Raw genomic sequence first — 126,397 nt, forward strand, 5'->3', positions numbered from 1 at the left:
GAAAAAAAAATCGAAGGTCCACCGTAGCTGTTATTATGTTTATAAAATAGCAGGCCTTCCTACCTAGTTTTTATGTAGATAAAAATTCACAGGCTCTCCGAACAAGTTTTTGTATAAAAATTCACAGGCGCATGTAATATTTTTTTTTTCTTCTGAAAAAATATGCTGTTGTTCGAAACTGATATTTTGCTTTCGAAAAAATTACAGAATCTGCGAAACTGTGTTGTTTCTATTTTCTAGGCCGGGTTTACATCCGGGGGTTTAAAAATAGGCAAGGTGATACTACTACTGAATCTAGGTAAGGATTTCTACTTATTTCCTTGCATATTAGCACGAGGGACTACTAACATAGGCGGTGTGAGAGATTAAGTATAGCACCCTTGATTTACTAATGACATTGGATACAATCGTTGACGCCACACTGTATGACCATTTCGAACTCACTGCTCTCCAGGCAAACGTTGGGCGCCAGTCGCATATGGAATTCGGTATGAAGAAGTCAAAATTCGAAAGATTGTCACTGGAATTCGCTAAAGTGGATTTAACATCCTGCTAATTCCTTCTTTGGGGTCATTGTCATCAAGGACATAAGGCAGGCACTTTGCGATTTAGGTATGAAAATGCCCATGAAAATGTCTTGTATGCGTGCTTATGGTAGCCATTTCCTCTTAATTGTAAAATAAACATTACCTTAAAAAATAATATATACTTCCTTGAATTTCAAAAGAACGCCCCTCTTTGGAAACCCCTTTATATAGGAGACCTTTGTAGAGGTCTATTAAGAAAGACTTCCTCAATGGTTCCCAAAATATTAAAACTCTCCTGTGTTCTTTCTTGTAAGAAAGATGCTTCTGTTTCATTTACATAATTATTAAATTACAATTATTTACCGATTTATACCAATTTCGAACGGGTTCATCGAAAGGATAAAACCTGCGACGACGAGTTTTTTTTTTTTCCAATGGAACATAAACAATTTTCAATTTTATGTTTGTCTTGTTTCGTTTCATTCAAATCTATCTTTATTTATTTGTCTGCAACTATTATCATTACTCCAATTTCTTTTGGAATAAAACTTCTTCCACATTTCGTTACCACCTTGTAAAGGACCTCTGAGGCTTATTACCGGCGTGTACGTGTTGCACAAAACTGCTGCACTAAAGTGAACCAAATAACTTTCGCCAGCTTTATGGCATTTTTATAACTCCGTAACAATAGTTTTGGGACATTTTGGCTTTTTTTTTTTTTGAAATTCAATAAAGTTCGGGCAAATCCTTTTGGTAAAATATGTGCAGACATATGTTGCTGTTGTTGTTGCTAATCTTCTTCTTTTTCTCTTTTCGAATCACTTTTCCAATTTTCCTGGCTTCACAAAAAAAGAACATAGAACCGAGCAGAAAACTACAACAAAACGAATTAGTCATAAGGACTTAGAAAACTAAAAGCAAAAGAAATGAATTTGTGGTAACAAATGTTATTGTTGGAAAACTTCTCTAACGTCTTCATAGTCTCGTTGTGTTGCACTGCAGGGAAATTCCTTCGAAAGGGAAGGAAACTTTATTTGTTTTTGTTTGTTTGGATTTCCATACATAGTGTGTTTGCAAAACAAAAAAAGAGAAATATTTGCATTATTTCTCTTTCCATGAAGGAAGTTCTCCACCAGTCTGCAGGAGTTTTAGGGGTTTGCCAGCTTCGAAGACAAATAGGAAATTCATAATGAATCTCTAGCAGAAAAAAAGAGAGTAGTGTATGAAATATTTGCAGAGATGGGTTTTTAATTAAGGTACATGACACTCTCAGCCGTATTGCCAGGACTCTACATATATGGTCAAGATATGACCAATAACGGTCGGAATAACGGTTGTAGATCCTATAGATCGGAATAACGGTTTTAAATCCTATCAATTATGGGATATTAGGAATCGATCTTACTACCTTCGTCTGTCTGTTTTGGTGCGTATGATTACTCTCAAAGAGTGTATCCGATCGAGTCAAAACTTTATTGCATCGCAATATTTTTCGGCAGACCTCGCTCGATTTTGCTCAAAGAGTGAAACTCGAATTCGAGTGACTCAGGAGTGTCCACACACAAACGATAGGGTGAAGAGTCGCCTCCGTAAAAACTCCCACTCTTTGAGCAATCCTGATCGCGAGCAAGTTTCGCTCCGAATTAAATTAAGCAAATCTGAGTTCTGCCTATCAGTCACTACTTCTGGCTCCTCCCGCACAAAAATTAGAAATTTACACAAAAAAAAAAAAAAAAAAAAAAAAAAAAAAAATTGACCCAGTCCTTTTCGTATCTCTTCCACAAAAGGCAAATATTTTGAATATTATCTCTCATAAAATCTCCGATTTTCGCAAAATTTTGCACAAACATTTTTGCCAATATTAAATTTGCCCCCTATTTCTAGTACGAACCTTATAAAAGGTCAACATTTTTAACTGAATTAACATTTTACAAAAAGCTATATTTTAATTTGACGAAGGTCTTGTGGTGATATCCTAAATATCGGCCATTCCTTTCGATATCTCAACCACAAATGGTATAATTCTCAGTAATCATGACAATTAAAATATTAGAAATTTTCCATAGTCTTCCTCAATCTAGTGTGAGACTAAAATATCGCAGGCCCTCTTTCTATTACCACACCCAAAATGGTCAATATGGTCAAAAGCATAATAAGTCCCTGACTTTTGGAAATCATAAAACTATTTATTATATTCTCACAAAAAGTTAACATTTTTGAAAAAAAAAACGAATATCGAATGACGTCACTGCCTCGGTACAATTTTGACCATATTCATATTTTTGGCACACGATGATCAGGTTCTTAGAGCTTTTCAAGGGAGTCCAGGCCAAGAATTATGGATATTTTTAAAATATCTTCAAGGCTAGGAACAATATTTTTGGAAAACATTTATTAACGACTTTGTGGACTTTCCCATTTTTCCGGATTCTTCGATTTAGAAAATATTGTATAAAGCATTCCTACATAAAAATCGTGGTTTTAAAAAAATTTTTAGCCAAGTCTTGAAATTTTAAAATTATGATTTAAAAGGATTTTTTTTGGGAAAAAGTCTTTTTTTGAAATAGTTTTATTTATTTGTTATTTAATTTTTTAAGGTTATCCTGGATAAAGTTGTTGATTTTTAAGAAAATATTGTCAAAGGATCCTCTGAATAAAATGATTTAATTAAATAAAGTAAGCAAAGGCTGTAGAAATGCGGGACCGACGATGTGATACCCTACCACATTTTAATATATTTGGAAACCCCATTAGGCCCAAGCCCATTTTGGTCAATTTCGTTTTTGGAAAAATGACAAAAATGACAAATTTTGGAAAAATGACAAAGGCCCTTCAAAAATGTTACCTTTGATTATTGACCAGTGGCATATTATATTTATATATTTTCGTCCTCTGTCGTGCTGATAGATACTCAAAACTACTACTACTACTTCACAAAAAAGTTACGTTCTATCCAAAATTATAGGCGTCTTAATCTCTAACCTCTTGGGAAATTCCCTCTGCAAAATAAAAAATGACATTTTTAAGGGTACTCAGACATAATCCTCATTGCAGTTATGGGTATTATGTCGGTTTTTTTTTTGGTCATAACACCCATAATTCCCATGGAGAGTATGATCGCAATGGGGGGGAAGAAAACAAGCCTTAAGTTAAGTTTAGGGGCTATGCCTGGATTGACCTGAAATTCAAATCAAATTAAAAGTTTATAAAAAAAGATGGATTGGGTTGGACACACCCCAGAGGCAAAAATCTCAAGTCGCGTCCGAAGGCCGGCTACTGACAAAACTTGTAAAGTTTGCAAAAAACTGTGGATATCCTAGCCTGTGTTGGATATACCTCAGAGGAGAAAATCCCAAGCCCCAAGCGAAGGCTGACTCCTTTAAAAAAGCTATAAAATGGAGTAAATCTCAGAATATTTCAATTTCATGAATTTTTTACTAATATCTTCGGAACTACAAGAGATATCAGCATAATTTGGGAAAGGCAAGAGTGTATGCTATCATCCGCCGTAACGGGTAAATTTTCAGGGATCTTTACAAAAGTTCCGGTACAAAAATACCAATTTTCTTGTATTGCTCCGGTTCATGCATATGAGCCCTTGGTATAGGTATCCCCATAGGCTTTCAAATGATATTTTTTACATATCAGTTTTGTAGAACCGGATAAAACCCGAACTTTCGGTTCGAACAACCGGATAACTGAAAAAATTTTTTGTCGTAGTCAGGTTTAAATAGCGGTAGGTATATATATAAAAATTGTACGCAATCCATTTGGACATAATTTAGCCATAATTATGGCTACTTTCTGGAGACTGTGGCCGATTTATTTATTTGTTTTTTGTTGGGCTTTATCCGCATTCCATTTTGAGCCAGATGACCGAAAAAATTGTCATAATCCCCATCATATCATTGGGGATAATGTCCGTGGGATTTTGACATGGTTCGTATATTAGGACATCTTAAAATACCATAGTCGCTAAAATCGTCAAAATACCGAATATCGGAGGGTGCCGTTATATGGGGGCTATACGAAGGAGTGGACCTGCACGGACAATTTTCTATCATAGACTGTAGTACCTATTAGGAACTTTAAATACGAAATTTTAAATAACTCCGGTGAATAATGTCACTAAAATCATCAAAATACCGCAAATAGGGAGCTACCATTATATGGGGGATATAGCAAAACGTGAACCTACATGGCCCATTTTCAATACCAAAACTTCTGCAGATATATTGAATATTCGAGTAAAATTTTATAAACCTATTTCAGTTCCTTCGGAACCTAGAGTGATTTCTTTAGACGGCAGACGGGCACACGGACGGACTTTGCTAAATCGACATAAAATTTTATGTTGATCAAAAATGTATATATTTTGTGTGAATCTAAAATTTATATTTCAAGGTATTACAAACGGGAGGATTTGATATCATAAAATATATTTTCAGAACTAAGTCCAATGATATTTAAGAACCGTTCAGCCAAAAACTATTTATACTCTACACCACAAGGTGGTCAGGGTATTGTGTCTTTGTGCATTTGTTTGTAACAGGCAAAAGGAAACGAGATGGACCCATAGTTCCTTTTGATGATCTGCATAGAATCACATTCTGAGTCGATTTATGCATGTCCGTCCGTCTGTCCGTCCATCCGTCTGTCCATGTATTTTTGTGAACAAAGTACACTTCGCATTTATTACCCGATCCAGATGAAATTTTGCACAAATCATTTGTTTGGCCCAAGGACGAACCTTATAATATCAGCCCGAATAGTATGGAATTTTGCACATACAACCAAATTAGGCCTAAAAATAAGTATGCCAAATTTGATCGAAATCGGTTCAGATATAGCTATAGCTCCCATATATATATTGTTCATCAGATTTGTTATTTTTGTCCTCTGCAGCCGTAATATGCACTCTGTAACAACAATATTTGGGGAAATATATCAAATGCAGCTCAGAAATACTTTTGCTAAATTTTATCGAGATCGGTTCAGATTTGGATATAGCTCCCATATATAACTTCGTCCGATTTACATTTTATTGTGCACCAAACGTCTAATATTTGCCCAAATGGGATGAAATTTAGCACTTACGACCGAATTGAATCTAGAAGCTTCAAATTTGGTGAAGATCGGTTCAGATATAGCTATAGCTCCCATATATATTGTTCATCCGATTTGTTGTATTTGTTACCTACAGCCGTAATATGCACTCCGTAACAACGATATTCAGGAAAATATATGAAATACAGCTCAGAAATATCTTTGCCAAATTTTATCAAGATCGGTTCAGATTCAGATAAAGCTCCCATATATATCAAATGGGCTATACATGTCCGAATTTAAAAGATACAAATGCTTCGGCATATTTTGTCTTTCGAACTTCAAATTACAATTTTAATCATAGCATATATGATTGAATTCTCCCATAAAAACTTTTAATTTTTATGTGGAGCTCTACTAAATTAGCAAGGTGGTGTAGGGTATCATAAAGTCGGGCGGGGCCGACTTTCTTTCTTTATTGGTTTTATTAAAAATATGTAGTCAAAGACTTCCTTCAAAATATGGCGGTTTTTAGGAATCTTCCTTGTGATGTTGTCGAGTCTTATTTTAACAATTATCCGGCAAATGTCAAAATTATCTTATTTATTTATTAATCAATTCAATTCATTTATCTTATTTATTTATATATATTTTTTTTTTTATTTTCCAGGTTTCAAACCTTATGGACAAGGAAGAATCAAACTCGTCCCTTTATCAACAATAGAACACCAGTGAAGGCATCAATTTTTTATAAAAATCAAACAAAGAAGTCTCCTAACAAAAATACACTTCAAATGCCGCTGAGACGATATAACTAAGCGTTGCATGTTTGTTGCATGTGCTAAAATAATGTTGTTGCAGCATTGCAACATTTATGCTGGCATAGACTCGTTTGGATTTGTCTATAACACAAGTGGCGAACAACAAAGAGAAGAGCAACAACAACAACAGCAGCAGAGGCGACAGAAATATCAACAAAACTCACAGCAAATCCAGAGACTAGGCCATTCAATCCACACCCGAAACAACAGCTGCAGCAGGAACAACAACACCCACAACAACAGCAGCTGCAGCAGCAGCGGCAACAAACGACACCAACATCTGCATCGACAAACCGTGTCGAGTTGATGGGCCCCTGGTACCTAATTGGGGCCCTCCTACTGCTATCAGCAAGAGCGGGGGACTCCACCAACAAGATCATACCACAGCAGATTGGCTCGTCGCACACCAATGCCGCCAACGGCGTCGGTGGAATGCATCACCACATACCCAAGAACTCCATTGCGACCAATGCGGTCAACAACAACAACAACAAAGGCACAGTGCTTAGCGGCAATGGGGTTATCGTAGCCGGTGGTGGCTCAATTAGCCCATCATCGTCGCTTAACAGTAAGTATTGCCGATCACACAAAGCAACCAAGCTGGCCATTATTGACGCTTGTTACCTTTTGCTCCACATATTTTGATGGAGTTGTGTTTTTTTTTTTTTTTCGGTTCAATTGTTGTCACAAAATATTCGGTATTTTTTTCGGAATGGGCGAAGTATGTGTGTGTCTGTGTTCGTCATGGTGTCAGGCATGAAGAGTTTTCAATTTTTCGTTTGGAATATGATAAATGTTAACATATGTATATTTATTCGAATACCCAACGCCGGAGAGATGATACTCAGCAAATGTGTCCAGTTGTTGGACCGTTCTTTTGACCACCATTTGTGGCCATGGCGCTGGTGGTGGTGGCGGAAAGTGGCATTTATGTAAATTTAGTTTACTCACTGGCTGAGCATGTGTATGTGTGTGTGCGTCATGGCCACAAAAAAGCCTGAATCGCAAATTTCTATAAAACCATTTACTAGCCACAATCAAACCAATCTCTCCGTCGAACAGTGGAAGTGTTGAAAATTTAATTTGTCAATAATATTTGAAAAATTGTATTTTGATGATGGATGTGGGTTAGAAGTGTTGCGGAAATAGCATATTCAGCTAAACGGACTTGTGTGGAAGTTATTTTGTAAATTTTATTGAAAGAAATAATGGAAGGACCCTGAGCGGAAAATAAGATCCCAGAGGCCATCTCCTCCTTACAAATAAGAAAATAAGGCCCTAGAAACCTTCTCTTCCCAGAGCTCTTGGAAATGACCCCAGTGGCCTTCTCTTCCATAGGGAAAAAGGAGGCCCTATGGAGGCTCCAGAGGACTTCTCTTCTTTAAGGAAAAGAATAGAAGGCTCCAGGGGCCTTCTCTTCTTCTATACGGAATAGAAGGCTCCAGGGGCCTTCTCTTCTTCTATACGGAATAGAAGGCTCCAGGGGTCTTCTCTTCTCCTATACGGAATAGAAGGCCCCGAGAGGCCTTCTCTTCTATACGGAATAGAAGGCCGCGAGAGGCCTTCTCTTCTATACGGAATAGAAGGCCGCGAGAGGCCTTCTCTTCTATACGGAATAGAAGGCCGCGAGAGGCCTTCTCTTCTATACGGAATAGAAGGCCGCGAGAGGCCTTCTCTTCTATGCGGAATAGAAGGCCCCAAAAACCTTCTCTTCTATGCGGAATTGAAGGCCCGGAGAGGCCTTCTCTTCTATACGGAAAAGAAGGCCCCGAGAGACCTTCTCTTCAATTTCAAGTTTTGTCAATGGTTGGTCCTTAAAGATATATTCTTAAAATTCTACGTATATTCGACCATTGGTCCTTGAAGAAATATCCGTTCAAAACCCACGTTTTTTCGACCATTGGTCCTTGAAGAAACATCCTTAAAAACCACGTTTATTGACTATTGATCCTTGAAAAAATATCCTTTAACATCTAATTTTATTCGGCCGTTTATTTGACTATTGGTCCTTGAAGAAATGTCCTTTAGAAATCCACGTATTTGGTTTGGTTGGTTTTTGAAGAAATAGCCTTTAAAAATCTACGTTTATTTGACTATAGGTCCTTGAAGTAATATCCTTTAAAATGCACGTTCATTTGACTATAGGTCCTTGAAGTAATATCCTTTAAAATGCACGTTCATTTGACTCTTGGTCATTGCAGAAATATCCTTTAAAAATCCACGTTTATTTGACTATTAGTCCTTGACGAAATATCCTTTAAAAATCCACGTTAATTTGACTGTTGTTCATTGAAGAAATATCCTTTGAAAATCCACGTTTATTTGACTATTAGTCCTTGAAGAAATATCCTTTAAAAATCCACGTTTTTTTGACTATTAGTCCTTGAAGAAATATCCTTTAAAATCCACGTTAATTTGACTGTTGTTCATTGAAGAAATATCCTTTAAAAAATCCACGTTTTTTTGACTATTAGTCCTTGAAGAAATATCCTTTAAAAATCCACGTTAATTTGACTGTTGTTCATTGAAGAAATATCCTTTAAAAATCCACGTTTTTTTGACTATTAGTCCTTGAAGAAATATCCTTTAAAAATCCACGTTAATTTGACTGTTGTTCATTGAAGAAATATCCTTTAAAAATCCACGTTAATTTGACTGTTGTTCATTGAAGAAATATCCTTTAAAAAATCCACGTTTATTTGACTATTAGTCCTTGAAGAAATATCCTTTAAAAATCCACGTTTATTTGACTATTAGTCTTTGAAGAAATATCCTATAAAAATCCACGTTTGTTTGCGGAATAGAAGGCCCCGAGAGGCCTTCTCTTCTGTACGGACTAGAAAGCTCTTCTCTTATTCTGTACAGAAGACGCCTCCAAGGCCTTATTTTCTGTATAGAAGAGAAATTCATATATTTTATATTTATAACCTGAGAATGTTTCGCTCTGTCTCCACAGTAAATTTGTCTTTGTTTTTCTATCCAACAGTTCACTGGAGTTCAGTTGTTAATACTGTCCCGCAAATTGTTATTATATTGGTCCTTTATGGAGGTGTTTTTTTTTCTTTGTTTGTTTGGGCACACCAACATTTCAGGGTGGTCGCATGGTTTTTGTGTTCCCACTGATGACAATGATACTACTGCTTATGATATTGGCCACCATGTGGTGTGGCATGGTAACGGAACGTTGAGGTTAGTGAATATCTCGACAAAAAAAGTGGACGAGATAGAGACCCGGAAAAAACTATCAACAGATGTTGTAAATTCTCCGTGATGTGTGGCAAATGTGGATTGTTGGTTCGTCGGTCGCTTGTTTGGTCAATTATTCACTGTTACAATATGTTTATTTTTGGGAGACTCGCTCACTTTTTGTTGCTATTCCTCTGAAAAGAGAAAATAAGCATATGTTTCTGTCGAAAAAAAGAGTGCAACAGCAACTGGAGTTGATAAACGAATTCCAAAAGTGGTAACTCGTTTTTTTTTTTTTTTTGTTGTTTTATAATTTTAAAACAATTTTTTGCACATTAATGTGCATAAATGTGACACTTGTATGCGAATGTGATACTGTCGCACTCAATGGTGTTTGTACTTTTTTTTGCTTCTTCTTGTTGTTGTCCCTGGTGATGCAGATAGCTTGCATTTCAAAGGCAGCACTCTGTATGCCGAATTTATGGTTATGAGAAATATTCTGTGTTCATGGGTATAAATCTTAAAGAGCTGAACATATATATAAATATATTTGGCGAATTTTTGGGGGATTTTAATAAATCGTGATTTATTGTGGCACGCAAAATTGGAATTTACAGAAAAAAGGAACGAAAATATTACGAATTATTTGGCAGGAGTCAATGTTCATAAAGTATGTAATATATTGTTATTGATTAATATTATTTTATTAACAATATATTGTGTAAAGAGTTCTCATGTCAGAAAAAACACCAAAGCAATTGAAAATGTTATCAAACCCCTAGCAAGAACTTAAATAAGGGATCAAATTAATATAAAGGCTGCACCGAAACGTGAACCTATATTGGTCGATTGACTTTAATTTGGCTTCTTCGGCCGTATAACACATGTAATGGAAGTAAATTACTATGTGGTATTTATTGGAATCGTTATTCTTGAAGAAATATCCTTTAAAATTTCAAGTTTATTTGACTGTTGATCCTTGTAGAAATATCTTTTAAAAATCCCCATTTATTCGGCTATAAGTCCTGGAAGAAACATCCTTAAAAAAATCTATGTTGTCTATGTTGTTCTTTGAAGAAATTCTCTTTAAAAGTCCACTTTTTTGGCCACTGGTCCTTGAAGGAATAACCTTTAAAATTCCACTTTTTTGATTATTGGTCCTTGAAAAAACTATCCTTACCGCAAGGTTTATTTGTCTCTTGGTCTTTGAAGATATATCCTTTAAACATCCACGTTTTGTTTACTAATGGTCCTTGAAAAAATATAATTTAAATATCCATGTTTATTCGGTTGGTGGCCCTTGAAGATATATCCTTTAAAATCCTGTATTTGACTCTTGATGTCCTTTAAAAATCCAGATTTATTCGACTGTTGGTTCTTGAAAGAATATCCCTTAAAAATCCACATTTATTTGACCCTTAGTCCTTGAAGAAATTCTCTTTAGAAACCCACGTTTATTTGACTATATGTCCTTGACGAAATATCCTTTAAAAATCCAAGTTATTTCGGCTGTTGATTCTTAAAGAAATTTCCTTTAAAAATCCATGGTTATTCGATTGTTGGTGCTTGAATAAATATCCTTTAAAAGTCCACTTTTATTTGACTATTGGTCCTTGAAATCATATTCTTTAAATTCATGTTATTTCAACTATTGGTCCTTGAAGAAATATCCTTTAAAGTCTAATTTTATTAGGCCGTTTATTTGACTATTGAAGCAATGCCCTTTAAATCAACGTATATTCGACTGTTGGTCTTTGAAGAAATATCCTATACAAATCCACGTTTATTCGACTATTGATCCTTCAGAAAATATCCCTTAAAATCTTACTATTGGTCCTTGAAGAAGTATCCTTTAAAAATATATATTCTACTATTGGTCTATGCAGAAATATCCATGAAAAATTCAGGTTTATTTGACTCTTGATCCTTGAAGAATTATCGTTTCAAAATCCACGTTATTCGAATGAAGGCCCTTGAAGAAATATCCTTCAAAAAGCCAGGTTTATTTGACTCTTGGTCCTTGAGGGAATATCCTTAAAAAATTCACGTTTAATTGACTCTTGGTCCTTGAGGGAATATCCTTTAAAAATTCACGTTTAATTGAATATTTATCATTGACTATCCTTTTAAAAATCCGCGTTTACTCGACTATTGATCCTTGAAGAACTATCCTCTAAAAATCCAAGTTTGTTCGACTAATAGTCCTTGAAGAAATTTCCTTAAAAATCCACCTTTATTCGACTGTTAATTCATGAAGAAATATCCTTTAAAAATCCTTGTTTATTTGACTATTGATCCTTGAAGAAATATTCTTTAAAAATCCACGTTTACTTGACTATTGATCCTTGAAGAAATATTCTTTAAAAATCCACGTTTACTTGACTATTGATCCTTGAAGAAATATTCTTTAAAAATCTGCGTTTATTTGACTCTTAGTCCTTGAAAAAATCCTTTAAAATCCACGTTTATATGACTTTTGGTCCTTGAAGAAATATCCTTTAAAAATTCAGGTTTATTTCACTCTTAGTATTTGAAGAAATATCCTTTAAAAATTCAGGTTTATTTCACTCTTGGTCCTTGAAGAAATATCCTTTAAAAATCCACATTTTTTGACTTTTGGTCCTTGTAGAAATATCCTTTGAAAATTCACGTTTATTCGACTATTGGTCCTTGAAAAAATATCCTTTAAAACTCCACGCTTATTCGAAATATCCTTTAAAACTCCACGCTTCTTTCAAAATATCCTTTAAAACTCCACGCTTATTCGAAATATCCTTTAAAACTCCACGCTTCTTTCGAAATATCCTTTAAAACTTCACGCTTATTCGAAATATCCTTTAAAACTCCACGCTTCTTTCGAAATATCCTTTTAAAACTCCACGCTTATTCGAAATATCCTTTAAAACTCCACGCTTCTTTCGAAATATCCTTTAAAACTCCACGCTTATTCGAAATATCCTTTAAAACTCCACGCTTCTTTCGAAATATCCTTTAAAACTCCACGCTTATTCGAAATATCCTTTAAAACTCCACGCTTCTTTCGAAATATCCTTTAAAACTCCACGCTTATTCGAAATATCCTTTAAACTCCACGCTTCTTTCGAAATATCCTTTAAAACTCCACGCTTATTCGAAATATCCTTTAAAACTCCACGCTTATTCGAAATATCCTTTAAAACTCCACGCTTCTTCGAATATCCTTTAAAACTCTACGCTTATTCGAAATATCCTTTAAAAATCCACGCTTATTCGAAACATCCTTTAAACATCTATGTTTATTTGACTAATGATCCTTGAAGAAATATCCTTTAAAAATCCGCGCTTATTCGAAATATCCTTTAAAAATCCGCGCTTATTCGAAATATCCTTTAAAAATCCACGTTTACTCGATATATCCTTTAAAAATCCACGTTTATTCAAAATATCCTTTTAAAGCCTATATTTATCCGAAATATCCTTTAAAAATCCACGTTTATTCAAAATATCCTTTAAAAATCCACGTTTATTCGAAATATCCTTTAAAATCAGCGTTTACTGTTGGTGCTTGAAGAAATCCTTTAAAAATCCACGTTTATTCAAAATATCCTTTTAAAGCCTATATTTATCCGAAATATCCTTTAAAAATCCACGTTTATTCAAAATATCCTTTAAAAATCCACGTTTATTCGAAATATCCTTTAAAATCAGCGTTTACTGTTGGTGCTTGAAGAAATCCTTTAAAAATCCACGTTTATTCAACTATTCGTCCTTTAGGAAATTTGTATTTTATTTAGTAGCATTTCCTAGTTTTGGTACCATTTAGTACAGTTTTTATACTTAGTATACATTTCCAAAATCATCTCCTTATATCGACCCTGCTTTCCAAACTTAATTCTTTTAACAAAAATTTCCAGATTTCAACTCAATCCGTTTACATAATACCATAATGGTGCCAAATGTAGTACTTTTTAGTACCTTTGGTACATTTATAGTTGGAATTTCCAAAAAAACCTTTGGTATATCTATCCTATACCTTCGGCGACTCTCATTCCAAATTGTTTGCCTATCTCTTGACCCAAAATAATAGTTTAAATTTTTAGTACCTTTTTGCACTTTTAGTACACTTATAGTTAAAGTTTCCAAAAACCCAGTCTTTTCTCAGCCCTACACACCACCATTGACCCACAAGCCAAATTTCAAGATTCTAGCTTCACCTGTTTCACCTGAACATGGGTTATCTTAGTCACTCTCTGAAATGTTTCAAAATAATGAATGAATGCATTAATATGGATATAACTCATGAATCAATACACACACAAGGACTGTTTATACATATAAACCCTGGTATTGAAGTCACTTTTCATCCTAAGTTTGCGGAAACAAATGTCGGTTCACGAATTCCAGAGAATATCAATTACTAACACATTTATTATTATTATTATTAATATTTTTTTTTTTTTTTTCAAATAAAGGATAAATCCCCATAATGGATTTCCTATCTCTCATTTTTTCCGCTGGCATATACATTTAAGTATTTCCAGCTTTGAATTCTGGTTCAATATTAAAGCTGGCATAACCCATTTCTTGAGATCGCTAATTAAGAATCCGTAAGAATTTTCTGGTTCGAATTAGACCCACCTAATTTCTATTTTTTGATATTTATACACTACTCCTTCATAGAAACTACTTTCAATTTTCATATCCTTCCCCCCCTCCTTGCATTATACATTCACAGAGCATCTTAAATATAAATTAAGCACAAAGAGGATCAAACGTTTGACATTTGTAGTTGTATGTCCCTCCCCCTCCTAACACAACTACAAATGACTCAACATTTGCATACGAAATCATTATTATTATTATTGCTATTATCTCGTCTTGTCTTGTATCACATCACAAGAAGATAATGATGCAGTAGACAAAGCGCTTACAAGGCTTTGGTGATGACAACCGAAAATCTCGGCTTCCTTGTTGTTGCCATTCAATGAATGACATCACTTAAGCTACCAGTGGTGATAGGAGAGGAGATGGGCGTTACGCAAGCTGATGCTGTATCATTCGAACACTCGAAGGCATTACCGATTTAATGCAGTTTGTGAAAAGTTTGTTATGAAATTCATTTAAAATGCATTTTTAATTAGCTTATGTGGCTCAAAGGACATACAGAGAGCGAGAGAGAGAAACATACAGAGAGAATAGAACAGTTTTACTAATAATATTGTTATTATTCAATTGAATAGAATTGAAAATATTGCAAAGGGCAAATTGTGAAATAAAACGACAGAGCATTTGTGGCATACAAAGAAAATTGAATTAGTCGAGAAGGAATGGAGAAAATGTTCGAAATTAAGACTTAACTTTATACGTAAGAAAATCACATTAGTTAGCAGAATTTCCATTGACATATCGTACAGTGTATTAAAAGCGATTATTGGCTAGCTTTGTGCATTGGACGACAATGTTTAATTGCCATATTTCGTCAGAGATGCAAACATACACACACACATATAAACTCCATAAAATTCCCATGTATGCCTAATGGCACATGTATTGCATTTCTAGTCAAAATTTCATTTTCATCTGAGAAATTATTCCACACACACACATAGTCACCAACAAAGACATCCACACAGAATATTCAATTGTAGATGCAAACACACAGCCATACATTATTGATAACGTATGCCATGAAAATTCAATGTGAACTCAACAAAAATCTAATAAAAGGCAAATGTATTCACTTTTTCTAATAAAGAGATAGAATTTAACAAAATAATTATTAATAACATTTGAGATTTATTGTAATTTTCATAATTGACTATTAAAATTAAACCTTTGATGAAAAAGTGATTCTTCGGGGCACATGTCAAATGCGAATGTGTGAAAATTTTGGTAGCATGGATTGCAATTAAATCATTTTCATGATTTGTTGGGAAATTAAATTAAAAATTTAATTTTGATTCTCGAAAATCAATAGGGACTGGGAATGGTGAGAGTTGTGACTAAGGGAAAAGTAAAATGTCAAAAAATAATTTAAGAGCAATAAATTAATGGCCAATATTGCCGATATCCGACCTCGATCTAAGTATGAAGGTCTCATACTTGCAGACTTATCGTACGCACTGCGCGCTAGACAGACAGGCGGATGGACTGAAGGTAGGATTGGAGAATTTCGCTCATTTCATGATTTCTTTAAAAAACTACTGAACCGCAATCTTAAATCTTGAAGTTTGTTAAAGAAATTTTTTCACAGACCAACAAAGCAAAAATAATGAATTTAAAAAATTTTCATCAGGACCTAGAGTTATCGATTTTCAATAAGTGTTGGCAAACACCATCAGAGCCGCAATCGGTGAAAAGTGACACTATTTTTAAGGACTACAAAAATTCTACCATTTTGAACTAAGAAAAACCTCAAGGACTTATTTTTTTATTATATAAAAAAATTGGATTTTTTGAAAAAATGTTTCTCCCTGTCAACAGAGGAGCAGTATTATTTTTTTTTATTTTCTTCCAAAAGGCCAAAAAACACAATTTTGATTTTTTTAAACCTTTTTTCGAAAATCAACAGGGCTATACAGATAAAAAAATGCCATAATTTTTACGTTTTTTTAAATTTTATTGAATGAAAGCAAAATATGTCGGAATTAGCATCAAATTTTAGAATAAGTTTAGATTTGTTCGAATTGGTCAACTTTGGCATGAATTATGGCCTTTTAACGGCCAATAAAACCGTCACACGCTGCCCGAATGTTGCTCTGCGGTATTTTGGACCGGCGTAGCGTTTACTTGAGGTAATCGATACTTTGGTATTTTTTAGTGCCAACATTGCTTTCAAAAATCCGGAGATTTTGGTGGCCATTGTGCGTATTTGAGTACTGTGCCATCTTGGGTGGCGCGTACTGAGTTCGATCGTGCTGAGTATTGTTGGAATGTTGGTCTCCGGCCAAAATGTTGGCGTGCCCAAGGCTTTAATACACCCTCCACGATATTTTCGAGGTAAGATATGGTATTTATTCTTATGCCACGGTCGATTAATACGAGCGAAGAGCGTCCATCGGCTGTTACAACCGCACTTATAAACATTTACATCTTTCTCCACTTGTTATGCTTTCGTTCAGCCTGAACGAAGTAGCACACTATAACGCTTTAATTCCATCACGAATAACTTTTTTTCTGGAAAATTGTAACCAAAATGCTTTTGTACGTTTATAAACAATATAATAAGCTTTCACTGGAATAATTTTAACAGGTGTCTGAAGTTGGTTACAGCTTTCCATCAATTTTCCATCTCAGCCTGCATATCCTCAACAGATTTCGGATTAATTGTGCCCCAAATGACCAATATCAGTTTGAATGGCCTTCATTTTAGCACATCCGACCAAATTCGGTCTAGAAACAAGTACATCAAATTTGGTGAAAATCGGTTTAGTTATAGTTATAGCTCCCATATACATATGTTTCTTCCGATTTGGATATTTATCCACAACAATGATATTTATTACCTGATATCTCAGATATACATTTGCCAAATGTTATCAAGATCGGCTCAGATTTGGATACAGCTCCCATATATATCCTTAATCCGATGTCAGGTCTATTGTGCAAATAATGGCGAACCAAATAGTGTTAATTTTGGGACGCACATTTCCATGTGGTGGAACTCGGCTCCGATATATATTTTTTTAATATAATCCTTCTCGAAGTGATATCATGCACTCTATGCCAATGTTATTTGGTATAAAAGATAAAAATGTCTCCGTCAAATTTGGTGAAATTCGGTTCTTAATTGGATATGGATAATTTTAGTTGACTCTGAAAAAAAATATAACTGCTCTATGGTTGATAGGTGATATGATCTACTCCACATAAATTCCCTATATAACATTTTATGTCAGGTGAGCTAGACTGGTGTAGGGTATCATATTGTCGGCCAAGCACGACTTTGGAATTTTCCTTACTGTTCTTTTTTTTTTTTTTTTTTGATTTTTTTAGAATTTTGTGAAGTACTACGCTACTATCAGGCATATTTTCAAGATGTGCTTTCAAGGAAATTTTGTTGTCAATTTTTTTATTTTTTTTTCTAGAGCTAATAGATCTACAATTTTCGGTTATTAAATGTGTTTTTTTGAATTTTTGGAAGTAATTAAAGTTGTGTTAAAAAATAAAAGGATCAAGGTGTTTATTGTCCTACATTATTAAAGATTCTTTTAAGAATTTCAAAACTGTGTTTTTTTTAGGACTTTTTCAAAAAAAAAAAAAAAAACAAAAAAAAAAAAAACAGCCAACTATAACCGTTGCTTTAAAAAAATATAATATTTTTTATCGCGAAAAATTTTTTAGATAGAAGTAAATTCTGGAAAATTTTCAAATTATTTGACTATTTTCCCAAAAGAATTTTAGTTTTATTTAATTCTTTGGTTCCTCTTCTATTGAGCTTACGATCTCGTCACTTAGATAAAAAAAAGTTTTTTTGTCATAGAAGTTATTTTTAAAAAACTTCTGGGGAGAATATCCCAGACAAAAACAAGGGAACTGATGAGGATTGATGGCTCTTTCCGAAACCTAGGTATTCCCTGCCTTACCGCCTGGTAAACATTACCATCGTTCTCCACTAATAAACAAATATTGTTTTTTTTTTTTTTATAAAAACAACAATAAAGGGATTAAGCCTGACCATTTTCCAACAACAAAATACTATGGTATCCCGAACAAACAAGTCAACACTGTTCTATTATTTGATTATTTTAAAATCGACATTAATATTAAAATAATGAGAAGCTGTACTCATATCTAAAATTTATAATTAGCTCATTTTTATTTTTAATCTTACTTTCAATATTTTTGTCTACATTTGGAAAATTAAATTTTTTATACTTTTAATATTGTAAATGTTTGCTAGGCCTACTACTTGCATTACTATTCCAATTTGAACATGATAAATGTAAAATGCACCTTCAAATACGATTTACCTCCTCCTCGTTTTTGAAACTCCCCGAAACTTGTGTCTGCATTCCATATCATGTGTGTAGCATATGTCCGGTAGATGACAGTAATAGACATATCCAGACTCAAAAAACAAAAAAACGAACCGGAATCCTGACAAACGCATAAAAGCCATAACATTTATGTTTCATAACATTCATTTGCCATGGCAAACATATGTTGTAACATTTCATTCATTTCGGCCATGTAGCCAGTCAGGCAGCCAGCCAGCCATTGCTCTATCTCTCTATGTTCACATAGCGTACAAACATACATTCGTACATATGTTAGTAGTCTGAGTACGTTTAGATGATGGGAACAGTTAAAAGTAGGCATGCGACCACACAAAGTGGGCTTAGCGGAGTGTGCATTACAAACCGAATATTTTTGGTCCAAGATGTAACGTGGCGATAACCAAAAACTTGGTTATGCCAAACACGTCCGACAATTGCCATCTCGGCCGGAGAAGAACAATTTCATTTAACCACCCATGTCATTCCCCCATAGGTCTCCAACCCAAAAAAAAACCTGTGAATATTAAACTGGTCATAAATGCTAGTCAAAGGATAGGCTTTTTCGGCAAATATTTCCCAGTGACATTTGGTTAAGGTAGCAGGACCAATTTTTTTCCTTTGTGTTGGAGTAACAGTGTCTCCTCTTCTTTTCGGATAGGGTTTTAGTTTTTGTGTTAATATGTCATGGTTTGCCATAAAACCAAAAACAAAAAAATATATAACTTACATCCCCTTGCCTGGTGAGAAAAAAATCCAAAAAATACAATATATGAGACCCCATTTGCCAATTCATTGCATGTCCTACCCATTCAATGATAAATGAAGAGGTTATGTTGACCTGAAATTCAATTGAACACACCACAAATATTGGCCAGACTAAAGTGAAATCAAATAAATTTCTTTATGATATTTTTCTCTCTTTTTGTCGGGTGTTTTATGAGGCCATGTTAACCATAAATCATTGTTTCATTTTCAATTTAAGATAAATTTGTGGGAAAAGGTTTTTATTGGAAGCGGACTTGGATGAATTTTATATGATGTAATGAATAATTGTGTTTAACATTGAAATTGTGGCAGATGTTAAAATTTTTGGAATTTTAAGTCGGAAAACCAAAAGTATCATAACGAACGAAGACGATGAACTTGTAAAGGAGTGAGTAATAGAACTCCTTGGAATTGAGTATACTCCCCAGTCTGCATGGTTTTGATCAAACATCTCCCTTTTTTGTTGTAGCCTATGTTATGTTTCCTCGACCACTTATCGTTAGAACTTTACACTCTCAAAAAGTGGGGTTTGTATTATTTTGGAAGTATAAAAGGCCGTTGATATTCTTAATAAAGGCACGAGTTTTGACCAGAAAGTTCCTCAATGGCTGTAGATTAACATTTAGTTTGAAAAAAAATCATTTAAATAATTTTTCAGGAGATTATGATTTTTATCAAGAAGTCGTTTGAAAATCGATGATTCTTCGAACAGGAAATTCTAAAAATATGCCTTACAATCGATGATTTTGGGTCAGGTGGTCCTTGAAAACAAATCTCAAAATTCAAAAATTTGTTTGCAAAGACTTGTAATATTATTGTTAAAATGCCCAATATTGATCTTAAGTCCTTAATTTTATTAAAATACCATGAATTTTTGTCACTAAAAAATCAAAGATATTAGGTCAGTTGATCATTAACAAAAACGGTTTGAAATCATGTTTTTTTTTTTTTTTTCTTAAAAAATACCTTGTCTTCACAAATCCCCAATATTACATTCAAAAACTCCATGATTTGGATCTTAAAATAAGTTGTACGAATATTCGTTAAACAGCAATACTAATTTTTGATTGAAAAAAAGTTTTAGACATAGTATTCATATATTTCAGCTATTTTGGATAAAAGACTCCCAGAAATACAGATTCATAAAAAATCACTATTTAGGTGAAGCTGTCGTAGAAACAATTTGCTAAAAAAATCACCTATTTTGGATCCAGAAGTCTTATTCTCTATGTTCCTACAAATAGAAGACTTTAGGTCGAGAGGTCCTAGAAACAATTTTTTTTTAACCTAGGATACTGGGTTAAGATGCTCCTAAAAATCCGCGATTGTGGGAAAATGGTCAAAGATAAAATTAAAAAAAACAAAAAAAAAAACAATCCTAAGTTTTGGAAAAAAGAGGTCCTAGAAACAATTTTCTTTAAAGAACCTACTTCTTTGGGCTATGAATTTTAAAATATTCTTCTCAAAAATTCACGATTTTAAAAATATATTTCCCTAAAATCTATGATTTAGGTTCAAGACGCTCCTAAAAATCTATAATTTTGCCACTAGGGACCCCCTAATTGTCTTTAAAAATTCCACGATTTCGGGTCAAGATTTCCAACGAACATTTTTTAAACCCACGGTTTTGCGTGAAGTGGTCACAGAAACAACTTTTTTTTGGGTCAAGACGTCCGGAAAACAATTTTCTAAAAAAAAAAAACATTATTTCGGTCTAAAGGTTCTAGAAAAATTTTATCCTAGAGCTCCTGATAACGATTTTGGCCAAAGATAAAATTAAAAAAAAAAAAAACAATCCTAAGTTTTGGAAAAAGAGGTCCTAGAAACAATTTTCTTTAAAGAACCTACGACTTTGGGCTATGAATTTTAAAATATTCTTCTCAAAAATTCACGATTTTAAAAATATATTCCCCTAAAATCTATGATTTAGGTTCAAGACGCTCCTAAAAATTTATAATTTTGCCACTAGGGCCCCCTAATTTCCTTTAAAAATTCCACGATTTCGGGTCAAGATTTCCAACGAACATTTTTTAAACCCACGGTTTTGCGTGAAGTGGTCACAGAGGCATTTTTTTTTGGTCAAGATACAATTTTCAAAAAAAACCCTATTTCGGTCTTAAGGTTCTAGAAAAATATTAGCGTAAAAAATCCACGATTTTTGTCCTAGAGCTCCTGATAACGATTTTGTTAAATATCCCGCTAAATTGGTCACGGGATCCTAGAAAACATTTTCTTAAAATTTCACACATTTTGGGTAAGCGGACCTTTGAATAATTTTCTTTAAAAAATATCAACTTTTGGTTCAAGAGATCGTTGAAACAATTCTCCGAAAAATCCACATTTAAAAAACTGGACGATTATGGATCCTAGAATTAAGTTTCCCAAGAAAAAAAAAACTCACGATTTTAATCAAGAAACCATTTTCTAAAGAACTCCACGACTTTGAGTCGACAGGACCTGGAAACAACTTTTTTAAATCACCAATGACTTTGAATCAAGAGGTACCTAAGAATTCAGAATTTTTTCTCTTCAAAAATTCCATTCTTCAAAAATTCCATGATCTCGAATTTTTTTCTTCAAAAATTCCATTCTTCAAAAATTCCATGATCTCTTCCACAGAAATATTTTTTTTATTTTATTTTTTTCACGATTGTGGGTCAAATTGTCATTAAAAATATCAAGTTTTGCGTCAATTTTCTTTACAATCAATTATTTTGCGCCAAAAGGTCTTAGAAAATATTTTCATAAAAAATCCCCGAATTGGTTCTTGAGTTCCTCGAAACAAATTGTTAATGGGCCAAGATGAGGAGCCTCTTTGAACAATTTTCTTACAAAAATTCCAAATTTTATGTCAAGAGGTCTTAGATCCGAATTTCTTAAGAAAAACCACAATTTTGTGTCAATCGGTTGTAGGAGCAATTTTATTAAATATAAAGTTTTTTTTTAAAAAATCCTAAAATAAAGTTTTCCAAGAAAATTCACTATTTTGGGTCAAGAGGTCCTCAAAAAAATGCTCGATCCCGATTTTGTTCACGAATTCCTAGAAACAATTTTCTTAAATAAGCTACGATTTTGAGTCGAAAGGTCTTAGAAGTAATTGTTTTCCACCACAATTTTTTTTCAAAAGATCCTTGAAACAATTCTTCGTTTGGCCATTCTTCTGTAAAAATATTCTATAAAAATTCATATAGTCGGTAAATTCTTGACAAAATAAAAAAATTAAAATTGATACCTGGCCAAGAAATTAAAAAAAATAAATAAATAAATAAAAAAGAAGAGTGTTGGCATGTTTGTTCGGGGTGCCAAATTATTTTGTTGTTGCACAATGGTCAGGCTTAATCCCATTATTGTTGTTTTTCATAAACAACAACGTTTGTTTATTAGTGGAGAACGATGGTAATGTTTACCAGGGGGCAAGGCAGGGAATACCTATATTTCGGAAAGAGCCACCAATCCCCATCAGTTGCCTTGTTTTTTGTCTGGGATATTCTCCCCAGTAGTTATTTTGTGAATAACTCTTATGAAAAAAAACTTTTTTTACCCAAGCGACGAGATCGTAAACTCAATAGAAGAGGAACCAAAAAATTAAAAAAAAAACTAAAATTCTGTTGGAAAATCTTCTAAATCTAACAACCGCACTTATATAATACAAAAAATATATTGTAAGTAATCTTAGCACCAGATCTTAGGACAAATCTAATACTATGCACAAAAATTCGACCAAATTGGAGCTAGCGAAAACTTTAGCCGTTCTTCGAACCAAACCGTTTACAAACTTCAAAATATTTTCAAATAATTTCAATCTTTGCCGTTCAACACATGTTACAATTGAAGACTTGTTGATGTAATTTACGGTTCTTGGAAATTCAATGAAGTACTTGGAAGCGTGCTTTTGCCAACCCCCCCCCCCTTCCCTTCACCACCACTTCTGCCTTTATTGGACCCTAATTCTATTGATTTCATTGGGCAACAATAAAAGGCATAACCAGTCAAATCTCTCCTCCTCCTCCCTCCACTCTTCATCAGACTCCACAAATTAACTTTGTAAATCAAACAATTCATACAATGTGCATATGTGTGTGTGGGTGATTGAGTGTGTGTGTAATGTTATTCATATGTGGGGGGGTGGGGGGTGTGTGTGTGTGTTTGTTCATGGGCAATTGTGTAAAGCATTTAACAACATCGTTTACATATCATTAGGTTTTGCCATGTAAACACAAGTATATGTTTATGAATTTTGTTTGTGTGTGTGGCTATGTGTGGGGGTGTGTTTATGAGGAAAGGAAGGTGTTGTTACGGGAAACGGATACGGATGCGGATACGAGGCTCCGGTATTTGTATGTATGTGTGTAACAAGCAGCTTAATTTTGTACAAAACTGTATTATTGTTGTTTTTAGTGTTGCTATTATTGTTCTTCTTCTGCTTCTCGTATTGTGACGGCAGCCAGTTGAATGGTTGCCCTTGTTATTGTTGTAGCTTCTTTTGTCGTCGTTGTTGTTGTTGGCGCTGGTGGTAAACAGTTTGTGTTTATTGCCAGTTAATTTATTAGTTCAATAATTGAAATTTGATTGAATTTAATTACACCGCCATATATTATTATAAGCAATGGACAGCGCGTGATGAGAGCGAGCGTGGGAGGTGGGATGGATGAGTGCTGATGGCTGACTTCGGTGTCGGTGGCAACAGGAGAGCAGGCGGCTATTATTTTATGGCCACAAGCCAACAAACCACAACAAAGTGACTAACGCCAACGCCACCACTGACATTGCCACCAGCCATAACAACAACAACACCACCAACAGTAGCAGTAGCAGCACCACCAAAAACAACAACTGGGCCACAAGACAACAAAAGCCATGACTCTATTTAACCATAATTTGCTGTTGTTGTCATTATCACCATTTGAGCGGCGGGATAATAGCCCCGACAAATTATAATGTTATTTAGATAATTAAACCATTTTAAAATGCGATCATCATCAAAATTCATTCCAATAATCACATAAATTTGTTTATTCATTGTTTTGTTGTTGTTGCTGCTGCTGCTGTTGTTGTGTTTGGGAAAATATTTTAATTTTAGATTTTGGAAAGATAATTAATATTTAATAAGCTCCGGCTAAATTTCGGTGGTGAACAAAGGCATGGAGACAATGGAAAAGTGACAAAATAATGGGGAATATTTTGAGTTGCAAAGTTTGGAAATTGTTTTTGGCTTTAAAATGAAAGTGATAATTTCAAACCAGGGGTGTACACGGAATTGCATTTCAAAACCATTTCTATATTTTCTTCCACGTAATTGCCCATACAAAATATACAAAAAGTGACAGAAAAATACCCATATCGGCAAATCACTTCTTTAAGACTTCTAGAGAAAATGTCCTTTAAAAAAAAAATGTCTCTACAAAACAAATTTGAGGTGTCTCCTCGATCGGCAAGGGGTTTCCATAACTGATTTCCTTCAAAAGACCTTGATAAAAAAAAAATAAAAAAAAAAAACGTTAAAACGTCTTCTTTAGGCGAAAGATCTTGAAAATGTCTTTCTAAAAAAATAGATGGAAACCCTTTAGGGTCTTGTTGAGACATAGGTTTCAACCGACAAAATAACTCTCTAAGGCCTGTTTTTAAACAAAAAAATTTCGAAGTATTTACTTTAAATCATTTTGTAAACACAAGACCTTTAGACTCATTCTGTCGCCAGAAAGCCTCCCAAAAGGCTATATGTCTTTTAAAGGTTTTCTTTGGAAAATAGACCATATAAAATCTTCTATAAAGAAAGCACCTTTCAAAGTCCCTTCAAAGGATATCTATGAAGGGAAGACAGGTCTTTTATATGGAGAAACCCATCTAAAGGTATTTTATGACAAAACTATAGACAAAAGACTTGTGGAAGGTCCTTTAAGGCGTACTGAACATTCAATATTATTCTACAGAGAAGAGGCCCTTCCAAAGCCTTAAAAACAGAGAAGAACTGGAAAGTTTTTCAAAGAGAGAAACGTTAAAGAAGAACCTTCAAAGGCCTTTCATATCTTCTGTGGACAAAACTACTTTTGAATATCTGTTTCAGATACAAGTCATTCCAAAAGCCTTTTAGGGATAGAAGATCATTCTTTATGAAGAAAACACCTGTCGCAGGTCTTCTGCAGAGAGGAACTTTACCTTTGCAGTTTTTCTATAAAGAAAATACCTTTCAAAGAACGAGAGCATTCTTGAAGATCTTCAGATCTTCAGGATTAAGCCTTCTTCAGTCATTCGTTAGAAAGAAGACTCTTCGAGAGTTTTTCTCTAAGAGACAACAAAATATCTTTAGAAGGCCTATAGAACCCTATGGACCCCTTGGTTTCCCTGTCTACCCAACCTTCGCTGGGGAGAAGACTTTTTAAAGGTCTCTTGTAGCAAAATGGTTTTTTAAAAGTCTACCATTCAGAGAAGCAATTTCCAGAAGTCTTGCAAAGACAGACGACTTTTCAAAACAATTCTATGAAAAGAAGACGTTTTCAAGGTCTTCTTCTAAGAGGTTTTCAATACACGGACCACCTCTCAAAACATTGATAGACAGAAGGCTTCTAAGAGATCTATGTGGTTTTCAATAGTCGAAGGTCTTCCATAGACGAAATATCCCTCGAAGTTGTCCTACAGTAGGATTACCTCTTTGACAACCTTAATAGACAGAAAGAATCTTGAAAGTCTTATTTTGAACATTACAGAAAAAAATATTATGTTTAAGAATATGTTTTATAGAAAGAATGTCTCTAGAGGGTCTATACCAGAGAAAGAAAGTTTTCAATAAAAAGGACCTCTAGAAGTCCTCTAAAAGCTCTTCTATTGATAAAAGGTTTCTTAAAGAACTTCTACCGAAAAGAGACCTTTAGAAGGACTTCTTCCGAAAAAAGACCTCTAGCAGGTTTTCGATAAGAAAAATACCTCTAAAAGGTCTTCTATAGAATTAAGACCTGTAAAAGGTCTTCTGTATGAAGAATACCTCTAACAGGTCATCTTTTTCGAAGAAGTTCTCTAGAAGGTCTTCTATAAAAAGAAGACCTCTAGAATGTCTTTCATAGAAAGAATACCTTCAGAAGGCATTCTGTACAAAGAAGACCTCTAAAAGATCTTCTAAAGAGACCTCTGCAAGGGTTTCTGTAGGAAAAATACATCTAGAAGATCTATAATAGAAGGAAGAACTCTTAAAGGTATTCTATAGAAGTTCGAAGTTCTTCTATGGAAAGAATACCTCTGGAAGGTTTTCTATAGGAAGAAGACATCTGGAAAGTTTTCTATAGTAAGAAGAGCTCTAGAAGGTCTCCTTTAGGAAGAAGACCTCTTGAAATCGAGAAGACCTCATCAAAGTCTTATTCAAGGCCTTCAGTAGAAAGAAGACCCATAGAAGGACTTTTATGAAAAAAAAAACCTTTTGTAAGCCTACTAAAGAAAGAAGACGTCTATAGATAGAAAAAATATCTCTCGAAAGTCTTCTATAAAAACATGACCTCTATAAGATCTTCTATGCAAGGAAAACCTCTAGAAGATCCTATATAGAAAAATTATTTTGAAAAATTTTCTCTTGAAAGAAGAAGGTCTTTAGACAGAGAATTTCTCGAAAATCCTATAGTGAGAAAGTCTGTTCAAAGCCTTCTAAAGGCAGAAAACTTATGAAGAACTTCTATAAATATAAGATTTTTTTACAGTCGTCTGTAAGAAGAAGGAGATTTTTGGAGGTTTTTCATGTACTGAAGTATCTTAAAAACCTTTTATAGGACCTCTCGAAGGTTGTCCAAAGAGAGAAGTGGCCTCGAAGGTCTTCTTTATACATATGTCCGCTTGATAGTCTTCTATTAAGGAAAGTCCATTTTAAGATCTTTTAAGAAGTGGGGGTGTTTTGTAAGTCTTCTTGGAGAGAAGACTTTCCAATGACTTCTTCAGCGGAAAGAATGTTTTTGTAATGATTTTAAGGAAAGAAAACAAATTTCAATTTTCAGATAAAATTTAACCTTTTAATTTATTTTTTTTATTTTCTTATTTATGTATTTTTCGCAATTAGTTTTTTTCGATTTATTATTAATGTTTTCCTCACTTTTTCTCCTTATTACCCTTTCTTCCCACAGCCATTACAGAAGAACCCGAATTTACTGAATACATTGAAAATGTAACCGTACCTGCTGGACGCAATATCAAATTGGCGTGTTCTGTTAAAAATTTAGGATCATATAAAGTGAGTCATACTGAAATAAATGTATATACGTACAATTCAACCACTCGAATGGGGTTTGAGAAGCTTGGAATAGAAATGTGTGCTCTATTTCAGAACCTGCAAGAATCTACTAGTTTTGCAATTTTTTTCGATATCATTAGGGATAAATCGGTAGTCATGGTATACATTTTAACATTCTTGAAGCTCTGAAGCAGAGTAGTGATAAACGAAATTTGACAAAAAAAAATAATTTCGAAAATAGATTTACATACGTCTCGTTCGTTGTAATTTTAAGGATTCCATGAAATTTGGTAAAAAAAATAAATAAAGACTAGTTTGGCTGATTTAGGTCATAATTTGAGATATAGGCAGTCCTGGCTATTTTTAAAGGAAAAAAATCCTTAAAATAATTAAATAGCTACCCAAGACCCCAAAGCTTATACAACTTCTCATGGTCATATTTTCCAAAAATGGTCGTCATGTGGAACGCAAATTCCTTTTGATTTTTGTTGTATTTATAGGTCATATTTTCTATATCTAACCTGAATTTCAACGAGTTACCCCAATCTAGTTCATAGTTCAGTACACCTGTTCCTAAACGTATGAGTGATTTAATATATTTTCTATCACTCATACGCAGAGTTTTTACACAAACGGCCGGAGTTCACGGGATTAGATAAGGAGCTAGTTCTTTCGACCGATCGAGATTGGCACAACTCTAATTTAAATAATACCCCCAACACATAGTGTTGTAGGGTATAACAATATTTTTGCTATCGGAAATTTTTTCGAAAAATGTCCATATGATTGGAGGTTATATTCTCTTTTGCTGATCTGTATTTTCCCCACAAGAACTTTCTGAGGCTATCAGTTAAATATTCCATATATTTCATTTCTAATATTTGCATGGATCTCCTCATAGTAATAGATTGATATTTGCAAGTAATATAATTTCAAAGACCCCCTGTGACGTATGAGTGTTGTCTAGCTGCATATAAATTATACGTTCGAACCTCAATTACTTATCGAGTGATTTTTATTAGTTCCGTCTTCTTTTTTTCTCTCCCCCTTTAAATTGCCATGCAATTTCCAATGTTAATTCACCAGATGAACGACAATATTTTGTTCACATTAAAAGAGCAAAGAAAAAAATAAAAAACAACGAAAACTTGGTGGAACAATAAGTCTCAGATCCCCCATTCAATCCATAACCTTTTAACGTTGACACAGCTGCAGATGCAGAGTTTCTTATTGTTGCAAAGGAATCTTTGGCATCAACAGAAATGCCAGCGAAAATAACAATAATGTGACAGTATTGCAAGGCAAAAAACCCGAAAAAAAACGAAGGAGCAAATCGAACAGACAATATATACCCCTACATTATATGAGACTGACTCGATGTGTGTCTGTGTGTGTGTGCTTGTGTTTACTGAGTAAAAGCCATGGATAACTGACAGACAAATGACAGTTGTCGTATTGTGACAAAAATAAATAAAAAAAAAACAACGCCGTTCCATGAAAATGCTAGTTGAGCTGAAGGGGGAACAGAAAAAACATGTTCTCAAAGTATGCCACTTATACACACGCAACATCGTGCAACAACTCTTATTTTTATGTACTACACACAGATCAAGTGTGCGAGTGAGTGTGTGTGTCCGTTAGTCTCTTTCTACCGAAACACATATTGTTGTTTATTTGTTTTGACGCAGTGAAGAGCAATTGTCGAAGGAAAAATATATTTTCGCCAGCGATTTTTTATTAAAACAGGTTGGGATCCGCCATAATCGAATATTGACTTTCATTCTCTGGAATCTAAAATGCATCGAAAATATAGTTCCAAGAAATAATTTTGGTTTTTTTCATTCAAAGTTGGAAATTAAAATTCCTTTGTACTCATACCAAAAAATTAGGGTTTAAAATTAAAAATACCTGAAAACACTATGCACTCATTGAAGCTATCTGAAAACAAGCGGTTCATGTTGTAGGAACTAATGGTAATTGGGAATATGTCGTTTACCACATAGGTAAAATAATAAATATATAACAATTAAATAATTCTCATTCACTTGCTAATGCCGGCCACATATACAGGGTGAGATTAAAAAAACTGCAACCAACTTCAGACTGCTGTCATTTCTAAGCCACTCTTCCGACAGCTGTTAAAATTATTCCAGTGACAGCTCATTATATTGTTTACAAGCGTACAAAAGCATTTTGGTGAGAATTTTCCAGAAAAAAAGTTATTCGTGATTCAAGCGTGATAGTGTGATTTCTTTATATTTGGCTGGAAAACCACAAGTGGCTATCGTTAGAGAACTCCAGCATTTAAATGTGAATAACTCTTTTGTGTCTCGTACCATCGTTTGTTACCGTGATACTGGTAGCGTAGCCCGATGTCAAGGAAGTGGACGGAAGAACACAGCAACATCAGCAAAAATTGTTCGAAAAGTAAAGACGCGACTTGATCGAAACCCACATCACAGGCCCGAAGAATGGCTCGTGAGCTGAACATATCGTAATGTTTCATTTTGCAAATATTGAAAAATGAGCTCGGGGTAAAGGCATTGAAAATCCAAGAAGAACTTACACCACAGCAGAAAGAAAATAGACTCAAAAGAACTAAAGAGTTGCTTCGCTTGGCCGAAAGTGGTGAACTGCCGAATTTGGTTTTATCCGATGAAAAAACATTCGTTGTCCAGCAGTTTGTAAACAAACAAAATGATCGCGTTTACTTGCCAAAGAGGTCAGCTGAAAATTGTGCACCTTAGGTTTGGCCACCAGAACTCAAGCGCCTTCAAGGCCATGGCAATGGTGTGAGCCGCTATACCAGCAGATGGTAGCCCTTTGCTCGTATTAATCGACCATGGCATCAGAGTAAATGACGAATATTATCGCGAAAATAGTCTAGAGGGTGTATTAAAGCCTTGGGCATCTAACATTTTGACGGCTGACCTTGGACATTCCAACTCCTGTCCTCAGCACGCGCCAATCAAGAATGGTTACAAAATGAGGTTCCTCGCTTCATTTCCAACGCACAATGGCCACCAAAATCTCTGGATACCAAACCGATGAACTATTGTGTCTGGAGTATTTTGGAAAGCAAGGTTGGAACTAAAAATACCAAAGTGTCCATCAACTCAAGCAAGCGCTTCGCCGGGAATGGGCCAAAATACCGCAGACCAACATTCGGTCAGTGCTTGACGGTTTCATTAGCCGTTTAAATTCAATAATTCGTTCCAAAGTTGACCTATTCGAACAAATCTAAACTTATTCTAAAATCGGATGCAATTTCCAACATTTTTTGCTTTCATTTTTTATTTCACCCTGTAGTGTTCAGTTTAGGTTACTATGAGACAAGCTTGCTACTGCAGGAAACCTGCCAAAGAGTAGTTACTGATTTTCTGAATCAATTTTGTCCTCTGACCAACAGAATCGTTAGCTGGGAATACATTTTGAACTAGCTCTCATTAAGTTGAGTGGCCGGGCATTTATTTACACAGGTGCCCCGGCTGGTTGTTCCACAGGAGTTCCGTAGTGCTAGCTAACATAGTTTCCTAGCCACTGCAGACGACCCAAACAGCCAAACCGGACCATTCACAGTGAGCTGCAGAACCCGAACAAGTTTCAATCTATCTGCAAAGACCTACCCATCGGCTAGCGAACATATCTCCCGTGAGCTGCCAAACCCCAAACGAGCTCAGATCCATCACAGAAGGCCTGGACATCTTCTCTCGAACGTAGCCACAGTGAGCAGCCGAGACCGAAAAACCTAAGACGACCTGGATATCATAAGGCACGCCTATGAAGACGACGACCTTAAAGCACTCCTATGAACACAACGACCTCAAGGCACGCCTATGAAGACGACGACTTTAAGGCACGCCTATGAACACGATTACATCAAAGTACGCTTATGAAGGCAACGACCTTAAGGTACGCCTATGAAGACGACGATCTCAAGGCACGCCTATGAAGTCGACGACCTTAAGGCACGCCTATGAGGACAACGGCCTTAAGGAACGCCTATGAAGACGACGAGCTTAAGGCATGCCTATGAACACGACGACCTTAAGGCACGCCTATGAAGTCGATGACCTTAAGGCACGCCTCTGAAAACGACGACCTCAAAGTACGCCTATAAAGACGACGACCTTAAGGCACGCCCATGAATATGACGTCCTTAAGGCACGCCTATGAATACGACGACCTCAAGGTACGCCTATGAATATGACGACTTTAGGGCAAGCCCTTTGAAGACAACTACCTCAAAGCAAGTCCTTAAAGACGACGTCCTCAAGGCACGCATAAGAAGACGACGACCTCAAGTTACGTCTATGAAGACGACAACCTTAAGGCATGCCTAAAAACACGACGACTTTTAGGCACGCCTATGAAGACGACGACCTCAAGGTACGCCGACGACCTTAAGGCTCGCCGACGACCTTCAGATACGCCTATGACGACGGCGACTTTAAGACACGCCTATGAAGAACCGCCAACTATTATACTCCATTACCTTCCAATCGTCAACATCCCGAATTTCGACATCACTATGAACCCAGAAATCGTAATTCTCGATCTCTCACACAAATCAAAATCTGGCGACCACTCACAATTTCCCAATTCCCTTCAAGGAATCAACATCCCGATCGTCAGCATTATAATTCGTAATGCTAATGTGCATCCATTACCACCTCATATTCGAAATGTCGGCTAATCACACTTCACATCAACTACCCGAGTATCAATAGTAAACAACCTGGCATCGCTGAATCATAGTTCTCTATCACCCAGTCGTTTACTCTCTTACCTACGAGACATCATAAACATTGTCGAAAGAGACCTTGGCCCTAAAGCCGATTTTCGGAGGAGGTACGTTTTTGCCGTTTAAAAAAATACACCCGCATGACTGAGGTTGTAATTACAGCCGTATCTCGAAACTATTGCCAATACAGGGCCCCCTTTTCTGATGAGCAATTCCATTTTTCAATCTATCAAACAGACCGACAAAAATGAGTTTTTCATATAAAATGTGAAAAATCATCTCTAAATTGAACCAAAATAAAGTTATTGCCCTATATTTTTTTTTTTTTTTTGTATTTTTAGAATTTCAGTCCCATTTTTCAATCGTTGAGGACTGAGTTTGCATTTTTCTCAGGTGATAGTTTTAATAAAAATTACCATTTTTGTAATTCAGAAATTATTCCGAACTGAAATTACTTTTTTACAATTTTTCCATTTAGTTTAGAAAAATATGAATTTGAATATAGCAAATTCCATCCGTTAACATTCCAAAGTTCAACAACCGATTCCATTCCTCAGATCTATAAATAAACCCATTTTAAGAGAATTCGTAGAATTAGGTCCCTGTTAAAATATCCTCGACTATACCTTCGGTCTCTTTCCACATGACTCTTTTTTCACATTCACATTAAGGCACTGATTGTTGTGTGTCATTTTGGTTGAACTTGTGAAAAAATGCAGAATATATTTAAAACAGATGCATGTCTTTTCCAGAGTCCTTCCACTTTTTTTCTACCTCCTCCCCTCTTCCTCTCACATTCCCACCGCAATGCTCCATTACATGTTGGCAATTGTAAATGTGGCACGATTCTCGGTCGGTATTGCCACATGATGAATGTACTGATGAATCCTGTTGAATACTCTATGGGGCGTTCATTTTAATGTGACACAACTGGCTGGCAGACACACTGGCAGACAAACGAACTGTTGTTGTATTGTCTCATGTGAAAGGTACCCCCCCCCCCCTTTTGCATTGCCACACTTGGGGCTAATGTGTGAAAACAAATGTGTCATGGGACTGCAACAATGGAGCCGACAGAATGCATTTGCACCATAGCTCTGCTTTTGCAACATTTGATTTTTATGAAAAATGTTGCGATTAACTTGGTTTAATATTAATTTTCCCCAGAGTTTTTTGTTGTTGCTGTTGCAGTTGTTTTGCCTACACTTGACGGATTCGAAGAGTGGGCATTGAAAAAGTGTGGCATGATTCCCAATTCACTTTCATATCATTGGGCATTTAACTTCATGTGCGTGGCCAGTTTAATGCACAAAAGATTAATTGTGCGAAAAGTCAGTCTGTCAGCCCGGCCGTCAGGTACAATGCCGGGAGACAGAACATTTGTAGGATTGGCTGGCTGGCTGAGTGACTGTCTGTGTGATTCAATAACTCGTTTTTAACAATAAATACTTTTTTCTCTTTGGGTTGACAGTAATCGGTGTTATTATTTATAATATTCCGTTATGGTTGGCCAAGGGCATGGAGGTAGGGGAAAGGGGCGTGAAATCCATTCATCCAATGATGCAAAGGCTTTAATTTTTATTATTATCTGTCAGCAGCGTCACATTCATATTTGTCATTGAAGCAGAAAATTAATTTGTTGCTGACATTGCATGACTGAATGTAATAATAATAATGCCGATGATGATGATCATCATCATTATGGCGTTGGTAATGATGATGATTATGGGAATATGCCTGGCAAAGAAATTCTATGGACAATGCCATCAGTCCTCGTATGAATGTGAAATATTCTCGCCTTTGTCCATCCTCCCAGCAAAAATTCATTAAATAAAAGGATTTAATAATTGTCACTTTGGGATAAATCTATTATGCCATTGGCTGGCTCATAACATCTGGATTTTCTGAATGAACACATAGTCGAGTGGGGTAAAAAAATAAAGTATTCGGAATTGAATTCGAATACAATAATAAATTAAAGGTGTGTTAGGCCTGGATGTAACAAGCTCTGCCATTGAAAATATCGCAAGCCAATTAGAAATTATAGGTCGATATAACCTTCGGAGGTATATTGTTTAAACTTCAATTCTAGATTTACAAAGAAATCTACGAAATCAAAAATTACAAATACCATTTACCAGAGTAACAGAATTTGTCCAACAAACGAATGTATCTCATTTTTATAGAAATATGATAAACCGTAAGGCTTGAAAAAATTCAGATGATCAAATTTAATTTAATAAATAAGCTCTATTTCTTAATTATACCCTACAACACTAGGTGATGGGGGGTATTATAAGTTTGATTGGGCCAAAAAAATGTAACACCTCAAAATATTGGTTTCCCAATATAGGAAAGTGTATGTGGACCTTCCTATCTCGCCGAGCTGAGTCGATCTAACTATGTATGTCCGTCCGTCCCTCTGTCCATGTTAATTTGTAATCACGCTACAGGTCGCAATTATGGCCCGATCCTCACGAAATTTAAAATAGAGGTGGGGTTATGGTCAGAATAGAAGCCTATTTGGAGATGATCGCATAATATTCAGAGCTTAAAATGAACCAAAAACTGAAACATTTCCTGATTTTGCCGGTGTTCTGCAGGTCGCAATTATAGACCAATCGATGCGGAAGTTTGCACGGGGCTAAACTTAGGGCTGGGCAGAAGCCCTCCAATTTGGATGGTCATCGCGTAATATTAAGTGGGTGAAATAGACCATAACAATCAAAATAACAAAAAGACTGACCGTAACGTAAATGCCTATAGTATATATAATATATATACAATGTGTACATGGTGAGATAAAAAGTGCAACAAAATCAAACGCCAAAAAAATGTCGGAAATAACATCAAATGTTGGAATAAGTTTAGATTTGTTCGAATTGGTCACCTTTGGCACGAATTATGGCCTTCAAATGGCCAATGAAACCGTCACACGCTGCCCGTATGTTGCTCGCGGTGTTTTAACCCATTCCCGGCGAAGTGCTTGAGGTGATCGACACTTTGGTATTTTTGAGTGCCAACCTTGCTTTCCAAAATACTCCAGACACAATAGTTCAACGGATTGGTATCCGGAGATGGTGGCCATTGTGCGCTGGAAATGAAGCGAGGAACCTCATGGAACTGAGTCCTGTTGGAATGTCCAAGTTCTGCGGCCAAAATGTTTGCATGTCCAAGGCTTAAATACACCCTCCAGAATATTTTCGAGATAATATTCGGCAATTATTCTGATGCAACGGTCGATTAATACGAGCGGAGAGCGACCATCGGCTGTTATGGCGGCCCACACCATCACCATGGCCGGCCTTTGAGTTCATGGTGGAATTTCAATGGCTTTACCCCGAGCTAAGTTTTCAATATTTGCCGAATGGAACATTGCGATATGTTCAGCTCACGAGCCATTTTTCGGCCACTGCGATGTGGGTTTCGATCAAGTCGCTTCTTTACTTTTCGAACCGTTTCTCCTGATTTTGCTGTTTTTTCCAAATATAAGAAATCACACTATCACGCTTGAAGTTATTCGTGATGGAATAACTTTTTTTCTGGAAAATTCTCACCACATAATATTAACATAATGTCACTGGAATAATATTAACAGCTGTCGGACGAGTGGCTTAGTAATGACAGCAGTCTGAAGTTGGTTGCAGTTTTTTCATCTCACCCTGTATGGAAGCTATATCTAAGTTTGGACCGATTTCTACCAATTTATTTCCTTGGACCAAACAAATGATTTGTAGAAATTGTCATCTCAAGAGGACAATAAATTTCTATAGAAATATGACAAATCGGAAGGCTTGAACCAATTCAGATATATAAATCGAATTAAGTGAGATTTATGAGTATTAAAGCTGGCAATAATTTGTGAGGAAGTTGGAGGTTTTGTCATAGCTCTCATATAGCAACCTTGCCCTATTCTGCATTTAAGGAACATTTTGATGTAGCCCCAATTCCGTCCGATTTTAGGTATTTGAAGCTTTCGATCAGGTTTTCAATCACAAATGGCTATAATTTGGTATTCTTGTTCCCCATAAGGAACGTTAACTCTATTCAAAAAAATTTAGAATCTTCCATGTTTTCATGTACCTGTCATTTAACAGTTGCACCTGATTTTAGGTACTTCTAATTTTGCGAACATATTTTCGATCAGAAATGACTAAAATTTGGTATTGGGAATTTTGGAAATCTGTCTACTTTTTGGAATGTCACTTACCAGCTCACGGTAGCCTCTGCCATATGGCTATAGGAGGAATATATCATTTTATATGGACAACAAGTGGGTCATCGAAATAACGTTTTTGGTATCTTTTGATAAACCCCGTTTCAGGACATTTGGAGTCGATCTAGAGGTGTACATACGTCTGTCTGGCTGACAGGCCCAATCATCATAACATGATATTTTCAATCAAAAATGTCTATAAATTTACCCCCATCCTGCTACATCCGTGGCCCACCCCTACTTTGTATTAGTGCTAGATCAGGTGCGCAAATAAACAATATCAGTCTACTCCATCTAGTACCCCCCCGCAAAGCGCCTGCAGTTTGTATAATCACAAATTAAAAAAAAAAACCAAAGAAAAGTCCGATTATCATCACATTTCCCACATCCCAATATTTCTAACAACTGTATAGCTGGTAAGAAGTTAGGATAGAACAGACCACTACTTCCGCTACCTCCCCCAAACTGGGTCAAAATTTTGAATGATCGTAACTTTTCAACTCATATTTCGCTATTCCATTACATCTATAAACGTCTGTCTATTACGAAGATGGAAAAGATCATACCACTCCTGGTACCTTACCCACAACGGGTTAAAATTTTAAGCGTCTATTACCCTCATTAAATGCAAAATGAACGTTCAACCACAACAAGATCTGGCGTCAAAATGGAGTAGATCGATTCACTATTTCTGGAACCTTACCCACAAAGGGGCAACATTCGGAATATAAGATCCGTTTTTTTTTTTTTCAAACTTGGCACATCCTAATATTTTTTCCAAATCAATATTTAGTGCGTAGATGGGAAAGATCGACCTACTCTCTCTGATACCTTCATCAGTGAAAATTATGTGTTTACGTCTTTTTATTGTTAACACGTTTCCATTCCAAGTCAAAATCTATATATTTTTTATTTTATTAATTTTTTGTTTTTTTTTTGGAAAAGTGTTTGAGGAAGGAATATTCTAGAATCTAGATCGAATATTATTGTAAGTCTCCGAAAAAAAAGAAATTTGTATACTTAATAGGTACCGAATATTATCAATTTTGACCTCATCTGCCTATGGGAAAACTTCAAGAGGTCTTCTGATCATAAAAGACTTTACAAAATTCTTCGGAGGAGAGACCGTCGGACCTTTCACAGGTATTCGAAAATAAGATCCTTAAAAGGTATTTAAAATGGCGCTTGGCTATAAAAGACCTCCAAAAGGTCTATTGTCTATAGAAGAGCTTTGACATTTTTGGAAAAAAAATATAAATCGGATGCATCCATTTCTTTTTAAGGAGAATAAATTAAATGTTTGATATTTTCTGGGAAAAACCAATGTTGCTGACCAATGAACCCAATCCTAGTATTTAATATTTCTTCTTTTTAATACAGCCCGCCTCATCTTTATGTAGAGCATAATAATGCGGATTTAAAATGCAATACTATTATAATCTTTCTTCGTATTCTCTGCGCAGAATAATTTAATAAAACTTAAGAATTTAAAATCAATTTCGATTTTCCTTTTGTTTTTTATTTTCTTTTAATTTTCTTTGAAATCTTTAAAGATACACCAAGACACACTCACACACGTCGACACAAATATATAGCCATTGATGTTGTTATTATTATTCCGGATTCGAATGCATGTGAAAAAGGACTGGAAACAGCAGGAAACTGATAACACGCTATTTAACACAAACACCCGATTCGCACACAAACACACACACACACACTCATAGAGAGATAACAAGAGAACCACACTAATATAGAATGCAACCGACCACAATTGTTGCCAGCGAATATTCAAACAAAAATACAATGAAATAAAATGAAACAAGCGTTTGCAAGTTTCCTTGTGGACGTGTCTCGTTCTCTGTGTGTGTGTGTGTTTTTTTGTGAGTGTACATTGTTAGGAATAACAAAGAGAACGGGTCTTGTTATTGCCCACTAATGGGAATACAAACTAAAAATACAAAGCACCAGCCAAACACACACACGCACACATCCTCCCCAAAGAAAAGCCAGCCAAAAACTGTGAGCCAATCCATATAACCTGGATATTTGGTTCTCGAATCTATTCTGCCAAGCCCCAAATAGAGGGGAGAATGAGCTGTTTTATATTTCATTTTATTCTGTTTTCCAATTTTTTTTTTCATTTTTTTAGAATGGCTGGCTGATAGCCACCAGCCTGCATACAAAATACCATGGACATGCTTAGGGTTTCCTAAACGCATTTATTGTGTGTTCCATTTTCTTTCTTTCGTTCTTTTTTTGCCGAAAACAATGCACCAACAATGTTTTCGCACGTTTGACCAGAAAATATTCCCACACCAGGCCAACCAACACCATCAGAATACCCGAATCGATGGCAAATAAGGCTGGCCCAATTGTTATGGCTAATTTGTAAGAGAATGAAAGCTTCCGCCAGCCATGGTGGGAAACTGGCAAATAAAACTAATTTAAAAAATGTTACCATAATTGCGGTTTGTATTCAATGGAATTTTATTTTTTCCTCCCTCCACTTTTTTTGAAAGGAAGAAATGTAGCCATAAAATTTTCAATAGCTAACACTTGTTCGCATATGCTTTGCAATAATGACGAAGATGTGTTGGCATACGGAATCTTTGCTGACATAAGTGTGTGAAAATAATTCGCTGAAACGTCTTCACCTCAGATGCCATGATCCTGTAACCGGGAAGATTTTTTTCATGGAAGGAAAAAATCAACTTGAGTTTTATGGCATTTTTTTATTTGCAAACAAAATTGCGGAAATTCTTCCAAAGAAACAGTGTTGGGACAGTGAAGTGAAATCAGGAGAATTGACAGCCATCAAAAAAACTTTAAAAATACCGTCGTAAGGCAGAAGATCTTTTAAAGATCCTTGGATTATATGAAGCCCTCTATGGGACTTTAAAATAGCTATAAAAATGCCTACATCTTAGAAAAGTTTTTTAAAGGGTCTTTCGGCTAAAAATACCTTTTGGAGGCTTTTGAATCGGGTTTGGGCTACAAATGACCTTAAAAATACTGTAGAGGTTATATTGCCTTTTTAAGGACTTCTGCCGTCCGAAGACCCTTCGAAGACTATTCATAGCCGGAAGACCTTTTAAAACATTTTTCTAATCTGCAGATATTTTTAAGGTCCTTTATACGTCCCATAGAAGGAGTCATAAAATTCAGGGATCTGATAAAGAACTTACATCTTACCACAACATTTTGAAAATCTTTTAAATGTCAATGTTTTGAAATTTGAAAGCTCTTTAAAGAACAATCGGACTTATGAATATCTAGAATAGACATTCGGATTATATATGTAATGTATAAGCTCTTATGACTATATAAGGACTCAAAGCCATACGATCTGCAGAAAAGATTTGAAAGATCTTCAGACTAAATTCTTGGCACCATAAATGACTTTTAAAAAGATTCTAACTACAGAAGATATTTAAAAAGATTACGGCCTATAGAAGATCTTTGATAGGTTTACGAATTATAGAAGACTCTTAGAAGAACTTCGGACTCTAGAAGACAGTCAAAAGGTATTCTCACCACTTAAAGGGCCCTCAGTCTTAAGAATACCTTTAATTGGTATACGAACTATAGATGGAATTTGCAAACTTTTCCGACTGTAGAACAACTTTAAAAGGTATTCGGTTTAGAGAATAGAGTTGAAAGATCTTCGGACTATTAAATACCTCTAGGAAGTATTAGTACAGTTACTAACCTTAAACAAGATTTAAACTACGCATCAAAGACCTTTTAAATATCTTTGGTCAGTAAAATATTTTCAATGGCTACCTGTTAAATACCTTCGGACCAATGAAGATCCACGAAAATTCTTAAGGGTTTAAAAGACAAAATGTCTTCGGCCAATAAACCTCCTTTAAAATACTTCGAGCTTATAAGGCCTTTGTCGGAGTTTAGAAGAACTCATATATCTACCTAGGCCCCACAAAAGATATTTTATCTTTCTAAGACAAAAGGTCCTTCGAGTGAGAAGACCTTCAGAAATTTTCGGAGTTTAGAAGACCTTCAAAGAGCGTTCGCGCCAAATATGTTCTTTAAAATGTTTTAAGACTGTTCAAGTTCATAATTTACTCATAAGGCTACAGAAAATCTTCATAAATAGTTTATATGTGGAAGGTCCCCAAAATGGCTTTGGAGTATTTAAGTCCTTCAACGGCTCATCTGTCTATAAAAGCTCTTCAAAGGTGTTTTTGCCTAACGAAGTCTTTCAAAAGCTCCGTTGCCTATAGAAAATATTCAAAATGTCTTTTTTCTACAGAAGTTCTTCAGTTTATCTGCCTCTAGAAGGTTCTTCAGACTATAAAAGACTTTCAAAAAAGTTTCGAATTATAAAAATTGTTCAAAAAATCTTAAATGCCTCTGAAAATTGTTTGGTGTAAAGAAGACCCTCAATAGGTCTTCAGAGTTTAGAAGTCCTTCAAAATATTTTTGTGTTATACAAGATATTCACAAGATCTTCAAAAATAGAAATCGCTTAAAAGATCTCGAACGTATTGAACAATTTCGAAAAGTTTTTTGTCTATAGAAGATCTGTAACAGGTGAAAAGGTCATATTTCTGTAAAAGACCTTTATAATGTCTTCGGGACATAGAAGACCTTTGAAATATCTCCAGAAAGATCATAAATCTTCTATATATAAAAGTTCTTTGACCTGCATATAACATTTCATTAGCCTTCATCCTATATGGAAGACCTTCAAAAGTACTTTAAAGACTTTTCAAAAGCTAACTTGGAGAAGAGAAGACCTTCAATAGGTCTTCGGATTATCCTTCAAAAGATTCTTGGGCTATACAAGATATTTATCAGATCTCCGAAAAGAGATCTTGGAAGAATTGAACAACTTCGAAAAGTTGTTGGAGTAGAAGACCTTCAACCGGTCAAAGGTCTTACGTATGTAGAAGACCTTCACAAGTTATTCGGGCCTTTGACCTTTGAAAAATCATCTGTCTTCAGAAAGATCGAAAAATCTTCTTTCTATTAAAGTTCTTCAAGAGACCTTCGACCTGCAAAAAACATTTCAATGGAAAAACTTCAAAAGTCCCCAGAAGTGGATGGAACTCACTCACGACAGAAGATTTGGTAGAACACCTTCAAACTAAGTCCTCTAACGGTCTTATGGTCCCTTGGCAGTAGAACCTCTAGTCTAAAAGTCTTTAAAAGGCCTTATTTATATAGAAGATATTTAAAGGATTTCGGGCTTATAAAGGGGGGTCCCTGTTCATAGCATACCATCTTTACTGCCTCCTCTGAATAGAAAATTCTTCAAATATCTTAATTCTAGTAAACATCTTTAGAAAAACTACAAATTGTTGTAAATAGAAGTTTAGACGAAGATCTATAGAAGAAGTCCTGTGTCTATATCTGTCTATAGTATACCTTTCCAGGACCTTCTGCCTGTATCAATTTTGTATACAAATTTCTATATTCCATCATAATGTACGTCCCCAGATACTATATCATCCACCCATGTGTCATATACATTTGATTGTTTGCTCAATGTTGCCAAGTGTTTATATGTGTGTGGGTGGGTGTGTATATAGGTAACCCGTGAGCTAGTTATTACACTTTGCTAACATGTTTTGCCACTTAAAATTTAAAACAGCAGGCGGCAGGCATCATAACATGGCTGGCAATTCAACAGAGGGAGGAAGGAGGGGGAGGGAGAGAAAAAAATTATGGAAACGCCAACTCGAATAGAAGTTTATATCTGCGGGAAGAACTAACGTAGTTGCATACATCTATAGCGAGTTTTTCCCTCCGTGCCTATGCAGATGCATATATGTATATATACATATGTATTTGTCTGTCTATGTATGAATATTACATCTCTGAATGTGTGTGTTATGATGTTATGAATACTAAATTTGTTACGTTTCCACACGATGACGGTTTTTTTTGCCATAAACCTCAACACATTGAAAAAATCTCTAGAATATCTAGAAGTGTTATACTCGATGTAATAATACATATGTTGCTACACACATACATACACACATTACTGTATAGTTCATCATATGTATCTGCAGTTGTGAAAAGGCGGGGAGGGCGCAAAAATGCAACGAATTGAGACCTCTCATATAGATTTCTTCATCAGCTGCAAACTGCTGTATTAAAATGCAGCCACTGATGTCACGCATCTGCCATGCTTTTTAGTTTGTTTTCATGCTCCCCACTTCCGCGAGTTTTTTCCTTTTATTTTTAGTTTTACTTGAAATACTTGAAGCTATCTTTAATTTTGTGGTATTTTGTTTGGGAAGAAAAATTATCTTTGGAAAATGGGAAATGTTTGTAACATTTTTCTTAATTTTAAAGTGTGAGACAGATATTTTTATGCCTGAAAGACCTGTTACAGCTCTTTTAGGGCAGACGACCTGTTACAGCTCTTTTAGGGCAAGACGACCTGTTACAGCTCTTCTAGGGCCAGAAGACCTGTTACAGCTCTTCTATGGCCAGAAGACCTGTCAGAGCTCTTCTATGGCCAGAAGACCTGTCACAGCTCTTCTATGGCCAGAAGACCTATCACAGCTCATCTACGGCCAGAAGACCTGTCACAGCTCTTCTATGATTAGAAGACCTGTCACAGCTCTTTTATGACTAGAAGACCTGTCACAGCTCTTTTATGACTAGAAGACCTGTCACAGCTCTTCTATGGCCAGAAGACCTGTCAGAGCTCTTCTATGGCCAGAAGACCTATCACAGCTCTTCTACGGCCAGAAGACCTGTCACAGCTCTTCTATGATTAGAAGACCTGTCACAGCTCTTTTATGACTAGAAGACCTGTCACAGCTCTTCTATGACTAGAAGACCTGTCACAGCTCTTCTATGACTAGAAGACCTGTAACAGCTCTTCTATGACTAGAAGACCTGTCACAGCTCTTCTAGGTCCAGAAGACCTGTCATAGCTCTTCTAGGACCAGAAGACCTGTCAGAGCTCTTCTATGGCCAGAAGACCTATCACAGCTCTTCTACGGCCAGAAGACCTGTCACAGCTCTTCTATGATTAGAAGACCTGTCACAGCTCTTTTATGACTAGAAGACCTGTCACAGCTCTTCTATGGCCAGAAGACCTGTCACAGCTCTTCTATGGCCAGAAGACCTGTCACAGCTCTTCTATGGCCAGAAGACCTGTCACAGCTCTTCTATGGCCAGAAGACCTGTCAGAGCTCTTCTATGGCCAGAAGACCTATCACAGCTCTTCTACGGCCAGAAGACCTGTCACAGCTCTTCTATGATTAGAAGACCTGTCACAGCTCTTTTATGACTAGAAGACCTGTCACAGCTCTTCTATGGCCAGAAGACCTGTCACAGCTCTTCTATGGCCAGAAGACCTGTCAGAGCTCTCCTATGACGTAAAAACCTGTTACAGCTCTTCTAAGGCTAGAAGACCTGTTACAGCTCTTCTAAGGCCAAAAGACCTGTTACAGCTCTTCTATGGCCAGAAGACCTGTTACAGCTCTTCTATGGCCAGAAGACCTGTCACAGCTCTTCTATGGCCAGAAGACCTGTCAGAGCTCTTCTATGGCCAGAAGACCTATCACAGCTCTTCTACGGCCAGAAGACCTGTCACAGCTCTTCTATGATTAGAAGACCTGTCACAGCTCTTTTATGACTAGAAGACCTGTCACAGCTCTTCTATGGCCAGAAGACCTGTCACAGCTCTTCTATGGCCAGAAGACCTGTCAGAGCTCTTCTATGGCCAGAAGACCTATCACAGCTCTTCTACGGCCAGAAGACCTGTCACAGCTCTTCTATGATTAGAAGACCTGTCACAGCTCTTTTATGACTAGAAGACCTGTCACAGCTCTTCTATGACTAGAAGACCTGTCACAGCTCTTCTATGACTAGAAGACCTGTCACAGCTCTTCTATGACTAGAAGACCTGTCACAGCTCTTCTATGACTAGAAGACCTGTTACAGCTCTTCTATGACTAGAAGGCCTGTTACAGCTCTTCTATGACTAGAAGACCTGTCACAGCTCTTCTATGACTAGAAGACCTGTCACAGCTCTTCTATGACTAGAAGACCTGTCACAGCTCTTCTATGACTAGAAGACCTGTCACAGCTCTCCTATGACGTAAAAACCTGTTACAGCTCTTCTAAGGCTAGAAGACCTGTTACAGCTCTTCTAAGGCCAAAAGACCTGTTACAGCTCTTCTATGGCCAGAAGACCTGTTACAGCTCTTCTATGGCCAGAAGACCTGTTACAGCTCTTCTATGGCCAGAAGACCTGTTACAGCTCTTATATGGCCAGAAGACCTGTTACAGCTCTTCTATGGCCAGAAGACCTGTCACAGCTCTTCTATGGCTAGAAGATCTGTTACAGCTCTTCTATGGCCAGAAGACCTGTTACAGCTCTTCTATGGCCAGAAGACCTGTTACAGCTCTTCTATGGCCAGAAGACCTGTTACAGCTCTTCTATGGCCAGAAGACCTGTTACAGCTCTTCTATGGCCAGAAGACCTGTTACAGCTCTTCTATGGCCAGAAGACCTGTTACAGCTCTTCTATGACTAGAAGACCTGTTACAGCTCTTCTATGCCTAGAAGACCTGTTACAGCTCTTCTATGACTAGAAGACCTGTTACAGCTCTTCTATGACTAGAAGACCTGTTACAGCTCTTCTATGACTAGAAGACCTGTTACAGCTCTTCTATGACTAGAAGACCTGTTACAGCTCTTCTATGACTAGAAGACCTGTTACAGCTCTTCTATGACTAGAAGACCTGTTACAGCTCTTCTATGGCCAGAATACCTGTTACAGCTCTTCTATGGCCAGAATACCTGTTACAGCTCTTCTATGACTAGAAGATCTGTTACAGCTCTTGTATGGCTAGAAGACCTGTTACAGCTCTTCTATTGCCAGAATACCTGTTACAGCTCTTCTATGGCCAGAAGACCTGTTACAGCTCTTCTATGACTAGAAGACCTTTTACAGCTCTTCTATGACTAGAAGACCTTTTACAGCTCTTCTGTGACAAGAAGACCTTTTACAGCTCTTCTATGGCTAGAAGACCTGTTACAGCTCTTCTATGGCTAGAAGACCTGTTACAGCTCTTCTATGGCTAGAAGACCTGTTACAGTTCCTCTATGGTCAGAAGACCTGTTACAGCTCTTCTATGACTAGAAGACCTTTTACAGCTCTTCTATGACTAGAAGACCTGTTACAGCTCTTCTATCACTAGAAGACCTGTTACAGCTCTTCTATGACGAGAAGACCTGTTACAGCTCTTCTATGGCCAGAAGACCTGTTAAAGCTCTTCTATGGCCAGAAGACCTGTTAAAGCTCTTCTATGGCCAGAAGACCTGTTACAGCTCTTCTATGGCCAGAAGACCTCCTACAGCTCTTCTATGGCAAGAAGACCTGTTACAGCTCTTCTATGGCACGAAGACCTGTTACAGCTCTTCTATGGCAAGAAGACCTGTTACAGCTCTTCCATGGCCAGAAGACCTGTTTCAGCTCGTCTATGTCTAGAAGACCTGTTGAAGGTCTTCTACGACTTAGAATTTAATAAAATTTCAAATTTTCTCCAAATAATTTAATAAATCTCCCTTAACCATTAAATCATTCAAATAATTTATGGCCCTCAGACTTTGTGTCATCATGAATATGTTTTGCATATTTAAACTATGATTCGGTTTATAGACTCTCATCCATCATCGAGGGAAGTTAATATAAAAACGCAACAACACGGAGACAACCGCAATAATGGCAAACAGAATGATTATCATTTGTTTTATAGACATCATTACAGATAATGTCACTCTCTCTCTCCCTCTCTCCTTTCCTCTGCACCATCACCACATCCTTGGCTGTGAGACTAACTGACTGACCCCAAAAATACATGGACATGGACACTGGCTGATGGTGGGTTGGATAAAAAAGTAACAAATATTGTCACAAGTTGTGGCCATGAGCAGATGTTACACATCATGTCAATGATACATGGATATCTACAAACACTCACACTTATACATTTTTATTTTAGATTCCATTAAAGGGGAGTCATTCTAGCCATCCTTGGTCTATGATGATGATGATTTTACAATCAAAATTCTTTGCCATAAAAATCTTAAATTTTATCTACACTTTATAGTTCCATGGGGAAAGGGAGTGAGTGGGGAGCAGTTCGATGGAGTTCCATGAAAATGATAAATGACAAATCAAACATTTAAAGTAAATGACTAACTTGACAATATGGAAATTTCTGTCATTTTTTTCTCTCTCTTTCTTTCCTGCATCGTATCCTTTGCGTCATTGGTGGGGCGCTGGCTGAAAGGAAGCAAGGAAGGATAAAGGATATGTCGTATGTGAAGAATTGTATTTCTTGTTTTTATTGCCTTCATGTGTTATTATGTGTTTTATAAGCTCCACTGCTATTGTTTTGGATTTTCAAATTGTTGTCTGGCAAATATGCATGTTCATGTTAATGTTTCGGAAACGACTGTGAAATGTGACGAAAGTGGGTGTATGTGTGGGTGTGCATCTCTGTGTGTGTGTGTGTGAAATATCGTATTGAGTTCGTGTGCCTGTTTGGGTTTTAAAAAGATGACAGCAAGAAACATATTGGCAAAATTTATTTATATTTTCCTACACGAGGTGGGGAGTGGAAGTTTTAAGCCACATTCAAGTATAATATTTAATCTCAATGTTAAGATTTCGGAGATTTTTGGTATATTTTTGGACAAATGCAGGGTAAATTTAGAGGGAGTTTGAATTTAAAGTTGAAAGCACTACTTACCTCAATTGCCAATGCAGGTCCATGTCAGTTTCCCACTCAGTTTTCTTTATTGGAGCCGTATCTACTGAAATTTACCATTCGATGCTATTTTTTTCATTGTGGGCTCTGATAAGGACAAGGAAATACTTACCTCAATTGCCAATGCAGATCCATATCGGTTTCCCACTCAGTTTTCTTTATTGGAGAGGTATCTACTCAAATTTACCATTCAATGCAACATTTTTCATTGTGGGCTCTGATAATGACAAGGAAAGTTATGGAGGGAAAATATAAATGCTATTATTAAAATAGTCGTTTTTATACTGAAGCTAGCAAGTGACCGAAAAGTTCACCTCAGAACTTTAGATTCTTTGCAACAGCTCGTATTAGACTTTTTAGTACTTTTGACAAACATTTTCATCAATCATCGTTCTAAATGTTCAGACTTGCAAGGTTTTATACATTATTTATGTTTTCCCTTTTCGGAAGAGAAGGAAAATGTGTGCACAAAAAAATCTTCAAAATTTTTATTTTGGACCCACATACAATTTTTCAGTCCAAAACTATTTCAACGTCTCCATATGCAAACCCCTCAGAAACCAATAGTGACCTCAATATAAAATTTCAGAAATTCAGATATATCCCTTAACCCAATACCAAATTTCGTTCAATTTAGTACTTTTGGACTTAGAAAAAAGAGATGCCTCCATATCCGAATCCCAGAAACCAACAGTAACCTCAACATCAAATTCTAGGACTTCAGCTCGGACCCAACGGCACATATTGTGGCATTTTGCACGTTTCGTACTTTCATAGTACACAATTCCAAAACCATCTTCTTATCTTAACAACAGACACCAACAGTGACATCTATATCAAATTTCAGGATTCTAGCTCTATACCTTCATCCAATACAAAATTTAGTACTGTTACGTACGTTTCGTACAATTATAGTACATATTTTCACAACCATCTTCATATTTTAATTCTAGATGGAAACAGAGACCTCAAAAATAAATTCGTACTATTTAGTAGATTTCTACAATTATAGTACACATTTTCAAAGCCATCTCCATACCTCGATTCCAGATACCAACAATGACCCCAATATCAAATTTCAGGATTCCAACTCTATGTCTTCATCTAATACCAAATTGAGTACATTTAAGTACTTTTCGTACAATATAAGTACACATTTCCAAAACCACCTCCATAACTTATCAATAGAAAATTTTCGCATTCCAGCTCTATACCTTCATCCAAAACCAAATTTAGTACTGTTTGGTACTTTTCGTACCATTATCACATTTTCACAACCACCTCCATATCTCAATTCTAGATACCAACAGTGACCTCAATATCAACTTTCCGGATTCAAGCTCTATGCCTTCACCTACTACCAAATTTGGTACTATTTCGTACTTTTCCTACAATTATCGTAACACATTTCCAAAATCATCTCCATGTCTCGATTACAGATATCAACAGAGACCTCAGTATTAAATTTGAGAATTCCAGCTCTATGCCTTCATCCAAAACCAAATTTAGTTCTGTTTGGTTTTCAAATCCACTTCCATATCTTAACCACAGACACCAACAGTGATGACTATAACAAAGTTCAGCTCTATTCTTTCACCCAATACTAAAGTTAGTACAGTTTGGTAATTTTCGCACAGTTGCAGTACGCATATATAAAACCAGATCCTTCTCTCAACCACAGACGACAACAATGACATCCATATCAAATTTCAGGATTTTAGATCTGTAACTTACCCCATTTCTACATCCAAACCAGGTCCTTCTCTCACTACAGCTCTATTCCTTCATCCAATACTAAATATAGTACTGTTTGGTACTTTTAGTACAATTATAGTACACATTTCCAAAACCATCTCCATATCTCAATTCCAGATACCAACAGAGATCTCAATATTAAATTTGAGGATTCCAGTTCTATTCCTTCATCCAATACTAAATTTAGTACTGTTTTGTACTTTTCGTACAACTACAGAACACCTTTTTAAAACCATCTCCATATCTCAATTGCAGATACCAAGAGAGGATTCAATAACAAATTTAAGGATTCCAGTCCTATCCTTGCACCCAATATTAATTTGGTACTAAATAGTACTTTTTGTACAATTATGGTGCAGGGTGAAATACAAAAACTGCAATAAAGTCGAATGCCATAATTTTTTTTTAATTTTTATTGAATGAAAGCAAAAAATGTCGGAAATAGCATCATATTTTAGAATAAGTTTAGATTTTTTCGAATTGGTTACCTTTGGCACGAACTGTGGCCCTCAAACGACCTATGAAACCGTCACACGCTGCCCGAATGTTGCTCTGGGGTATTTCGGGTCATTCCCGGCGAAGCACTTGCTTGAGTCGATCGACATTTTTGTAGTTTTTAGTGCAAACCTTGCTTTCCAAAATACTCCAGACACAAAAGTCCAACGGATTGGTATCCGGAGATTTTGCTGGCCATTGTGCGCTGGAAATAAGCGAGGAACCTCATTTTGTATCAATTCTTGGGTGGCGCGTGCTAAGTCTTGTTGCAATGTCCAAGGTCTGTTTACGTGTCCAAGATTTTAATACACTCTCCAGAATATTTTCGCGATAATATTCGTCATTTATTCTGATGCCACAGTCGATAAATACCAGCGGAGAGCGATCATCGGCTGTTATGGCGGCCCACACCATCACCATGGCCGGCGCTTGAGTTCTGGTGGCCAAGTGAAATTGCACATTTTCAGCTGACCTCTTTGGCAAGAAATTTGTTTGTTTACAAACTCCTGAACAACGAATGTTTTCCCACCGGAGACGGAGAAAACCAAATTCGGCAGTTCACCACTTTCTGCCAAGCGAAGCAACTCTTTAACTCTTTTGAGTCTATTTCTTACTGTTGCGGTGTAAGTTCTTGCACTTTTTGAAATTTCAATGGCTTTACCCCGAGCTCATTTTCCAATATTTTCCGAATGGAATATTGCGATATGTTCAGCTCACGAGCCATTTTACGGCCACTGCAACGCGGGTTTCGATCAAGTCGCTTCTTTACTTTTAGTACCATTTCTGCTGATGTTACTGTTTTCTTCCGTCCACTTCCTTGACGTCGGGCTACGGTTCATTTACTTGAGGGTCGGTGAAAACTATTCTTTAAAAAATTCAGGCTTATTGATGTTAGAGTTCGTGAAAAAATATTCCTTAAAAAGTCCAAGCATATTGAACATAGAGTTTGTAGAAAAATATTCTTTAAAAAATTCAAGCACATTGATTTGAGACTTACTTCCAGGTTTATTGAACATCCACGTTTATTTGTTAGATGATCCTTAAAAAAATATTTTTTTAAAGAATCCACGTTTATTTGTTAGATGATCCTTGAAAAAATATTTTTTTAAAAAATCCACATTTATTGAACTGAGAGTCCTTGAAAAAATATTTTTTTAAAAAATCCACGTTTATTGAACTGAGAGTCCTTGAAAAAATATTTTATTTTTTAGATGGTCCTTGAAAAAATATTTTTTTTTTTTAAAAATCCACGTTTATTTTTTAGATGGTCCTTGAAAAAATATTTTTTTTAAAAAAATCCACGTTTATTTTTTAGATGGTCCTTGAAAAAATATTTTTTTAAAAAATCCACTTTTATTTGTCAGATGATCCTTGAAAAAAATTTTTTTTTTAAATCCACGTTTATTAGTCAAATGGTCCTTGAAAAAATATTTTTTTAAGAAATCCACGTTTATTTTTAGATGGTCCTTGGAAAAATATTTTTTTAAGAAATCCACGTTTATTTTTAGATGGTCCTTGAAAAAATATTTTTTTAAAAATCCACGTTTATTTTTTAGATGGTCCTTGAAAAAATATTTTTTTAAAAATCCACGTTTATTTTTTAGATGGTCCTTGAAAAATATTTTTTTAAAAAATCCACGTTTATTTTTTAGATGGTCCTTGAAAAAATATTTTTTTTTTAATCCACGTTTATTTTTTAGATGGTGCTTGAAAAAATATTGTTTTAAAAAATCCACGTTTATTTTTTAGATGGTCCTTGAAAAAATATTTTTTTAAAAAATCCACGTTTATTTTTTAGATGGTCCTTGAAAAAATATTTTTTAAAGAATCCACGTTTATTTGTTAGATGGTCCTTGAAAAAATATTTTTTTAGATGGTCCTGGAAAAAATATTTTTTATAAAATACACGTTTATTTGTTAGATAGTCGTTCAAATATATTCTTAAAAAAATCCACGTCTATTGATGAGATGGTCTTTAAAAATATTCTTTAAAAAATCCATTTTTTAGATGGTCCTTGAAAAATTTTCTTTAAAAAAATCCACGTTTATTTAGGTCCTTGAAAAATGTTCAGTATCACGGTAACGAGCGATGGTACGAGACATAAAGATTTATTCACATTTAAATACTGGAGAGGTCTAACGATAGTCATTTGTGGTTTTCTAGCCAAGTATAAAAAATCACACTATCACGCTTGAATTCCATCACGAATAACTTTTTTTCTGGAAAATTCTCACCAAAATGCTTTTGTACGCTTGTAAAAAATATGATAAGCTGTCACTGGAATAATTTTAAAAGCTGTCGGACGAGCGGTTTAGAAATGACAGCAGTCTGAAGTTGGTTGCAGTTTTTTCATCTCACCCTGTATAGATTACTTCCCTCAGCCCTTTTCTTCCTAACCCTCGCATAATAGAAAAACATGTTTTCCAATATGTTCATGATAAGGATATTTTTCAAGCGAAACCAGCGATGACAAAGAGGAAGGACAAATCGTCAAAAACCTACCTTCACAAACACTCTCACTCACACGCATACAAATCGCCTCAATATGATACATCATATTGAGTGAAAAGTGTTTAATAGCCTGATGTTGTTCAATGAAGACAAAGATGACTAGGACTTTTGCGGAAGGCAAGGATCAAAGGATGGCGAAGGAAATTCGGAAAATATTGTACATCATCAGTATTAAAACATTATGACAAAATGGATGGTCTATTATCTACGACATGGAAAATATTTGTGACATGGGCTCCGGAATACAAATAGTTGTGACAGAAAGTGGAAGGGAGGAGGAGAAAAACGTGCACTTTTTTGAGCTTTCGAAAATTTTAATATTTTTTTCTAAAATTGTTTTTTTTTCGCTCTCTCTATTCAAAGTTTACCATTTTGTTAGTTTATTGCTTTTATTGCATAAATAACAACTGTCTAGCTGCCGTTTTTTTGCTGTTTGCTGTTCGTTGGCTTCCTCACTTTGACAAATTGCCTAAATTACATATCGTTTACCGCATTTGATGAAAGACTTGAGGGCTACATTTGCCACATCGAAGTCATGTGACTTCGTTGTTTTCTTTGCAGCCACCATTTTTTCTCGTTTTTTTCTCTTCGTCCTTTGTCTTGGTGCGCTTCGCAGCAAGGCTCATAGAAAAAAAAACGTTATTTGCATATTTTATAAGTTGCCTGAAAGTGGTGTCATCAAGAAAAAGTGCTGCGCTTAAACGGTCTGCCGCACTTTGCCGGTAAAAAAGACAGCACTCACACAACGATTGCGAGCGACTTCATTGTGTGTGTGTGTGTGTGTGTGTGAGTGAGCGAGAATGGCAGAAGGGAAACGCAATGACATTTTGCTGTTCATATAGTCATTTATCAAACTGTTTCATGCCACAGCAACAACAGCAGCAGCAACAACAATGGAGACACCGCCGCAGAAACAAGTTTGCTAACCTTTGGTCATAATATATTCTTTTTGCTGCGAGTCAGCAGTTAACCAAGGTGGAACATGTTATCTAAAAAGCCACACAAGATGGTTTTATTGCCGGTTTAATGTTATTCCTACTCCTGTCGTTTGCTCCGCTGCTTTTTTAGCTTTTTCTTGTCTCCGAGCTATGACTGATAAATGCTCTTTTTTAGGAAAATTAACAACTATCGAAAGACAAAGAAAGACATGGTGGAAGGTCATATTACAAGACATAAAACGGGACAAGGTATGATGGAAATTTTAATGACTTTTGAGGGGGGACATTCTTTACAAATTCACGATTATGGTCAAATATTCTTAAACAGTCTCTAATTTTTATCAAATAATTCTTCAAAATAAAACGAATTTTGCCAAAAAGACAAAAAATACAAATATTTACCATAAATATAAAAATATTCCCTACAAGTCTAAAAAGTCTACTCTTTGTTCCGAGTAATTCCTCAAAATTATCGTTGCATTTTTCTATTATAAAAATATCGATGATTTTCTTATCACAAAGTTTTTGACAATTGTTGCATGAAAGTCCTTTAAATAAACTATTATTTTTGAATACGAGGTCAAGCAAATCCAAAAATGTTTTTTTAAGAAAAAAAAAAAAATAAGGATTCTGTAAGATCCGCGATTCTGTAAGATCCACAATTTTTGAAGAAATGAACAATTTTCAACAGGAAGTATTAAAAAATCAACGAAAATATTGACGATGTAGTCGAGGACAAATTTAAATATTTTTAATCCTCCAAGACTCTTAGTTGGATAGTCTTAAAAGAATCCACGATTTTGTTAAAGGTATTTTTTTTTTAATTCCAAATATAATATTATATCGAATATTGATAATAAAATAATCAAAATACCGTATATCGTGATATGGAAACCGTAGACCAATATGGACAATGTTCTGACAACGGTCTGACCATTATGAATTACAAATACCGAATTTTTGAACAAATCCGATAAAAATGTGGCCTAAAATTTCAAAATACCGAATATCGGGAGTTACGATTGCAAATACCAAATTTAAAACAATCCGTAGAAAAATGTGGTTAAAATGATCAAATTACCAAATATCGGGAGGTACTGTTAAATGGCGGCTATAGGAAAACGTGGAACAATATAGACAATGTTCTGCCATCAGAGATAGAACACGTTACAAACTCTAAATAGCAAATTAGGAAAATTTCGGTGAAAAATTTGACCTAAATCGTGATAATACGGAATATTAGGATACGCCGATATTTGGGGACTATACGAAAACGTGGACAGAACTACAAACCATTCTAGACACAATATAAAATATCGTGGCAAGTTTCAAAGCTCGACGGCAAAAGTTTTGAGCTGCATCCTGGTTCTAACTAAAAAAAGGACGGACTTAGAATTTTATGCTGATCGACTTAGAATTTTATGCTGATCATGAATATACTTATAGTTTATGGAGTCTTCGAGGAATATTAAGAGGTGTTCCAATCGAAATGACAAATTAAATATACCCTCCTGACCTGTATAGAAATACTCCCTTATAAACAGGATGTCTTTCAAAAAAAAAAAAAAAATAATAATAATAAACAAAAATAAAATTATATCAACGATTTTGGTCACGGAGTCCTTGAGAAACTTTTTTTCAATCCACAACTTTAGAGGTCCTTAAAAAGTATATTTTTATAGTCAACAATTTTGGCCAGAATGGCTTTGAAAAATCCACTAAGTAATCTCAAAAGCATTTGAAAAAATCCATAACTCTTTGACAGGAGGTCCTTGGTTTTTTTAATTCTATTTTTTTATGAAAATAATAATTTAAATTTTTTTCAGGAGATACGTAGAGAATAAAAGTGCTATATGTTTCTTCAGGATTGTCATAAAAAATGGGCAAAAATCTACGGTTTTTGGTCAAGTGGTGTTCATAAAAAAATTCTTAAAACCCGACGACTTTTCATCACGAGTTTCTTTCAAAAATCTTAAAATACTATTATTTTTTATGAAAACAATTTTTATAAGAAATCTCTACTTTTTTATCCAGGATTAATCCAGGATTAATGACCAGTTATATATAACCTGGAGATTCTTGGTTCAAGATTCTAAAAAGTCCATGACTCTTGTCATTATGTACATAAAAAATATTTCTTAAAAAGTTCACAATTTACGGTGTTTGAAAAAAATATAAACAAATACGATTTATTGTAAGAAAATCCTTTAAAAAGTTCCTAAAAATTCGGAAGCTTTAGTAGGAAGTCCTTTAAAATATATAATAAACATCACGTATGGCCCATTAATTTTCTTAAATACTATGTTTTGTTAAGACGTCCTTAAACAAAATCTCGAAAAAAATTATTATTGAAAATCCACAAGTTTTGGTCAGTAGGTACGACCAGTACGATTTTTAATCACAAAGTCCCTAAAAGAAATCTTACCAATTCTCGACTAACTTTAATCTGTGAAAAAAGTTCTTAAAAAATTCACGATTTATAGTCATAAGGCCATTCCTAACAAGTTCGGAATATTTGGTAAGGATGTTTATAAAAAATTCTCAATAAATTCTCGGTTTTTTGAACAGGAAGTCCTTGCAAAAATCTTTTTTTCTTTTTTTGGTCATTTAGAAAGTACTGAAAAATTTAATCTACAATTCATGGTCAGGAAGTTCTTGAAAAAATGTCTTAATAAAATCTAAGATGATGATTTCTTAAAAAAAAAAAAACCAAAAAAAAAAAATCAAGATTTATGGTCTGACAACATTTTTTAACAAAATACATATTTGGTAAGGATGTCTGTGAAAAAAGTCATAACAAATCCTCGAACTTTGGTGGCGAAGTCCTTGAAAAAAAATGATTTTTGGTCATTTAGAAAGACCTTGAAACAATATAAAAAAATCTTAGAAATCCACAATTTAAATATATGGTCAGGAAGTTTTTGAAAAAGAAATGTTTAAAAGTCTGTGAAAAGAAAGTCCTCTATTTACGGTGAGGGGTATTTCAAAGTTTTTTTTTTTTTTTAAATATCATAACAAATTAAAAAAAAAAGAAAATGTTATGTATTGTCAATTAGGAGGTCCTTGAACAAACCAAGACGATGATTGGAAGTCCACGAAATTTGGTAAACAGGTCCTTCAAAAAAAAAACTTAAAAACATGTCCTTGTCAAATGCACGATTTTCAGTAACAAGTTCTGCAGAAAAAACTTAAGAAGTAATCGATTTATCATCAGAATATCCTTCAAAAAAAGCACGATTCATGGTCAGAAGGTACATGGCAAAATTAAATTAAATTAAAAAGTCCACGATGTTCATGAAAACAAATTCAAAACAAAATCACAATTTTTGGCCAGGATAACAATTCTTTCAATCTATTTCAGTACACCCGTTCATAAACGTATGAGTGATCATATAAATTTGTATATATTTGATATTACTCATACGCAGAGTTTTCATACAAACGACCGGACTCCACAGAACTAGATAAGGAACTAGTTCGCAGGTACTTGAAAAAATCAAAAAATCTAGGATTCAAGGAAAAATTAAAACATTCTTTCTTGATCGACGAAAAATTCACCGATTTTTTTAAAAAAAATCATATTTTTTGATCACAAAAAATGTAAGATCACTTCCTGCAATATATTTTTCAAAATCCACGATTTTTGTTTTCAAGAGGATGCTACAGGCTATATACAAATAAACCGCTCGTGAAAGAGATCACGACTAAGTAAAGTATTTGAATTATTTTAATAATCCAAAGTCCTTTAAAAATATTCTAAAGGAATCCCCAAATTGAACAATATTTTCGAAAATTTAAGAGTTTCACTTGATGTATACATATTGCCTGCAATTTAGACACTTTTTTATTAAGCTAAAAAAATACGGTGTTTGGCACTGCCGGAAATTTTATTATTGAAATTTTTGACAAATTTCTATTCTCTATTGTTGCCTCAACTTTTTCGAGATATGCAATTAGGAATCAAAAGTTGAATCAAATCAAACCAAGTCAGATTATAAATATAAATCGGTTGGATTGTCGGGAAACACACAATTATTTTTAAATGTTAATAAGGTTTTAAACGGAAAACACCTTATTACAATGAAATTATCCTCTTAAATAATGTATTCAATTACAGTGAAACTTAATTTATTTTTAATTATATTTCTTAAAATGTCAACCGAAAAAATCGGCATTCAAAAAAAATTAAATGTCTCTCATTTTACCCAACATGGCAACAAAACCAGGGTTTCCTGTTCCTGGCAAGTTCGTCTGCACTTCACCCACTTCCGTTTCCTTTGTGTGTCAACTGTCGCTTTGCTTGTTGGCTTGTTTGTTTGTTTGCTTGTCCGCCTGTTTGCTAAAGGTCGGCTAAGCCTAAGGGTATTGGATTTCCATCGCTAACAACTCTGGGTGTTCTTCCATCCTCCCCCGACCTCCCTAATTTACAAGGATTTCCCTGCTGGCACTTTTTACATGTTTTTAATTTGCATATTGAACTTTATCGCTAACAATACAAATTTCCCCACATGGCAGCAGACAAAAAAACCCGACCAATTCTCCTCCATTGGCAATAGGCAACAAGGTAACATATTGCATAACAAAAGGACCCGGAATGTTTTTTTGTTTGTTGGTCATTTAGCAGATACAATGCATACGGCGAGTGGCTGGCCAGTTGGTCACTGATCCAAACAGCCGGGCAATGAAATCGGCTTGTTAGCTGGGGAAAAAAAAGAACCAGGCATGTGAAATAAAATCTCCACTATATTTCCTTTGTCCTCCAACCAAGGGGGGATGGGTGAGGAGAGACAATTTGTTGGAAGCAACTCCCCACCTCTCTCCTGGGGCGTTGCCAACAACATATAGTACGTCATATTAAAACGTTGTATTTCTATTGTTTTTTCAGAGGCGAGAGGCGGCTAACAAAATCATTCGTTTGTATTACCTATTTTTTTGCGGGTGAGGATGTGAGTGTGGATTACAAAGGGCATAGTTTAACACAGACCCAGTTACACTAAATGTTGTTCACAGTCGTCATTGGTGTTGTTGTTGTCAGTGTTTTTGTGGTGGTGTTATTCATTGCCAGCCATAAATCACTTTGAAATCGATGGCAATTTCAATTGGTTTGGGGATTTAATGGCTGTAAAACACTTGAAAACACTTACGCCGCCTCTCAACTCGACTGCTCACAAAACGTTCGCTCTATTGAGCGAGTCAGTGAGTGAGCGGCTGAGTGAGTGGGTAAGTGAGTGATCACAAACAATCAAATTGAAGTTGAAGTACTAACACCAACACCACTGCAATGACATGACAACATATGAATAAAAATAATTGTGTGTGTGTGTGGATGTGTGCCATTTTTACAACCATAGAAACAGGCATCACATCTGAATGCGGAGGTTGCGAAATAAATGTGAAGTATTAAGGTTGCGGTTGGCTTACAAATATTAAAAGCTTGGATGGGGAAATAGATTTTCGTGCAAAACATGTTGAAAACTATTGAAATGGTCTTTTGCCTCGGGCAGTTATGGTATTGGTTGCAATCGATTATGAAAATATTGAAATTTTTCAATACATGGTTCACAAAAAAGATTAGGCGATCCACATTGCACACCCTCATTCGAATAGGGTCAGAAGCAATTTTTTCTTTTTTATAATATTAAAAACAAGTTAAAAAGCCGTAAGTTCGGCCGGGCAGAACTTTGAATACCCTCCACCATTTGAACAAATTTGGAAATTTTCAAAAAATTAAATCAGTTAAAAATTCTATTAAAATCTTAAAAATACCGAATATAGCTATTATATTGGGGTCTACACGATGTGGACCTACATAGGCATTGTTGTCATGAGCCATTACGATATTCAAAATCGAAACTTGAAGTAAACGGTGAATAATGTAACTAAACTCATCAAAATACCGTGTATATGGAGGTACCGTTATATCGGAGCTATACGAAGATCTGGATCTGCACTGACAATTTTTTTTTTCACAGCCTGTAGCATCCATTACGAACTTCAAATACGACATCTCAAACAATTCCGCTGAATAATGTCGCTAAAATCATCAAAATACCGAATATAGGGAGGTATCGTTATATGGGGGCTATACGAAGACGTGGGCCCGCACAGACAATTTTCTGTCTTAGGCTGTAGGATCTATTACGAACTTCAAATACGTCATCTCAAACAATTTACTCACAGAAATTAAAATCAACAAAATACCGAATATCGGGATGTGCTGTTATATGGGGGCTATATCAAAACATGGACCTGCGTAGACAATTTTCTGGCTTAGGTTGTAGTATGCATTTCGAACTTCAAGTACTAAATTTAAAACAATTCCGGTGAATAATGTCGCTAAAATCATCAAAATACCGAATATCGGGAGGTACCGTTAAATGGGGGCTATACGAAGACGTGGACTTGCATACACAAATTTTTGTCATAGGCTGTAGTACCTATTACGAACTTAAAATATGAAATTTATAATAATTCCGGTGAATAATGTCGCTAAAATCATCAAAATACCGAATATCGGGAGGTACCGTTATATGGGGCTATATGAAAACGTGGGCCTATATGGCCCATTTACGAACTTAACCGGCATACTGATCAAGAATACTTTGTTGGGTCTGACATGAGTATTTCGAGGAGTTACAAACGGAATGACAAAGTTAATATACCCTCCATAGTATGGTGGAGGGTATAACAAGTGAATCCACAGGGCCAAATTTTAAATGCCCTCCACACTAGAAATTTTCAAATTTTGAAAAAAAAAAAAGATCGGTTGAAAATTTATATTGCAAAAATCATCAAAATACCGAATATCTGGAGTTAATGTTGCATTGAGGCATATACGGAGTAGTGAACTTGTATATACAATCTTCTGCCATAGATTGCAGTACCCATTAGGAACTTCAAATTTGAAACAATTCCGGTGAATAATGTAGCTAAAACCATCAAAGTACCGAATATAGAGAGATACTGTTTAATGGGGCCTACACCAAAACCTAGACCCGTACATTTAGCCCATTTCCAATACCAAAAGTGCTGCAGACCTTACACACATCTGAGTAAAATTTTATCAACCCACTTAATTTCGTTCGGAAGCTAGAATGATTTCCACAAACGAACAGACAGACGGACGAGCATCGCTAAATCGACATAGAATTTTATGCTGATTAAGAACACATATATACTTTGTGGGGTCTAAAATGTATATTTCGAGGTGTTACAAATTGAACGACAAACCATCCATTCTATGGTATAGCAGTATAGCAGTTTTAAACCGCATGCATACATAGAATTAGAATTTTATTATTAGATTCAGAATTGTAATTTCACATCAAAATCAAATTATTCAAAAAAATTTGAAATATCATAGTATAAGATGGGAGTGCCGATTTGACGAAACTCGTATCAAGTTTGATAGATCTCGCTATAATGTCTTCTTCTGTTACCTCTCGAACAAGACTTTATTAATTTCGAACTGTTTAGATTTCATGGGATCGACATTTTTCCTGGCCACTCTCAAACTTTGCTGCAAAACACTGAAAAAGGTGTGTGTAACAAGAAAACAAAATCGTTTCAGCAGCATATATCTGCATTAGTAGATTCCAATTTCCTTCACTCCTAAATGTTGCTTAATCCTTTAAAATACAGGGTGAGATAAAAAAACTGCAACAAAGTCAAACGCCATAATTTTTACATTTTTTTTAATTTTTATTGAATGAAAGCAAAAAAGTTCGAAAATAGCATCACATTTTAGAATAAGTTTAGATTTGTTCGAATTGGTCACCTTTGGCACGAATTATGGCCTTCAAACGGCAAATGAAACCGTGACATGCTGCCCGAATGTTGCTCCGCGGTAATTTGGCCCATTCCCAGCGAAGCGCTTGCTTGAGATGATCGACACTTTGGTTTTTTTATAGCCAACCTTGCTTTACTCCAGACATAATAGTCCAACAGATTGGTAAGCGGAGATGTTGGTGGCCATTGTGCGCTGGAAATGAAGCGAGGAACCTCATTTTGTAACCATTCTTGGGTTGCGCTTGATGAGTGCGCTAGTGCTGAGTCCAAGGTCTGCGGCCAAAATGTTTGTGTGCCAAGGGTTTGAATACACCCTCCAGAATATTTTCGCTATAATATTCGTCATTTATTCTGATGCCACGGTCCATTAATACCTCCTCCTTAATACACCCTCCAGAATATTTTCGCGATAATATTCGGCATATATTCTGATGCCACGGTCGATTAATACGAGCGGAGAGCGACCATCAACTGTTATGGCGGCCCACACCATCACCATGGCTGGCGCTTGAGTTCTGGTGACCAACCGAAGGTACACATTTTCAGCTGACCTCTTTGGCAAGTAAACACGATCATTTTGTTTGTTTACAAACTGCTGGACAGTGAATGTTTTCTCAACGGAGAATACTAAATTCGGCTGTTCACCACTTTCGGCCAAGAGAAGCAACTCTTTAGCTCTTTTGAGTCTATTTTCTTTATGTTGCGGTGTAAGCTCTTGCACTTTTTGGAATTTCAATGGCTTTACCCTGAGCTCATTTTTCAATATTTGCCAAATGGAACATTGCGATATGTTCAGCTCACGAGCCATTTTTCGGCCACTGCGGGTTTCGATCAAGTCGCTTCTTTATTTTTCGAACTATTTCTGTTGATGTTGCTGTTTTCTTCCATCCACTTCCTTGGCGTCGGGCTACGCTACCAGTATCACGGTAACGAGCGATGGTTCGAGACACAAAAGATTTGTTCAGATTTAAATTCTGGAGTGCTCTAACGATAGCCACTTGTAGTTTTCCAGCCAAATATAAAGAAATCACACTATCACGCTTGAATTCCATCGCGAATAACTTTTTTTCTGGAAAATTCTCAGCAAAAACGCTTTTTTACGCTTGTAAACAATATAATGAGCTGTCACTGGAATAATTTTAACAGCTGTCGGACGAGTGGCTTAGAAATGACAGCAGCCTGAAGTTGGTTGTAGTTTTTTTCATCTCACCCTGTATAGTGCACATTTCTTAAATTACCTCTTTATCCCAAACCTGCTACACAATTTTAAATTTTCAGCTCAATCCATTCACCCTAAACGGTTCGAGTTTCCAAAAACCATTTGGTGTTTCTATCCTGCACTCCATCCATGACTCTGATTTCAAATTTCAGAATTCGAGCTCATTTCGTTTGTCCAATACAATGGAATACATTTACCCGACTACGCCCCAAGACTGGCCCTGGTGCAAAATTTTAAGAATCTAGCTACAGCCGTTTGGTGTCGGCGTTGATTCTTAGTCAGTTGGTCAGTTATTTCACTACTCGGTTGGAAAACATCCGCAGAACGCTGAAAAATATATAAATCGAGAAGCTCTGAAAAAATCCGATGTCTGGTTGTCAAACATTTAAGAAATATTCCACACATTATCTCAAAACCAGAGTTTCAAATATTCCCTGGCTAACAATCAATCCCATTCACTGTAACGCTCCTTTGCCAGCCTTAATGTACTCTCTGTTAAGCCATCGACCCAAAAGTAATCTTTGATTGAAAGCAAATCAACATTCCACAACTAACATCGTTGCCTTTCAAAGGAAAGCCAAATCCAAAAAGTGTATATCTTATTAAAGGACAATTTAACAAACAGAATAAGTGAAAGAGATTCCAGTCATCAACTAAATAGATGGAGATTTGCAGCACCAATCAGATGCTAGGCAGATAGAGTCTCTCCATTTCTTAAAAAAAAAAATCAAAATTTCTTTGAAGACAAACAAGAGTATAGAAATTTGTCATGCAAAAGGATGCAAACGTTTCCTCCGCACACGAAGCGTGTTACAGAACTCTACTTTCAATGTCGTAGCAGAATAAAGAAAGAAAAAAAAACTATGCCAAAACTAAGCACGAAATGGATTTCGAATTAAAAATATAAAAAACGCATCTTCTTCTCCTTCTTCTTTTGGATCGTCATCTTCTTTTAAAGTAATGCAGTAGTCTCGGGCACTCACTTTACAGCTGGAATTCGTAAGATTTTGTTGGTGTTTGTATACGTGTGTGAGTGAGTGTGTATTTGTGCGTCTTGTAGGAAAAATAGACTTGTCAAAAATTTTGGTGAGTTTGTGTGTCAAAGTGTCATTGGACACGACTTTATGCTTGCACTTACACTAACGAATACATTTTACTTACACATACCCCACTCATACTCCCGCTCCCGCCCGGAAAAAAACTCTTTGCATTCAAAATCACTCGCCTGTGACCAAAATATGTGAGAGTATGCATGTGTAGAGTGGAAAAAAACTATAAGAAATTTCCCATGCTGATTTGGTTTCACAAATTTCCGTCTTGGCCCCAAAAGCATCCAATTCACAGAGAGATGAAAAGCCAAAGCCGTTGTAAGTGGAGTCACAGCCGGCAAGGTAAGAAGAAGACGAGCTCGCTGCAGACAATATGTGAACTGATATGCCTTAGCTGAGTAGTATTTTTTTACTACTTAACTTGCCACTGCAGTAATATTCTCATGTTTTTTAACAAGACCTCGAAGCAGATAGTAAATAGGAGGGGAAAGGGAGGAGGAGGTTTCTTGAGCACACAAGTGTTTTGGGCTATGAATGACAGTGATCAAAAATCATTTTAAACTTAATGAACAATGTCAAGGCATGCGAATTTTTGAAAGCTCTTTGAAGTTGAGACCTAAGTAAGGACTACGATGCTAAAATAAACATCAGTCTAGCCTTTCATCCCATAGAAGACATGAAGGTCTTTATTATACAGACCTCGAAAACATATTCTTGTCTATTTAGATATATTAATAGTCTCTCAGCACAGTTGTTACAAAGATTATATTTTGTTGAAATAACGGCTTCGAGCCAGAGCACAGATTTGCTCACTTTTACTCGGAAATGAAACTTGCTCGTGAGCGAGATTGCCCTAAGAGCGGAAAATTATACGGAGTTTACTCCCCACCTTTTTTCTTTTGTATGGGAGCGCTCCCAAGTCACTCCGGTGTGAAAGATTTGGAGTGGAAACAGGTTCGCTAAAAATAGAGTGAGATTTTACTCTAAGAGTAAAATCGAGTGGAAAACAAGTAAAAAAGCACCTAAGTTTGGCCAGGCCGAAATTTTAATACCCTCCACCATTTCGAAGAAACTTGAAAATTTTCAAAAAAAAAATCCGAAAACTACCTCTTAAATGAAAACCTTTATATGGGGCTATACGAAGACGTAGACCCGCATATAAAAATTTTTATCATAGGCTGTAGTACCCATTACGAACTTCAAATACGAAATTCGAAGTAATTCTGGTAAATAATGTCTCTAAAATCATGAAAATACCGAATATAGGGAGATACCGTTATATGGGGGCTATACGAAGACGTGCATACAAAAAAAGTTTGCTATAGGTTGCAGTATCCTTTAGGATCTTCCAGTACGAAAATTGAAACGATTCCGGTGAAGAATGTTGCTGAAATCATCAATATATCGAATATCGGGAGGTGCCGTTATATGGGGCTATACGGAGACGTGGAACTGCACAAATAATTTTCTGTCTTAGGCTGTAGCATCCATTACAAACTTAAAATACGAAATTTGAAATAATTCCGGTAAATGATGTCGCTAAAATCATGAAAATACCGAATATCGGGAGGTGTCGTTATATGCATGTAGGCAAAATTTTAATCTTCTATCTCAATTCGTTCGAAATTACAACAGACAGACGGTCATCGCTAGATCGTCTTAGAATTTTACGCTAATCCACTCATAATGTACTTACTCTAAGGTCTACTCGTCTTGGGTCCAGAATTGAAAATGGTTTTCTAACTCGAGACCTGGATAAGTACTCGAGACACGGGGAAGGAAAGCTGGAACTAGTCCTCAGGATTTGGGATGGTCTATTCAAGTCTACCAGATGGATTTTATGCCAGAGACCTTGCTAAGTACTTAAGCAGACTACAACGATATTAAAGGCTTTTGTTGCAAGAGACCTCCAGGTATATTCAAAGTAACGGTGGCAAGAGACCTTAATAACTACACAAGCAGAGTACAAGTACAATTTTTAAGGCTACGGTTGTAAGAGACCTACGGTTCAAGAGACCTTAATAATAACTCAAGCCGACCACATGGATATTCAACTATAATGAAATGACATACAGGACTTACAAAGGATGTCGAAGGACTTCCACAGGATTCTTCAAAGAAGTCTACAGATACGCAAGAATGTTCCAGGATACATAAGGATTCGACTGAGAGTTTACTCACTTACCGAGGACAATGCCGTTGCTTCATTTGTCTAGTGTTGACACTCCCGATTCTGCGGTCGTTCTCCCTTTTATACCCGATTTTGAGTCTGCTATTCTAGGATGTCCAAGGATTCAACTGAGGGTTTTATCACTAACCGAGGTCGATGTTGCTGCTTCGCTCGTCAATTGTTAACTGTCCCGATTCTGCCGCCGTCCTCCCTTTTTTACCCGATTTTGAGTCTTCTATTGTAAGATGGCCAAGGATTCGACTGAGGGATTTATCACTAACCGAGGTCGATGTTGCTGCTTCGCTCGTCAATTGTTGACTGTCCCGATTCGGCCGTCGTCCTCCCTTTTGTACCCTTTTGAATTTGGTTTTCACGCTAGAATAAGGCTTGGTGTAGACAAAAATTACAAAGGATTTTCTTAGTTACAGTTGGTACAAATTAGCGACAAGGATTATCAACGCGTTCAGTTTTGCATCGTTTAGAAATACAACAAGGGTTTGACAAAAACTAAAATAATGTTCGGCAAGAGTAGAATCTGCTCGTTTTCGTGCGAGTTTTGCTCCCACTTTAAAACGAGCAAGGCATGCTCACCCTTATTCGAGCGTAACTGTAAAATAGAGTTTGTTCGTTTTTTCTACTTTTCGAGCGAGTTTCTCTCTTTTCCCGAATTTGAGCGAATATCACTCTTTACTCGAATTTGAGCGAGTTTTAGTCCGTTAGAAGTCCGTTTATACCAGTAAGTCAGTAGTGTCATGTCCACTGCACTTGCAGCCTAGATCCCATCCAATTGACAAAAATTCGGCAAGAGTAGAATCTTTCGAACGAAATTTTCTCCCACTTAAACACGAGCAAGGCATTCCCACCCTTATTCGAGCGTAACCCAGAAATAGAGTTTGCTTGTTCTTTCTACTTTTAGAGCGATTTTCTCTCTTTACTCGAATTCGAGCGCGTTTTTTCGGAAGTCTTTTTTTCCAGCCTCCAATTGACAAAATTTCTAAAAAAAGAAAGTGTGCAACTCAAAACACAGGAAAACTCAGCAGATTATGTTTAACTACATCGCAAGGCTACTTTAATAGATGATAAATGTACCCATCACTTCCACATTTTTTTTTTTTTTTTTTTTTTTTTGAAATTTGCGGATTTAGATTCCTTGCAAAGCTTGCATTTTTGGCATATAGTGTAGTTTTTTTTATTACCTGAGAAAATGGTAATGTTTCTCACTAATATGGTGGTGCGATTTAAAAACCTTAATGGCCGCGTCTTATTTCTGTTTCCTGGTGTTGTACTGAGCAAAAATGTCCACTAGACCATATGTCTACAGTGAAATTCGAGCCCGCCCATTTTGACTTGAAGGTTTTTCTTAGACCTTTTTGGAAACAAAAAAATGTTCGGAAACAAAAAAATATGTCGTAACTATTGGAAAAAACAATTCCCTGCCTTACCCCCTGGTAAACATTACCATCGTTCTCCACTAATAAACAAACGTTGTTTTTATAAAAACAACAATAAAGGGATAAAGCCTGAACATTTTGCAACAACAATTTTTTTGTTTGGTTTTTTTATTTTGGAAAATTTGAACATTTTCTTACGCTCATATTTTGTAAACTATGACCCTTCTCCAAAAGGAAATTTATAGCATTTGTCCCGGGCTACGATTTCTCTTAACATACTACAAGGAAAACATATTGTTTTCACGGTCAAAAAGTAAAAAATGTATAAAATTCGCCTTTTTTGTTCAATTTCTTAGATATTATCACCCCGTCCTACCCTCTAATCCTTATCAGTTCCTTGGGTTTTCGTCGGGATTTTATAGCTTTTTTTGCTAGTAAGAAATTTTTGAAACCAATGTGTCTTTATTCTTAAAAATGTGAAGAAGTAGCTGTGAGTGATAACACTCGGGACAAATGGCTGTCGTCAAGGATATAAATTTAACTAACATTCATTCATTCGTTTATTCACTTCCATACTTTTATATTATATTTCGTTTGCATATTTCTTCATTGCTCGCCTTCGCATCCAAAATTTTCGGTGGGTATTTTCAACGTATCTAGTTGATATTGTTGTATTCTAAGGGCATATATATGAAATAAGTCCCTCTCTATACATTCGTATGTCTGCGAAGGTTTTTCTGTCAAATATTATAAGAAATCATCACTGCCACCCCTTACACACACGTTCCTTGTTAATATTCATACATAGATGTGAATTTTTCTCTGCTCCTCCTTTCACCATCATTGCAATCACCTAAAAAAGCGAAACACATGATATTTGTCTCTCCATATGAAATTACAATATTTTTGGTGTCTTTTTTGTTCCGCTATTTGTTCTGTAGCGGAATATATGCTAACAATATTTTTTCTCATCTCTATGTTCAATTCGTTCATTCATACCTTCATTCAATTATTTCCCACGAGTCTTGACTATTTCATTTCATTTTTTGGTTGCTTCTTTTTCCTTTCCTCTGCGTTATGTTTTTCATCTATTCTCTATTCTTCACACACTCCATAACAAAAGGGATACTGGTGAGCACCCAAGGATTGTTGATTTCTACATGCTAGTGTAAGTTGTGTTACAACCTCTCCCACTTCCCTGTATATGTTTCTTTACGTACTCCTGTTTATTTTAATTCAAGCGTGAGTTTCTATTTCATTTTTATTGACTTAAACATTTGCAAGAATGTAGCTGCGACTGTAACAAGCATTATTTACAATTGCCATCGTATTGACTTTGAGCTGTATTGGTGTTATTTCTATATTTTTTCATCGAACTCAAGGTAGCTTGAGAAAAAAATGTGAGGTAGTAACAAATATTGAGAGGTAGTTTTGGCTATACAGTGTCAGGATGGAATATAAGTTTTCCTAAATGCGTTCTCTACAGAGAATGCTTTCCAAAAGACTTATAAGATTATCTTCCTTATGGTTGGAAACCACATCAAAGGACCTTCCGAAGTTTTTTTTACGGTTACACAACTTTCCAAAAGGCCTCTAAGGGATATATGATATCTCGAACGTATCCTATAGATAAATGGACTTCTATGCATAGAAGAACTCGCAAAAAATCAGCCAGTATCCTAAACTTCACTCAAAGGTGGTCTAACTGTATTCTATCGATATCGAGCCTTTAAAACATCTTCTATGAAAATTAGACCTTCCAAAAGTCGTCTATAAATTGCAGACATCCCGAAGTCTTCCAATGATAAAAGACAATTGTACAGTGTTCTATATAAAGATACAGCCGAAGGTTTTTGGACAGTTTTATTCTTTCAAAGGGGTTTTATGGGTCTAGTGGTAATCTTTGTATAGTGAGTCATATAAACGCTTTTCTGAAAGTAGAACTTTCTGAAGTATTCATTGACGAAAGGCCCTGAAAGGTTCTTCTATCAGTATAGGCCCTTCCAAAATAAATTGTAGACATCTGGAAGGTCTCCAAACCATCGACGACGGTTGCAAGGTCTTCTATGAACAGAGGACATGTCAAGGCTTTTAGAGAGGTTCCAACGGTTTTCTATAGGCCTGAGGTCACATTAAAGAACCCATTGACAAAGCACAACCAAACGATCTTCTATGGATATAAGCCCTTCCATGTGACTTCTATAGGAGCAGACATCCCGAAGGTCTTTTAATGACAAAAGCCCCCCAAATGTCTCATCTAAATATAAAACAACCTAAAGATATTGTCTTGACGACATTCTTTCAAAATAACCTATGTTCATAGGAAACACCCAGATCAGGTACAAACGCAAAATGACCTAGGCCTATGCCCTTCGAGACGGTTACTTTTTCAATGTTATTTTATTTTTAAAATATAAGGATTTTTTTATTTGCTAACTGGGCACTCTCCGAAATGGTTTAGAATGAATTTATATTTCCGTCGCCGATCCCTACGCTCTATCGATAGAAAATCTGCACAAAATCTTCTATAGATTAGACCTAAAGGCTTCCTGTTCTTGTTGAACGACCTTTAATGGATTTTTCTTTAATTGGATAGAAAATTAGATAATTGGTTCTCTGCGGATAAAAAAATTTAAGAAACCTTCTATAAATTGAAGGCCTCTCAATTGTCAATGTTGAAGACCTCTCAAAGATCTTTTTTTGTTTTTGTGGTATTCTCTTTCTAAAAAAACATCAATGGTCTTCTATGGATGGCTAAATAACCATCCAATGATATTTTATAGGCGAAATGCATCGTGAAGATGTTAAATGGGCAAAGGACTCCAAAACCTCTTCCATGCATAGAAACCCCTTTTGAAAACATATCCTAAAAATTAGTTATAAACAGAAGACCCACCAAAAGTCTGTCTTGGAAGGAACCGCAAAAGGTATTCTATGGAAAAGAGCTGTATTGAAATCGTCAAAAGGTCTGCTATGAATGAAAGGTATCCTATGAATAAAAGGTCTCCCAGAGATTCTTCACGGACAGAAAAAGTTACAAATTTTCTCTCTCCCAAAAGTCTTCTATGGATGGCAAAATATTTTTATGGATAGAAAGTCAGTGATAAACTGTAGACACATCACCCACATTAGGTGGAGGACTTCTCGAAAGGGACTTCGAAACGTCTTCGAAGGACGACAAAATGTCTCCGAAACATATTCTAAAGTCTGAAAATACCCCAAATCTCTTATATGGATTAAAGTCCCTCCAAATGTTCCAAAGTTCCTTTATGGAACAGAATATCGAAGAAATCTTGCACGCCAAAATATATCAATGGTCTTTTAAGGAGAGAACACATGCAAATTTAGTAATAAACTGAAGATCTACCTAAGGTTTCCTCAAAGTCTTTAATGGATATACTCAACCCAACAAGATCCCTTGTTTATACAGAAAAACACCCATCATTCTGCTCTAGACTTGAAGGCGTGGGAGATTCTCGCCTTGACGGCTCCAACTGTGATGCACCATTGTACAGCGTTCGATGTGTCGGCCAGCACCCCTTTAGAATCACTCAGATTTCTGTTAGATCGTAGTAGCCATCCACAGAGCTACAGGCATACTATGTGCGGGTACCGACATAGGCTACACTTCTCTCTTGCATCTCTGCTGCTTTAACGGTATGTACCACAACCACCACATTGCATCAAAAACAGGAGACTCTCCCTAGTCAAACTAGATTAACAGATTTAGGGGCTCCTGACACCAGCGGCGCCAGATAAGTCAGACTTCGTACTGGAAACTACTACCAGTTGTTGTTTCATACAACACGAGACTGGTTACTCAAAATATAATAATTTCAGATGATAATAATAAATATGAGTACATTTTAGAAATTTTCGAACAACATAACTTTTTTAAATTTAATAAACTGAAATTCGGTACTCAATCTTTGACGGATCTCTCAATACAATATTTTGAATGTTTTGATGCTGTGTATACCGTTTCAGTCTGCATTTCCAAAAATCCTATATTTTCAACCCTAATACGGCCCAAGGTCCCTAATTTCAAATATAATTTTTTTACATCTACTTGTCCTCCTAATATCAATATATAATGAAAAATCGGAGCTCTCTCTTTCTCTTACTTATCTTTCAAGGCAATTGACACACTTAGGGTATTTCCATGCTGTTCTACTTATCATTTCGCAATTTGTTCGAAAACACCTCATAACAGATTTTATAAATTTATATATATTTGTTCTCCAATATTTGATATAACATGTACCCCTTTTGGGGCGATTATAAAAATTACAGTCACTTTTTCATACAAAAAGTCGAAGCTCTAGCTTGTACCGATCTCTCAACCCCACTGATAGGTCAATTTTTCCACAGATAGGTTTCTAGTCCAAAAATCACATCATATCAAACCAAAACCAATCTTTGCTGAAAAAATTCACGATATTAAATATAGACGTTTCATCTGGGACTTGATTAATCCGACATCACTTCACCCTCAAATATGCTCATCGCAAAACTCATTACACATCGGATTACTACTCCATTACTAGTCGTAGTTATTTGTTTGTATTGAGATTGGTAATGAGAACTGGGTATATGAGCTTGCCGAGATTTCGTATATAAAAACATTTCGTCATAACTTTTGGCAGAAGACCTCTTTTACCTGAAAATCCCTTTAAAAACATTGTGCTTTGTTGGCCCTTTTCTTTGCACGCAACCTCTAGTCTCAACTTCTATTTTTGGAAGACCATTTGAAATATCTTCCCTCTCTTTCCATATTAAAACCCCCCTCGTTTTCAACATATTTATTATAACACAAAAATATGTATATCCTTTAGGCAGGATACTGTTCTATTTATTTTTCCGAAATATGCTGGGTGTGAATTGTCTACGTGCATTTCGATAATGATGTTCATAGTTTGGCGGATTTGCTATGGCATTCAGCCATGAAATTGAGTTTTATACACTCGCTACTTTCAAATCATATAACAATTCAACGGAATTTCTACCAAAAAAAAAATAAAATAAAATTATGCAGTTTCTTTGGCAATAAATTTCCAAACGAATGAAAGGAAAAGAGGTTTTTCCACGGAAAATAAATATTCTTTAAAATGTGTGTTGCCTTAAATTCAACCTCATTTTCACTTTCTTAAAGTGGAAAACCGTTCAGAAAGCCACCATTAAACCCCTAAAAAATTAACATTTTATTTACGTTAGAAATTCAACCCCACACCCTTCCCACCTTTCATTTTCTCTTGGCATCTTTGCTGGGGAAAACCAGGAGAACTTTTGATTAAATTCTTTAGAAACGCTTTAAGCAATGACCAAAAAGTATTTTTGGTGTGCAATACTTTGTTGCCAGCAAACAGCTAAAAGAGTTTTTTATTCGCCACTTCTTGCTGGCTGCATTCAACACAATAACAGCAACAACAACAACAATCCGACGCACACACATACACACAAAATTTAAACCTTTAAAAGCATGCCAAAGCATACCGCCAAACCTCGTCTAAATGCAGGCTTTAGCGTCGAATATTTTTTTCTTTTGCTTTCGCATTTCTCCCTCGAGGCCCTAGGGGCATTACTTTCATGTTCCCGTGTCTAAGCTCCCTAAGAGAAATAAATTTGTGAGCAGCAACGGCAGCAGCCGCCTCCTAGGCTGATTTGAACCCAGCCTAAGGCTAGGCAAAAGTTAAAGAAACAAAAAAAAAAAAAAACGCAACAAAATTCTCAATTTTTTCACCATTTCTGTTGAGGCTTTGTCTGCATATCTCTTCCTTTTTTGTGTCCTCTAGAAATTTTAGAGTTTTTTCTATTGAGGAGTTTTTCTTTTCTAGTACTGCTACTTCTACTGCTGGTTTTGTGTGAAGTGGAGTATTGAAAAATTTGTAGCTTTAATTTTTTCCACTGGCTTTTTTCCCCATAACTCTTGTGGTGGTTGTTGTTGTTTGTGTGAACAACCATTACTCGACCATAGTCAAAGCAAGAGAGCAAAAACACTTGGCTTGGTGTAGCCTAGTGTTGCTCATAACACAATTGCCAGTTATGGTTTTGATGTTCAAAATTAAGCCTATCACCATCATCATCACCATCGTCATTGCCATAGCCATCACCTCCGAAGCCACCACCTCCACCAACGAATCAAAGAAATTTTTTGAAAATGTTTTGCCTCTGAGGATAGAAAAAAGCCAACATGCTCATGGAATTATCGGAGTATGAAATTATTTTGTATCGCTTTTTTGTCTCATTCCATCATGTAAAGGCAGATGATGATGATGGGCTATCATTTGCTGGGATTACAGGGAAAGCCAAAATGTGGTGCAGAAGAAACTTTATTATAACACGCCTTGCCAAAGAAGTGATTTCGAAGTTGTGGTGTGTATACAAAGATCTGCAGCCCATGCAAACTTATAATCTCTCTTTTTTATAAAATATTGTTTAAAGCTCTTCTGACCACAAAAGGTCACTTGAAAGCTCTATTTTGCAATATCTTTTTTTTTCTATAATAAAACTTTCTAAGTTGATTTGTCTACAGAAGCTTATGGGACCTTCCTACCTCACATTTTTAAACCTCACATATCCATATATGGCCTTTTAAAGCTCTTCCGTTTATAGGAGACCATCATTCTCTTTACAAAAAAGCTCTTCTATCTAAAGCTCTTCTTATCTTCTTTCCAAAAAAAGGTCATTTATAAACTGGTGTGTCTGCAGAAGCTCTGTAGTAGAACTTCTAAAGCTCATATGTCCATACGAGACCTGTTAAAGCTTTTCCGTTTTAGAGAAGGCCTTTACGAGTTCTTCTATTTAGAAAACACTATTTCGAACTTTTTTGTTTACAACAGACCATTTTAAAGTCCTTTCTTCTGGAGTTAACATTGCAAAGCTTTAAATTTTTATGAAAGGACTTTCACTGCCTTTACCCTCTAAAAACCCCAAAAAGCTTGTCGGTATATAGAAAAGCTTTTATTCCTACTAAAATACATTTGAAAGCTCTTTTCTCTATAGAAGACCTGCAGAAGAACTTACATGTTCATAATAAGAACTTCTGAAGCTTTAATGTCTATAGAAGGCCTTTTAGAGTTCTTCAGGTTTCAAGGAGACTATTCAAAGCTCTCTTGTTCTATAGAAGATCTTCTAAAGGTATACTTTTTATAGCAGGACTGTCACAGAATCCTCTCTATGGAACCCTCTCCCAAAGCTCTTTATATAGAATAGCTTTTATACGTCTTCTATCTACTAAAAGTCATTTGCAAGTTGTATAGGTATTCTGGCTATTAAATCCATTTCAAAAGCCTTTAGTCTTCAAAAAAACATCTACCTTTACCTTACAAAGACTATCTGTCTGGAGAAGCATTTTCTAAAATCTTCAATCTTTAGAGAAAATTTGAAGGGGTTCTTTCAACAGTGGACCTCTAAAAGGGACTTCTGTCTATTACAGAATTTTAAAAGCTTTTGTGTCTAAAGTAGGTTATTTCTGTATTGGAGACTTATCCATGATGGAGCTCTTACATAACATTTGTCCAAAGACGACCTCTTACAAGTATTCGGCCTTTTAAACTCTTCTGTCTTCAGAAGACCTTCTACAACTATTCTATCCATAGAAGTTCTTCTGAAGTTCAGCTGACTTTAGAAAACTTTTTAAAGCTCTTCTGCCTGAGGAAGAGAACTTTAAAGCTTTTTTGTCTATGACAGACCAGTGTCATCAATGTATGAAGTTGTAAGCCGCGTCTCTCTTAATAAGACATTTCAAAGCTCTTTTCTCTGAAGAATAACATGTAAAGCTCTGAGAATCACGTAGAGGCTCTTGCCTATAGAAGATTTTATTCAGAAGACATCCTACTAAAAAACTAGAAAAGCTATCAATAATAATTTAAAGCTTCTCAGACAGACATCTTTAACAACAGGTACTTGAACAGGTACTTCAAAAAAAAAAAAATTATTAAAATATTATTTAAAATATTCACGTTCATAACCCTGGAGGTCCTTGAAAAATTTGCCTTCAAATAATCTATGTTTACAACCCTGGACATCATTGAAAAAAAAATATTTAAAACATCCACGTTTATAACCCTGGAGGTCCTAGAAAAAAAAGTTTTAAAATATTCACGGTTATAACCCTGGTGGTCCTTACAAAAATTATCTTTAAAATATCCACGTACATAACCCTGGAGGTCCTTGAAAAAAATTTTCTTCAAAATATCCAAGTTTATAGCCCTGGAGGTCCTTGAAAAAAATTTTCTTGAAAATATCCAAGTTTATAACTCTGGAGGTCCTTGAAAAAAATTTTCTTCAAAATATCCAAGTTTATAACCCTGAACGTCCTTGAAAAAATTTGCCTTTAAATAATCTACGTTTACAACCCTGAAGGTCCTTGAAAAAAATTATATTTAAAATATCCACGTTTATAACCATGCAGGACCTTGAAAAAAAAAATCCGCGTTCACTACCCAGGAGGTCTTTGAAAAATCCACGATTAAAACCCTGGAGGTGCTTGAAAAATTTTCTTTGAAAAATCCACAATTAAAACCCTGGAGGTGCTTAAAAATTTGTCTTTAAAATATCCACATTTATAACCCTGGAGATCCTTGATAAAATTGTTTTTAAAAATCCACGTTTATACCCCTGGAGGTCCTTAATAAAACTGTCTTTATAAAATCCAAGTTTATAACCTTAGAGGTCCTTAAAAAAAATTCTCTTAAAAATATAACCCTGGAGATCCTTGAAAAATTTGTCTTTAAAAAATCATTGAAAGTTTTGAAAGCTATTTTTTGTTGGTGCCTATTGCAGGATTCCTGTCGAAATTGAAAACCTTTAAAGCTCTTCTGTGTTTTAAAAAATAGTTGACCTTTTACAGGTGTCCTGTTTATAGAATTTCCCTTAAAAGCTCTGTCGATTATTAAAAAAAAAAAACTCTTAAAGCTCTGTTAAAAAACCTTTAAAGTTCTTCAGTCGATAGAATTTTTTTCTAAGCTTCCATCGTTTATAGGAGACCTTCGTCTATGGGAGACCTTCTACTTGTTAAACGCTTTGTTCGATAAAGTCCTTTAAACTTTTTAAACTTTTATATGTATAACCTTTTAAATCTCTTCTATTCAATAAAAAGTTATTCTACTTATAGAAGTTTTGAAAACTTTTCGACCTCTAGAAGATATCCACAATAAAACCTTCAAAGGCTTACTATATATAGAACATCAGTTAGGGGTCTTCCGTTCATGGAAGCAATTTTGAATGGTCTTCCATTTTTCAAACACCTTTTAAAAGCTCTCCTTTTTTCAAATTTCTACTCATCGATATTCCTACTGTGGAAGTCCTTTTGAAGTACACATTAAAGCTTTCAAAGGCTTCCCATATATAGAACATCAGTTGTGGGTCATTCGTTCATGGATGCAGGATTGACTCGCCTTCTGTATTTCCTATCTTTTAAGTTCTTACAAATAGATATTCTTAATTTTGAAGTCCTTTTGAAGGACTTCGTTCTTTGGAATACCATTTAAGAATTTTACTCTTTTCAAACCAAATGTTTGAAGACTCCGTTTTAAATTTACAAAACCGTTCTACATCCCACAGATTATCTTGCCTCAATTAACAATAAGGTTGGCTAACCCTTTTTCCCCCATTCAATGGGCTTCCCTTTTTTACATTCCTTGGGGGCGATTGTTGTCTCCTTGTTTTTGCATTCATAAGCAATTGTAATTCCTTGTGGGAGAGGTAAGCCGAAAAAAAGAAGAAAATAACTCAAGAAGTATGCAGTCTTTTTTCAAACCCAAAGCACAGAGGGAAAAGAAATTTAAAGGTTTCCTAGAATTTAAAATGTAAAGAAAGACCTCATTCCTTTCAACATTTTTCATCTGATCAAAATCTATGATTTCATTGAGGTTTATTGACTGATGCTTTCCCGTTGTCTGGGACAAATTAGCTCATCAATGTAAACTATAACTTTTCATTTGGTTTGCCAACTCATTTCCTCATATTTTCCTTAGCTACAATCTCCTTTTTGCAGTGGGCAGCAATCATGGGGCTGGGGCAAGGAGACGAAAACCACTACATACTTTTTGGCTTGTGGGGTGTTAATGTGGCCCTAAAACTCTTTACGTGTTGTAGTTAAGCGATAATAAAATCTCAAAGTCACGTTCGACAAATGTTTCAAGCTGGTTGGGTTTTCCTGCTAACTGGCCGTTTGCTTATTTTCTTCTTTACGTTTTTTGGACAATTTAGCTATTACAGCCAGTCTTGCTTTGGCACTTTGCGAAGATGTCCGCTTTTTGTGGTTGTGGACAAACTATTTCAACAATAAATGGCCACGTTCTTCGACGTCTGCATGATTTCTGTTTGAGTTATCCGGATTTTTTTTCGAAATGTTCAGTGTTTTCCCTCTGTCTGTTCGGTTATTGTAATGTTTGTCTTTAAATCATCATCATCATCAATATTTGTAGCTTCTCCCTTGCCATCGTCAAGGTTCCTACGAATGGTCATTGGTGGCCAGTGGTGCACCTCAATATCATACTCAGAACGAAGATGGAGATGGAGATGAAGATGAAGATGTTCGTCGAAGTCATGCATGATTGGCAATGACGCAGTGCAGTATTTGTCTTTAATATTTTCGGTAGAATTTTTAAAATTTCAGACACACAATTCTTTTGACACACACACAGACACCTTAAGCCCAGGGGCTTAATTCTGATTTAATACAGGATATAAATATAAGTTTATTAGTTCGGCCTCATTCTTCGACTTGCACTCATTGCTACATTAAGGATTTCGAATAATTTTTGCTGAGATCACAGAAAATGTCCTGCTGTGCTGTTGACCACACATGTGTGTGTGTCAGGGTATATGTGAGCGTGTGCGTGTGTGTGTCTTGTGTCGCCTTTTGCTTGATTAGAAATAATGAAGAGTAAATCTTAATCTAGCCAAATAGACAGACAACATAACACAAAGCGTGAGAGAAATATGTAATTGAAGATGTGGCATTATTGCGGTTAACCGAAATTGTGGGTAATAGGAGACCACAAAAAGAGAAATAATAATTTAGGCCAGTGAATTGTTTAAGGGTTACAAATAAATGTAAGGGAGAAAAAGTATTAAATATCGTTGCAAGAAAGACTTCAACTCAACTCGAAAACAATTACAAAATTACAGAGCATTCTATGGAAATTGAACATTTTCTACAGAAATCTAAAATGATTGGTATCGAAAACCCAGTCACGTTTTGCTTAAGCTACGCTTAAAAAAAAATGGTCTTTAAAAAATCCACGTTTATAACCTTGGAAGTCCTTGAGAAAATGGTCTTTAAAAAATCCACGTTATAACCTTGGAAGTCCTTGAGAAAATGGTCTTTAAAAAATCCACGTTTATAACCTTGGAGGTCCTTGAGAAAATGGTCTTTAAAAAGTCCACGTTTATAACCTTGGAAGTCCTTGAGAAAATGGTCTTTAAAAAATCCACGTTTATAACCTTGGAAGTCCTTGAGAAAATGGTCTTTAAAAAATCCACGTTTATAACCTTGGAGGTCCTTGAGAAAATGGTCTTTAAAAAGTCCACGTTTATAACCTTGGAGGTCCTTGAGAAAATGGTCTTTAAAAAATCCACGTTTATAACCTTGGAGGTCCTTGAGAAAATGGTCTTTAAAAAGTCCACGTTTATAACCTTGGAGGTCCTTGAGAAAATGGTCTTTAAAAAGTCCACGTTTATAACCTTGTAGTCCTTGAAAACATGGTCCCTAAAAAATCCACGTTTATAACCCTGGGGTCCTTGAAAACATGGTCCTTAAAAAACCCACGTTTATAACGCTGGAGGTCCTTGAAAACATGGCCCTTAAAAAATCCACGTTTATAACCTTGGAGGTCCTTGAAAAATGGTCCTTAAAAAAATCAACGTTTATAACAATGGAGGTCCTTGAAAAATGGTCCTTAAAACAATCCACGTTTATAACAATGGAGGTCCTTGAAAATGGTCCTTAAAAAATCCACGTTTATAACAATGGAGGTCCTTGAAAATGGTCCTTAAAAAAATCCACGTTTATAACAATGGAGGTCCTTGAAAATGGCATTTAAAAAATCCATGTTTATAACAATGGAGGTCCTTGAAAAATGGTCCTTAAAAAAATCCACGTTTATAACAATGGAGGTCCTTGAAAAATGGTCCTTAAAAAAATCCACGTTTATAACAATGGAGGTCCTTGAAAAATGGTCCTTAAAAAATCCACGTTTATAACAATGGAGGTCCTTGAAAAATGGTCCTTAAAAAATCCACGTTTATAACAATGGAGGTCCTTGAAAAATGGTCCTTAAAAAAATACACGTTTATAGCAATGGAGGTCCTTGAAAAATGGTCCTTAAAAAATCCACGTTTATAACAATGGAGGTCCTTGAAAAATGGTACTTAAAAAAATCCACGTTTATAACAATGGAGGTCCTTAAAAAGTGGTCTTTAAAAAATCCACGTTCATAACAAAGGAGGTCCTTGAAAAATGCCTTTAAAAAATCCACGTTTATAACAATGGAGGTCCTTGAAAAATGGCCTTTAAAAACTCCACGTTTATAACAATGGAGGTCCTTGAAAAATGGTCCTTAAAAAATCCACGTTTATAACAATGGAGGTCCTTGAAAAATGGTACTTAAAAAAATCCAAGTTTATAACAATGGAGGTCCTTGAAAAAATTGTCTATAAAAATCCACGTTTGCAACCCCGTAGGTCCTTAAAAATATGGTCGTTAAAAAAATCACGTTTATAACCCTGCAGATCCTTAAAAAAATGGTCTTTAAAAAGTTTACGTTTGTCCTCCTTGTCAGAGATTATATTCCTGGAGGTCCTTTAAAAAAGTCATTAAAAATCCAGGTTTGACGATCTTTCGATACTTGAAAATATTCTTTAAAAAGATCATTTTTATATTTCTGGAAATATCTAAAATATCTAAAACTGAAGGTCTGATGTTCCTTGGAAAAAAATTCTTCTAAAAGTACAAAAATCCAGATTTATATACTAGGATGTTCTTAAAAAATAGCCTTTAAAAAATACGACCCTTTGGTCCTTTAAAAATAGCCTTTAAAAAAATCAAAAAATCTTTAAAAATTGTTTGAAATTGTTTAAAAAGTACATGCTTTATGGTCCGGCGGATCTTAGATCCTTAAAAAATCCTAACAAAAATCCACGTCTATATTCAATGGGATCCTTGAAAAAATCTTTTTAAAGTTTTATTCTTCAAAAGAGCCTTTAAAATATCCAAGATAGTATTCCTGTAGGCCCTTTAAACAAATCGTTTAAAATTCACGTTTGACGGTTTTTTGATGCTGGATTAAATTCTTTAAAAAATCCATGTCTGAAGGTCTTTATTCCTTGAAATAAAATCTTCTAAAAATCCAAGTTTATATTTCGAAAGGTCCTTAAAAAAATTGGCGGTGGGCTTTAAAAAATCTTAAAATCTTCGCCGATAGCTCACTTGGTCCTTAAAAAAATATTCTTTAAAAAATCAAAGTTTTATTGCCTTTTGTTCCTTTAAATATATCCTTAGAAACCCCAGGTTGATAGCTCAGTTGGTTCTAGAAATAATATTTAAAAAAAATCCACGTCTGAAGGTCTGTTGTTCTTCGAAAAAATCTTCCAAACATCCACCTTTGCTTGTCTTTTGGTCCTTGAAATATATCCTTTTAAACGTTCGCTGATAGCTCAGCTGGTTCTTGAAAACTTATTCTTTAGAAATCCTAGCTCAATGATCAGTTGGTCCTTGCAAAAATTATTCTTTTAAAACCTAAGTTTTATTGGCTTTTGGTCCTTAAATATATCCTTAAAAATCCCAGTTTGGTTCTAAAAAAAATGTTTTTAAAAAAATTCAAGTTTTGTTTGAGTTTGAGTATGACCTTAAAAACCTCAACGGAGGTAAATTCTAGAAAAAATATTCGTTAAAAAAATCCAACCCTAAAAGTCTGTTGTTCCTTCAAAAAAAAAAATCATCATCCACTCTTGCTCGTCGAATGATCCCTAAAATATATCCCTAATAACCGCTGATAGCCCAGTTGGTCCTTGAAAATTTATTCGTTTAAAAAAACAAATATGGCTTAACATGTCCCCGAATCAGGTCAGAAATCAGACCTTGAAGGTATATCCTAAGGTATTGCATAATATGCACATAAAAATTATTCCGCAGTGTGCCGTTCATATGATGTTAAATGTGTGTGTTGTAGTACTTTCTAGTGTACGTCTTTTTTTTTTTCTTTTTTTTCTTTCTTTCTAGTGTACGTCTACCGTTGAGATTGTCAAGTTATTTACACATTCTCAGCTTCTGCCATTTTCAGCTCAGCCACATTCTCAGCTACTTATGGCTGTGGCTGGTAACACATTTCAATGTCTAGTCTTATCGTTGAGTTAGCAACTCTGTGAAGTTTAGCATTATCTTTTGACAGGCAAAAACCCTGATAGATCCTTTAGCATGCGTTACACTTACTACCCTCTTTGTTTTTGCAATTGTCACACACCAGAACATGGAAAAAGTAACGAGATCTTCTTCTTTTTCTTCGTCTATGCATAGCGATTTGTTGCATTCTCGACACGTTTTACATGAGAAAAGTAGTTTACCTTTTTGCTCTTCGCAACATAAAATTCTATGGCTGCTCATTATCACGGTGATAATGTTTGTGAAAATTTCTGTTCTACAACAAAATTTTCTGCTGGGTATGACAAAATTAAATTACAATATTTGGTTATTTTTTTTTTAAGTAAAAAAAAAATAAAGAAAATTGTTACAACATCTTTTAGTTTAAATATTTAATGTTGGTCTTAGTTCTAAGAAACATTCCTGGTTTCCTTTTTGGTGAAGTACTGGAAAGTTTTCTGCAGCATTCCTTTGCCTTGTCGCATTTGAAACTTGCTTCCCTTATTTGTGTCTGTGTCTGTTCGGCTGTTGTTGTAAAAACTTTATTTTGCCATTTGTAAAATCTACTTAAGTCTATTTAAGTTGACTTTCATATATAATTTTTAGTTAACTTTAATGTTTGCGGAATGTCGAACCAACACACACACAACTTTGTGTTTACAGGGGGAAGTGAAATTGTAAAAAAAAACAACTTTTTATGACTTATTGGCTTAATAATCAATGACATGAAATAGTGCAAAATTTCGATAAAAAAAATTTAAAAGATTTTTTTTGGGTGTAAAAACAGAAGGGAATTAAGACTTTAAAATTGTTCAATATTTTAAATAAGTACTATACAGTTTTCTTAACAAAATTATCAGTATAGAAATCAGCTTTCTAAAAAATCAATAAATACTTGGAATTAGCAAGAAAATTAGGTGTTGTAATTTATTTATAAACCTACCCTTTAAATCCTCACATTTGTATGGAATCTTCATAAAACTTATAAAAGGTTTTCAAGAAGTGTAGCAAATATTCAACATTTTAGAATTTAGTTTTTAATGGTCCTAAAACTGAAGACACTGTTTCTTGTCGAGAGATTCTGAGAACTAAGAAACCGTGATCCCTAGTATGCAAAAAAGAGCCAGATAATTCAAATCTGCCAAGCCGAACTATTATTGATCAACGAAGGAGAAAACCATTGAATATTCTATACCAAATCAAATACCTTAGCGAATGACGTATATACCCTTTTCGGAAGACGTACTACCAATATTGGAACTAGATATCCCATCCTTATACGAAATCTAATTGTCGTAGAAGTAAAGTAGTATGAGAACTTTGACGAAAATTTGGGGAATAGTCTCACATGGCATGGTTGTGACCATAGAAAATATTGACCTCTTTGTAACAGAGATACAAGAAGATGTGAGAAACAGTGGACTAATATTTCCCATATTCGCTCCTGAGATAAAAAAAGACGGATTTACAGGGGGAGATAAAAAAACTGCAACAAAGTCAAACGCCATAATTTTTACATTTTTTTTTTAATTTAATTGAATGAAATCAACAAATGTCGGAAATAGCATCAAATTTTAGAATAAGTTTAGATTTGTTCGAATTGGTCACCTTTGGCACGAATTATGGCCTTTAAACGGCCAATGAAACTGTCACGCGCTGCCCGAATGTTGCTCTGCGGTATTTTGGCCCATTCCCGGCGTAACGCTTGCTGATGGTGATCGACACTTTGGTTTTTTTATGGTGCCAACCTTCGTTTCCCAAATTTTCCAGACGCAATAGTCCAACGGTTTGGTATCCGGAGATTTTGGTGGCCATTGTGCGCTGGAAATGAAGCGAGGTAGCTCATTTTGTAAGCATTCTTGAGTGGCCCGTGCTGAGTATTGTTGATATGTCAACGGTCCGCGGCGAAAGTGTTTGCGTGCCCAAGGCTTTAATACACCCTCCAGAATATTTTCGCGATAATATTCGGCATTTATTCTGATGCCACGGTCGATTAATACGAGCGGAGAGCGACCATCGGCTGTTAGGACGGCCCACACAATCACCATGGCCGGCGCTTGAGTTCTGGTGGCCAACCGAAGGTGCACATTTTCAGCTGACCTCTTTGGCAAGTAAACACGATCATTTTGTTTGTTTACAAACTGCTGGACAACGAATGTTTTCTCATCGGGGAAAACTAAATTCGCCAGTTCTCCTCTTTAGGCCAAGCGAAGCAATTCTTTAGCTCTTTTGATTCTATTTTCCGCAACAGATGCGGTGTAAGTTCTTGCACTTTTTGGAATTTCAATGGCGTTGCCCCGAGCTCATTTTTCAATATTTGCCGAATGGAAGATTGCGATATGTTCAGCTCACGAGCTGTTTTTCTGGTTTCTAGCAAGTTGCTTCTTTACTTTTCCAACCATTTCTGCTAATGTTGCTGGTTTCTTCCGTCCACTTTCTTGACGTCGGGCTACGCTACCAGTATCACAGTAAAGAGCGATGGTACGAGACACAAAGCCACGATACGATAGCCACTTGTAGTCATATAGCCAAAAATCACACTATCACGCTTGAATTCCATCAAGAATAACTTTTTTTCTGGAAAATTCTCACCAAAATGCTTTTGTACGCTTATAAACAATATAATGAGCTGTCACTGGAATAATTTTAACAACTGTCGGACGAGTCGCTTAGAAATGACAGCAGTCGGAAGTTGTTTGCAGTTCTTTTATTTCACCCTGAATATATAAAAGAGTAGTGAAATAACTGACTGACTGAGAATCAAAGACCAGGCGAAACGTCTGAAGCTACAATCTTGAAATTTTGCAAGATTTTGAAGTCTTGGTGCTTATGCATGTGATAGCCTTGGAACATTTTATTAAAAGGGTACGAAAAGTACTACCAATTTAATACTTCGTATTGGGCAAATGGAATGAGCTTGAATTCTGAAATTGGGAATGAGAGTCTCTGATGTGGTGAAGGATAGATGTACCAAAGGATGGAAATTCGAACTTAAAGGTTACGAAAAGTTCTAAAATGGTACCAAACATCTAAAACAGTACCATTTGGTGTTACGTGAACGCATAGAGGTAAAAACTCGAAATTTCGAAATCTCACATTTGGTTTTGGAATTGTGAACTATAAGTGCACGAAAAGCACTAAATGGTAGTAAAAATGTTATTGGCTGATGGAATAGGGCAGGAATATTCAAATTTGATTTGAGGTCTCTGTTGGTCTCTGTGGTTAGGATATGGAGGTGGTGTTTATATGTACGAAAAGTACAAAATTTGTACCAAATTTGATATTGGGTTAAGGGATAGGGCAGGAATTGATTTCTCTCTTGGTATGGAGGTGGTTTTAGGAATTTGTCCTATAGGTATAGTACTAAATGGTATTAAATTTGGTGTTGGTTGATGTTTATAGTTAAGATATAGAAGTGGTTTTGGAAATGTAAAATATAATTGTACGAAACGTACTAAATAGTACCAAACTTGGTATTGGGTGAGGGAATATAACTATTTGTACAAAAATTTGATATTGAGCTGCAATTTTATATTGAGGTCTCTGTTGGCATCTGGTGGTGGTTTTATAAGTGCATGCTATAATTGTCCGAAAAATACTAAATGGAACAAATTTTGGATCACTGTTGGTTATTTGTACTAAAGGAATATAGTTTAAATTCTGAAATTTAATATTTTGATTTTTGTAGAGATATGGAGGTGGAAATATGACCTATATAAGAAAATTAGTAACCAAATTTGGGCGAAGGAATAGAACTGTAGAACTGGAATTCTAAAATTTGATATTGAGGCCTTGAGATCTGGTGGAGGTTTTATAAATGCATAAATTGTTCGAAAAGTACTGAATGGTAAAACTTTGGATCACAATTTGTGTCAAGAATGGAGAAATGGATTTTTTTTGGATATGAGTACCAAAGGAATTCTAAAATTTTACATTTATCTGAGGTTAGATTTGGATGTGGGAAAATTGGAAAGTTCTTCGAAAAATACCAAATTGTATTGAATTTGCCGTTGAGTGAATGGATAGAGCTTGAGGTCCCTGTTAGTATCTGGATTTGAGCTATGGTGGTGGTCTTGGAAATGTATTCTATATTAATACGAAAAGTACTAAATTTGGTATAGGGTGAGGCGATATAGCTGAAATCTTGAAATTTGATATGGATGTCACTTTTGCGGTCTAGGGTGGATATGCATACTATATGTTACTAAATTTAGTATTGGGTGAAATTATATAGCGTAAATTCTGAAATTTGATATGGAGGTCGCTGTTGGCTTCTAGGGTTTACATTCGAAGATGATGAAATAGTTTTGGATCGAAAAATTGGATGTGAGTCTATTGTGCAATGGTTTTACTAAAATCTTCCTCGGTAAACTTCAAAATGAAAGATTTTGAAGATTTTTTCGTGTAAAAGGTAAACTTGAATAATATCTAAAGCCTTAAAAGTCTGAAAATTGGTTGAAGTTTGGATTAAAAAAAAGGTTGTCAATCTACAAATATTGTACACATTGGGTACTAAAGAGGCCTGACATGAACAGTTGGACGAGTTCATGGGTTACTGATAGCCCCTCTTTAAAAGTTAAGTTTTTGAAATACTGCAATTTCGAAGTCGGCTCTGAAACAAAATTCCTATCTTTCTATGAAACCCCCCTTGGGTTTTTACCTTCCACAATTGAAAAACAACAATTATTAAAATTGTTGTAAAAAAGAAGACTCATTAAGAAGAAGAAGTACAATCGCATAATGAATATTTTTGTAGAACATTTCGTCCTAAAAAATTCAAATTTTTGAATGCTCTTCACCCCTTTTTTGCCCGAAAAAAAAGAAAGGCAATAAAATATATTTCGGCACCCAAATATTTAACAAAAAAAATCGCTCTGAAAATTCAGTATTTGGTCCTCAAAGACAACTCATTCTGAAATAACCTTTCTTCAGTTAAATGCCCTTTTCGTCCTTCTTTTGAACCCTTACAAAAAAAGCCGCCAAATAAGATTAATTGCAGAGCAAATATTTCACAAAAGTATCACCTTTAAAATTCTAAATAGGGTCTCCAAGCGTCCATTGTCCTTCTTGATTTTTTCAAGATCCTGGATCACAAATCTGTATGAATTTGTACTTTATAATTTAAGACAACTCAAGCGGAGAAAACGTTTCTTTAATGAAATGTCCTTTTTTGTCCTTCTTTTGAACCCTTGCAAAAAACCCGCCAAATAAGATTAATTTCCGCTCAAATATTCCACAAAAATATCACCTTTAAGATTCTAAATAGGGTCCCCAAAGACAAGAGGTCGATAATGTAAACTTTTCATTGTCCTTCTTGATTTTTTTTAAGATCCTTGTCCACAAATCTGAATTTGTATTTTTTTTTTAATAATTCGTATAATTTTTTCGATATGCAGAAAACACGTAATCCGATGACCATAACCATTAGTAGACATCGTCATGCCCAACAGAATATTTTAATTATTTTTTCTTGGCGATGACATCCGGTAATCTGAATTTTTATCAATTTAATCCTTTGAGAAGTAACTTCCTTTTCTTGTCTTTCAACAACATCAACTTTTCGAATTTTTCCATTTCACACATAAAACCAACATTAAAAAACAATCTCCACCAAATCGTGTATTCAAAAGTCGGATCATCATCGGACTTTTATCGATTGTTTACCGCAATTATCATTAAAAGCTGTCAATAAGATAAATGCTGATGAACCCTTAATTATATTTAAACAGTTGTCCACTTCTGACAGCCTGGGTGACACATTGACACAATCAAGAAAATTTAATTCAACATTTATTTTTTAATGTCTTAAAAGGGCAGCTGTGTGTGTGAGGATGCTTACTTGGATGTGTTAAGCAAAAGGTAGAAAAACGTACGCACACAATGATTATAAAATTAATCACCTATCCACCCTCAGCTGCTACATCCCGCATTAACATGCATATTTACATAATGTAATTGGCTGTTCTCAGACATTGTAGCCGGGCGAAAAAGGACACTTTACAATATTCAAAGGATAAGCTTGATGATGATGATGAGGATGCTCTACATGTAGACATAACCTCATTTAACAACACTTTTGTCACCACCAACAACATCGTCATCATCATCACCGTTATCCTGCTCACTACTTAGGCTTACAATTTCAGTGCTTCAGCTCAGACTCCATTACACGCAGATTATCACCTTTTGTGTGTGTGTGCGTGTGAGTGCCCAAGAATACATTTTAACCCAGAAGCAGTAACAGCACCAACAGCAGCAGCAGTAATTCATTGGCTTTTTGTGTTTTTGTTTTTCTTTCATTTCATGACTGTCTGCCACCTCCGAACTGTTCGAACAGGTGGCCTGGATGCATTTCGAACAATCGGCCATCTTAACCGTGCACAATCATGTGATAACGCGCAATCCACGCATCAGTGTGACACACGACAAACATGATCGCCATCGCAGCTGGTATTTGCACATCAACAATGTCCAGGAGGAGGACAAAGGACGCTACATGTGCCAGATCAACACGGTGACGGCCAAAACGCAGTTTGGTTATCTCAATGTAGTCGGTAAGTGTGGACAATAATAACTTAAGCAAATGGTCAAGGGAGGGCAGTTTTTCGTTACAAAAAAAGAAAATTCCATTAAATGCCAGCCCTTTTCCCAAAACTCCGATTGGGAATTCGTGGTAAAAAATAATCATAAATAAATTAAAAATAAATTATGCCAGGCAATTCCAATTCCATATCCACCCACCCCACTTTAGCCTTGTCCTTGATAGCTGCATGCATGGCATCCCTTGCAGCCAATCTAACATTAAGTCGCAGAATTTATGCCTCAATGATTTCCCAGTTATTTTACTTTTGATCCAGAGTCAAGTGAGTTTTCGCATGGCCTCTAAGTCTCCAAACAGCAGCTGTTGCCACTGCTTTGGGGAAAGCAAATATCTCAGTTCAATTGAACTGAGAAAGTCGAAAAAAAAAGGAAAATCACTGTTTGCATTCCTCTGCTTGTTTATATCCTTGAGGCTTCTACGAAATGCGTTAGGAAAAACCCCGTGTATTTTTTTAAACACAAAAATAGGAGGAATAATGTCACTTGAGAGTTGCGCAGAAAAAAAACTCACATAAATATTCAATTTAATTATTTTTTTCTGCTTCTTCTTCTTTTTCTCATAATAAATCAAGACTGGGTTATATTTTGTTTATTTTTCGCATGCAATTATTATTGTGATTTGTGTGGGTGTTTGGCTGTGGTTTCTCTGGAGTAATAATAATAATAAGCATTGGGAAAATAATATTTGTAAATAAAATTAGATCCCACCATAAATAATTAATCTCTGCAAGGAATTGGAGCTTAAGTGTGAGGAGAAGAAAATGTCTTAGGATATAATAACTCGAAAGAGTGAGAGAGAGTTCAAAAGAACAAATTTATGGTCATTTTTGCCAGAGCCTCCACAAGAAATATGAATACTTCAGGGAAATGGAAGCCGTGGAAGGAGAAGTGCTTATACCCCTCTTAGATAAACTCGACGTAATGGCTTCAGATCATTTGGCATGGGCACATTGTAGGGTATATTTTATTATTTTTACCGAATTTTTACATCGAGTTCGTAGATTGGCAACAGGGCCACTCCCTCTAGTACCTCCCCACAAAAGTCCAAAAGTTGACTAACAATAAAAAATTAAAAATCTCATAACAAGCGAGAGGAGCACATGACAAAAATCAAACTTGCCCACCGTAAAATTCAGATAAGCCTTATGTCTGGTGAAAAAAATTTACAATATTGACCCAACCTCACAAAAGGTCGACATTTTGATGTGGGTAATCAATTTACGATTTTCTCTATTTTTCCTTGAAAATCTGAAAATCTGAAAATTGATTATATTATTTTTTCTCATACCTCTCTCTGAAAAAAGCTGGAAAATTTTGAAAAACATTCCTAAGCATATTTCATAAAAAAACGAATCAAGTACCCGATTTAGTTTAAAAGTGGTGCGTGATAATATTTATATCACACTTAGGTCTGTAACGATCATGAAAAATATTAACCCACTGCTTGTCGTACTTCCCTCCTAAAAGTTAACATTTTTTAATACGAATAATTCACATTTAATTTGAAATTATTTTCTTTTGCCCGAATAAGGCACCATTCCATCTCGTATCTCTCCCACAATGGACCAACATTTTATGCTCCAAAGAGGTTATCTCTTTCTTCTTGAGTCTCAAAATGCCTAAACTTGGTGAAATTAATTTAAACAAAAAAAAAAATCAGTATGTTCGGCCCGGTCGAACTTTTAATACTCTCCACAATTCAGAAGGACTTTACAAATGCTCAAAGAAAGTCCGTTTAAAAATACTGTTAAAATCATAAAAATACCCAATATAGGGATTTGCCGTCATACGGGGTCTATACGATAACATGGACCTGCATAGGCAATTTTCTGTCTTAGGCTTCCGTACAAATTAGGAACTTCATATACGAAATTTAAAATAATGTCGATAAATAATGTGGCTAAAATCATAAAAATTCCGAATATAGGGAAATACGAAATTTGAAACAATTCCAAAGGATAATGTCGGTGAAGTCATCAAAATACCGAATATATGGAGGGACTCTTATATAGGGCCTATACCAAAACTTAGGCCTATATTGCCAGTTCTATGCAAGAATGTTTCTAACATAATGAGAACTCAATTTACAGCAAATTCGTGTTAAAATTATGACTAAAACACCTCAAAAACTTTAAATCTGTCGGTATAGTTATATGGGACCCATGCCAAAAAGTAGACCTACAGGGTGAGATCAAAAAACTGCAACAAAGTCAAACGGTATAATTTTTACATATTTTTTTTTAATTTTATTGAATGAAAGCAAAAAATGTCGGAAATGGCATCACATTTTAGAATAAGTTTAGATTTGTTCGAATTGGTCACCTTTGACACAAATTATGGCCTTCAAACGGCCAATGAAACCGTCACACGCTGTCCAAATGTTGCTCTGCGGTATTTTGGCCCATTCCCGGCGAAGCGCTTGTTTGAGGCGATCGACACTTTTTTAGTGCCAACCTGGCTTTCCAAAATACCCCAGACACAATAGTCTAACATATTGGAACATTTGGTGGCCATTGTGCGCTGGAAATGAAGCGAGGAACCTCATTATGTAACCATTCTTGGGTGGCGCGTGCTGAGTGCGATGGTGCTGAGTTCTGTTGGAATGTCCAAGGTCTGCGGCCAACATGTTTGCGTGTCCAAGGCTTTAATACACCCTCCAGAATATTTTTGCGATAATATTTGGCATTTATTCTGATTCCATGGTCGATTAATATGAGCGGAGAGAGACCATCGGCTGTTATGATTTGAGTTTTGGTGGCCAACCGAAGGTGCACATTTTAAGCTGACTTCTTTGGCAAGTAAACACATTCATTTTGTTTCTTTACAAACTGCTGGGCAACGAATGTTTTCTCATCGGAGAAAACCGAATTCGGCAGTTCACCACTTTCGGCCAAGCGAAGAAAACTCTTTAGATCTTTTGCGTCTATTTTATTTCTGTTGCGGTGTAAGTTCTTGCACTTTTTGCAATTTCAATGGCTTTACCCCGAGCTCATTTTTCAATATTTGCCGAATGGAATATTGCGATATGTTCAGCTCACGACACTATTTTCCCACCAAAATGCTTTTGTAAAAAATTTGAACTCTTTGAGGAAAAATCCTAACAAATATTGACGTAAAACATTCTAAAAGTCAAAAAAATCCATGTATGTAGACAAAGTTATAGGCCTTACATTACTGAAGAGATACATTTATTCAGACCTGATATTCATTGTAGGAAACACTATTAATAGACCTAGGATCATTAAATTGATGTAGTTGCCTTGAATGATTCACCCTAACCCTAATAATATTTAAGGAATCAACGTTTATAGTACTGGAAGTACTCAAAAGATCCACGAATGTAACCATATTACCTCACCTCTAGAGAACCTCCAAAGGTCTATCCATGATATTTTTTAATTATTGGCCTGCAGGCCTGAAACTATTCATTTTTAGGCCTGATTATCCATAAAGGATCAACAATTTTCGTGCTGATACTAATTGATTGTTAAAGCCCTGATAGACCAAGGATCATAAATCTGAGTTAGCTGCATTGAGGGATTCACCCTAACTCTGATAGTCCTCAAGCGATGACCATTATAGTCCTGGAAAATTGACGAATGTAACTTTCTTGCCTTACCACTAGATATCCTCTAACGGTCTATTCATGATAGTTCTTAGAGGACCCAAAATGATCGGCCCGGCAGTCCATGTTTGCAGTTATGATTGTCTATAAAGCATTCACAATCATCGCCCTGATAGTCGTTAAGGGATCCATATTTGTAGACCGAATTTTCTATAAAGGATCCGCAATTAACGTCCTGACAGTCCTTAATGGACATTTTTTAAGTTCTGATGGTGATTTTGAAAATTAAATGATCCTCGTTCTAATAGTCTTAAAAGGACTCAGAATAAAGACCATGTAAGCGGAGATAACCCCTAAAGGTCCATAATATTAGCTTTTATAGTCCCTAAAAATCCTTGAAGAATCTTTAATATAGAATTCTGATAATACTGACTTGGTCCACATTTATAGCCTTGATATTCCTGAAAAAATTCAATTCTCAAAAAAATCAAAAGCCAATAATAAATGTTAATCTTTTGCCACTTCTGAGAGACTTTGGGAAATATTGGTTCCAGATCTAGGAAGACCATTTACGTGCAACATCTACCAATAAATTTGAAATGAGCAAATTAGTTTAAGTTGCTATTATTCGAAAATTAGAGAACGAAACCTGATGGTTTTTTTTTATTATTTGTCACAATATCTTGTGCAATTCTTTCGAGTATCTCGCCTATATGAACTGTATCGTTTATTATAGTGTTGTAGGGTATTCAACGGTCGGCCCCGCTCGACTGTAGCCTCTGCTTACTTGTTTTCTTCTAAAAACCATCCTATAACAATAAACCCAATATTCCCCCCAAAACAATTTTAAATTCCACCAGGTCTTATTCAAACCACAAAACTAACCGCTTTGATAAGACCAATTATGATTTGTGGAGACCAACTAAAAGTTCAGCAAAAAACAAGTGATTTGCATTTTTTTCTTCTTTAATAACCAAACGAAAGACAAATTGTTTATGAAAAAAGTTTAAAAACAAAGGCACCATGCCGCTTCGTTTCCACATCTTCCCCTCTCCCCGCAATTCATCACCTTATGGCAACCATGAAGAAAATGAAAGCGAAATTAAAAACTGCGTTGATTTAATTTTAAAAGTGTCATCATGAAATAACTTTTAGATGGACACCGAACAGAAGACCTAAGACGGCTCCATCAAACACACACACATATACACACATCTATAACTATACAAAAGATTTTGTAGCAAATATATTAAGCAGCATAAAGAAGAAGAAAGAGCTCTTTCCTCAATTTCATTATTTTTCCTCGCCATGCCTCGCATAGCCGTCTAAGGCTCGGCGAAAAAATTATGATGAGAAAGAAATATTGCAGCGGCAGCATCGAACCACTTTAGAGGCTTTGGGAATTAACGGTGAATGTCACAGTTTTTGACTTTTCTCCCCATTGAACAGACATGAATATCAACAGCAACGGCAACGACTCGAAGCATGCTTTTCCAAAAACACCAACAACACCGCAGAAAGTTCTGCTTCGTTGCGGACGTAAGCCTTAGAAAAGCGTGTCTGTGTCGCCGAGTGCCAGCCTTATTAAAAACAAACAAATAGAGCCATAATAACACAACATTATGGCTTAAAGAGTGTACCGAATAGAACTTGAAGTAGTAGTCATAGCAGTAGTGGCAAAAGAAGAAGGAGAAGATGAGACGAAGAAGTAGATGAAAAAATCCTAAGACATAAACCTCATCAGTAGTCAGTCCCCAGTCATCAACGGTCAGGACACAACATCATCTTCATCAAAACTCATCATCATTATGATACTCATCAGCGACAGTTGGAAAGTCATCAGTGGGAGGGAGTTGGGCGGAAGACAGTGGAAGATATTGTGGATAATGGGTTTCATCGCTGGTCTATAGTCTATAACTGGCCTGCAGACGACCCATCCTATAGGTCGTCTATAGCTGGCCTGTAGACGACCCGTCCTTTAGGTCGTCTATAGCTGGCCTGTAGTCAACCCGTCCTCCAGGTCGTCTATAGACACACCCTCCAGTTCGATTGAAGCTCGTCCAGTCCGATTAAAGCTTCAGTTTGATTTAATTTGGCCTATAGACGACCCCTCTTTTAGGTCGTCTATAGACACGCCCTCCAGTTCGACTTAAGCTCTTCTATGGACGCGCCCGAATAAAGAATCAGCCTGTCTATGGAAGCTCCCTGGCCTTCAGCTCGTCTATGGAAGCTCCCTGGCCTTCAGCTCGTCTATGGAAGCTCCCTGGCCTTCAGCCTGTCTATGGAAGCTCCCTGGCCTTCAGCTCTTCTATGGAAGCTCCCTGGCCTTCAGCTCTTCTATGGAAGCTCCCTGGACTTCAGCTCGTCTATGGAGACTCACTGCCCTCCAGCTCGTCTATGGAGACTCACTGCCCTCCAGCTCGTCTATGGAGACTCACTGCCCTCCAGCTCGTCTATGGAGACTCACTGCCCTCCAGCTCGTCTATGGAGACTCACTGCCCTCCAGCTCGTCTATGGAGACTCACTGCCCTCCAGCTCGTCTATGGAGACTCACTGCCCTCCAGCTCGTCTATGGAGACTCACTGCCCTCCAGCTCGTCTATGGAGACTCACTGCCCTCCAGCTCGTCTATGCAGGACTCACTGCCCTCCAGCTCGTCTATGCAGACTCCCTGCCCTCCAGCTCGTCTATGCAGACTCCCTGCCCTCCAGCTCGTCTATGCAGACTCCCTGCCCTCCAGCTCGTCTATGCAGACTCCCTGCCCTCCAGCTGTCTATGCAGACTCCCTGCCCTCCAGCTCGTCTATGGAGACTCCCTGGCCTCCAGCTCGACTATGGAGACTCCCTGGCCTCCAGCTCGTCTATGGAGACTCGATGGCCTCCAGCTCGTCTATGGAGACTCGATGGCCTCCAGCTCGTCTATGGAGACTCCCTGGCCTCCAGCTCGTCTATGGAGACTCCCTGGCCTCCAGCTCGTCTATGGAGACTCGATGACCTCCAGCTCGTCAATGGAGACCCACTGGCCTCCAGCTCGTCAATGGAGACCCACTGGACTCCAGCTCGTCAATGGAGACTCCCTACCTGGCATCCAGCTCGTCAATAGAGACTCACTGGCCTCCAACTGGTCAATGAAGACTCTCTGGCCTTCAGCTAGTCTATGGAGACTCCCTGGCCTCCAGCTCGTCTATGGAAGCTCCTTGGCCTCCAGCTCGTCTATGGAGACTCCCTGGCCTCCAGCTCGTCTATGGAGACTCCCTGGCCTCCAGCTCGTCTATGTAGACTCCCTGGCCTCCAGCTCGTCTATGGAGACTCCCTGGCCTCCAGCTCGTCTATGGAGTCTCCCTCCAGCTCTTCTACAGAGTCTCCCTCCAGCACCTCTACAGAGTCTCCCTCCAGCTCATACATAGAGTCTCCATACAGCTGCTCTACCAAGTCTCCATCCAGCTCAATAGAGTCTACCTCTAGCTCATATATATGGAGACTCCCTCTAGGTCCTCTATAGAGACCCCCTCCAGCCCCTCCATAGAGATTCCCTCCAGCTTCTCAATAGAGATTTTCTCCAGCTCCTCTATAGAGGTTACCTGTGCAGACTCCCTCCGTCTCCTCTAGAAAGAAAAGAAAAAATATTTATTTTATTTCATTTTCCCTCTCCCACTGTTCCTTAAACCAAAGTAAACAAATGAATCCCATGCCATCTTCCTCGTTTTCCCGGAAACCTTTTAGAATGACAGCTTCTCACCGGGTATGTCCATCCAGCTAACCTAACGGTAACTTTACTTGATGCCAATGTTATTTATTTAGATTGTTAGCTGTTGAAAAAAAAAGAACTCAACATTCATCCACAGACTCGACAGAGGAGTACATCATCTTATGGCGGGAATAAGTGGCAGCATAACAAGTCAAAAACTCATTTAGCCTCTTGGCCAAATAAATAAACAAGTGTTTCCGAACAAACGACTTTTGCAACAAACTGTTCTACACCACCGCAACATTGCAATTTGAGTTGAGTTGATGATGATGCTGATGGAAGAAAATAAAGCTTAAGGTTCGCCTGGCTACTGTCCCTCAATTATTTGGTATCATGGCACAATTACCGCCCCTTCCCGCCAGCCACACGCCATTGAAGCACTTTAGTGCCGAAACCCCCGACTTTGAGGTAACAACCAGTGTCCCAAGTTTATTTTAAAACTACTTTATTACCTACTTACCAACACTCCGCAGAGAGTGATTGCCAAGTCGAGGAGGCACTCATCTCAAGAGTCAAACACATACATTCATACATTCATAGATATATTATTCTATTAAAGCAACAGACTTCAGACCACAAGAGTCTAGGAGGTTAAAGCCAAAGCAAGTACCATTGTATGACACTCATTGACCTGGGATTTTCCTGTATTATCCCCGAGAAGAGTTTATCTTTACTAAGTGGGCTAATGATATTTTTGTTTCCTCTTTTGGACAAATTAAGGCTGATGACACCCTTCCTCGGTTTGTGTTTCCATAAGAGTTTATTGCATTTCCTTTCTACATAATTTGTCTCTTTTTTCTTTCTAGTGCCGCCCAACATTGATGACTCGTTGAGTTCAAGCGACGTCATTGTACGGGAAAACTCCAACATATCACTGCGATGTAAAGCGACCGGTAGTCCCAAACCGGTCATCAAATGGAAGAGAGATGACAATTCAAGGATAACAATTAGTAAAAATCACATAGGTAAGTACAGGAGAACGGAGGAGCAGAAGGAAAAGTATGTGGTGAGTAGAAGAGGGAAGGGAGTTCTGATCATCCAAAAAGACTCCTTAAACCTCTTCGTCTATAAATAGTTTCCGCGAATTCTTTCTATAAGGTTTCTTTCAGCTCCAGGTCTATTAAGACCTCTTCTAGCCCCCTAGTAATTTCTATAAGTCCTCCCGTTAGCTCCTGATCTATAAAGGCTCCCCCAAATCCTCATCTAAAAAATCATCATTCAGCTTCTCCCGCAAAGCTATCGACTTTATAAACTTTTTTCACCTCCTCTACAAATACTTTTGCCAGCTCCTTTTACCTAAAATTTTCTTTAAACGATATGCCTATTGAGCCAAACTTACGTTGCCCTCCCATAGGGTCCACCCATAATGCTGCTTCTTATCTATTTACAAGCAATTCATCTCCTCGAATTCAAGGACCTCTTGTCTTCAAAGACTTTAGCTCCCCTTCTATAAGGACTTTCCACACCGAGAAAAAGTCTTAGTTCAGTCCATCGTCAATGGAGACTACTATTTAGCTTCTTGTCTTTAGAGACATCCTCATATCACTGAGCATAATTCAGCACCTCGGCTCTAAGGTCCACGCTTAGTCATCTCTTATTCAGATCCCTTTTTCATCCTCTTCTAGTTCATGGTCTATAAGAGTTTCCTCAAGCTTTGAATAAGGAATTCCTTTAGTTCCTCGCTCAAAAGGACTTCTCGTTAGGTCCTGGTCTTAAAGGACTTGTCAATGCCTCGAACCTAAATTTTGAGCTTTTTAACTCCTATCCTACAAATACTTCAGCCAGTTTCTCGTCCAAATGGGATCCCTTTATCTATGAACACTTCCTTCAGTTTCTCGTTTTACCAATATCCTTCTGATTTTGAATTTAGTCCTCGAATTTTGAATTTATATAAAAAAATTGTTTAACCATTTTCGTCTATAAATTAATTATACATTCCGCACCTCTATTTTATAGACATCTAGTTCATTATCTACATGGACTTTGCTCAGCCTCTCGTCTAGGAATTCTGTTTTATTTCGTCCAAACTCATACAAAACTCAGTTCAGACCCTCTCCCATTCTTCCTTTGTCTTCTTCTCTAAATTTCCTTAGTAAAAATTTCCGTGAAATCTGGAGGTTCTGCTACTTATATCTGAATCCTGTTTTTAACTCCTCATCTATAAATACGCCATTGAATCACTTGTCATTGAAAACTGCTTAATTTTTTATCTAAAAATACATTATCTTCTCCTGACCGAACTACATTAAAAATCTGTCATTTACTCTCCTTTCAGTACCTCATCTGGAAAATCTCCTTTAATTTACCCGTGTAAAATGATCCCATTCTATTCCTCCGCCTTCGACATTTCCTTCAAATGACCATTCAAAAATATTTCCTCCGGCCGGGTACAAATAATCCAACCAGTTAACTTTTTTAAAAACTCTTTCAAATAAATTTTATTAACATTTTTCTTAGCTGCCTTCTAGGAATAAGACCCAATTCCCACAAACGGTCCTGGCTAACAAAATTTCTATTTTACATCCGCTATTTAAAAATCATCTGTTTAAAATTCTTCTTGTCTGTAAAAACCCTATTCTGTCTTGGCTTAGATTCTTCCTGCTTGTCCTTTTTAAAAACCAAAAAGTCCTGTTCCACTACTCCTCCCTTGAAAGCTTAATTCAGTTTGTCTATAGAAAATCCCTTTAGTATCCCCTATGTGAAATCCTTTTCTGTCTCTCCCCTGAAAATAATTCCCTTATACTCCTACTCTTATACAAACTCATTTTGGATATATTTCCATAAAAAAATACCCTTCTACTCCTCGCCTATAACATCCTCTCTCTGACTCTGTGATACCGCCAATTAATAATAAATTTTATATTTTAAAAACTCATATTTCTTTGACTTTTCCCTTAAATTTCCAGTCAGCGAATGGGAAGGTGATACCCTGGAATTGACGCGTATCTCTCGCTTGGATATGGGCGCCTATTTGTGCATAGCCTCAAATGGGGTGCCACCCACGGTTTCGAAGCGCATCAAAGTTAGTGTGGACTGTAAGTACCAAAAAAAAATAAACATAAAAAATATTAGCAAAATTTAATTTAGATTAGAATCCTTCGTACGAAAAATATGATTCTGAAACTGTAGACAAAAAACCACTCCAATGAAATCAGTCAAAACTTTAAAAAACAAAACGTACTGCCGTGTAACTAACAACTTCAAAACAACGAGATTTTTTTTCTCACTTTACACTACAGCATTTTTACATCTTGTTATGACTAATATGCCTAAGCTTCCCCGACCTAACATGTTTGTTGGTTGTTGTTGTTGTTGAATTGAGCAACACAGCATCATCAGCATTTTAGCTTGTAGGCACTTTCCAAACTAAACTCCTCCATTTGCCATATGAAACAGACTCAAAAAAGTCGAAACAAACAAACAAAAAAGACTAGACTACTAAACCGGTAATGGATGCAATTCTCAGCCGAGAACTGTTCAGAACTCTCAATGAAGTATCAGAAAAAAAGTCAGCTAGGAAACAGAAGGGAAATTGCCTTACATGCATATGCAGATGGATGGACAAGTATGTGTGGGTATTGGGGTGGTTTGAAAAGAAATTGATCAGATAAATCTTTGAATGTACTATTTTTGGTATCTTTGGGAATAAAAAATATGAATTTGGAAAACAAATTATGATTAAGTATTTTTTAGAAACAAATTTTGTGAGTAAAATGTGTCATCCGAAAATACGCAGAAACAAAATATATTTATGAGACTTATATTTAATTTCACAAAATCGATCATTTTTTTAAATTTTCACGTAAACTTCTCCAACATTCATAAACCTTTCCCAAGAAAAAATTTAACCTAAAAAGGCCAGTTTCATTTCCACATCAAATATAATTTGTAAGTCTTACCATTTTTTCGTTTTGAATTTGATAAATATCTACCCTAATATACATAACCCTTTTTCACTGAAAAAAAAACAATGTTTCCTTTAGCACCCAAAAATTGCAAACATGCCGAGGAGATATCCTTAAAGCAAACATTGACTATGCAACGTTGACCATTCTCGAAAACAGAAATGTAAACACAAATGCCTAACGTATTTGCTCCATGGGCGTCGAAAATCTTTTTTTGGGCAAGAAAGATTTCAAGCCAAAGGAAATAGAAGAAATCTTGTAGAAAAATCGGAATATACGAAGGATATTGAACTTTTATCGTTTTGTAAAGCAATAAGAACTCTCATTTAAAACGTATTGCTAATTGATATCAGAGCATCAAATCTGGATCATTTTTTTTAATTCTTTCATAGTTTCGACTTCAATTTCTTATGAATTACTATAAGGATTTTTATTCAGGAGATAGTATTCCCCACCATAATATGAAGGATACATTAATTCGTACATATATACTTTTCAACATTTAATTCTAAAGGTATTCGATTTCTGTCTGCCTCTTAAAATCTAGTAGACCACTCATTGTTTTATGGAAATCTTTAAAATTTTTCATACAAATGTCATATGTGTACTATGTATTGAAAATCTATCCATGTCAGAGTACAAATTTGCTCGCTCGAGAGTGAAACGTGCTCGCGAGTAGGTTTGATTTCTATATGGAGTTTACTCTTAAAGTGTGGGAGTGCTTCGAAGTCACTCTTTTTGAATATGGCTCGAAATAGAGTAAGAGTTTGCTTTATGAGTGAAATCGAGTGAAACGAGTTAAAAAGTATCAGTGGGTTTTGCCCTCAGGCAATATTTGATTGACTGACCCCCAATGGAGTAGATTCCGAAGGAATGGGCCAAAATATGATATAAATATTGCGTCATACCTCATCTAATACAAATAAAAATATTGGAATGGGCAATATTACAAGGGAATCGAACATTTATATTCAATTTTATGCTAAATCATAAATTCCATATTCATCGCAGGTTCCTGGTTTAGAGAAATTGCAAGTTGTAAAAAATCGCTGACTTGTTTCGCTACTTATGCTGAAAATTGGGCCCCTCTGTGGGTGAGGTACCAGAAGGGGTTCGCAGACATCATCATACACCATCTTTGCAACAGACCGTGTGTTAGCAAAAATGTTTGCATGTGTGAAATTTGAAGGGAGTTGAATGCTTATTTTGCTTTCTTTGAGCGTTTTATTTCTCAAAATCTTGAACCCTATGTGGGGGAGGTAACAGAAGAAATGATCCGATCCCTACCATTTTTATAACCGATCTTGTGCTGATGGAAATATCTATATTATACCAAGCCTGAATGGAATCGGATCTCAATTTCGCATTTTATGAATTTTATGGATATTCCAAATTTTGACCCTTTATCGAATGGAGTGGACATATACATACAATCTTCACATCAGATCTAGTGTTAGTAGAAACAATGGAATTTGTAAAATATAAAAAGAATCGGATGCTAATTTCGGATTTTATAATTGTTTTGTTTATTCAAAACTTCGACCATTTATGGGAGAGGTACCAGAAGGAATGTTCCGATCTCTACCATCTTTATAACAGATCTTGTGTTTATCGAAATATTGAGATGTGCCAAGTCTGAATGAAATCGGATATTATTTTTGCATTTTATGACCTTATGGGTATTCTAAAATTCGACCCTTTGTGAAGGGAGGTACCAGAAGGAGTGGACCGATATATTTAATTTTCACGCTAGACCATGGGTTAATAATAATATTTTAATAGGTGTCATTTAGAGGCAATCAGGCTCTTACATCACATTTTGAAAGAGTTAAAATTATTCAAATTTTTGACCCTTTGTGGGGAAGTACTTGATGGAGTGGACCTTATTTTCCACTTTCGACTGACCGCAAATATTAATATTAATGCAGAAAATATTTTTTTTTGAAAAATTCGTCCTTTTGTGGGGGAGGTACCCGAAGGAGTGGACCGATATATTTCATTTCAGCGCCAGGCCTTGGCTTAATAAATATATTGGGATGTGTGAAATTTGGAGACAATCAGGCTCTTACATCACATTTTATAAGAGTTAAAATTATTCACAATTTTGATCCTTTGTGGGGAGGTACAGGGTTGCCCATATTCGACGGACCCATCTGGCAACGCCACAACTTTTGACAGAGATGTCACATCGATTAATGACATACCGCGTTTGAAGCGTCAGTCCAAACTGATTTTTACCATGAACCAATACACGCTACGCGAGCGCTCTGAAATTTACATTCAACAGAAGAAGTCAATTGTGAAAACTCAACGTGATTTTAAAACATTAAAAAATGTGAGTTGAGCATGGCTCGGTCCACTTTACAACGGATTATTCGCATTGATTTGCATTTGTTCCATACAAAATTCAATTGACGCAAAGAATGTTGCCTGCGGACAAGCCTCGTCGATTGGAATGGGCCCAAAGAGTCATGGGTCCGTCGAATATGGGCAACCCTGTACTTGATGGAGCGGACCGATATTTTCCATTTTCGCACCTGACCTAGCGCTGATGGAAATATTAGGATTTGCAAAGTTTGAGCAAAATCGAATTATCCTTTTTCTTTCTGTGCAATAAAATATTTTCTTTGAAAATTTCGACCTTTTGTTGAGGGGGTACCAGAAGGCGTGGACCTATATTGCCCATCTTCGAACCCGATCCTAGTTTGATAATAATATTACAATGTTTCAAGTTTGGACTAAATTGGATATTCCCCTCGAGAGTGATCGTGCGCACCAACCAGACGGACGGAAAGACATCGCGGTATAATTAAGAGTTTGTGAACAATAATATTGGAAATAGAATATTACAGTTTTGGAAAAATTTTGCAATGTATCAAAAGAAATGCTATGACTAGGGTATGTATGCGTTATAATAAATAAGAATATATTACTGATACATCCGTGAGAACAGGTGCTAGACTAGGTCAAAAAGTAAAACTGAAGGACCAATGGGAATAATATTGAGGCAATTCAAGATTATTTTGAAATTTTTACCTGGTATTTCCATAGAAATGCTTAGGAGCTTAGGAGTAGGAATATCTTACTTTTTACTTGCATTTATATTTTGATCCGAAGAAGCTGCCGAAAACTTCCTGAAAAGTTTAGAATTTTGAGTAAAAATTTGGATTTTTTGGAACTACGCAAAAAAGGACCTTCGAATATTTTTTATTGCTACAAACAGAAACTAACATCCTCTTCGTTGAGAAGAGTGAATTTTAGACTATTTTACACAATGCCAAATGGGACAAAGAAATCGGAATACAGAACCAGAGCCTAATTAATAAACGTATATATAAAATCTGGTTTAAACCTGAAAGTTCTTTACCCAGAAAATTTTGTTCCCAGAAATTCTGGAATCATGTTAATTACTGATCGACTACTGTGTCGCCAAGGTCAAATTCTACACTGTGCCATTTGCTAGATCTTAGAGTTTTCCTAAATTTCGCAACTCTTAAATATTTCAATTCTGTTCTCAGAAGTTATATGCTATTTTTAACAAACCCAACAACATATTCTCTAACCCACATTTCAAGATGCCTCTGGCCATTCTCTCTGAAAAAAAGCATAAATTAAAAAATGCACACAAGTAAACATTGAGGAATTCAAAGGAAAGAGAAAAGAAACCTCCCCGAATGCATTCATTATTACTACACAAAAGCCAATTCAAACACCTACTCAGCAAATGTATCATCCTTTCTAATTAGCAAAAAAAAAAGGACGTTCTAATTGAAGATTACAAATAGCCGGAAGCTGTTCTCGTTGCATCAAAGAAAATGTCATAGTTTATGGTGGCAATAACTCTCATTTCGTTTTTAGTTTCCTTTTTTCTCATGTTGTAATACTGGAAATTGCAAGAATTCTAAAAGAGAATATATGTGTCTTTGGCTTATTAACTTCTTTGTTTGTTGGCCAAGTTGGAAAGCTCCATGACAGGCAACAATGTGTTTTATGCCACTCTGCCACTGATACTGCCACTGTTGCTGTTGATTTTGATGTTGGTCTTATTTATGATTATTATTTATACATGTTTTTCTTGTTAATATTCCATTTTCATTCCAATTTGTTGTGGCCCACACACACACGCACACACTCGCACTCATTTAGGCAAGGATCCACAATCTGACAATGCCATCTATGTGGAGAATGACACATCCACACACACACACATCCATCCATGTGTTCCAACGTGCTAGCTCACATTAATGCCACAATTCGTTAAACAAGATGTGACAGCTGTTGCAACATGTCCTTTTTAACTGACCACGTTCGTTGTTTCTTGTGTGCCTTCGACTCTGGGGTTTTGTTTGAGGGTGTGTGTGTCTGTGGGGTTTGTATTTTGTTGTAGCAAAATTTTGTTGTTCGTTTTTTATTCTTTCTCAAATGATGTGGGCAACTTACGGAGGGCAGAGGTAGGTGTCTCTGTGTGTGTGTCTGATTGAGCCAGTTGCATGTTTAGATTTGGCATTCCTTCAACATGTTCATTTGTATCCTCTTCCCATTGAAAATTCAGTTTGAGAACCCTTGTAACAGTGGTTATCAAAACTAAGTTTTGTAATGTGGGGTTCTCCTTATTTTTCCGATCCTTGTATATTATTTAAACACTTATGGACATATGTTAATGAGGAGTTGAAAAGGATTTCCTTTTTTCCATGAACATCAATAGATTTCGGTTAGATCTAAAACGATTTGTTACACACATTTTTTTTTTTTTTTGAGAATATTTTATAAAATATTAAATCAAAGTTGTAAATGTGATTTGGAAGCAATTCTATCAAAAGATTGAATATTTGATAGGGCTTTTGAGCATAAATTATGGAAACACGTGTTTCTAAGAGCTCTTTTATTTTATGGCAAAGTTTTGAGTGATATGTTTGATTGAATTAAAGGGGTTTCAATTACAAATGTGTGGGTTTTCAGAAATGTTTTCCTTCATATTGGGAGTGAGGTGCGCATACGTATTGTAAAGAGCTTTATATTACTGATACGCCCGTGAGAACATGGCCTGGCATACATTTAAAAAACAGTCTTGGGAATAGTTCGATATGGTGCCAATTAATATCCACACGACTTTCAGACCCCTGAGGAAGTAGAGGGAATTATATCCAGTGCTTCAAAATTTCCTTACCGAAAATAAGCTTTGGAACGTAGATGTGGGGTTTAACCATAAATTGTATTACCACAAGAAAAGGAAACGAGTAAAAAAGCAGTAAGTTCGGTCGGATCAAACTTTGAATATTTGGAAGGAATTGGAAAAATTTGCCCAAAAACTAAAATCTGTTAAAAATTCGGTTAAAATCTTAAAAATACCGCATATAGAAGTTATATTGGGGTCTATATGAAGACGTGGGCTGCATAGGCATCTTTTGTCATAACCCGTTCCAATATTCAAATACGAAACTTGAAAAAAGAATCCGGGGAATAATGTAAGTCATCAAAATATCGAACATAGGGAGGTACCGTTATATCGGGGCTATACGAAGACCTGGACCCGCATAGACAATTTTCAGTAATAGGCTGTAGTTCCCATTATGAACTCTAAATAAGAACTTTGAAACAACTCCAGTGAATAATGTCCCCAAAATCAATATTTGGAGCTACCATCATATGAAGGCTATACGAAGACGTAAACCTGCATACGTAATTTTTTGTCATAGGCTTAAGTACCCATTAAGAATTCTAAATAAGAAATTTGAAACAACTCCGGTGAATAATACCATTGAAAAATGTAGCTAAAATTATCAAAATACCGAATGTAGGAGATATACAATATCGTGGACCTATATGTAGACAATACTATTCCAGGCGGTAGAAGGAACTCCTTTTGTGGATTTTCAGACAATGTCATAGAAAAATTTGGCTACAATTATTAAAATACCGAAAATCGGTGGTACCTTTATATATGGCTATACAAATTCGTGGACCGATATAGTCCATCTTCGAAATTGACCTGCCTAAAGACAAAATACTGATCTTGGCAAAATTTCCAGTTTCGGGATCTAGGAGACATTTTTTAAATTCCGAACTTGAAGATAGCATTTTTCCTCTCAGCCATTTGAAGTTATTTCTTCTTAACAAACAGTACGTTTTCTGTTATGATTTAAAAATTAATTGAAAATCCCATTAAAATGGGATTGAATTTTTTGGATAGAATGCCTTTTTATTTTTCTGACAAGTAAAAATTAAAAACGGAAGATATTTTTGGCTACATTCTTTAAAAAAATACATTTCATAATTTCAAAAATTGAAATTTAATTGGATGGATTTAAATGGATTTTTTCTAAATTTTTAAGGACTTTTCAAAATGGATTTTTCAAAATTCTTCTAAAAAATTAAAAAAATTAAATTAAATTAAAATTATTTTGCAACGATTTTCTGGAATTTTTAAAGGACACTTTTTCAGTCTTCTAGAATATAGAATTAAAGATGTTTTGTCCAAGAACTTTCAGGATTTTTAAATCTTTTTATCGATTCTACGAAGAGAATTTTTGATTACTAAACACATTTTTTAAAGTCGTATGAGAATTTTAGTGGCTTAAAAACAAATTTGTTGAAGGACCTTTAAGGACTTTTTTTCTGGAACAAAATTTATTGTCTGTATTGTATTTGTTTCTATTTTAAATACTTCAGAGATCCTTAAAAACTATTTTCTAGAACTATCTAAGAACATTTCGTGTATTCAATACCTTTTTTTCAAGGGCATTGTAGGATCCTTAAAACCGCCTTTTTGAGATTAATATTAATATTTTTCCAATGACTTTAAGGATTATAAAATATAAGTTTTTAAGTCATCTACGAAAATATTCGTGGATTTTTAAGAATATTTTTCACACACCAAACATATTTGAGCACTTTTTAAAGTCTTACATGTCAATGTTCGTAGATTATATAAAATTTTTGGTTTAAGATCTTTTAGGGAGTATATATTTTTACAATGTCCCTAGGACGAAATTTACGTTTTTTTCTCAGGATAATACGAGTTCCTAAAAAACATTTTATAAAAAAGTTCGTGATTTTTATTAACATTTTTGCATGCTCTTTCTGAGACAATTAAAGACCAATTGTTAAAAAATCTTCTACAACAAAGCTCTAGGATTTTAAGAAAATTTGTCCAAGGACTTTCAGGATTATAATTATACAAAAAGTTGTGATTTTTTTATATTTTTGCAAGGTCTTTCTGGACGACTCTTTCAAATCGTCTCTAGAACAAGACTCGCAAATTCTAAAAATTTTGTCCAAAGACTTTGATTGAGATCTTTTGTAATTATTTAAAAAATATCTTAAGACAAACTTGCACATTTTCAGGAATATTTCCCAAGGACTTAAAAGCTATTACAAATTATTTTTAAGCCTTCAACGACAATATCCGTCGATTTATGTAATTATTTTTCCAAGGATTTTCTTGGATTTTAAAGACCAGTATTTCTTAAAAATATTTATGAACAAAACTTATGGATTTTCATTTCAAAGTACTCTTGAAGACTTGTTTACAAGAGATTGGATAGATAACTTGGACTTAATAGAGCGTTACAATAGGCAATAAGTCAGTATAATTCTCATTGACTTAATCAACAGTTACAAATTATTTTTTTGATATTGTTCGACAGTCTGGGATTAAGACTTCATTTTAAGAATTCAAGGACAATGCTCAGGGATTTAAGACTATTTTTCCAAGAACTCTTGGGGATCATTTACCATTGTTATAATTAAGTCTTTGGCCTAAAAGATAATCGATTTTGTTGATTTTGTTCAATGGCTTCCTAGTGTATCACAAATAATTTTTTAATGTATTGTAAGACAATGTTCGTAGATTTTTAAGAATATTTCTCACAATTATTTTCTGGAATGGAAAATAGGATGTTTTATGTCTCCAAGGATATCAAGGATTGGTCTTTGGACTTTTTTTAAACTTTTCTGATACATTATGAAATTAATTCTCCAAGGACTTTCAAATCCTTCATCAAACGTTTGTAATTTTTAAGAAAATTCTACCAGGTTTTTACTTGAATATTAAAGGTTTATTTTCTAAAATCTAAATATAGTTCCATCGATTCAGAAAGCTGTTGGGGCAAAGTTCATAGATTTTAATAAGATTTTCTCAAAGATTTCTGGGTCTTAAGAAAATATTTTTGAAAACAATTCAATGCCAATTTTAATGGTTTTTTTAAACATTTCTTTAATCCAAATGTTTTGGAAGAAATGTTTGGGTTTTTAATATAATTTCCAAAAATGTAAGAATTATTTCTAACTTTTTCAAGTATCATCATGACAAAATTTTGTCGATTAAAATTAAATTTTTCAAGAACTTAACAGGCTAGTTTTTCGAAAGTATTCAAGACAATTTTTGTAAATGTTTTCAAAATATTGTTTTCAAAGACTTTCGGGATCTTTAGAAGCTATGGAAACTATTTTTCGATATCTAGACGATAAATTAAAAATAATTAAAATTTCCATGAAAAAAATCCACGATATCGTGGCAGCGGATTTCTTGCACAATTTTCAAGAATATTCGGAATATTAAAATATAGATAATTCTGTAATGATTTTCAAAATCGTGTTATATTGTAAAAATTCGCATTAGATCTGGAAAATCATTAAAACTAAGTCAAATAGAGGTGTACTGAAACCCTCATGTAAAATTATGCGCTATTTCGAGTGTTTTATGCTATAATTTTTTCATCCACTGTATATATCGGCATACATATGTATGTGTATTTAAATAGCAATGTGCAAACTAACTAGCCACGAACTATTTATTCTGCATTGCCTGAAGCGACATCTGTGTTTTGTTTTATTTCCACATTTATGTGTGCCGAAGCTTTGTTTTACTTTTTGTCCAGAAGTTTGTTTTTCCTGAATGAACATTTCTTTTACAAATACGTGCGTTAGTTACCAAAACAAAGTCGGGGAAAGAGAGAGCCACTCATTGCAGAGCCGTTGAACAAATCTTTGGAAGCCACTGCAGCAACTGGTTTCATGCCAGGATAACAGAAAGGGGATACCGTATTCTGTGACGACGACAACGTTTAATACCAAAAATGTTTGCAGCTCCAATACCCCGACCAGCTGACTGAATGACTGCCACTCGTTCGTCGAGCTGTCTTTTGGGCTATGTGATCCTGTGATAGTTTGTAAGATTTGTTGCAACTGATTAGTTGTTTTTTGTGTCATTGTTGTAACAACGAACAAACTGACGACACATGTTGTATATTTGCTAAGTTGATGCTCACACACACACCCATAGACATCAATGCAACCTCACTGTGGAACGAAGTCGTAGAGAGGGACTCGGCATGGACATTTAGGTTATAAGAACTGACATAACGACAACCAGTCATCCCAAACCCGCTATGCCAAAAAAAAACAAACTACCATTTGATTTTGGTATAGTTTTCATTTGTTGGCTTCCTTTTGCTGTTATTGTTGTTGTCAAAACAAATGTAGCAAATAGGGTCCTTTCTGCAACATGTGTAACTTGCATGGCTATGACTGGAGTCTACAGTTCACTGGATATGCCATTATTGGTGATGATGTTGCTGTTGTGTGTATGAGTGTGTGTGTTGCTGCTCCTGCTACTGATGATGATGATGCTGGTGCTGATGATGGTCATTGTAGCGATGGTGGTACATTGTCAGGCTAATGTTGCCTCACAAAAAACTCGTTTTGTATTCACATGACATTTGTATAGAGAGCTCTGTTTTGTTTTTATTTTTTTCTTTCTATTTTTATTCTTTTCCCATTTTTGTTTGGTTTCGTTGGAATTTCTTTCTCTCGAAAATCTCTTAAAAATTCAAGACATAAAACATTCGAAACTCGGAAAAATCCACCATGCACCAGGGGTCTTATCACTGACTTTGCAATGTGAATTGGCAGCAAATGCTTAAGCAATTTGGCTGGAAACAAAAGCAAGAACAGCAACAACAATAACATTTGCTTTTGCCGCATTTTAAACAATTCCATTGCGATTTAACCACAAAGTTATTTAATTTCTCAATTGAGGCAATCATGGTGATTGAAAATTAAAAGAGAGTTCTTAGAGAGAGTATAACAAGGGAAAGGAACAGTTTTTTGGAAGGAATATTTTGGGGCAAATTTTTGAGATATTTAAGGAAAATTTTAGAGAGAATATAACAAGCAAAAGGAATTTTTTTAAAAGGAATTTTTTAAGATAAAATTTTGAGAACTTTAAGGAATATTTTCCAAACGACCTCTAGATTAATATTACATATACATATTTTCCCAAATTTTACTTTAATATTTTTCAGGAGATTCGTAATGTTTAAGGACAACCTTCTTCGAAGGACCTCCAAGGCTTTGCTTGTGAAATTTGAATGATATTTTTTCTTAGAAATTGCAGAGCAATGTTCGGAAATGTTTTGGAATTTTTTTCCAATGGACTTTCCGAAAAACTATTCTGTGAATTGCACGGATTACTATTCCAAACCACTATTTAAGCATTATTTGTTGGTTTAGGGACTATTTCTAGCCAGGATTCCTAGGTAAAAATTCGTGATATTAAGAAAATGTTCTCTAAGGACTTCCAAAGCAACGATTTTAATAACTTTTTCTGAGATTTTTTTCTAAATTTTGAAAAATTTATTTTTAAGAACTTCCAGGGCAATGTTAAACGGTCTGAGGGCTTTAAGAACATCGAAGGACATCTGGGGCAATCTTGGCGAATTATAAGGAATTTATGAAAGGAATAATTTTAAAATATTTTTAAATAAATGGCTACGGGTCCTTAATAAATTGTCCCTAAAATCTGGGAAAATTGCATTCGAGGCTCCTACATTTTAGGGAAAATTTTTAAGGACCTCTCAACCATTATTTAAGGTCTTTGAGGACAATGTTCGAAGAGTTTAGACAATATTCATTCAGATGACTTCCGAGTCCGTGGATTTCAAGGACACTTAAGGCAAGGACACTAAGAGTTTTCAGCCGATTTTAAGTAATATTAGACTGTTCTGGGATTTTGTATAATATTTTTTGTAAGGACTTTAAGGACAATTAAACAATATATTTTCTAAGAACTTTTAGGACTATGTTAGTGGATTGTAATTGATATTTATTCTAAGGGAATGATTCTGCATTTTAAAGAATTATTTTTCAAAGAACTTTTAGGGGAAGAATATTTTTCTATGGACTTATGGAAGCAGGTTTGAGAATTTTATGCATATTTTTCTAAAGGATTTATTGTGCAAATATCGTGAATTTTAAGGATTATTTCGTAGTAGAATTCCTCGTGTAATATTTGAGGGTTCTTAGGAACTTTTTTCATAGATATGATCTAAGTACATTTTAATTTTTAAATTTTCTAAAAGATTTCATAAGTTTTTGGATCTTGTAGACTATTTTTTCTAAGGACATCTAGGGCAACGTCCCTCGCCCGTGTTTTAAATAACATTTTTAAGGACAAAGTTCCTTAATTGTAAGGACTAATTTCTAAGGACTTTTAGGAAACAATTTTGTCATTTTCTGGGGTATTTATCTAAAAATGGTGCACATTTTAATTAATATTTTTTCTAAGAACTTCGATGACAAAGGAAAATATTTCTTCTAGAGACATCTAAGGCTACGTTCGTGGCCCCTGTTTTAAAGAACATTTTTATGGACTAAGTCCCTTAACTGTAAGGACTAATTTCCAAGGTTTTTTAAGATCTATATTTTTAAAATTTCAGGGCTTTTTTTCTAAAAAATTTCGTAAATTTTAAGGAATATTTTTTTCTAAGGACTTCTACTACTTTGAAGAATATTTCTTCTAAGGACAACCAGGGTTTCCTTCGTAGCCCGTGTTTTAAGGAACATTTTTAAGGACCTCTAGGCCGATGTTTGAGAATTTTAAGGAGTTTTTTTCCTGGGGACTTTTAAGGCAATTTTGTGAGGTTTGATACGTATGTTTTCTAAGGACTTCTAGGCAAACGTTCTTGGATTTTAATGAGTACTTTTTCTAAGGATTTTTAGGGCAATGTTTTTGGACGTTAAAGATTTGTTTTCAAGGATGTATAAGGCTATATTCATAGATTTTAAAGAATATTTTTGTAAGGATTTCAAAGGCAAAGATCTTGCATTTTAAGGACTATATTTCCAAGGACTTCTAAGGCAACTTTTAAGTATTTTAATGACGATTCTCCCAAGTGCTTCAAGAACGATATTCGAGTGTTTAAAAAACTCTGTGGCAATTTTGCGAGGTTTGATGGATATTTTTTCTATGGAATTCTAGACAAACGTTATTGAATTCTAAAGATTATTTTTCTAAGGATTTCTTTGGCAACGTTTTTGGCGTTGATTAATTTTTTCCAAGGATGTATAGGGCTATATTCGTAGATTTTAAGGAGTATTTTACTAAGGATTTCAGAGGCAAATATCCTGCATTTTAAAGACTATATTTCCACGGACTTCTAAGGCAACATTTAAGTATTTTAATGACGATTTTCCGAAGTGCTTCAAGGACAATATTTATTGAATTTAAAGAATATATTTCTAAAGACTTCTAAGTAATTTTTTGTGAGTTTTGAAATGGACTTTTCCTAAGGACTTTTATGGCAATGTTTGTAGAATATTTTTAAGGACTTCTAGAGCAATTTAGGTACGTAATCACGGCTTATAAGGAATATTTTTCTATGGACTTCTAGGACAATGTAAATACATTTTTGGGATATTTTTTCTAAGGACATTATTGATTTTAAACACAATTCTTACCAGGATAAAAATATTTTTTTTCAATTTTTGTGGGTTGTAAGAAACATTTTCTTCTAAAGACTTAGAGGCCAATGTTTTTCCCCTTTTTTGTAGTATTTTTTAAAAAAAACTTGAAAGTCAATTTCTGGGATTTTAAAGACCAATCACGGACTTCAAATGCAAAGTTCCTGGATTTAGGAGAGTATTTTTCCAAGGTTTTCAAGGGTAAAATTCTAGAAACACTCTTCAAGAGCTTATAGAGCAATATTATGGAGTTTTAAGGAATAGTTCTTTCAAAGACTTCTAGAGCAATTTTGGTGGAATTTGAGGTATACGTTTATGGACTTCTGGGCCAATTTTCACGAATTTTAAGGAATATTTTTGTATGAGCTTCAAGGACAATGCTCATAGATTTTAAGGGATATTTATTTTCCCTGGACATCGCTGATTTTAAGCAAAAAATATTTTTATGGACTTTTAGGCCAAATTTAAAGATTATTTTCCAAGGACTTCAAGGGCAAAATTTTAGAAATATTCTTGAAGAAGGAGTTTTACGGAACATTTCCTTCAGGGATTTGTAAGGTGATGTACGTGGATTAAAAAAAACTTTTTTTTAATACTTCTAGGGCAATCTATAAAGGACTATTTTCCCAGAGACTTCTAAAGTAACAATCCGGGTTTTTAAGGAATACATTTGTAAGGAGTTTTAAGACAAAGATCGAGGATATTAGGCAATATTTTAGAACTATATTTGTTTTTTTAAGGATTATTATATCTAAGGTAAATGGTCTTCTGGGACAATTTTTGTTGAGTTAAAAGAAAAGTTTTTTAAGGCAACATTTGTGAATTTTCCTTCTTGAATGGAATTACTAGGCTTGGTTCCTGAGCTCTCAGTATTTTATATTCTAAGAACTTCCAGGGCGTCGGTAAAGAATTCGAGACATTATTTTATTAAAATAATTTTCTAAAGAACTTCCAGGACATTCTTCATGGTTTTTAGAAACATTTATTTTAAGGATTTTTAAGACAATTTTATAGTGTTGTTCATGAACGCCCGTAAATTTAAAGGAATGATTTTTCGGCTGCGGCATCATTCATCGATCCTTTTGAATATTTTTCAAAATGACAGCAATTTTTGTGACATTTAAACAACGCTTTCCAGAGGATTAATATGCTTAATCACTTGTATTTTTAAGAATATTTTCCAAGCATTCATATATACCATGGTCATCGAGAACAATTGTCCGATCATTTTCAAATTTTTTTCCCAAAGGAGTTTTTATTCAAAGGACTTCGAGGGCAATGTTTGTCCATTTTATAAAAAAAAAGATTCTCTAAATTTCTCCAAATAACTTTAAAGTCAATCGCTAAGGATTTTGATGTTCTTAAACCGAGGCTCGGTAAAATCAAAAACTCCTTCATTTGCTATCAAATAACAAGGGACACACAAGGTCCTTTATATTAAATCCACCTTTGCTCCATTCAAATCCATCTTCATCTTGAGAAAGCTTTCCCATCTCCTAGCACTCCCATCTATTTAATCTCGCTGCAAACAAAGGTGGTTTTATTTAAACAAATTACCATCCTTCATTATTATTGTTATCCTAGCCAACATTGAAAAAAATCTCCATTATTACACCATCTAATTTTATCCTTTGCTTTGTCCTCTCCGTATTATTATTAGCCACATACCTTCGTTCATTATTTAGAAACAGAAATGCTTCATTAAATCTTTTATTGGTGCACAAATTAGCTGTAAGGATATGCTTTGTTATACTTAGTCCTTGGACTCGTTCACTTAGCTGTCCTGACAGTTCACCATTTCACCGTTCTCTTTTCTTGCAAGGCAAAATGAAGGGAATGAACGGAGGGAGGAAATTGCCACTAATAAGCACTTCATTCCATTACATTGCCCTTTAGTTGGCATTAAGCTTAAGTATCCTTCACGGCGTATGTCCTGACAACTTAGCTTGCCTTTTTTAGTGTCCCCCCCCCCCCTCTTTCTCTCTCTTGGCAAATCTGTGTAAATTGTAGACAAACAAAAAAATGCTAAGTAAATAAAGGCAAACAATAAGGACTCGAGTAAAATGTCAATGTCAATTGTGCTAAAATGGTCGTCGTGTCGTAACACCAATGTTATTTTTAGTTGACTCCTTGAGAAATATTGTAGAACTCAAATAGCGCCGGGCCACTAACAAGGTTTATCCTTGTTCAAACAATCAAGTGCCGCTCATCACCTATTGTTTTCAGGTGATTAAGAGAAGACAGTTGAAAGACAATTGGCTGTGAGAATGGTAACGAGGGGTGTAATGGGTGTCCAAGGAACATGTGTCAGCAAAGGGAAATGAGAATCACTGATGATAAGAGCAATTGTTAATGTTTAATTACATAGGTATCAATCTTGAAGGGTGGTGGGTTTCTATTGTGTTCTACATTTTTAAAAGCATTTTTATTTAAGATCAGAAATCTGTTATTTGAAAGGCATTTTTTCGAAGTACTTCCAGGATAATTTTCATTGATGCTAAGACAACTTATTTGGATTCATGACCACTGATTTAGTCAATAATTGTCCCTGAACATCAGACGTAATGCTTGAGAATTTTTTAGATTTTTATAGAATTTTTTAGATTTTTATAGAATTTTTTAAATTTTTTTAGGAATTCTAGGACAATTTTCACAAGACTTTTAACCACCCCTTAGAAATATATTTTAAAAGAACTTCCAGGACCAAATTCTTGGATTTTCGAAATTATTTTTGAAAAGAGCCCTAGGGTGAAGTCCGTGGTTTAATAAAAGGAGATCCACGGCAATGTTTTTAGATTTTCAAAAAAAAAAATCACTAAAGGTCTAGAAGTCCTTTAGGGAATGTTCGTGGAGAATATATTTCCCAAGGACTGCCTGGATAATGCTCGTGGATTTAAAAAAAAAATTCAAAGGATAACTAGGACAATGTTTTTTGGATTTTTTTAAAAATATTTTTTATCTTAAGACAATGTTTGGATATTTAAAAATACTTTTCTAAGGGATAACTATGATCGTGTTTTTTAAACATATTTTCGAAAGGATTTTGGTGGATTTGTAATTATATTTCCAAGGCATATCTATGATAATGTTTGTGGATTTCTAAGAGAATATTTTCAAAGAACTTCCAGGACAATATTCGTGAACTTCTAATGAACATTTTTGAAAGGAGTTCCAGGACCTTCAGGGAGACTCTTTATTATAGAAGTCCTTCAATTTGTTTTCTTTCCCTTAGGGACCTTTAAAGCCCTTCTATAAAAGATCTTCTTTATTTTTTTCTTTTCCCTGCATAAAATGCCTTCTGAATGTATTTTGTATATAAAAGATCTTCGGGAGCTCTTCTACTTATGGGAGAACTTGTGAAGTCTTTTTTGTATAGAATACCTTTATAAGGTCTTGTTTCTACAGAAAACATTTAGGAAATCTTCATTTTATGAAAGGCCGTCTGCAAATTTTCTTTCTGTGGAAGATTTTGTTTAGGTTGTAATCTTTCCATAGAATACCTTCGGGAGGTCTACTTTCCACAGAAGCTCTCTACGACGTTTTTCTGTAGAAGACACCCAAAAGGTGTTTCCCTTCAGGATGTCTTCCTGGTATAGGATTTCCTGAAAATGTTCTAAGAACAATTTTGCACTTCCTGGACAAAATTCGGGGAATTCTGAGTACAATTTTTCAAAGGTCTCCCAAGAAAATATTTGAGATTTAAAAAAAATTCAAAGGGTTTTTTTAATAATTTTTCAAAGGATATCTAGCCTAATGCTCTTTAATATGTAAAAAAATATTTATATAGAACTATAAATCTTTTATATAAAATATTTATATAGAACAATACTAGATTTTAAAGATAAACATTGAAGATCTCCCAAGGTAATATTCGCGAAATGTAAAGAAAACATTTCAAAGGATCATTTGTGGATTTTTAGCAAAAATACCTTGAAAAAAATTTCGAAGGGCTTACAGGACACTATTCGTAGATCGCATAATTGTATATTTCAAAGGACTCCCAGACAATATTCGTTTAATTAAAAAATCGAAAATTCGATACTTACGAATTTTTAAGAAAATATTTTCAAATGATTTTCAGGGATTTTTAAGAAAAAAAGTTCAAAGGACAATATTTAAGAAAAAATTTTAAGAACTCCTAATACAAAATTCTTAGATTTCGAGTAATAATTTTGAAAAGGACTTCCAGTACAATACTCATGGATTTTAATTAAAAAAATGAAAGGATTTCCAGGACAATTTTTGTGAAAAAAAATTTCAACGGATTTTCAGTATAATATTTTTTTTTATTGTTAGAAAAAAATCTAAATCAATATTTATGGATTTAAAGAATAGATTATTATAGACTATACAACATTTCCTTAACAATATTTGTGGATTTTTTTTTTGAAAAAAGTTCATAGACGATTCACTACAATGTTCCAAAGTTTTTTAAAAAATGACTTGGCTTTCAATAAATCTTTTTCCAATTTTTTTTTTAATATTTTTTCTTGGCAAGAATCGTAGAATTTTGAGCATTTTTTTTTTTCAAACAATTTTGAAATGTATTTCTACTTTAGAAGAACTCTCAAAAATTATTTTAAGTTTGGCGATCTATGGAAATTCTCAAAAGGTAATTTATACATCAAAGACTTTTGTCGTCTATACCTAGAGGTTCTTAGCAACAGAAGATTTTCTAAAGTATTCTTGCTATAGAAGACCTCTAAAGGATCTTCGACTTGTAGAAGATTGTCTTCGATCTATAAACAACCTGCGGAGGGTTCTATCCATAAAAGAGTGCCAAAAAATATCTGAATCAGATGAACTTTCAAAACGTTATTTATTAAATTTCTTTCATATAATTTGTATTTGTATAAAAAAATTTCGAAGACCTCACAGGACACTATTCGTAGATCGCATAATTGTATATTTCAAAGTACTCCCAGGATAATATTCGTATAATTAAAAAATCGGAAATTCGATATTTACGAATTTTTATGATTTTCAAAAGATTTTCAGGGATTTTTAAGAAAAAAAAGTTCAAAGGACAATATTTTAGAAAAAATTTAAGGACTCCTAATAAAAAATTCTTAGATTTCTTAGATTTACTAAATACAACAATATTATATCTCATACCAAGCCTAATTTACCTCAAGACGTTTTCTATCCCTTACTTAAATGGGGAAACTGCCTTTTCTGGTTTCCTCTCGCGTAATGCCCATACAATTTCTCATTCCACTCCATTTTTTCAACATTATCCCCCATTACCCCTCCCCCTCTAGCAATTGTAATTTAAATCACCCTTCAAGTGGTTGGACAATTACCCGCAAATAACCCTTAAAAGCAATCCCTCGGATAAAACCAACTGTCAACTTCTTAAGCCCATAACAGAAAAGATCAACAACAATAGGTAGTAGAAAAAGCGAAACCAATAACTTGAGAAGGACGCATCACTTGAAATGGAGAAATGAAAATGGTCAAGTATTTTTTTCCTTAAATCAAAGACCATTCGACTTAGCTTCTTTGAAATTATGGACAATAAGAAAATCATAAATTCTTTCCGCACTGGCTCAACATGACACAAAAGCTAAGGAAGAATAAAAAAGTAGTATTTCAATATCTGTAGATTCAAATATTTTTTCCTCCTTTTTGATGCTATTCTTTGCTGATTTGTTATGCCAAATGAATCTCATCTCTTTTGCTTTTGCTGATTTCGGTTTGTTAAGCAGAAAAATCATAGCCAACAAAACATTTACTCAGCCATATACAAATTGATTTCCAACAGATTTTTCTCCACTCAGCCACTCACTCACACATTCACTCACACACACATCATCACTTATGGCTATCAAAATAAACAAGTGCTTAGCATATCCTTTTTATGTGGCTCCTCTTTATTGGAGGGAATTCCAATTCTTGCCATGCCTTCCCTTCCCGCTCTCTCTCTCTCCCATCTTCTATCCTGCTCTGCTCATTTCACAAAGTCTTCCACATCATTCATTGCTCACATCGACAGATAGTCGAGTACTTTGCCTCAGATATTTATACTATGATAATGATGTGTTGAAGTGCTATCTAATGTGTGTGTGTGTTCCGATGCTCGCTTGAAAAATGTGTGGACGTTAAGATAAGAAGGCAGGGAGGTATCTGAAAGGGCCTGGACAAGGAGTTTTAAGAAATAATTCAAACAGATAATGCGAATTGTATTTATATTGTTTAGATTTAGATTTATTTTTATACCCTCCACCATTCTATGGAGGGTATATTAGCTTTGTCATTCCGTTTCTAACTCCTTGAAATATTTATGATAGACCCTACAAAGTATATATATATTCTGGATCAGCGTAAAATTCTAAGACGATTTAGCGATGTCCGGCTGTCTGTCTGTTGTACAGGGTTGCCCATATTCGACGGACCCATCTGGCAACGCCATAACTTTTGACAGAGGTGTCACATCGCTTAATGACATACCGCGTTTGAAGCGTCAGTCCAAGCAGATTTTTACCATGAACCAATACACGCCACGCGAGCGCTCTGAAATAGTTGAAATTTACATTCAACAGAAGAAGTCAATTGTGAAAAAAAAATGTGAGAAGTGCGCCTTCTAAGAACACCATTAAGCGTTTATACGAAAAATTTTCGACTGGTAAGGCTCTTTCTAATCCGAAGAGGCCATATAAAAATCGACCAAGGCGATCGGCCGAGAATATCGCTGCCGTACGAGCCAGTGTTGAGAGGTCCCCAAGAACATCCCAAAAACGCCGTTCTCAGCAGTTGGGCATGGCTCGGTCCACTTTACAACGGATTATTCACATTGATTTCCATTTGTTCCCGTACAAAATTCAATTGACGCAAAGAATGTTGCCTGCGGACAAGCCTCGTCGATTGGAATGGGCCCAAAGGTCCGTCGAATATGGGCAACCCTGTAATCACCCTATCTTTCGAACGAATTAAGATACAAGGATTATATTTTGCACACATATATATTTGGCCAGTAGGCAGGCTAAGTTCCTTAAAGCGTCATGACGGTCCACGTTTTCATATAGCCCCCATATAACGGTACCTTCCGATATTCGGTATTTCCTGATTTTAGCGACATTATTTACCGGAATTATTTCAAATATTTTAAATTTCTTATTTGAAGTTCGTAATGGGTACTGCCTGCCTATGACAAAAAATTTTGTGCGCAGGTCCACGTCTTCGTATAGCCCCCATATAAGGGTACCTCCGTATTTTGATGATTTCAGCAACATTATTCACCGAAAACCATTTCAAATTTCGTATTGGACGATCTTAATGGGTACTACAACCTATGGCAAAAAATTTCGTATGCATGTTCACGTTCTCGTACCTCCCCATATTCGATATTTTCATGATTTTAGCGACATTATTCACTGGAACTGTTTCAAATTTCGTATTTGAAGTTCGTAATGGGTCCTACAGCCTAAGACAAAAAAATGCGTTACAGGTCCACGTCTTCGTACAGTTTTCATTAAAGTGATTGTTTTCGGATTTTTTTTTTAAATTTTCAACTTCCTTCCAAATGGCGGAAAGTATTAAAAGTTCGGTCCGACTGAACTAAGCTGCTTTTTTACTTGATCCAATTTTTTACTTAAGTATCGAGGTAACAATAAATTAGTCAATAGGGCCTTTTTATTGGGTCCCATGTCTTTCACCTTCCTTCCACCACGCCAGTTTGTACCAAATGAGTAAATACGAGCAGCATGCGATGCTTATATTTATGTTCCGAGTGTTAGGTTAGTGGCAGTAATGCAGCCACTCCAGCTACAACGTCTGCCAGATCATGGCAAATGTGCAAGTAGCCCATTACATATGCATTACATTCATCACTTGTGCTACCTTACAAGCATTCATAGATGATTCTCAGCGTATCTCTTGAATGGATGGCATGGCAAATAATATACAGGGTGATGCAAATGTACAAACACCCATTATAAACGACTACCCGCAAACGAGTCTTTTAGAGTTGGAACAACATTGGGGCAAAATATCAATAAAAATAACAAACAGAAATTTGATAAATGATTCCTGTGGGTACATCAATAAATACTCAATTCACGAGCATTCGATTTCCTTCAAAAAAAAAAAAACACCAGAATTAGGATCAGATGGAGAAATCAGTCAATGTTTTCAAAGTGCAAAAAATATGTGGAACACTTATATACAAGTATTGCGAGTCTTATATTCCAAATTCGATACAATTCCATGGAAAATGTGTCAAGGATCATAAAAATAGCGAAAGTCGGTGGGTGATGCCATATAGAAACCGTGGGGCAAAAACATCGACCTATATAAAATATTCTGCCACCGGAGCTAGAACCCATTAATCATGAAAATATCGAACATCGGGAGGTACGAGAACCTGAAACTGCATACGAAATTTTTTGCCATTGGTTGTAGTACCCATTAAGATCGTCCAATACGAAATTTGAAACAATTCCGGTCAATAATATTGCTGAAATCATCAAAATGCCGAGGTACCGTTATATGTGGGCTATACGAAGACGTGGACCTGCGTACAACATTTTTGTCATAGGCAGCAGTACCCATAAATAATAAATTCACGCAAATTCTATTGAGAACTACTAATACCTACATTCAGAAAATTTAGTTTACATTTTTGTCTAAAATTGTTTTAAATATCAAGTGGTACCATCATATGGGACTTATATGTAAAAGGAGGTCCTGCCAAATTGTCTTTGCAGTATTATAGATGCTGGGACCTATTGAGATTTCCAAACACCAACTTTGGAATAATCCTGTTGAAAAATATGGCTAAAATACTCTCAAAAGTGAATATCGGGAGATACTGTTTAATGGGGTCTATACAATCCTCTTTGCAAGGATGTTTTCTGTAGGTTGGGAGCACAAACTAACGATTTACAATAAATTCAGGCGAAAAATATCACATAAACTTCACATATACCCTTAATCCCTTAATCGGATAACTCATTTATCTGGGGCTAAACCAAAACTTGGACCCATATGCCCACTTTTAATATCAACAATTAAAAAAGATAAGATTGGCTGGGTCAAACTTTTTAATACCCTCCAACATGTCGAAGGAACTTGAAGAATTAAAAAAAACAAAACGAAAACTACCACTTAAATGAAAACCGTCATATGGGGGCTATACGAAGATCTGGATCTGCATACAAAATTGTTTGTCATAGGTTGTAGTAACCATTAAGATCTCTCAATACGAAATTTGGAAAGATTCCGGTGAATAATGTTGCTGAAATCATGAAATTACTGAATATCTAGAGGTACCGGTATATGGGGGCTCTACGAAGACTTGGACCAGCATACGAAAATTTTTGTCATAAGCTGTATTACCCGTTACAAACTTCAAATACGAAATTTGAAATAATTCCGGCTTATAATGTCGCTAAAATCATGAAAATGCCGAATATCAGGAGGTACCGTAATATGGGGCCTATACGAAAATGTGGACCGACATGCAAAATTTTAGCCTTCTATCTCAATTTGTTCGAAAGATAGCGTGATTGCAACAGACAGACGCACAACGCTAGATGGTCTTAGAATTTTACGCTAATCCAGAACATATGCACTTTGTAGGGTCTATTATGAATATTTCGAGTAGTTACAAACGGAATGACAAAGTTAAAATACCCTCCATAGAATGGTGGAGGGTATAAAAATTCTACGAACCTAAAATACCCTTCAGTAAAACATTATGCCCCTGCTTCATTCCTTTCGGAATGGCAGATCGCCTTAGAACGATACCTTTGCTGTCTAAGATTATATATATATTGTGGGGTCTTGAATGTAGATTTCAAGGAGTTTCAAACGGAATGACGAACTTAACCCATTCGCTGCGGAGACATTTAACCCATTCGGCTTTCGTTTTAACGTTTCACGCCCACAAATTTTGAGTCTGCTGATTCTGATTAAAAAAACATATGACCGGAAGTGGTGCCTTATGGTACTGTCACATAAATTGAGTTAATTAGTGTTCTTAGCTTGATTTTATCCAATTTACCTATGACTGAAAGTGGCTCCATATGGTACGGTCGTAGAAATTGGAGTAATATGTCTTCTACAGTATGACGGAGGATATAGAAATAATCATATATAGATCAAGGGGACAAGTATACATTTACACCGACATAGCCAAAACTGTCTCTAAATCGTTTCAGCAAAGGTCAGAGATTACAAACTTTTTCTTAGAAAATTTTCTGAAAATTTGACAAAACACGAAAATAGGCGGTCCGGTCACAGGGCGTCTTTTCGGTTCGAAATGTGATTATGGCCTATACATTACTTAAAATCACAGGGTTCCTTTATGTATGGGCTGGGAAAAAATCGGGTTGAATTTCATGCGATTTTGCAAGACGTAACCTACACACAAAACCGTTTAGGTAGGAAGGAAGGAAGAACGCCTTAAAAGACTCCCGAAAAACAAAAGACTACGCAAATATACGTGATCGATACGCCTTTTTCTTTTCTTGGTGCTTTATGATCTTCAAGGTACATGATCATAAGGCCAAACGACAACAATTCATTTTTACGCCAGGTCGTTGAGTTGAGTCCTCAATTCCTGAAAAACAAAAGACGATCTGTACGCGATCGATACCTTCCTTTTTATTTGAGCGTTTTGATGTTCAAGATCACATCATAAGGGCCAAAAGGCCAAAATTCCTTTCTGCACGACATACATTGGGCCTTAAGTCGAGTCCTCAATAGAGAATTTTAAACGTTTTGCAATGTCTCTCTTAAAAGCAAAAGTTAATTGGCGCCTGAAAGTAGGCCATGATTTCCTATTAGAATGGTACTACCATAATGAAAAATCAAAAAATTTAAGTCTGGCAACACCATATTTAAATTTACAAAAATTCGTGCGCCTGAAAGTATGCTCAGGTTTTTGACAAAGTGATTGACACAGCGTTGCCAGACCCAAATTTTTTAATTTTTTTTCGAGCAGCTACTTGCTGCTCTCCGGCAATTTCTGGGCGCCTAGTATTTTCCAAAAATTCGATGGAAAAACGCAAAAATTCTAGGGCGTGACGACATGAACAAACAACGTCCACGCATATAGAGATGCATCACCTGCCTTTCTATCATCTCAATAATTATTTTTTTATTGGTTTCCTGCGTTTTATAGTTTTATAAATAAAACACAGTTTTATTATTTATTTTAAAACTTTTTTATTCATTTACATTATTTTATAATAAAATATTCATTAAATTAAGATACAAAATTGTTGTTTTATTTCAAAAGGAAGAAAGGCCCTGTATATATGTTTGTTCTGCTGTATCGATGGCTTTCTTATATTGATTAGGGACTCCTTAAGATCGTGTAGGAAGTCTAAAAGAGAAAGAAATAAAAATTTTAGAAATAAAAACGAAGAGTTTTGGCAGGTATTTGTTTTCTTTTCTTTTTGTCAATTCAAAATAATTAGATCTTATCCCAGTTTTTATAGAAAAAACGTTAATTAGTTTAGAAAAACCTTATCTCAGGGGAAAGTGAGTAAGGCTTCGCAAAATTCAGTTTGTAAAAAGCCACAATCCTCATCGGATCCCTTAGTTTCTTGTTTGTGAACCGAAAAGCAATATTTTTCGGTCGTATTGGCTAAAAATAATTGATATTTTAGAAAGATATATAGTTTATTGTTGGGTTAGTTTATTGATGGGTTATGAAATTGAAACCCCTATACTATGGCACTCAAGATAGTAGAAATTCGATAATTCCAAAAATTTGAATTGAACAAACATATTTAGATTCAAAATACCTAAAATCCACCGGTTCTTGAAATTGTTCTGCAAGGAGGGTTCACGTCCTTTGAAAATCTAAATCGAAAATTCTTAAAAATTCTTTGAATGGAAAATACGTGTGAAAACTTCAGACCCGTTATCGGAGCTATTCCAAAACCATGGAATTTTGTCGATAATGTCTTCTACACATTAAGTATTCGTAGTAAGAATTTTTATCCTACGGACGACAAATTTTGGTTGGAAAATGAGTGCCTAAAATTCCTAATATCGAAAATCAGAAGGTACCGCTACATACGGATTATATGGTGGGCATATTTCATTAATTGTCTGCAGAGTACTTGAAATGAGAATTTACTTTTTATTGGGTTGGAAAGGGATTTCGTATTCCTCAAAGGCTTAGCATGGGGATATACCGTTATATAGTGCGATGCCAAAAGGGGGATTTATTTTTTTTTATACCCTCCACCTTGAAAAGGTGTAACATCCCTAAATATTCATCGTAGACCCCATTTTTTTTTTGATCAGCATAAAATTCTAAGTGGATTTTGACGATGTCCGCCTATCTGCTTGTCTTTCTGTCTTATGAAATCACGATGCAGTCCACATTATTTGACGTAGAGCTTCAAAATTTGGCACAACCATTTGCATTGTGTCTAGGATGGTTAGTACAATGAGATTTATCTGTCCACGTTTTCGTATAGCCCCTATATAACGGTACCTCCTGATATTCGGTATTTTAATGATTTCCGCCACATTTTTTCACAAATTTGTCCAAAATTGGCAACGGAATTTACGCAGATAAGAAACCGTGAACCTATATGCTTATCTGTGTAAAATTTGGTATTTGTAGTTCGTAATGGGTTCCAGCTCTGGTGGCGGAACATTGTCTGGGCAGGTCCACGTCTTCATATATTGACGATTTTAGTGACATTATTCAACGGAATTGTTTCAAATTTGGTGTTTGAAGTTCGTAATGGATACTACAGCCTAACACAGAAAATTGTCTGTGCAGGTCAACGTCTTCGTATAGCCCCCATATAACGGTACATACCGATATTCGGTATTTTGTTGATTTTAGCGACATTATTCACCGGAATTGTTTCAAATTTGGTATTTAAAGTTCGTAGTGGATACTACAGCCTATGACAAAAAATTTCGTAAGCAGGTCCACATTTTTGGTATAGCCCCAAAATAGCGGTACCTCCCGATATTCGGTATTTATATTATTCACCGATTTTTTTTTCAAGTTTCGCATTTGAATATTGCAATGGCTTATGAAAAAAGTTGCCTATGCAGGTCCCTACGTCGTATAGACCCTAAAATAACGGCGACATTCGGTATTTTTAAGATTTTAACAGAATTTTTAACGGATTTTATTTTGATTTATTTATTTATTTACTTTTTTTTTTTTGAAAATTGCCAAATTCGTTCTAAATGGTGGAGGCCGGGCCGAACATACAATTTTTTTTGAAAGAAAATTGCCTAAAGGTGGGTTAATATATGACACTTCTAATAACAGTAATATGGGAAATTTTTTCCCGTTACAAATATTTCAAGTTGTTGTCGACAGATATACATATTTAATACACTACCAATCTTACAGAAAACAAGTAAAAGAGTGGCCAAGTTCGGCCGGTTCGAACTTTTAATACCCTCCACCATTTTGAAGCATCTTGAAACAATTCAAAAAAAATCTTCGACAAACACCACTTAAACCGTTATATGGGGGCTATACAAAAACGTGGTCCTGCATAAGTAATTTTTTGTCCTAGGCTGTAGTACCGATTCCGAACTTCAAATATGAAATTTGAAACAATTTCGTTGAATAATGTCGCTAATATCATCAAAAAAACCGAATAATGGGAGGTACCGTTATATGTGGGCTGTCCAAAGTCGTAGTCCTGCATAAACAATTTTCCGTCGTTGGTTGTAGTACTCATTACGAGCTTCGTGGACTTATATAGACAATTCTCTTTCAAATGGTAAAGTACTCGGAAAGAACTCCATGTGAGGATTTTCACACTATTCCATTGAAAATGTTAGCTAAAATCATGAAAATAATCGTGGACTTATATAGTCTATACATATATATTCTCTTTCAAGGGGTAAAGAACTCGAAAGGAACTTCATGTGTGGATTTTCACACAATTCCATTGAAAATTTTAGCTAAAATGATGAAAATAACAAATATCGGTAGGTACCGTTATATGGGACACATACGATAAAAAAATAAAATTTTCTCACAGGCTGTAAATACCCACAAAGGACTCCTTGTGTAGAATTTCCAACAATTCCATTGAAAAATGTGGCTAAGATAATCAAAATAACAAATATCAAGGGGTACCGTTACACGATATAGTGGACCAATATAGCCCATCTTCGAACTTGAACTGCCTGGACACAATGGACTTCATTATCCCAAAAAAAAAAGATCTGCATATTATCCTTTGGGAGAGCTAATTTTGTCTCACCCATTATTCCTTTACAAAATGCCAAATCTTCCCTGCTTCCTTCGCCGAGCATAAGAAGCTAACTAATCTGAAGTTGTGGCAACAGCCAACAAGAATCCCTGACCAATATTGTGTACTTGACTATATTGTGTTGATGTTTACAAATACAACAACAAGTCGAAAGAAGAAGAAGACAACATCAAAGAAGTCCATGCATGTTCATACATGTGTATGCGGTTATGTTCAACAACATATGGACAACATGACTGAGACACACACAAACAGACACACACACACACTCTCTGAATCAAACTTAAGACTTAAGTAGATGAACAAACAAACAATTGGTAGTCCATAGTTGGAACTAATACAACACAAATATAAACAAAGGATAACAAGAGTAGCAACAACAACAACAGCAACAAATCAAAATCATTGAAGCAAATTGTAACAGTCCACGTTCCAGCAACACGAGCATGAACAACAACAAAAGCTAAATATCTTTTGGGAATAGATCTTTGGTGAAGATTTTTGGTAACAATTCCTCCCAAGGGGTGGAGGGAGCGAGGAAGGGAAGGGACGGGGAAGAATGCTGTTAATATTGAAAGAAAATGTTCGAAGCTAAACAAAAACATTTACAAAGCCATTGTTGTTTTTATTGGTAGTTTATCTTTTTCATCTCATAGTGCTGATGATGATGGTGATGAAAAGTAA

General features: G+C 35.5%; 1 protein-coding gene across 1 annotated transcript; it reads left to right on the forward strand.

Moving 5' to 3' along the window:
• Window positions 1–6,371: 6,371 nt before the first annotated feature.
• Window positions 6,372–97,943, forward strand: LOC109612860 (protein CEPU-1-like). The gene is made up of 6 exons (XM_059125110.1): window positions 6,372–6,962; window positions 27,423–27,529; window positions 87,278–87,494; window positions 95,658–95,816; window positions 97,758–97,886; window positions 97,939–97,943. Exons 1-6 carry the CDS (start codon window positions 6,701–6,703, stop codon window positions 97,941–97,943), a joined length of 879 nt encoding a protein of 292 aa, XP_058981093.1. The 5' UTR covers window positions 6,372–6,700.
• The last annotated feature ends 28,454 nt before the right edge of the window (window positions 97,944–126,397 follow it).

This window comes from Musca domestica, unplaced genomic scaffold (genome assembly GCF_030504385.1).
Source record: "Musca domestica strain aabys unplaced genomic scaffold, Musca_domestica.polishedcontigs.V.1.1 32, whole genome shotgun sequence".
NCBI lineage: Eukaryota > Metazoa > Arthropoda > Insecta > Diptera > Muscidae > Musca > Musca domestica.

Bases quoted from the DNA above. Each gene is read 5' to 3' on its own strand.
- LOC109612860 (XM_059125110.1), top strand. From the start codon at position 6,701: ATGGGCCCCTGGTACCTAATTGGGGCCCTCCTACTGCTATCAGCAAGA. The intron at 27,530-87,277 runs GTGAGTCATACT...CTGTTCGAACAG, and splicing joins AAAATTTAGGATCATATAAA to GTGGCCTGGATGCATTTCGA. The intron at 95,817-97,757 runs GTAAGTACAGGA...TTAAATTTCCAG, and splicing joins AATTAGTAAAAATCACATAG to TCAGCGAATGGGAAGGTGAT.